Source organism: Mytilus trossulus, chromosome 14 (genome assembly GCF_036588685.1).
Source record: "Mytilus trossulus isolate FHL-02 chromosome 14, PNRI_Mtr1.1.1.hap1, whole genome shotgun sequence".
In the NCBI taxonomy this organism is placed as follows: Eukaryota; Metazoa; Mollusca; class Bivalvia; order Mytilida; family Mytilidae; genus Mytilus; species Mytilus trossulus.
In genome coordinates, this window is record NC_086386.1 from 21,280,456 (window position 1) to 21,411,035 (window position 130,580).

The 130,580-nt window shown below is 32.8% G+C and overlaps 7 protein-coding genes across 8 annotated transcripts in view; 6 read left to right on the forward strand and 1 right to left on the reverse strand.

The window, feature by feature from the left end:
• LOC134697568 (uncharacterized) overlaps window positions 1-344 on the forward strand; it is a 6,315-nt gene extending 5,971 nt beyond the window's left edge. The window contains exon 1 of the mRNA XM_063559851.1: window positions 1-344. This exon is cut by the window's left edge and continues 5,971 nt beyond it. Within this exon, the coding sequence (XP_063415921.1) occupies window positions 1-344 (344 nt within the window).
• An 8,952-nt stretch (window positions 345-9,296) lies between these two features.
• LOC134697569 (uncharacterized) lies at window positions 9,297-63,106 on the forward strand. Its single transcript, XM_063559852.1, has 20 exons — window positions 9,297-9,379; window positions 10,351-10,458; window positions 17,009-17,221; window positions 23,043-23,108; window positions 24,071-24,154; window positions 27,336-27,404; window positions 32,445-32,528; window positions 41,632-41,827; window positions 42,411-42,497; window positions 43,986-44,081; window positions 44,245-44,541; window positions 50,122-50,132; window positions 50,260-50,982; window positions 51,737-51,787; window positions 53,791-53,970; window positions 58,227-58,307; window positions 59,011-59,221; window positions 59,893-59,979; window positions 62,092-62,169; window positions 62,777-63,106. The coding sequence occupies exons 1-20, from the start codon at window positions 9,297-9,299 to the stop codon at window positions 63,080-63,082; spliced, it is 3,111 nt and encodes a 1,036-aa protein (XP_063415922.1). The 3' UTR covers window positions 63,083-63,106.
• Window positions 63,107-69,319: 6,213 nt separating this feature from the next.
• Window positions 69,320-75,661, forward strand: LOC134697045 (uncharacterized). The gene is made up of 5 exons (XM_063559061.1): window positions 69,320-69,368; window positions 70,110-70,307; window positions 71,955-72,637; window positions 73,192-73,547; window positions 75,302-75,661. Exons 1-5 carry the CDS (start codon window positions 69,357-69,359, stop codon window positions 75,628-75,630), a joined length of 1,578 nt encoding a protein of 525 aa, XP_063415131.1. The 5' UTR covers window positions 69,320-69,356; the 3' UTR covers window positions 75,631-75,661.
• Window positions 75,662-79,448: 3,787 nt separating this feature from the next.
• LOC134697570 (uncharacterized) lies at window positions 79,449-80,270 on the forward strand. The gene has a single exon (XM_063559853.1). The coding sequence runs from the start codon at window positions 79,449-79,451 to the stop codon at window positions 80,268-80,270; it is 822 nt and encodes a 273-aa protein (XP_063415923.1).
• Window positions 80,271-92,359: 12,089 nt separating this feature from the next.
• LOC134696074 (uncharacterized) lies at window positions 92,360-102,313 on the reverse strand. The gene is made up of 5 exons (XM_063557661.1): window positions 102,155-102,313; window positions 97,383-97,580; window positions 95,683-96,362; window positions 94,280-94,635; window positions 92,360-92,721 (listed from the first exon to the last, which is right to left on the reverse strand). The coding sequence occupies exons 1-5, from the start codon at window positions 102,164-102,166 to the stop codon at window positions 92,393-92,395; spliced, it is 1,575 nt and encodes a 524-aa protein (XP_063413731.1). The 5' UTR covers window positions 102,167-102,313; the 3' UTR covers window positions 92,360-92,392.
• A 7,753-nt stretch (window positions 102,314-110,066) lies between these two features.
• LOC134695678 (uncharacterized) lies at window positions 110,067-115,129 on the forward strand. The gene is made up of 4 exons (XM_063557024.1): window positions 110,067-110,401; window positions 110,763-110,831; window positions 111,960-112,166; window positions 112,657-115,129. The coding sequence occupies exons 1-4, from the start codon at window positions 110,395-110,397 to the stop codon at window positions 114,756-114,758; spliced, it is 2,385 nt and encodes a 794-aa protein (XP_063413094.1). The 5' UTR covers window positions 110,067-110,394; the 3' UTR covers window positions 114,759-115,129.
• Window positions 115,130-120,659: 5,530 nt separating this feature from the next.
• LOC134696603 (uncharacterized) lies at window positions 120,660-126,119 on the forward strand. 2 transcript variants are annotated; one of them, XM_063558468.1, is made up of 3 exons: window positions 120,660-120,743; window positions 123,189-123,656; window positions 124,210-126,119. In XM_063558468.1, the coding sequence occupies exons 2-3, from the start codon at window positions 123,193-123,195 to the stop codon at window positions 124,889-124,891; spliced, it is 1,146 nt and encodes a 381-aa protein (XP_063414538.1). In that variant the 5' UTR covers window positions 120,660-120,743; window positions 123,189-123,192; the 3' UTR covers window positions 124,892-126,119. The 2 variants fall into 2 exon arrangements, with proteins under 2 accessions (XP_063414538.1, XP_063414537.1); XM_063558467.1 differs by lacking the exon at window positions 120,660-120,743 and adding an exon at window positions 121,658-121,779.
• The last annotated feature ends 4,461 nt before the right edge of the window (window positions 126,120-130,580 follow it).

Genomic DNA, 130,580 nt, shown 5'->3' on the forward strand with positions numbered 1-130,580 from the left:
TTGAAAATATCAAAACCAATATAGTTGTCATTTATAGACCAGAATCATATACGACATCTATATTCTTGGAACAGTTACAACAGCTTCTTGTATCCATACCACAAGACGACGGATCAACAATAGTTTTGGGAGATTTTAATGAAGACATACTAAAATCTAATTCAACAATACAGATGTTCATGAAAAAATTTGGATTCATGCAAATATTGCACAACCCAACAACTGATGGAGATACCCTCATCGACCATGTATATGTTCGCGGAAAATTGCAAATTTCGTTGGACACTATACAAACATATTATAGTTATCACAACATGGTGCTATTGCAAATTCCTGTTGATTAAATATCCAGAAAATCAATCCATTTTTTTTTTAATAAATATCAACTTCTTCCATGCTGCATCGCATACTAAGCTTATTGAAAGTGCCAAAGCCCCAGTTGCAGATTGGTTTTGAGTACACTTTATCGTGTTTGAAATGTAAATAGTCTTTTTGAAACCATTGTCCATAATTGTTTAATGATTTGGATCACTAAATAGTCTTTTTTTTTAACCATTGTCCATTGTTTTAACTAATGCTTAAAAGGTGGTTTATTTGAGTTCATTTTATCGTGTTTAACCATTGTGTATTGTTTAAACTACTGCTTGAAAAGGTGAATGATTTTAATTCACTTTATCGTGTTAGAAATGTAGATAATCTTTTTCAAACCATTGTTCATTCTTATAACGGATGTGTATAAGGTGAATGATTTGAGTACATTAAATCGTGTTTGAAATGTAAATACTCTTATTGAAACCATGGTCCATTGTTCAAACGGCTGATTGAAAAAGTGAATCATTTGAGTTCACTAAATTGTGTTTGAAATGTAAATAGTATTTTTGAAACCATTGTCCATTGTTTTTTACGGTTGCTTGGAAAGGTTAATGATTTGAGTTCACTGTATCGTGTTTGAAATGTAAATAGTCTTTTAGAAACCATTGTCCATTTTTTTTATCGGCTGCTTGAAAAAGTGAATGTTTTGAGTTCACTTTATCATGTTTGAAATGTAATAACTTTTTGAAACCACTGTCCATTGTTTAAACGGATGCTTGAAACAAAAGTGAATGTTTTGAGTTCACTTTATCGTGTTTTAAAAGTAAATAGTCTTTTAGAAACCATTGTCCATTGTTTTTATCGGCTGCTTGAAAAAGTGAATGTTTTGAGTTCACTTTATCATGTTTGAAATGTAATAACTTTTTGAAACCACTGTCCATTGTTTTTAACGGCTGCTTGAAAAGATGAACGATTTTAGTTCACGAAATTGTGTTTAAAATGTAAATAGTCTTTTTGAAACCATTGACAAGTGTTCTAATGGCTGATTGAAATATGTCTTATTTTCCTAATTTTGTTTAAAAAAAAGAGAAGTCCTTTTTGAACCATTGTCCATTGTTGTTAACGACTGCTTAAAAAGGTGAATGAATTCAGTTCACGATATGAGTGTTTAAAATGTAAATAGTCTTTTTGAAACCATTGCCAAGTGTTTTAATGGCTGATTGAAATATGTCTGATTTTATTTTCTAATTTTGTTTAAAATGTAGATAGTCTTTTCTGAACCATTGTCCATTGCTTTAACGGCTGCTTGAAATGGTGACTGATTTTTTTATGTGTTAATAGTCTTCTTGAAACCACTAATTTTTTTTGTCATTACGCCTGCTTACAGGTGAATAATTTGAGGTCCCTTTATCATGTTTGAAATGTAAATAGTCTTTTTGAAACCATTGTTAGTTTGTTTTAAACACGTGCTGGAAAAGGTGAATAATATGAGATCACTTTATCATGTTTTAAATGTAAATAGTCTTTTTGAAACGATTGGTTTTTGTTGTTATGGCTGCTTGAAAAGGTGAATGATTAAAAGTGTTTTTTAAACCATTGTCAAGTGTGTCAACGGCTGATTTAAATGTGTCTGATTTTTTTCCCTAATGGTGTTTGAAATGTAGATAGTCTTTATGAAATTATTGTCTATTGGTTTAACGGCTGCTTGAAAATGTAATTGATATTAGTTCACTAAATCGTGTTTGAAATACAGTCTCCTTGAAACCCTTGTCCTGATTTGAGATCACTTCATCATGTTTAAAATGTAAATAGTCTTTTTGAAACCATTGTCCATTGTTTTAACGGCTTTTTGAAAAGGTGAATGATTTGAGTTAACTTTATCATGTTTAAATGTAGATAGTCTTTTTGAAACCATTGGCCATTGTTTTTAACGGCTATTTGAAAAGTTAATGATTTGAGTTCACTTTATCGTGTTTGAAATGTAAATAGTCTTTTTGAAACCATTGTCCATTGTTTTTAACGGCTGCTTGAAAAACTTAATGATTTGAGTTCACTTATTCGTGTTTGAAAAGTAAATAGTCTTTTAGAAACCATTGTCCATTGTTTTTAACGGCTGCTTGAAAAGGTTAATGATTTGAGTTCACTGTATCGTGTTTAAATGTAAATAGTCTTTTTGAAACCATTGTCCATTGTTTTTAACGGCTGCTTGAAAAAGTTAATGATTTGAGTTCACTTTATCGTGTTTGAAATGTAATAGTCTTTTTGAAACCATTGTCCATTGTTTTTAACGGCTGCTTGAAAAGGTGAATGATTTTAGTTCACTATATCATGTTTGAAATGTAAACAGTCTTTTTCAAACCATTGTACATTTTTTTAACGGCTGCTTGAAAAGGTGAATGATTTTAGTTCACGAAATTGTGTTCAAAATGTAAATAGTCTTTTTGATAATATTGTCCTTTGCTTTAACGGCTGCTTGAAATGGTAAATGATTTTGAATGATTGAGTTTCCTTTATCATTTTTTATGTGTAAATAGTCTTCTTGAAACCACTACTTTCTTGTTATTACGCCTGCTTACAGATGAATAATTTGAGGTCCCTTTATCATGTTTGAAATGTAAATAGTCCTTTTGAAACCATTGTTAGTTTCTTTTAAACGCGTGATGGAAAAGGTGAGATCACTTTATCATGTTAAAATGTAAATAGTCTTTTTTGAAACGATTGGTGTTTGTTGTTATGGCTACCTGAAAAGGTGAATGATTAATAGACTTTTTGAAACCATTGTCAAGTGTTTCAACGGCTGATTGAAATGTGTCTGATTTTTTTCCCTAATGGTGTTTGAAATGTAGATAATCTTTATGAAACTATTGTCTATTGTTTAAACGGCTACTTGAAAATGTAATTGATATTAGTTCACTAAATCGTGTTTGAAAAATACAGTCTTGTCCTTATTTGAGTTCACTTTATCGTGTTTGAAATGTAAATAGTCTTTTTGAAACCATTGTCCATTGTTTTTATCGGCTGCTTGAAAATATGTTCAAAATGCTTGAAACTTAATGAAACTTAATATTATTGTATACTGGCATGTACAGATGAGACTTTTGACTTTGAAATTTTCAAAATGGCTGCCGTTGCCATGGAAACACCATAAATGTAAAATTTTCTAAAATGCTCTGAATGTACTGAAAATTTACAGAAAGATGTATTGCTATGCTATGTGTGCATGGACTGTTAAACAATTTTGAAATAGCTGCCGCTTAGTGGCATCGGGGGGAAGGGTGACATCCGCTATTGCTTGCAATAGCAATTCTAGTTCTTCTTCTTCTTCCTCATCTTCTTCTTCCCCCACTTTAAAAAATGAACTTGTCCGCATCGTTTCTCCAAAACCGCTTGTCAGATTGACTTAGGATTTCATAAAATGGTAGAATAATATGTCTAGGTGAGCCATCAATCTTTGGTTTGTGCATTGGGGTCTATTAAGGGGTATTTTGGGGGGTAGAAAGCAGGGAGGGTTTAACTATAGAACCCTATGGGATTTTATTTTCAATTTTTTTTAAATGAATATAACTTGAAAACTATAAGGGATAGATACATACAGTCTTCAGAAATGATTATAGGACAATAAAATTAATCACATGAAATATAGGGGGATGCCCTGGGGGGTCATCCCCACCCCCATCAATTTGAGAATGTGCTATTATCTTGTAAACGGTCCAGATCCCCACCCCTAAACCATATATATTCTTGTAGGGGACAATAAAACAAATTAAATGAAATAAAAGGGAAGTCCCTGGGGGGTCACCCCACCCCCTCTTGTTGGAAAACTTTTAAACGGTCCAGATCCCCTCTCCTAAACCATATATATTCTTGTAGGGGACACTAAAACAAATCAAATGAAATAAAAGGGAAGTCCCTAGGGGGTCACCCCACCCCCTCTTGTTTGAAAACTTGTAAACGGTCCAGATCCCCACCCCTAAACCATATATATTCTTGTAGGAGACAATAAAACAAATCAAATGAAATAAAAGGGAAGTCCCTAGGGGGTCACCCCACCCCCTCTAGGTTGACAACTTGTAAACGGTCCAGATCCCCACCCCTAAACCATATATATTCTTGTAGGGGACAATAAAACAAATCAAATGAAATAAAAGGGAAGTCCCTAGGGGGTCATCCCAACCCCTCTTGTTTGAAAACTTGAAAACAGTCCAGATCCCCACCCCTAAACCATATATATTCTTGTATGGGACAATAAAACAAATCACATAAAATTAGATGGAAGTTCCTGGGGGTCACCCCCACCCCGTTCAATTTGAGAATGTACTTATATCTTGTAAACGGTACAGATCCCCACCCCTAAACCATATATTATCTTGTAGGGGACAATAAAACAAATCAAATGAAATGTAGGTAAAGTCCCTGGGGGTCAGCACCACCCCCTCCTGTTTGAAAACTTGTAAATGGTGGAGATCCCTACTCGTAAGCCATATATATTCTTGTATGGGACAAAAAATCAAATCAAATGAACATGGGACCATATGAATGGGGAGTTATCGGAGCTTTGTTTGGGAGACTTCGTAACAGCATCATGTTACAATTACTTCTTGTTATAAATGATTTTTACTTATATATAAGTTGCAATCGTACAAATATAAAATATGTCTAGGCTCTTCTAGCAGCGATAACATTTTGGTCAATTGCTAATTGTGTGTCGTTTTTATAAATTATTTCTTTTGTTGTTATGTGGATAGCTTGTCTGTGCTGGTGGATTTATTATGTTTTTCATATTATGGCATTAATGAGACAAGGAGATAAGAATTGTACGCGCCTATTGTCATCCAATTAGAACAATTGATACACAATAGTTGCATTAGAATAATATGAAGGTGAGGGACATGTTGTGAGAACTCAAAACTGTTTAAGGAGGCTCGGGTGTCTTCCTCCATCTTGGATTTTGAATGTGCAAATTTTGAGAGTTGTATGTAAATTATGAAAAAGACTTTTGATATGAATATAGAAAATTGTGTGTTTTGTTATACTAACAGTTGTAATTTTGCAAAAACACCTTGTTTGTGTTTGATTAGATTTTTTCAAACTTTGACAAATATGGGGAGATATAACTCCGATAAAGTCATTTTTACAATGGAAAGTGTTAGGCCGTGTTCACACCAAACGCCGTGTAGAGTAAACATGTTTACAATTAGTTTAGTGTAGTGTACACATTACATTTGTTCACATCTATACGCTACCTGTACATAAGATTTGTTCCCACTTGTAAACTATATGTCATTTAAATGTTCATTACCGTAGAACTGAATTCAAAATTTTTGGAAAATTTTTCTAGCGGTAAGGGAACAACCGTTCGACTTCAAAAGGGGGGTGGGGGGTGGGAATAGAAATATTCCGATCCCCAATTTGATAAAAAAAAAAAATGATCATACAGATGAAAAAAACAATTTATTCAGAATCAAGAGTTTCCTCGTACATTATAGTGTTAGATATTGATCACCAGCATCGAAAAAAAGGGAATAAAAACGTACGCGCGAAAAAAAAATCTGACTCAGATAAAAAAAAATAACCCTCCCCCTTTTTTAAGTTAAGTGGTTGCTACTTTATGAAAGCCATTTTTATAATTTGCAGAAGTTTGAATATACTAGAGATGTCTTGATAACGCATTAGAAAACGTTAGCTGCAACAGCGTGCTTACAGCCGAAAAAAAAGGATTGAGATATTAGGGATCACTACATTTTATCTTTTCTGTTCGTTTCAAATGGTATTTCTTCTCCAAGGAGTATTTGGTAAAGGAATAGGGTAACGTTTTTTTTTTATTTATTTTACGTGTTATTTAACACATCTGAGATACTAGACAAACATAATATTATCATTTACCTCACACTTTTTTTGGAATGCATTTATGCGTGAATCGTTTTTTTAGTAAAGACCAGTGGCGAATATTTCTGTGTACGTCAAGCTGATTCAGGAAGACCTTTTCAAATGAATTAGGCAGCAACTATTTACTTCATTTTTTGTGGAGTAGGAGGGGGGCGTGAGCTATTGATTTTTTTCAGGACAAATTTTGGTGACAAGTCGAAATCAATTTTAGCATTATAAATAGTGGCAGCTGAGGGTGAAACCAACAATTTTTTTTCAGGGCCAAAAACTGGAAACATTTTTTGTTTCCAAAACAAAATCCATAGGTCACCACCCCCACCCCCTTGTCTATATGTTTTATACTCAACTATAATAGGCCCCCCCCCGAAAATCAATTGGTTGCTGCCTTATGGGTTCGGCAATATTGCTGCTTTGAGTCTTGATTAGGGGTTAATAAAGTACGGTAAATTTTTTTAACAAAAACAAATCTGTAAAATTTAAACAACTAATAATTATCAAAAATATCAATTTTACTCAAAAGTAGTTTCCTCCTTAAATATATACACGATAAAACTAATCAGTCTAATGTCCTAAATGCCTAGTTTTGTGTACACTTAACCTACACAAGGCCTACATTGACTATCGACTGTGTGTAGGTAAAACATGCTTTAAACTACATGTAAACATTGAGTTTTATCAATGGGAACGCAATTGTGTTTAGTTTACGTGTGAGTTACACTAACACAACACCGAATTTAGGTCAATGTGAACACGGCCTTATTTTATCTATTTCGATATGTAGCAAGAAAACTAGTTCGGTGACCCCATTTTTCCTTTTGCTTATCTGAAAGCATGTTATAAGTTTTATGACACAAAATTTGATTTTCCATGAATAATCTATACAAAATCTGACAATTTTGCGCAACCTGTAGCATGAAAAAAAGTCCGGTGACCCATACTTTTAATACAGTTTTAATTAAGACGCCCCAGCTGCCTTAATGTATTTATTAAAATTAAAAGCGGGGATCACGTTGTTTGGTATATTGAAATCGATTACTAATGTCTTAAATTAATGAACAGGACTAGATATTTTCAAATTATCGAATAGTTCTCCGATTGCTTTATTATATAGTTAACACTGATAACATATTGGTTATATTATGTATCAATAAAAGCATTTTGAGTTCGTTTAAATCTTATGCATTTTTGGGGTTCATAGACATATCTGGCTGTTAGCGTAGTGGCTGCTAGCGAGTGACTGCTAGCTTGAGCCTGGTTAAATGTAAACTGGACCCCTGTTGTGTTCACTTATCGCTACACTGACGGCGCGAAGCTATAAGATAGAACGGCGAACCAGTTAAGTTTAATGTATCCCACTTCATCGGGTGCATGTTATTAAAAAACAAAAAACTATCTGGACTGTACATGTGTGATGTTCGATATTGTTTTTTTTATTATTTTTTTTTGTCGGTTATTTGTTGCTGATTTTGTCCGTTGTATAGTACTGTCATTTTTGTTTATAATTCCAGATAACCTTTTTATCTTAGTTTAGATAATTGTAAAATGTAATAATTGTAAATGAAACCATTTAACAATTTAGAAAGAAGGTAACAGAACCTACAAGGGCGACGATACCAAAAGTAAAAACACGTGTACAACAACAAGAAGAAAGCATGACGACACTATCACATGTAAAAAGAAATGAACGTCAGTGAGTTACTTACTTTCTTACATTGTGTAACATTAAAAGTAGTAAACGGTTGATTTACAAAAATTAAAATGAATGTGTGTGCATACTCTAGGATATGTTAGACTTGAACTCACTGTCTAAAAAATATCTTACTTATCTGAATAAAATTACCGTCAGAAATATTTCTTATCTCCAATAATTTGTTACAGGAACTTTTAGTGAAAATATCAGCAGCACATTAAAAAAAGTGTTTTCAAAACGATGTATCCACCATAAAATCGGCTTTAAATTATCCAAATAGAAATAACAAAAAGGGGGTTACAGGTTTGCTGAATCAGATATTCGCGAGAATGTAATAGGTACATTACAGTCACTTTTGAATCTTTTCATTAAATAATAAAATTTACATGTCATCAGGGGAGTTTCTTTTTTTGCTTTTATATATACATGTATATAGCTAAAACAAGAGTGTACGTTAATTGCACCAAACACATAGTCAGTATGACCATACATTTTGAAGATTTCTTCCCGCTATGAATGGGAACTTTATGTAAATTTAATGCTGCAATGTATAAATCTTTTGAAAGAAATTTAATATTAAAAAATATTGTACTTTCGTCTGAGCCAGAAATTGGGTATTATAATTTTGTTTATAGAATAAAAAACTATACCTAGTCCCCGTGAATTAAATAAACTAAAACTATACCTAGTCCCTGTGAATTAAATGGTGTTGAACTTCCCTCAGCAGTCGATGTTTGAATGCGAGGTACATTCAGATCTCTATCCATAATTTTGGCTTCACACCCTGTACGGTTTTTTTTTTGTATAAAAATCCTTCAACGTGAACTTATTCATGGTGAAAATGTACTCAAAAAGATAGCTTTTATAGTAAAATGAATTATATACATATTACAAGGCCATTGAGACCACTATATGAACATAGTTTTTTCAGACATCTAATCAAAAGATTAGCATGTATGACCCATCGACAGATAAATGCCTACCCATTGTTATAACTTACATGTACCTTTGTGAAATTGCACCCTATTGGTATTTTTGACGTTCCCCAAAAGTGACCCGTACCAGCTGCAAGGCTGTGTCTACCATTTTTATAGAGAGATCATGACCCTCTACCGACCGTGCGAGGGCTGTAAAGCCAGTCAAGGTAGTTAAACACTTCCATATATATACAATAAAAAAAGTTTAAAAAAAAATGAGACTCATCACTATCATCGTTATTACGTAACAGATATGCAGTGGGTGTTTTGTGCTTCTAAAAACATGGAGTGTGTTTTCGTGGTCAATATTTTCAATGTTGTTCAATTTCATATTGCTTTTAATACATGTAGTTACTGTTCTTTGTAAAAATATCGTTTCGATTAAACATTTTAGAAAAAGAGACGAGTTTGGTACTGGTTTTACATCCAGGATGGGTAGAACAGATAACATACCAGTACAAGGAGGAGGAGAACAACTTAATACAGAGTTTAGGTTACAATCAAACGAATCACGGTAAGTTGTACTCAATCTATAAGTAAAACGATATAAAATGCTAATTGAAAACTAACAAGTAGATGTTAGAAATTATATTCAACTGTACGGCCTTCAACAATGAGAAAACCCTTATCGTATAATCGGCAATTAAAGGCGCCAACATAAAATACATGAGATAATTCAATTGAGAAAACTATCGGCATAGATTACAACAAGACAATTTACACAAAAATAAAAATGACAGTCATGAACCAGAACCAACGACAACAACTTAACTACAGGCTTAACAATAATGTGTCGGCGTTTAACATGTTTTTGATATCTCAACGCTTCCCCCTCTACCTGGAACAGTCACAGCTCTATGTGTTTTTGTATAACATATTAAGAAGAAATTATAAAAGTCAGTTGAAAAGGACTTTGAAAATAATCACCTGCTAGAATGTATTAATACTCCAACGTACATAAGTATTAAACAGAAAATGTGGTATGATTGCCAATGAGACAACTCTCCACAAGAGACCAAATGACACAAAAATTAAAAATTAAGGTCAACGTACGGCCCTCAACAATGAGCAAAGCCCACACCGTGTGGTATATATCTCAGATATATCTGCGAGTACTTTAATACATTGGTGCTGTGCATTCTGTAACGGGTCATCGAAACATGATTTTTGGTAAGGCACAAGAAAACACTGTGATACAAAAAGTCATGCCTATTACTCTAAAATGTTTTAAAGAGCTTATACTGGACAGTTATATTTCAATGCTCATTTCGCCTTAAACAAGTACAACATGCAAGTGCATTGCAGAACAAATGTTATACACATTATTATTCTTAATAGCTGAGGTATATATTTCTCAAGGAAATACAATTTTCATTTTGTATTTTAGAAAATAAGTATGCAAATATATTAATGAGGTGTGAATTCTAGAAGTCTCGACTTGTTGTTATTTTTTTTTTAACTAAGTTTGATTATGAAACATTGTAGAAAGAAACAAGAACTAGCTACAGGGCTTACTGACAGAGCTGTACAAAAACAAAGACAAGAACTGTCACAGTTGGAATCCGAACTCAATTCAAAAACAGTCGAAGCACGGTAAGTACATACATAATGCCTTCTATTAATGAATAAGTTTACATTGGACATTGGCGGATCCAGAGGGGATGGGGGGTTGGAAACCCCATTTTTTTGCTGATCAATGCATTTGAATGGGGACATATAGTCGGACCCCCCCCCCCCCCCCCCCCACCTCTTTCCCCTTTTTGTCCTGGGTTGGGACTTCCCCCTTTTTAAAATTGATGGATCCGCCCCTATTGGACTATTATATTAACCTGTATAAACATATTAAGTATTTTTTTCTTCTTCAAAAGATGTTTCAAAGATGTTCTAGGAATAAAACGCTATAATACAGCAACACAAGTCACTAGTTTGAATGTTTGAGGTTATTGCATCATTAATGATTGAACATAGTCCACAGCATATCGCAATTATAGATCTTTATTAATGACTTAGCTGTTGAGATTAAAAATTAAACATGGGTATCCCGGTAGAAAATGAAAAGTCAGTGCTTTAGTGACTGAAAACGAACGCGATATGCAAGTTGTTCTTGACATACTTAATAAATGGTGTAAGAAAATGAGATTAAACGTGAATAGTCTGTGTATAATCTAGTGTTAGGCACTTCCGGAAAGGTTGAATTACACAGATCAGTTCAACATTCAAAATTGAAAATAAACAACTACAAATCGTTGAGCAATACAAAAACCTGGACATTATTTTTATCAAGCACCTTAACTTTACTGCTGCAGCAGATGCGTTTGTGGGAGAGCACCTAGTGATGCTATTTCAAAAATTCATTCATACAAAGAAATTGCATGTATTAAAAACCTTTGAAACTTTGTTTAACTTCTGTATCAGTCCTGTTTTAGATTAATGCTCTGGTGTTTGGGGTTACAATACTTATCATGGTATTGATATGTACAAAACAGAGCAGTTTACGATATTAACTTGGCTGGTTATCACAAACACAGAGAAATTGGTTAAATATCGTACGTCTATGGAACCGTTTCATTCTTATGGAAAACCAGAGACTCACGAAAACAGTTTCCAAATGGGAATATAGGTTTAATGGATTATGGTGCACACAAGTTTTGGATATCTTTAACAAACTTGATTTAAGTAACCTCAATGAAACACAACAAACAGTGAACATACAAGAATCTTTTATGTTATACTAAGAGTGAATGGGAATACAAATCTGCTAAATCACCGAAACTACGAACATTTGTGACCTTCAAAGAAAATTACGTACTAGAACAGTATATTACATCAAATTTGTCTAAACAAGTACGATCGGCTTTTTCCTAATTAAGATGTGTGATTCCTTCTTTACGCATTCAGACTTGAAAGTTCCGTAACGAAGCGTTACCAGACCAAATATGTGTACTGTGTGAAAAACAAGAGATCGAAGATGAAAAACGTTTTATGTTAAACTGTACAAGCTATGACAAATTTAGACAAACATTTCTACCTATGGCCAAATTAGACAATTTTAGTGACAATATCGAAAAAAATATTCATTTTAATACTGAAAAAATTTAATACTGAAACAAACACTTAGTATCAAATTCCAACTGCAAAATTTGTAAATTCAGCATTCATTCATTGAAAAACAACACTTTAGTCTGATTCCGTGTTTTTATTTTGTAAAGTTTTACGTTTTATGAATTATATGATATTATATTGCTAAAGTGGCGTTAGTACATTTGTAGATCCAATGGGACGGGTGTAAATATCAAATTGCTATTTATATAATTGTATATTAAAATGTATGTTATGATACACAAGTCATGTCTAATTACTTACTAAGTCTTACTAACTTACTTACTTACTTACTTACTTTCTTACTTACTTACTTACTTACTTACTTACTTAAAGAAAATGCACTGACATCAACTTATAATACCTGTGAAAATGTTAAAAAGCTTTTGCAAGTTTTAATCTATCACTTATTGCTTTTGAAGGCGAAAAATGAAACGGGATAAAAAAAAAATACATTTGGTTGTGCATTAGCTGAACAGAAGCTAATTTCATAAACACTAAATTCTATGTTTAAGCCATTATGTACTTCATTGGCTCTCAAATGTTTTGGTCTGAGCGTTTCCATGTTCTGTTGTAGTTTAATCCCAAAAAGTATTGTATGGCCCCGCAACGACGTTGTCGGTGCCATATAGTTTAACCCTTGTCCGAAATCCGTAATTCCGAAATTCTGTAATTCCAATTCCGTAATTCCGTAATTCCGTCATCCTGTCATTCCACAACAAACCATTATACGGAGTTTAAACGCCTTCAGATATTGGGCTGATATTTGGTATGCGAGTTAACCATGATGAGTTACAGATCAAGTTTAAGTTTCGATCCGCTCCACTAATTTTTGCCGAAATTACGGGCTATGGACTTTGAGAATTTGTTGAAAATTGTTGAAAATCACAGTTATACGGACTTTTTTTCTAAACGCCTTCATATATTGGGCTGATTTTTTGGTATGTTAGTTAACCATGATGAGTTACAGATCAAGTTGAAGTTTTGTTCCGCTCCACTAATTTATGCTGAAATTACAGGCTTTGGACTTTGAGAAATTGTTGAAAATCACAGTAATACACTTTTTTTTTCTAAATGCCTTCAGATATTGGGCTGATTTTTATGCCCACCTACGATAGTAGAGGGGCATTATGTTTTCTGGTCTGTGCGTCCGTTCGTCCGACTGTCTGTTCCTTCGTCCGTCTGTCTGTCCGTCCGTTCGTTCGTCCGTCTGTCCCGCTTCAGGTTAAAGTTTTTTGGTCAAGGTAGTTTTTGATGAAGTTGAAGTCCAATCAACTTGAAACTTAGTACACATGTTACTTATGATATGATCTTTCTAATTTAAAAGCCAAATTAAACTTTTGACCCCAATTTCACGGTTCATCGAACATGGAAAATGATAGTACTTTGGACACTTTCTTGTTGGTATGTGAGTTAACCATGTGAGTAACAGGTCAAGTTTAAGTTTAGTTCTGCTCCGCTAATTTTTGCTGAAATTATGGGCTTTGAACTTTGATAAATTATTGAAAATTACATGCAGTTATACAGATATTTTTTTTCTATACGCCTCCAGATTTTGAACTAGTGTTTGATAGATGAAACTACCATCATCTTCGTGTCCACATGTGTTTTATATTGAAATTGCAGATTTTTCAACTTTTTGGGACGGGGCCATTCGTGTCGCTTTGACACATCTAGTTTAGGGTATGAAATATTAATAGCTTATGACATCATATAGGATAAATTAAGCATATTAACCTAAAAGCGTAAAGTACATTTTGTGCATACGATTATTCGAAACTGATGAAATATTGCGTCGCCTTCTGTATAATTTGTTTATACTTGAGATGTTTAGACTACCTTGCCTCAAGCAAGTGAGCTTTTCTCATCACATGACATCCGTCATCGTTAATTTTTACAAAAATATTCTCCTTTAAAACTACTTGGCCAAATAATACTACTTAACTTCATCATTATGAAATTTCAATTACAATGTAGTACATGTATGTGTCCAATTTGCCTAAATAGGGGTACATGTAACATAAAGGAGTAATGTCACATAGGCAGTTCACATTGATGAGATCTGCCCTTTTCAGTTTACATCAAAACTATCAGACTACTTGTATACATTGAACTAGATTTAACATTTTTAAGCAAATTTAAGAAACAGCCTATTTTTAGAGGGATTGATAAGATATCGATTCCTGAATGGTCAAAAATAACCAAAATGGCATGTCCCTAGACCGCCTGTTCAACATTCATACTCTAAAATATTGTAAAAAGGGTTATTTTTACTTATTTTTTTAAAATATAAGTTCTTTAATAGTTCAAAAGTATATTTAGAGCCAACATATTTTAATAAACAGCTTTTGACAAAGGATTTTTAATGTCCGACAAAATGTCCACTACGACACGAAGTCATAAAATTTTGCTTATACACAGTTTTATAGAATCAATGTAATTTTGTTTGCAAGAGATATAAACATAATGGTCTTCCAAAAAAAATTAATGCTTTTTTAACCATCACTCAAATGGACCAGAGTGATACCGTATTTTTGTTAATATCCACTACGAAACGGGTCAAATCTCCTTCAGTATTTGGTTTTAAAATTACGAAAACATATCAGTGTACAGCTTTTAAATACGTACTTTGATGAATGCAATCAGTCGTGTTACTATTGCAATATAGGTATTGTGGGGAAAAATAAAACATGTGAATATGGCCACTACGAAACGGTCACCAACGAAACAAGAGAAAAACATTTCGTAGTGGACACTACCACTACCATGCAGCCTTTTTAGCTCACCTGGCCCGAAGGGCCAAGTGAGCTTTTCCCATCTACACTTTGCGTCCATCGTCCGTCGTCTGTCGTCGTCCGTTGTCCGTCGTCGTTAACTTTTAGAAAAATATTCTCTGAAACTACTGGGCCAAATTAAACCAAACTTGGCCACAATTATCATTGACGTATCTAGTTTAAAAAATGTGTCCGATGACCCGGCCAACCAACCAAGATTGCCGCCATGGCTAAAAATAGAACATAGGGGTAAAATGCAGTTTTTGGCGTATAACTCAAAAACCAAAGCATTTAGAGCAAATCTGACACGGTTTAAAATTGTTAATCAGGTCAAGATTTATGTGCCCTGAAATTTTCAGATAAATCGGACAACCTGTTGTTGGGTTGCTGCCCCTGAATTGGTAATTTTAAGGAAATTTTGCTGATTTTGGTTATTATCTTGAATTTTATTATAGATAGAGATAAACTGTAAACAGCAATAATTTTCAGCAAAGTAAGATCTACAAATATTGCAACATAACTGAAATGGTCAGTTGACCCCTTTATGAGTTATTGCCCTTTATAGTCAATTTTTAACCATTTTTCGTAAATCTTAGTAATCTTTTACAAAAATTTTCTCCTCTGAAACTACCAGACCAAAATAATCCAAACTTGGCCATAATCGTCATTGGGGTATCTAGTTTACAAAATGTGTGGCGTGACCCGGCCAATTAACCAAGATGGCCGCCACGGCTAAAAATAGAACATAGAGATAAAATGCAGTGTTTGGCTTATAACTCAAAAACCAAAGAATTTAAAGCAAATCTGACAGGAAGTATAATTGTTTATCAGGTCAAGATCTATCTGCCCTGAAATTTTCTGATGAATCGGACAATCCGTTCTTGGGTTGCTGCCCTGCATTGGTAATTTTAAGGAAATTTTGCTGTTTTTGGTTATGATCTTGAATATTATTACGGATAGAGATAAACTGTAAAAAGCTATAAATGTCGGCAAAGTAAGATCTACAAATAAGTCAACATGTGTTGCCTTCTTTGGGAGTTGTTGCCCTTTATAGTCCATTTTTAACCATTTTTCGTAAATCTTAGTAATCTTTTACAAAAATCTTCTCCCGTGAAACTACTGGGTCAAGTTCATTATAGATAAGGAAAAATGTAAGCAGCAAAAAATGTTCAGTAAAGTAAAATGTATAAACACATCACCATCACCAAAACACAATTTTGTCATGAATCCATCTGCGTCGTTTGTTTAATACAAATGTATGCACATAGACCAAGGTGAGCGACACAGGCTCTTTAGAGCCTCTAGTTTTACTCTTTTGTCAATTATATTCGTGCAAAACAAATAACAAGGGTAAGTTTCATGTTATTTTCAGTATGTTTTTATTAACATAGAATAGGGTTGATGTCAACTACGAAACTTAACATAACATGATAACTGATCAGCAAAAGAAGATCAACAAAGAAATCTAATTTTTCGAAATCGTTATTAGACTATTTGTAGAAGTTAATATTCCTTTAATTAATAACAATTTGTTTACCCTTATTCGTGTTTTGGGCCAACACTTTTAGAGAAGATACAGAGAAGTAGTAAACGAAAAAAATATATGTGCAATACAAATCAACAGTTAAAAGAAAATTTTGTCATATTTTTTGTTTGTTTTAAAACACGATATTATCTGTAAATTAGAAATTATTGCGTGCATTTATTATTGAATTTTTGTCATTTTAGACTTAAATACGATTTTATTTATTACGATTTTGAGTAAAAACCAGTTACTGTTGTTTAAATCATATTAAATACTTCAAAATGCGAGTTTAAATTATTGTGTTTTCAACTCTGTCGCAAATTATTGCAATAATAAAAACCTCGCAATAATTTATGAATTTACAGTACCCATGATAAACAAAAACATAATACTCTTTATCATTTTTAGATTGCTCGCGTAAATGGTGTTATTTTACATGTACATGTATTATCATGATAACTGTAATTAGTTTGCAACCTTTTCTTGGTTGAGCACAAGTCAAATGCATATTGCACATTCATATTGATTTTTCTTACTTTCTCGATACATTTACATATGTACATGTAAAATGTGTTTGAACGTTTGATTTTGCCATTTGATTTGGGACTTTCCTTTTTGAATTTTCCTCGGAGTTCAGTATTTTTGTGTTTAATTTTACTTTTTTTTAGACACAATTAAGTGCTATAGTAATACATACTTAATACTATCTCAAAAAATAATCATATTAATATAAAATTTATTTCAGATTGTTGAGAGAAACATTAGAACTCACATCTAGAAACATACAAAACTTAAAAGACAAGTGCGAGGGGAAACCTATGGAACATGTAGCTCTTGTATGTCAAAGACCAGCATCGTTAAATAATTTCAAGGAAGTTGAACACATGGTTTCTAATAACGAACAGTGTTTGATCGCTTTGTTAAAAACGTTCAATGAGAAAGGCCGCGCTAGCGGGTCGTAAGTACAGCATGATTTTGTTTTACCAAATAAAATAATGTACAATATAAAAGTCAATTAGAATTTACAGACCCAAACAGTGAAAAATTGACATATAAATTGAGCCCTCTAACCCTTTTAACGAAGCTTTGATTACCGAATTTATATTTGATAATGTAAACGTAATAATTATAATTCTTTAATTATTGTCATACAAGTAAAATTATACTTGTGACATAAGCAAACGTAACAACAACAATAAAATAAATGAGTTAAACACACACATTTACCTAATTTAGTATATATATTATATACAAGTAAAAATATTTTTTTTTAAAGTCCCCTGTCCTCAGCTTTAAAGACAGTTTTATAAAGGAACTTGGGGCCTGTTTATCGAAGCTCTCTTATAATGATGAGGGCGTGTCCTAAGATTATAATAACTTAGGACACATCTTAAGTGGGATTATCAAACATGTCACAACTTAGGAAAATCATAGAAATTGTCCTAACTTTAGGATACCAATTAAGGTGTCTTAATATGGTCTTAGGATGTTCCTAACTTTAGGATATATTTAGGATGGTTATTTTATAAACTAATATGGCATGCACAGGATCCATTTCATTTTTATGGCGGGATGGGGGTGAGTATGAAAAATATTGCCATGCTTTCTTTTGGTTGTAAGCTCTGTCCTTCCTTACTATTTTTCACCCTATTCGGTTCTGCATTTTTTTATTAGTTTATACAGAATTTTTGACATAAATTGTTATCCGCCTTATTAAAATTGCACAACCTCAGCTGTTTTGTTTTATTACATTCTCTTGTCTTGCCTTTTTTACATTTCATCCTAGCCTACACCCCGTCCATTTAAAAAATCAAATGTTAGCTTTTTACAAGATGCACATTCGATCTCAATTACTCTTTTCATTACCATTGGTTGCGACATTTAGCATTTTACCAAAAAAAGCCAAGTTTTACTTTTTTTCAACGTCGTCCAGGAGAGTCTGAAGCTGTGCATCGGTAAAATTCGAATTTCTTCTCTTGCTCATATAAACACGGTCGTAATAAAATAGTTGAAGTAGTGAGTATTTATATGAAAGATGCACGTGAATTTCTATTTTTTTTTACGCCAATACATAGGACAACGGTTAGGACATCCTAGCTAAGTTCATCCTAAGATAGCTTCGATGTGTAAGGACGCTTAACTATGGTAACAGAATATGCATGCTCGAAAATGCTTTCTGTGATTGGACAAAATGCTGTCATGGGGGGTGATTTGGTTGTGTTTGAAAAAACGTCTCGTTAATTATATTTTGTTGGAAAGCAGGTGAAAAACTATAAATATTTGAACTAGATCTTACAAAGATAGTAAATAGTAATTTATTCAATAGCTCTTTGCATCCATGACAGCTGTTTATTCGGGACAATTATATAATTTTTGATGTAAACTTTGTTGTACGAACGTACGTGACTTTGAGAACGTACCTACGCATGTGAGATTTCCGCGGGGTTTTGGTGAATGTAAACAGAAAGATACGAGGACCTTAAGTCACTGTGCTTCTGAAGGCTATCGAAATGATAGTTTTAAACATATACTCAAATTTAAATACGCCGGATATCTTTTTTAAAGATAGTTCTTGTTTCAATTGTTTTATATTTGAAGGATTTAGTAGGACTACTAGCTTTTCAGTATCAGATACTAGTAGATTTTGAAACATATGATTAATTATAGCCATCTCATTAAAAAGCTTTATACGTAAACCATTATTAATTTGACAGTAGAGGAGAAAGTGATTTTTCATTTTCTAAGGTAATTCAAGTTGGACATGTTCTGTTGTCTCGAGGACACGATTTAGATATCTACCCTTCTCTATGAGTAAATTATGGTCGCTAATTCTAAGTTTTGTAAATAAATATAACCGGAAGAAAAGTGACAATGGGAACTTTTACTATAATTTGCAAAGTGCTTTTCAGGAACTCTCGTTTTAGATTGAATATTTATATGAACTCTCGTTTAAGATTGAATATTTCTATGAACTCTCGTTTTAGTTTTAAATTGGATATTTCTCATTTAAGTTTTAGCAGAATATTTCTTGTTTTATTCTTAAATATAATGTTTCTTATTTCAAGTATCCAAAAGGATTATAGATTTACTATTTTACAACTTAATCCGATGGATGTCAAAAATACGAGATAATACATGTATCTAGCACTTGAACTACAAAAGCAATTATCGCTATTTTACTAAGTTCAGCCGGAGGACAATAATCCTATTATCATTACATAACATTGGACAATTATATTTATATTTTATGAGAACCTTTTATAATGTTTTAATACCCTTATCTTTGACTTAATTTATGTTTTGTAAACTGTTGCTTGGGCAGTCTTCCCCTAGCTTTCGAACTGTAAACTTGTGTTAATAAATTTGTATATATTTTATACGGACTTGCGTTTAAAGCAGCCATAGTGTCGATTATAGACCTACAGACTTTAATGTAACCCGTGCCGAACTTCACGGACTCATGCCGCAAGTTCACGGGGTTATATAAACGTCTAGTTTCGAAATTTGAAATATCTTAGATAAAATTCTTGGTCTTGTTTGACTTTAATATATTGTAAAGAAAAAGTTTGTTATCTTTGTTTAAACTGTTTATTTTATTTTCCAGTAATACTGAACAAAAGTTGTTTCTAATATTCTTAATCCAAGTCATTAGTTTGTTATTTGTTCCATATTTTGACAGGAAACTATTTTTTGTATATCAATATTAATTTTTGTCGAGCCTGCAACTTTTGTTGCTGAAAGCTCAACATAGGGATAGTGATCAGGTGTCGGCGGCGTTAGCTAACTTCTTAAAAGCTTTATATTTAAAAAAGTGGAAGACCTGGATGCTTCATACTTTGTATATATACACATGGAAAAAAATATTGCAACACCTTGATTTTTTAAAACTTGAAAAATCAGCCTCTTTTTGGATGAAATATAATAAAATATTTGTATAATTTTATTGAAACATAGTTTATGACAACTTTGGCATTTAAACGAACAAAAAATGTTTGAAAAAAAATGATTTATATAACCTCAATTTTAATAACAAAAAATGTATTTTACAACTTTTACTGTAGTCAAACTTTACAATGTCAGACATTTCAAAATTTATCTCCATATGACTGTTCACATCATGGTTGATCGTTATACGCCAAAGAATTAGTACTTTGTGTGCAGCCTCCATTCAAACGGCATAAATCGACTAATTTGTTGCTAAGGTAGCAGCGACCATTTCTGACGAGGGGTATTGTTTATTTCATGATGTGTTTGAACTGGGGTGTCCTTTCGCGCACTTTCTGCCCAATAGTGTCCCATATACATGTACATTCTCGATATTGTTAAAATCCGGGCTACGGTCGGGCCAACAAAGATAAATCGAATTCCATTGGAACAATGGATCTTCCTCCACGATGCTAATTTAAAACTTTGGCGATCTCTGCACTACATTGGATACGGAAAACTGTGTGTCTGTTCGTAAGCAAAGGTCCCCGAAATGGTCTTATCGCACGATAAACAGTAGAGATTAGTCGATCTCGAACAGTTCTTGTTAAAAGGCTAATGTATGCCCACCACTCTCTTTTTATGATTGTATTGTATGCAATGGGTTTCCTTCTGACCAACCTTCATTATGCTTGATTTTCTCTAGCAAATGGTATAGGGTCTTCTTTATCTCGGAAGGTCTTTAACATCGTTTATTGCCTGACTTTTATTCTCAAAACGACTTGTAATGGAATGGTGATGACCAACAAAACGTGCGGTTGTTACAGCGACATCCCTGTTTCTCTCATGCTGATAATCTGCCATCTTGCTGCAGTCAAGAGTTGTCGATCGCGAGAACCCATTACAAGGTGTCAATCACATAACTTTAAAAACTTGGTCTTTTAAAGTGTTGACAAAAATGAGGATACAAATATCTGCTTTGCTGTATACGGGTACAGTAGCTGCATGTGCAGAAAGGAATTTATCGAGTCGATATTTATTGATTAAACTCAGGTGAATCGGATACTTAAATAATGTTTAACAAGTTCTATTTTACCAAATTATATCACAAAAAAATTAAAAGTGTTTTTTTAATTTCAATTTTAATTTGGTGTTGCAATACTTTTCCCCATTTGTATAGATGCCTAATCTAATGAACTTTCCGTTAGTCACATGTCCAATGTCCTTGACCTCATTTTCATGGTTCACTGACTACTTGAAAAAAAAAGGATAGCTATATTTGGTATGTGCGTACCTTGCAAGATCCTCATCCCCGTCAGACAGTTGGCCTGTTTTTCTTTATTTATTTACAATATGTCAACTATATTTGTTGTATGGAAGAATTGTTAGATGTACATGTCTGCCTGGCATAGTTGATCACACCTTGACCTTATTTTCATTGTTCATTGATCAATGTTTAGTTTTCTTGTTTAAATAAGTTGAGTTTTTGTGACAGTTAAATAAAGCTTTATTCTTAGAACTATCAACACAATATCAATGATTTGTAAAGAAGGGACATTTCAGCGTGTGCACTCTTGTTTTTTGTAGAATCTTTGATAAAAGTGGACCAATTATACATTCCTTGTGAATCAATGTTTTTACTTAATGTATATCTTTATTTTAGTAATGGGTTAATGTTTTAGATATTTAATCTAGCTCAATTAAGAATTGTTTGTTTTTTATAAATTTTCTAATGGTTGTCTACCAAGTGATTACTAATTTTAATTATAATACATTTAATTTCAGAGCAAGTAATAGAACTGTCTGTCTCCAAGTTAAAAGAAGTATTAACCTCAATATTTTTTAGCTTTTGCTCAATTTTGGTTTGAAAATATTATTTATTTTTGAAATTTTCCTTGATTGTTGTCCTTTTACATTTCTTTTAAATCTTCATCTCCATCTATATTTTTGTTTTCTAGTGATTTTAGTATTTTCCACTATTTTTGTGGATTTTTATTCATCGAATCTGAAAATTGACCAAAGATCTTCTCTATATATTATATTTTGTTTGTTTCTTTATCTTTCTAAAAGATTTTAGTTAACAAAAATATTTATGTTTCAGTGAACAGTTAAAGGGATTTTGTCTTGATTCTTTTCCGACTGCATTTATTGACTTTTTATATTCATACACATTATTTGACCATTTATATTCATAACCATTATCTGATTTTTTTTCTTTTTTGTTTGTTTGTTTCTTTTAAAGTTTGGTATTCCTCTTACATGTTTTAGTGTACGATAATTTTCTGTTAAGTTGCATTAATTAAATCAAGTCCACTAGCTGTCTAATCTTTCCCATTTTGATTTTACTATATTTCTTTGATTCAAAGTTTATAATTTCATTTATAAAAATGTCAGATGATAGGGTTTGGATTAATATATTTTTGGAGTTATCGTTCCACATAATTTCGAGGTAATATATTTTGAGAATGTACATTAAATAATAGTCAGATCATGCTTAATTGCAATCAATTAATGCTCAACACAAATTTGTAACCTTTAGGAGTATTTTGCTTCACCCCAATTAAAGTTCTATTATTTTGGTCAAAAGGTTTTAATTTTGTTTTGTGAGCTGCATACGATTTTGACTAATGTGTGTGTCTCCCAAGGGTGTTTACCATTTCTTTTTTCTTGCTGTTAGTGACCATTTTAAATCGTTCTAGTTTATATATATACATTTTACACGTACAACAACGGAAGATACAATATACACATACATGTATTAAGATACATTTGAAACACTGTCGTAGTTATTTTTTCTTTTTCTTAACCGTATGAAAGAGAGAAAAAAATCATGTTTTATAATTATACAATTTTAGTGAGATTCATAATAAAGATCGAGAACTCAAGATAGCCAATGACAAACTAACACATCTCAACGAACGGTAAGTATCAGATAGAAATATGTTCTGTCTGGTTAATATATCTGAATTGGCACTACATTTTGCATTTTTAATAAACAAGACGGTAGCCATGCTGTCATGATAGGTTTTGATATCTGTTAATTGTATGTGCATTGCATCGTTGGAACCCATACTTGGCAGTATTAATGGAATTGACGCGTTTCCATCAAATATGTAAACCTATATGTGTGGACGACACGCGCGTTTGGCGAATTAAATTTGAAACCTGGTACCTTTTGTTAGATATTATTCGTGTATTTCTCTGTCATATATGTTCTCCCATTTATTTGTATTGTAGTCCTGTCATGTAATGTTGTCATTTTAATGTGATATTTAACATTTCCATAAAAGCGGGCGGTTTGGCATGCCACACAACCAGGTTTAATCCACCATTTCTTATCTTAAAACGTCCTGTGGTACTAAGTAAGGAAAATGGCCATTGTTATATTATAGTTCGTTTCTGTGTGTTAAATTTTAATGTTGTGTTTCTGTTGTTTCGTAGTTCTCCTGTTATATTTGATATGTTTCACTCAGTTAAAGTTTGTAACCCAGATTTGTTTTTTTTTATCTCAATTTGTTTATGAATTTCGAACGGCGGTATACTAATGTTGCCTTTATTTAATATGTTTGCATGCCTTTACATACATTTAACGAATAATGTTGAATGAACTATGATTTGGTTTTGTTTGGTCACATCAATACCTGATTGTATAAAATAATAAAGTCAAATATGATGCAAGAGAGTTTTTCGTCGCGAGCAATTTTTAAAATGGGATTGAAAAATTATACTCTCTAATCAACTACAAACTATTTGACCTGTTTAGATTTATAATTTCAATATATATTTCCATTCCGGAAATTGATTGAGGTTAAACTTGCATTTTGTTTAACCCAGCATGAAAAATGAGTGATGTCATAAAGCTTACAATACCTATATTTTGCAGTCTTGGTCAATTAGAAAAAGAAAGTGCTTCACTCAAAATAGCACTTCATGCTACTAAGCAAGAAAAAGACGAAATGCATTTAAGGTATGAGATGTATAATCACAAAGAATCAAATTCACAGTATTAGGTGCATATTGCCAGCTTAAGTTATACCATGTATTGCTCAAAATAAAAATTAAAATTAAACATGCTAAACTCCATTAAGTAAAATGCAGTATTATTTAAATTTTGGTTACCATGCAGATAATATTTACCATATGTGCAATAAATATATATATAAATATAACTCTTTGTTGGTATTTTTAAGCAAATTGAGATTACACATGTTTAAAGACACTTCATTTTAGCTCTGCTGGCCTAAAAGGCCAAGTGAGCTTTTCCCAACCAACCAAGATGGCCGCCATGGCTAAAAATAGAACATGGAGGTTAAATGCAGTTTTTGGTTATTACTCAAAAACCAAAGCATTTAGAGCAAATCTGACAAGAGGTAACATTGTTAATCTCGTCAAGATCTATCTGCCCTGAACTTTTAAGATTAATGGGACAACCTGTTGTTTGGTTGCTGCCCCTGAATTGGTAATTTTAAGGAAATTTTGCTGTTTTTGGATATTATCTTGAATATTATTATGGATAGAGATAAACTGTAAACAGCGAAAATGTTCAGCAAAGTATGATCTACAAATAAGTCAACAAGACCAAAATGGTCAGTTGACCCTTTTTGGAGTTATTGCCCTATATAGTCAATTTTTAACCATTTTTCGTAAATCTTAGTTAACTTTTACAAAAATCTTCTCCTCTGAAACTACTGGGCCAAATTTTACAAAACATAGCCAAAATAATTATTTGGCTATTTATTTTGAAAATTGTGTTTTGTGACCGGGCAAACCAACCAAGATGGCGGCTACGGCTAAAAAAAGAACATAGGGGTAAAATGCAGTTTTTGGCTTATAACTCAAAAACCAAAGCATTTAGAGCAAATCTGACAAGAAGTAAGTTTGTCTATCTGGTCAAGATCTATCTGCCCTGAAATTTTTCAATAAACCGTTGTCAAAACCTATCCCAGCACCCCAACTCCATAGATCATAAGGTGTTTCGAACATCTATTTAGACCAATTAGAATTAACTTATTGACCATAGCCATGTCCATCGTCAGGAGCCCAAGCCATTGCATAGTGACACTTATTATAAAAATACTGTAATTTTTATTAGGGGCTCGACACCTCATGATCTGTAATTTTTAGATGTATCTGACAACTCGTTGTTAGGTTGCTGCCCCTAAATTGGTAATTTTAAGGAAATTTAGCTGTTTTGGGTTATTATCTTGAATATTATTATAGATAGAGATAAACTGTAAACAGCAATAATGTACAGCAGTTTAAGACTAAAAAATAAGTCAAAATGAGCAAAATGGTCAATTGAGCCCCTAAGAAGTTATTGTCCTTTATAATCAATTTTTAACAATTTTCATAAAATTTGTAATTTTTTACTAACATTTTCCACTGAAACTACACGGACAAGTTCATTATAGATAGAGATAATTGTAAGCAGCAAGAATGTTCAGTAAAGTAAGATGTACAAACACATCACAATCACCTAAACACAATTATGTCATGAACTGTCTTCTTTTTTTTTAGCTCATCTGGCCTAAAAGGCCATGTGAGCTTTTCTCATCACTTGGCGTCCGTCGTCGTCGTCGTCGTCGTCGTCTGTCGTCGTTAACAATTTTTCAAACATCTTCTCCTCTGAAACTACTGAATGGATTTGAATGAAACTTAGCATGATTGTTCCTTAGATTATCCTGCACAAAGTGTGTGCTTCGATTATTGATCCGTCAACAAATATGGCCGCCGTTACTTAAAATAGAACATAGTGGTCAAATGCAGTTTTTGGCTTATATCTCAAAAATTAAAGCATTTAGAGCAAATCTGACAAGGGGTAAAAATGTTCATTAGGTCAAGATCTATCAGCCCTGAAATTCTCATATGAATCAAACAACCCATTGTTGGGTTGCTGCCACTTAATTGGTAATTTTAAGGAAATTTTGCAGTTTTGGTCATTATCTTGAATATTATTATAGATAAAGATAAACTGTAAACAGCAAAAATGATCAGCAAAGTAAGATCTACAAATAACTTTATATGACCAAAATTGTCAATTGATCCCTTAAGGGATTATTGTCTCTAATGACAATTTTTCACAATTTGTTCATCATATTTGCTAACTTTAAAAAATCTTCTCCTCTAAAACTACTCAACCAAATTCAACCAAACTTCAACTGAATGATCAGTAGGGTGTATAAAATAAAGTTTGTGCTTTATTTTTTATTTCGTCAAAAAACATGGCTGTCATGGCTAAAAATAGAACACAGGGTAAAATGCAGTTTTTGGCTTACATCTCAAAAACTCAAACATTTAGAGCAAATAAGACAAGAAGTTAAAATATTTATAAGGTCAAGGTTTACCTGTCCTGAAATTTTCAGCCGAATTGGGTAACTGGTTTTTCAGGTATAATGCCCCTGAATTGATGATTTTAAAGAATTTTTGCCGTTTTTGGTTATTATCTTGAATATTATGATAGATACAGATAAACTGTTAATAGCAATAATGTTGAGCAAAGTAAGATCTACAAATAAGTCATTTGACCAAAATTGTCAATTTACCCCTTAAGGAGTTATTGCCCTTTAAAGATTTTTTTCACAATTTGTTCATCATGTTGACTTATTTTAAAAAAATCTTCTCCTTTGAAACTGCTGTATCAATTTCAGCCAAACTTAGGCTTAATGAGTTTCAGAGTATCTAGTATAAATTTTATATTTCATTTCCTTTTATGTCAAGAAACATAGCTCCTACGGCTAAAATAGAACATAGGAGAAAAGAACATTTAAATAAATTGAAAAGCCAAAATAATCATTGATGAGAGATTTAACCAAAAAAATTAAGGTGAGCGATTCAGGCTCTTGAGAGCCTCTTGTTTTAATTCACATATAACAAGGTGAGCGACACAGGCTCTTTAGAGCCTCTAGTTAATGATTATTGCATAACATGTAATACTTTTGTAATGTGAAGCACAATTTGATTAAAAATATGTGTTTTATGTTGATAATTACAAATAATTGTTTCACATTAAGGCACTGCGTATCCTACTCTTGAAATAAAAGTTAACCTGTTGCGTTTTATTGCATTGTAGCATTCATTTACGTATTGATGTATAGTATTTGCAAGAAGAGACAACTTCATTCCATTTTTTTATGATTTTAAAATTTCAGACCATTAGTACAAGAGAAAGATCGAGAACTCGAGGGTATCAAGAATAAACTCGCACATTTTCAGATTAGGTAAACACTAATAAAGTAGAAATTGAAAATAGTAGCACCTCCAAACAATGTTACTAAATGTTTTTCTTCACATTACATGCGTACTTATTGTAATACATGTAACATGTTTATAGGTATATATACCTTTACAAGCATAAGCACGATAATTCACTCGAAACACATACGGGATATACTGGCTCGATCATGTGGGCCACAAACATAAGATTCGTAAATCAATGATAATATTGCTTGAATGTATATCTATAAACTATTATATTCCTTTTCATTTCGAAATATTCAATAGTCGTGGTTGTCTTTCTTGTTTGTAATTATAAAATGTAGATGACTGACGATTATAAGTCGCACTGGATTTATCCAAGGTGCTACAAATGATGACAAGGTTTCTTGTAAACAACGTCTCCCCCTAGTGTTAATACAAATCTTATTTTTTCATGCACTGAGTAGTCTGAAAATTATTTACAAACTTAAAACTAGAAAGTTTATAAGGGGCCTCGCCTTGTTGCCGGTCGCCTATAGTGATAAGTCTGTCCGTCCTTAACAAATGTGTCCGTTCTTGATATATTGAACCGTAAGGATTTCAAAGTTCGTACTTGACATGTATATTAAAGGGAAACTTCGCAAAAAAATCAAAAATTCATATTATGTCCATTCTGTATAAAAATGCTCATATTTATAAATATTAAAGTTTTATTCCGCTAGATAAGAGATCACCATCGATTTTAAATTTTGAGTATCAGTTCTTTCCGTTCCGCCATTTTGTTATCTTGTCCAAATAAAAATCACGATATGTCTATAAACCATAAAGAAACAAAACTACAGTAACCGATGTTGTCGTAATTACGTGTCGATATCTTGTCAATCGTACGGTTGTTTTATCTGACTGACTAACTTGATTCGGAAAATGTTCTTATATTTTTAATAACCATATAGTCTGTTATTTTTAAACTGTTAATATTGGAATTAGTTAAAAAGTCAAAGTTCAAATCATAAATAAGAGTTCCGTGAAAATTGTTTTCGAAAATCTAATTCGTTCATAATTCTTTAAAGTAATATACTTTATTCAAATAAATTAGGATCTTCGCTCCACTGATCACCCGCATGGCTTAAGGTATTACTCCCAAAGGTATTGTGAGGGGTGTAAGGTGACACGACCAGGTATTCAAGCGATGTCCTGTCGGGCCTGCAAGTTCATGCATCGTTTCACTTCTGTAGGTATTGATCAGTGTACACGGCCGATAACTTATAACTTTCCATTTTGAACTATCAGGTGCATGTATAATATACATCTCTGTCTTGCGTGTCCGAAAGTGATATAATATACTAGTCATTACTTAACTCATACGCTTGTTTGTAAATAAAATTTCTGGTGTAAAGAATATTATTTATAAAAAAAAAAAAAAATGATACCAAAAAAAAAATTGAAGATATACAAATATACGTATTTTTTCCAAGGGTTAATTTGGGGAAAATCAGAGACATATAATTGTATTATATGTCTCTGGGACAATGTAATATTTACTCGTTGTCAATAGTAAAGGACATAGTTGGATCATTCCAGAAATGTTGATTAAAAAAACGTGCGCACTTGTCGACGATTCGTTTATACGCCCGGATAGAAAGTTACGGAACTACAGCGCAATTTATAAATATATACATGTATACATTGAACATAAGAAAGAAACATACATTTTGTGCAAATTGGGGTAAAAGTTTTGTAAATAGACTAGTCCACGTATACCAACAGTATGTAATCATCCAATTCGATAGACTATTGTATACCAAAAAAAGAAGAAGAAGAAGAAGAGGACCAATTTGATTTAAATACAGGTCGATCTATAACTTGCTTTGGTTCATCGAAGTTATGAACATAGTAAAATCACAGATTTATATATCAATTATAAAGAAAGAAATTCGTCATCACCACAACTGTTCCGACATATGCAACTGGACGTACACTAATAATCCCCGAGGGATGTGAATATTTTCTAGGAAAGCTATTGAGTATTAAAGTTTCAAATAATTTTCGGGATTTATTTTCTTTCTTGATATTCAATGACAGCAAATTTAAAGAATAAACTGCTTGTCATATATTTGTCCGCTTTAGGGGTATTCTTGCCAGTTGAACAGACTTATAATTACATTCAAAAATAGGGAAAGATGACATTAAATTCGTTGTCTTTTGTTTTTAAACATCTTTGGTCAAATAGGTATTAAGTATTATACGTTGTGAGACGAAGACTACTTTAATAAGGACGTCCCCGATTATGATTAAATTTGGTTGACGTTTTTCACACTTGATAAAGAATATCTATTCGTAATTTTTCGATTCCATTCCAAGAAGACCTTAAATTTGCTGTCAATGTTTTAAGACTTCTCAAGTACAAAAGTATTTTTTCTTTATTCGTTCATATTATATTCCGCTTCGGTAGAGTTATCTTCAGTGAGTTCCAGTTATTAATTTGTACGTGGCTTTTAAAAAGTCTAAATCTAAGTGTTCTCATTCATTTATTTGCCTAATAAAGACAAATAAAAATACTTTGGTAAAGCTATTTATAATTTCTAAGTTCTCCTTTTTATTAGACATCAATCAAGGACAAAAGGTGTAAATCATTTCAATCGGACATATGAATTAAGTTTCCCGTCTTTAACCAAAAATTGTGTATTTCTTAGTAAATTAACTTATTTGAATTCAAATAAATAATAGCACCAAACATAATTAAATAATTCCACGGCGATCAATTTTTATTTGTCACCAACTTGAATATATATTTTAAATATGTGTATTTGATGCTCCCCTTGTCTTACAATTCACTGATCCGAATAGACAGTCACACCTGGCAAGGTGTGCCCGAAAGGCGTGGTTAAATACCGAAGTGCAAATAACAATTTACCTTTCAACAAGCCATCTACGAGTATTGCTACAGAACCGTGAATACACACATCGTATCAACCAAGTCATAGCAGAGATAGTAAAAGGTCAATAAGAGTACACCAACATATTGTCTTTACAGATTATTGTACTTTACTTTGTTCACCTTATCAGTCCGAAAATACATTAATTAAAAATCAATTTATAACTGTTTGTGTTGTCTACCAAAATAATTCGAATATATACGTTTAACATAGAAAATTTATCTCATGAATAAGTACAATTGAACGTATGTGCGTTTTATCTTCTTATTATCGGATGGTTATTAGATAAAGCATAAGTCATCGGCGCGCTTACGATTACGTTAAAATATGATTAAAAACCAAGACTTTTAATGATTGTTTTTTAAATCCCGGCATGCAAAAACCAGGAGAAAACGTCACGACCTACAGGAAGTAGTTAATATTTTTTCATTAAATATTGAATTTCTCCTTTATTACTGCACATATAGCGATAAAACTTTGTGAATATATATATTATGTCATAATGAACATATTTAAACCATAAGTAAAAAATCGTGAATTTTCCCTTTAACCAAAGTCAGATGATGTGTCATGGTGTATATACAACTTCCTAGGTCAAAGACTTTGGTTTCATTTGACAATCGCATGTCTTATGGTAAGGATAGTGTCCGCTCTATATCTTGAAAACCGTTATAATTTCAAATATATACTTGACATAAATATAAACCAACAGCAATGTCATAATGTATGCGCAACATCCTAGGTCAAAGCGTTCTTGAATAATAGTAATCGAGTATGACTTTGACCAAAAGTCATAAATATAAAACAATTGAGGGCATCGAAACCAAAAGGTTTATCATCATATCAAGTCTCTGGTCTTCTATACCGGAATAAAATTAAACATTTGTTTACAAATGTGTATATTGTGTGATAAAATGGAAATCGTCGAATCAATATATTCATATAAATTTTGCCAATAACGATATTATTGAACAGAGGTATACTACTGTTGCCTTTATTATTTATGGGTTGATACTACAGTAACAGTTTTTTTTTCCTGAAGAAACAAGACGTAACATTTTTTTTATGATTCGACAATCATTTGGGGATCATTGGTTATATATCTAAGAAAATTCAGATATTAACATGATTATTTACAATAAAGTAATGTTACATGTTCTAGTTGTCGTCAATCAGAAAACGAAAATGCTTCACTAAAGACAGCATTTCAGGGAAATATGCAAGAAAAGAATGAGTTGATTCTTAAGTAAGGCATACACGGTTAGGATTCATAGCAGACCTTATCACATTATTGAGCAAAAGATTAGTCATATTTTACTGAGGAATTATATTCAAAAGTCATGATACGCAGCTCCCCTCCCATTATATTGATTAAGATGAAGTTTTGTGTGCATTTAAGCTGGTTGAACCAATATACATAGAAGATTAATATAACTTTGTATCCAACATATATACCTTTTGAGATATCATACTTTATAAATTGAAAAGAGCCGAGCCCTTCATGCATGTTTTGATAGTTTATATCTGGTGTAATGTTAGGTAAGACGAGGAAGAAAGTTTAGAAATCAAAAACATGTGCCATGTAATCCGTCTCTATCGAAAGTTTTCACATTTTGTGTGACCTCTTTTATAGCTAACTCAAAATATTACGATCTTTCGAATACAAATCTGTTTTAAAAATACTAGTAAACAATTGAATAGCCCTTAATCAGTACATGTATTAAAAACATAATTACTAATATCAGAGAGACCATTTATTCCTTGCATTTCGATGGTTTGTATTTGTATTGTACCAAATATGAACTTCATACTATGTTCTATGAGACTTCTATTTTATATTAATAAAGGGTTGAAATGTTGCTGTATCAAATTTTTGTTTACAAGAAGTTGAAATTAATAGGGTACTTCGAATTTGTTTACAACTTTTTTACGCAGAAACTCATACAAATTGTTTAATTGTTGTTTCTGTTCAAACCCAAGGTTTTAAAATAACATTAAATTTTAAGGCCATATTTAGTTTTTTTCAATTCATTATTCATAGAGGTTGTGCTGTGTCTATATTGTTATTTTATCTTATCGACATCGTACAATGACATAACTTTTGGATTACTTTTATTTACTTTACAGAGTTCAACATGTTGAAGAGGAAAACGCGAGCATATCGAACAATTTAGAAAAGAAGTCTAGAGAAAACGAAGATTTGAAAACAAGGTTAATACTAGTAAACATGTTGAAAGTATAATTTAGATACGTTGAAATGTTAAATGCGTAGTAATCACTGTGTATCATCGCCACCGGAAATTGGGTACTAACGAAGCGGAAAGAAATGAAAAAAAAAGTAAACAAGTTAAGAATTCATTCAATTTAAAGCATTTCCATTCATTTGATGAGGGTGCCGCTTAAGAAATGATTTTCTGATATATAAGTCTTTAAATTATTAGGCCGATCAGTACAAAATTAATACAAGATTTTGTGTAATACTCCAAAACTTGCCACTTAGTACCTGAAAATTTCGAGGTCTATCGTCCTCTGTCGCTCCATTCTCAAGATATTGAACTGTTTTTCATTATTTTTCCAGACACATTTTTAGATTATTATAGTGTGGCATCATATTTACTGAAATTTGTTGTCAAAAAGATGTATTTTAAAGAATATAGACCATAAAAAATAAAGTCTAGGATACCGGCAACTTGCTCGTGTTGACAAATTTACTGTATGGCAACTTGTTTTCAACTGTATGGCAACTTGCTTATTTTAGAATAGTTATTTACCGTACTTTCAAAGAAAATAAAGTGTAAAGTTCAAATATCTAAGGTGGGGGGGGGGGATTACCTTTTTATGTTAAACTGTTTTTGTCCTTTTTATGGAAAGAGAATCGTCCATAGATTTGATTTCCAATAATAATAATGGTGAAATATAATCTCTTTTTTTTGTGAAACCATAAAAAAAGAAGATGTGTTATGATTGCCAATGAGACAACTACCCACAAAAGACCAAAATGACACAAACATTAACAACTATAGGTCACCGTACGGCCTTTAAGAACGAGCAAAGCCCATACCACATAGTCAGCTATAAAAGGCCCCGATAAGACAATGTTTATGCCCGCGTCACACTGTCCCGATTTTGATATAAGATGGACACCCGAATGCGAAAAATGTAAGTTCGTACGAAGTTGGTCCCGATTTCGTTAAAATACCAAAAAGTGACCGAAGCAAGTACGATGAATAACGAAGTCTATACGATGGTGCCGAAATTAAATACGATAGTAAAAGATGGACATACGAAGGTTATCCGAAGACGGGTATTTAAGCTTTATATCCCAGCCGAAGCCTACACGATAGATCACGAAGGCTACACGATGAATTACGAAGGCTACACGATAGATTACGATGATGGCGCGATGGCCATACGATGTCTGAAGTACGTTTTACCTGTTTTGAACTTTTTTATGATACGAACAGAATTTCGACAACATATCGTTTCTGTACAATCTGCCATGAATGACGGGAAACCGATTGTTTTGTCTAATTCTTATACAAACTAGTTTATTATCCCCATCGCCTAGTACATGTAAGTTGCGTGTAGATAAAATTGTTCTGGACACTCTAAAACAAAAATGCTCAAAACTTGGAATGGTGTTACTCGTTAAGAATATCTTGAGCGCTATTGACTTTAAAATTCAAAGGTCAAGGTCACAGTGGCAGTTGTAATACAAGACAATATCACCCTATGGACACTCTAAAACAATATGCTTCAAAAGATTTTAACCACATTTGGTATATTGTACCTCCTTGTAATGATCTGACATTTTTTACGTTCAAGGCCAAAGGCCAAGGTGATGCAGATGGACTTGTTTTTTCTCCTTGAAATAGCATAATACACAGGAAATTGGTTGCTCAATTTTTTACCTGCTGGTTCAAAAGACAATATTAAAGGTATTTCCAGTTACTGAATGATTAAGTTGATTTCTAAAAAAATTGTTTATGATTCAAATATGCATATTTAATTTACCATTTTCTGCATGTGTCATATACAAATATTCTGTCCATATTTGTCCCCAATATGTTACATACGAGATGATGCCACGCTCGGCATTGACTGGTTTGAACTGTAAAATGTTTGGACTAGTCTGAATAATCACCCATAATTATGCCCATGTTTACTGATCTTTCTGCAAGGTAAGATAATGGGTTCGTTGATCCCTTTTATTCAAAAAGAGCTCTTTCGAGGAGAAAATCATAATAATATAGACAAAAGGAAGGATGTGGAGAAAGCATACAAAAGCGGCAAAATATGACATATAGAAAACAAAATGGTTATGGTGTAAACATTTGTGTGACAACAACTCAGACGATATATAAAAATATCAGAACAATGAAGAAAAAGTTGGTTTCCCTATATATGTGTTCCTGCAGTGTTGGCAACGGACAAAAAGCAAAAGTGTCGGACAAAAAGCAAAGTTATCGGACAAAAAGCAAAAACGGACAAAGAGCATATTGCGGACAAAAAGCATCGTATCATTGGTATACGAGGCGCGTTTAGGATTTTCATTATGTTACTTGATATGAAAAATTGATAAAAAATAATATTTGACTTGATAAAGTAAATCCTGAGCCTGTAGTAGCTGCTCTTCTTGTTCCATTTGAATTAATAGAAACAACGCTATCGCCTTTTTAGATCTCATAGTATCATATGATATGAGCTCCATGTTTTGTTAATGTCTTTATTAACTGTCGTATTAGACTGACCAGTGCATATCGCGCATAGCACTTTAAATGTATTTAAGCGCGAAAATTAACTTGCATTTAGCTGGATTTATTGCCGTCGTAGTTCCATCTTGTCGCCTTCGTACTTTTATTCGATGGCAACACGACGGGATCACGAGGTCTTCACGTAGTCGTGCTGCCATCGTAAGACCTTCGTGATTCATTCGCGTAGACATCGTAATGTCAAAACTGCCCGATGGAAACGATGGAAACACGAATGCAATACGATGTTCAAAGATGCATTCCCGGTGATATTACGATGGTGAGGATGGTGATACGAACTCAATACGAACCCTCAACATCAGACGCACCTTCGGGGATTATTTAACATGTTAAAAAATTTAGAACCCTTCCCGAAGTCGTCCCCGAAGGCTAGAAAAATTCGCCGATTGTTACTTAAAGATGGCACTACGAATAGCCCGTTTATGGATACGATCAGATCCGATTTTGAAAATTTCCATAACCGTGTTGCCATCGGCGTAAAAATCGGGATAGTGTGACACGGGCATTAACAATTCAAAAGAGAAAAATAACGGCAACAAATGGCAACAATCAGCATTTATTTGATACCAAATAATGCAAAATAGGAGGTTGAACATGTCACAAAGATCTCAAAAACTTGGTCCAAAGGAAAATTTCAATCAATAAGAGTGATACCTTTCCTGAAACCATAGACATATATCTATCAAGAGGTAAACAAATCATATGCATTTCTGCTGTTTTCAGTTTTCCATAAAATTGAATTGAAAAGATCGAGCATCAAACCTTTGTTGAAAAACAATACAAAATGACTTATAAAACATGTTAAAAACAATCTAAATGTTCATATAAAACCACTATGAAGGCTTTTATTTTATTATTCAAATATCAACTATCTAAAAATCAATTCAATTGTACAAAAACTTTCATATTTAGAAAATTTACCATGGCTATAATGCGAAACTAAACTTGTAACTGTGTATTGGTATACCTGAAGCTGTCTCATAAGTGAGCAATCATTTAACTACAAAAAAGAGGATAGAAGTTCAATGTTTGTTTCTTGAAACATATACTAAATGAACCAAAATTTAAAAAATGAACTAAATACAAAGACTATATAGCAAAGGTTACGGATTCAAGTTGGGTCACGCAGGTGTAACAAATGCGGCAGTGTTAAACACGTAGGAATATCTCATGCCTCTCTTTATATGTCTAACCAATGTAGTTATTTCTGACTTCTATTTGCAATGTATCCAAAACGTTAAAAGGAAAAGCCACTTCTTATCCAGCTAAAACCATGGTCAGTCCTATGATGTAATATAAATAATTTAGATGTATATGGAATGTTTGATAAGTTATATTGACCCAGAGTACCTGGACGGAATTGTGAAAAATAAAGTACCTTTTCAATTTGCAATTCGTAAAATAACTGAACAGTTTGGCCTGGTAGAAGAGGCTGAAAATGAGGACTTGATTCTCAAGTTGATGTCAAATTTTCTAGTCTAAGGCTTCAGAAATGTAAAGATGGGCCTAAGCTTTTTATATATCAACTCAGAGTTGTTAAAAAGGACTTGGAGATGAAAGAGTGCTTCAACTTGTGACACCTTACATATTACTTTCTGATTTATACACTGGTTTTGATGAGTTAAAATAAAAATCAGTAAACCTTCGCAATTTCTTTTAATAAAATTATTTAAGCAATGAGTCGTATGAATACCCTGACTGAGATGTAACCTTGATCTATAAGAGCCCCCGCCATAAAAAAATAATGTTTGTGCCCTATATATAGTATTCACTCATTCTATCTGTTTGTTACACTTTCCTACGTCTTGACGATAACCAAAGTTTGCTACGACTGATTGACATAAAACATTTACTCAACAATATACATAACCAGAAGAAGAATCCCTTTTGCTGTTTGGAGCATGTTCGATTATTTATAAAATACATGTAGTGTCCTTTTTCTTGGAGTCAATCACTCCGTCTGCTTTTCCGTCCGTTCAGTTGTCTGTTCATGTGTCAATAAAAAAAAAACATGGTACTTGCGTGTGTATTCTGAAAATTAGTCAGCTTTATAAAAGATTCCTTATGGAGCTTGGCATTTCTGCGAATTTGTACAGTGGTTTTCAAACTTTTGAATAGAATGAAGAGATGCACTTTCCCTTTTCATTGCTTTTGTGTTCGTTTGGAAAAAGGGTAAATTAGTTGTTGTTAACTCTTATCAGTATTTAAAATTTGTTGTTAACTGTTTTTGTCAAAATCAAGGTGATGTTAACATATTCACGGACCCTCTACCCCCCCCCCCCCCAAAAAAAAAAAAAAACCAGCACCACCACCATCTAATTATGCATTAAATCGAACTAGCATTTGATTGACAGCATTTAAGATGTATACAAATTATATATTTTCAAAAAAAAACTGACAAGAAAATTAATTGTAAATGCAATTCACGATTTTTTTCTCCTTACTTTCGATGAAAACAAAGTATTTTCCTAATTTTTCTTTTTACAAATGAATCATTTCAGAAATTAGATAATAAATTTTTTTTATGTGTCTGTTCGAATTCTCGATCCTGTGGTTCGGTGGTTGTCGTTGCTTCATCTATGATCTTATTTGTTGTTTTCATAAATTGTTTTGTTATAAGTTAGGCCCTTAGTTTTCTTGTTGAGTCCTTCCACATTTTTCGGTCGGTGCTTTTTATAGCCAACTATAACATGTATAAGGTACGAGTTTTCGTTGTTGAAAATCGAAAAGCGGTACGCAACGAGGACTTCTGAACTAAATTAACGGCATATATTTATTAATATTTGATAAGTACGACATTTTGTATATTTGTAAGCCTGTAGATCTTTAATATCAACAAAATATCGTCACTTGATATTATTTAAACAGTGATTAATTTCCTCTTAACATTATTATAAATTGCAAGACGCCGTATAGACAGAAGTTGTTATTTTGCAATTCGCCGTACAACGTCCTGCAATTCGCCGTACAACAAACAAACAATTTTTTTGTCCATATTCTTTTAAAAACATGTTTTTGACAACAAATTTCAGTAAATATGATGCCACACTATTATTATCTAAAAACGTGTCTGAAAAAATAATGAAAAACAGTTCAATATCTTGAGAATGGGGCGACAGAGGACGATCGACCTCAAAATTGTCAGGTACTAAGTGGCAAGTTTTGGAGTATTACACAAATTCTTGTATTAATTTTGTACTTATCGGCCTAATACTTTGAAGAATTATATATCAGAAAATCATTTCTTAAGCGGCATCCTCATCAAATGAATGGAAATGCTTTAAATTGAATGAATTCTTAACTTGTTTACTTTTTTTTCTATTTCTCTCCGCTTCGTTAGTACCCAATTACCGGTGGCGATGATACACAGTGGTAATTATCGAGCGCAACCGTGTGAAATGTATCGTAAAATATTGACCAACACAAACAGTATGGACATACATGTATTAACGGTGTGGCAATGCTAATTAACTTCTGACAAATATCGCCCCCCCCCCCCCCCCCCCCCCCCCTCATGTTGATAAACTTCTCTATCAATATCAGGCACTTATATCATTAACAATAGAATAAACTCATCAAAGATACCAGGAAATCGAAAAGTGTTTTTAGATAATATGTAGATATGATTTACTGTCAGGTACATTTTTGCTACCGAAAGACCCATACTAAGGAAGAAACTGTTTTTCTATGAAGTTGTATAAATGTTTAACTATCTGTGCTCTTTCGTCAAATGTTGTTCCATTACATTTTTAAATTGAAATGATCGACAAACGGATTTAAGAATGATTTTCCAATGTCGAAAACTACAGAGTTAAATACTTTGAATCTTTTTCTCCGATTTTATATTGAAATATTCCAACGTATTGCCGATCTTGTGGTAAGGATAATCCAATAAAATTGAGAATGGAAATGGGGAATGTGTCAAAGAGACAACAACCCTACCAAATAAAAAGACAACAGCAGAAGGTCACCAACAGGTCTTCAATGTAGCGAGAAATTCCCGCACCCGGAGGCGTCCTTCAGCTGGCCCCTAAACAAATATATACTAGTTCAGTGATAATGAACGCCATACTAATTTCCAAATTGTACACAAGAAACTAAAATTAAAATAATACAAGACTAACAAAGGCCAGAGGCTCCTGAATTGGGACAGGCGCAAAAATGCGGTGGGGTTAAACATGTTTGTGAGATCTCAACCCTCCCCTATACCTCTAATCAATGTAGAAAAGTAAACGCATAACAATACGCACATTAAAATTCAGTTTAAGAGAAGTCCGAGTCTGATGTCAGAAGATGTAACCAAAGAAAATAAACAAAATGACAATAATACATAAATAACAACAGACTACTAGCAGTTAACTGACATGCCAGCTCCAGACTTCAATTAAACTGACTGAAAGATTATGATTTCATCATATGAACATCAGCCACAATCCTTCCCGTTAGGGGTTAAGTATCATACCATAACATATATGAGAAGAACATAACCCGTGTCATGCCAACAACTGGTTTTAGAATAGATGTGTTTAGTTCCGACGCAAAGACCCTTATCAGTGACTCAATATTAACGCCAAAATATGCAATCTTTAATGACTTGACAACAGTATCGTAATTATATCCCTTCTTAATAAGTCTATTCAAAGGTTTTGTAAGTTTCTGAGGTGAATACTGACACCTTTGTGCTTTATAAAGAATATTTCCATAAACAAATGGATGTGAAATACCTAAACGTATAAGAAGTCGGCATGTTGAGCTATATTTACGAATGATGTCTTTATACCGATGATAAAATTTAGTAAATGTTTTGACTAGTTTGTGATATCGAAAACCCTGGTGTAATAATTTTTCAGTAATACATAAATTTCTCTCGTAAAAATCTTAAACATTGTTACATACACGAACGAATCGTACAAGTTGAGATATATAAACACCGTAAGATGCTGACAAGGGAACGTCACCATCTAAAAACGGATTATTAACGATAGGAAATGAAAAATCATCCCTTTTATCATAAATTTTAGTATTCAGCTTTCCGTTAGTGATATAGATATCAAGATCGAGGAAAGGGCAGTGATCATTGTTAGTATAAGCTTTATTTAAAGTAAGTTCATCAGGATAAATTTCATTAATATACATACTGAAGTCGTCATTATTGAGAGCCAAAATATCATCCAAATATCTAAAAGTATTATAAAATTTGTTTATCAGATGTTGTTTTGATGGGTCTTTGCTTATTTTTGACTTAAATTGTAACTCATAACAATACAAAAAGAGGTCCGCAATAAGTGGTGCACAGTTAGTCCCCATTGGAATTCCGATAATCTGACGATATACGGAATCCCCAAAGCGAACAAAAATGTTAGCTAGTAAAAATTCAAGGGCATATATAGTATCAAAGCATGTCCAATTAACATAGTTTTTGTATAGCACAATCCCATTTTTGTTTGATTTTTTTACACAGGACAAGTTGGTGCCCTTTATGGGTTGCCTTTTGATGTGAGCATAGGCTCCGTGTTGAAAGCCGTAATTAGACCTATCATTGTCATTTGTTTTGTATATATACATTGTGACTTGGATGGAGAGTTCTGAAATTGGCACTCATATTACATATTCTTATTTACGTTTATGATTGCAGCCTAGCTAAAAATTAAAAAAAAAATCCATCAATTTAAATGATTTCATAAAGAGTTGTAATGTGTTTTAATAAGCTTTTCATTTATTGAGCTCTAACAGTTCTTACAGTTCGTCCCCCATAATACAAGAATGATGTTGTTCAATTATATTGACACGTGTTAATTCAATACCAGATGAAATTTAACTTTGTTTTGATGAACATTATTTTTTTCGAATGTGCGCTATTTCATATCTAATTTTGACTTATATGTTAGCTTATTTATAAAAAAGAAGATGTGGTATTATTGGCATTGAGACAACTATCCTCAAAAGACCAAAATGACACAAACATTAACAACTATAGGTCACCGTACGGCGTTCAATAATGAGCAAAGCCCATACCGCATAGTCAGCTATAAAAGTCCCCGATAAGACAATGTAAAACAATCCAAACGAGAAAACTAACGACCTCATTTATGTATAAAAATATATGAAAAACAAATATGTTACACATAAACAAACGATAACTACTGAAGTACAGGCTCCTGAAGTTCATCGAAGATATTTTTAATTAAAATCGATAATAAAAGCAACAAATGAAAAACAAGTGTTCACATATCATCGAAAAAGAGTATAAAACAGTATCATGATTATCAATATCAATATAAATTTCATTAACATTTTTTGATGCATAATGATATTTTGACACTTTTGACGACTTATCCATTTAAATGTTCGTCTTCTTTCTGATTAGTTAATATTTGAAAATTGTATTGTAATTATTAGAGAACTACATAAAACAATGCAGTCGTGATAGTTTTTATTAGAAAGGGAGGCGGGAGATTTAAGATATAATTGTAATTCGTTAGTTACATAATTGGTGGTCTTTGAATTTGTTTGAACTACTTTGATGTGTATTTTGCATTCAGATTGAGTCAAGTAGCTGGAGCAAAACTTATGGCAGGTAATACCAGCATCGCAGACTTGGGCGATAAATTCAGACCGACAAGAATAGCAGAATTATATTCTGAGCTTTATGACAATGAATGGACAGAAGCAGTTGACGACCTCAGCACAAAATGGTCTGAGGACATAATAGTTCGCCATTTATTCATTATACTGCAGGTAGTGTTTAAAAAACAACAACAACATTATATTGTATAAGTTGAAGGCAAAGATATTGCTTTTGAAATTTAAAAAAAAATGAGAATGGAAATGGGGAATGTGTCAAAGAGACAACAACCCGACCATAGAAAAAACAACAGCAGAAGGTCACAAACAAGTCTTCAATGTAGCGAGAAATTACCGCACCCGGAGGCGTCCTTCAGCTGGCCCCTAAACAAATATATACTAGTTCAGTGATAATGAATGTGACTGTGATACATGCATCCAGATTTCGTCCAACAATAAAAATCAACCGCCACGAAATAGCACAACAGTGCTGAAAGTGGCATTAAAACCAATCAATCAATCGCCAATCAACCAATCGATCACTGATACAATTGCCATTGGAAAATAAACTTATGTTTAATCCCTTGAATTGCTTACAAATCAATGTTGTTTCAGTTCATTGCATACTATTTTTTGATAACCTATATTCGGTCCTAATTTATGTCATATTCAATTTTATCACAATTTTAGATTGTATAATATGTCCATTCAGTAACAATTTCCGATTTAATGATTTTTTTACTTTCAAATTTCCCAGGGTTGTTATAGAGCATGCTGTCAGCTTTCAAGTCAACAAATGCAAGACTTGGTTCGAAAGTTGTTTTTGGATAGATCAACTTCGGATGTAAGTATGTTCAGTAAAATTTATTTTCACACTAACATAGGGTAATCGGAATTAAAGACGGTCCAGGTATCATGTTTAGGACTATGTCAGCTCGATACTAAGATTTACAACGAAACAGTTTTTATTTTATTGAAAATAAAATGTATGTGAATAAGGAACGAATGTAAAATATGAAAAGGCATCTATAGTTTTACCTTAAATTTTAAATTCAACAGTATACAATAATACCACAAATAAAAATAAGTCTGCTTAATATCTTGACTTAAATCTAGAAATTGACAATAAGTTTAGGTTAAAAAGAAAATATTTACTACAAAAGAGATGATTCCAGCTTCCTCATTAAGAAATATCCATTTCCATCTGCATGAAACAACATTCCAACAGCGCATGCGTATGGGGAACTATTATATAAATATATCTCCCACTTAATACAAGTCCAGGGCTGGCGTTTCCTATCATGATTTTTTTTCTCTAATAGAGGGGCTGTTGCTCACAGGGAAGCTATTTAACTGATTATACATGTAGCTCTTCATCTTTTATATATTAAGCTTTGGATTTCAAATATTTTGGCCACGAGCATCACTGAAGAGACATGTATTGTCGAAATGCGCATCTGGTGCAAGAAAATTGGTACCGTTAATTTTATTTCACGAATTTTAAGCTTCCAATGTCTAACTGTCAGGCATACTACTTGTCAGTTGAGATAAAACTTTTAACTATTACCAAAATTCCAAATATGCGTTGATGAGTCGTTTTTATACGCCCGTCTTTTAGACGGGACGTATTATGGTATACCGTTGTCCGTCTGTCTGTCCGTCCGTCTGTCCATCTGTCAGTCCGTCGTCCACATTTCGGACAATAACTCAAAAACACTTTCACCAATATTCATGAAACTTGAGTGAATTGTTTATATCTATTGACGTACGCTCCCTTTCGTTTTTTTTTCATTTCAGATTTTCAGTTTTGGATTTATGGGGATTTATTCATAATAAAGGGGGTCCGTCGTCCACACTTCGGACAATTACTCAAAAACGCTTTCACCAATTTCCATGAAACTTAAGTGTATTGTTTATATCTATTGAAGTAAGCTCCCTTTCGTTTTTTTTTAATTTCAGATTTTAAGTTTTGGATTTATGGGGCTTATTCATAAAAAAGGGGGTCCGTCGTCCACACTTCGGACAATAACTCAAAAACACTTTCACCAATTTCCATGAAACCTAAGTGAATTGTTTATATCTATTGACGTAAGCTCCCTTTCAATTTTTATAAATTTCAGATTTTACATTTCCGTGTTATGAATTTTTATGCTTAAAAAAGGGGGGATTTTCCAAACTTAGTCTATTTCATCTCATCTATAACTTTTATCTAATGTATATGCCTTAATAAATATAAAAGGTACTTGGGGGGGGGGGGGTATTTGACAGGGCGTACCATGCGCTAAAGAGCAGCCCTTTATTACAAAATGTATTCATTTGTTGTATATTTTAGGTTACACAATTCCTTAAACAACATACTACAGAGATAAAACAATTGATGGATGCACGAAAGGCAATAGCTATCAATGTAGCATATGTTATAAGTAAGGTATGTTAACTTGTAAAGCAATAACAATTATAAAACATTAGATAATTAATCTTACATAATTTTTTTCATTCTATCCTGTATTATTATATTTTTTTTATTTTGATATCTGAGTTTTAATCTAAAGTGAGGAAATAAAAATATACAACATCTCTTTTTATTGAAGGACTTCGAGAAAAACCATAAATTTGTTGAATACTTACATTCCCATGGATGGTTAGACGAAGGGATTTTACGCCAAATCACCAAACAGAAGTTTTTTGAAAAGTGTATTACACTATCGTGGTTGATGGCGGTTCAAGATCCTGAAATGTACATGGACGGCGATGTTGAGCACAGAACTAAGTTTGATAAGGATCATTACAGAGAGTACACAAAAAGTGGACCCCTGTTTCTTTGTAGTATTTGGCCTGCCTTGTATCTTCATAAGAATGGGCCATTGATGATAAAAGGTGTAGCACAGGCATGTGACTGACATTGATTAAATCTGATTAGACATTCAATGTTAAGTTGCAGTAGGACTTGTTTGTTAAACTTTTTGATTGAAAGATGTTTGCTCCTCTTGTTTTTGAATTTTTGCCTGATATTCGGAATCCGCTGGTTTTATCCATTTATGATCATTCAAAAACTTGCCTACTATCACCTTATTTTCTCTCATAATTTGGTAACATATGGTTAATTATAGTATAACTAATCGCCGTATTTGAATATAAAAAAATAATACAACGCGTGACCGAACGACGCATGGATTAAACGAGTGCGCAGCACGAGTTTAATCCATAGCGGCGTTCGGTCACAAGTTGTCTTATTTTTGATATTCAAATACGGCGATTAGTTATACTTTTTATTACATTGTCAAATTGCTTTTTTTAATGAAATTAATGTACCAAATTTAAGGAACTACATGTTTTTCCTACGCATGTTTTGTTTCGACGTTATCGACGTCTTGACAACGCCTATTGTTGTATGATGTCAGAGAGTGAAATAACCACGTTTATTTCACATGTGAAATTATCGGTTTTTATCTAACTGGGAAATCAAAGTAATTCATTGCAACCAATGTAATGAACAGTCATATTTGAAAACCTTATATAATCCTAGTTATTTTTTCATCGTTTTGAAAGAACAAAGGTGCCCATATAAAATCACAGAAAAATCTTGATAGAATTATATCCCACCAAATGTTCAATTGCTTATATCTCGAAAACAAGCACACGGACCCAACATGTTTGTTCTGCTTTATTATGTTCTTTATTTATAAACTATCCCATTTGTAATGGTCTTATAAAAAGCTTGTTATTTTGAAACGGAGTAACGAACGTCCTTAGATTAAGCTTATACGCTTTGTTTGGAACAAGAGTAAACTATACTTGCAGCAAAAGTAGCTAGTTTAGAAGTTATACTCGTGTCCGGAAATTACATAATATACCAAGTATGTCTCAGTTGCAAGTTACGTCTTGTGGCTGATGAGATAATTTTCAATCAGTAACATAATATTATAATATAAGTTTGTGTTGTTATTGAAGTTGGAAACGTGTCGGAACCATCGGTGTTTAGAGTCGCTAAAAAAAATAGAATTTAAGAATACAACTTGTAATTATAACTGATACAATATCATCCTAGCTTGAAATTTATAATAATTTTTGTTTTAAATCTATTACTGTATAAATCAAAGACTCGCATCATGTGCGGGTACATACTCTTTTTTTTTTTTGCCTTGTGGAGTATGCATATTTTCGTACACGTTATGACTTAGATTTAACCATTTTTAAGGTTTTCTAAAATTAATCTGTCTCAACCAAATGGTTTGAAACTTAATATGCATAATTCTTATTGACATTAAACACATATCAAGTTTGAATTTAGGTTGCGTTATGTTTTCTGTTCTAGAGCTATGCCCTTTCACAATTAAAAGAAATCCTGAATATTCCGTTTCCATTTTCTCTCTTAAGTTTGCCTAAGCCAAATGTTATGAAACACAATGCTTATTATAACAAAACATAGATCTAGTTTGAATTTAAGTCATGTCCCTCCATTACGTTATGTTTATACTGCTTTTTACATATATCACTTGGGCCGGGGTATCATCAGTGAGCAGTAGCTCGTAGTTTCACTTGGTTTTTTTTTATTATTGGTGCTGGTAAAACTGTTCTGTGATATATGTACATAATCCTAAAGTTGTTTTTAAGTAGTTGAAAATATATTTTTTTGTTATGATATTATATTGTATGCAAGATATAGGATCTATTTTATTAAGCTCATCTAGTTAGTCGGGGCTTTTGCTATCACCTGACACAAACGTCCGTCCTCAGTTTTATATTGCATGTATGCATAAAGATATATAGTATAATAATGAAACGTATGGAGATGTGATTGGTTTCAAAAGGAGGTAAAGTGGTCATTTAAAAAATTGGTCTTAAACGATGTAGGCTTATAAGCATCTAGTTAAGCTATCTTTCCAACGTAAGAAGTCACACAAAGCTGAATAAAAGTTGACTTTCCGGGCTGATACAAGTTAAGAATTATCATAGTTCTGAGATAAGATGAGTTATTCAGAAACTACATATTATAGTTTATCGGACCACAGATAATTTATCACGTTGTGATTGGTGAAACGCCGTTATGTGGTGACCCCCTATGAGACCGTATGGGGTTAGTAAGTTTCATATGGGGTTCGTGACGCGTTAATGGCGACGTCATCTATTAATGTTGTTGTGTTTCATTGTTTATTTTTCAACAAAACGCCGCAGAAAAAGCCCAGCGTCCGATAAATTCGTTATACGGTTAACTACTGACCCCCTACGGATCCATAGAGGGTGAATAAAATTTATAGGGGACTCGGCCTCCGGCCTCACCTCCTATGGATTTTACTAACCCTCTATGGATCCGTATGGGGTCAGTAGCGAACCATATAAGTACCGATTATCAGGTTATCTGCATTTTGATATCGTAAAATATCAGCTGCGAGACATAATATGAAGCTTTTTGTCGAGTGAGCGTAGTGAACGAGATCAAAAAGCCTTCATATAATGTCAAGCAGCTGATATTTTACAATATCAATATGCAGATAATCTGATAATCGATTTATCGGGCTATATTTGCGTGTTTCAGAAGTGTTTTCTTTGTTTCACAGCACACAAAAGATGACTTGATAAGTTCGGGTCAAAGTTATTAACGTCGGTTCAAACATTATGACGTCGCTGATATGTCCGGGTCAAAGTTATTAAGGCCGGGTCAACGTATTTGACGTCACAAAGACATGATACGGAATAATATTAAGAGCTGAACAGAGTGATATAGACAGAGGGACGACCGATAACTTATAATGTTTTCTCTAGTTTATGTGTTGGATTTGAATATCAGAGCATATTCACCTTGAGAAAAATGATAAGCAACGCGCTCAAAGTCATGCGCTTTTAACATGTAAAGTTAGTGTAAAAAGTTTGATATATAATTTGTTTTATAAAAATTTGACATCAACTATATTGTTTTCTTCTTGAAAATGAAAAATAAACAATAAGTGTCTTTCGATTAGGTAAATATGTGGTTTAATTCACTTTTGAAAAACTGAAAAACTCTTTGGCCGCAGATAATATTATTTTTTTCATTTAATGAATGGCTGTTATTTATTTTGAATTTATTAAACCATAAAATTAATTTTTGACTCTTCACATTGAATAATCCGCGAAGCGGATTATGTTAGATGTGAAGAGTAAAAAATTAATTTTATGGTTCAATAAATTCACAATAAATTATTACCATTCATAATAAATAAATTTTTATCAAAAATAAGGCTCAAAGATATATATTATTACGAATATCAACGTACACAGATGTCTGCGTATGAATACACAACGTTAGAGTGGGTGTGTCGCCATAAAAATTGATAACATTGAAAATAAAGCTAATTGTTTTAACCAATCAGAAGACAGTAAATACACCAAATTTATTTATAAGACTAGTCTATAAAACTGCATGATTTCCTAGTTAATCAAAAGACATAATTGTTTATTGGTATATCTTTAATGTGTCATATTAACACATTTCAAATAACAACAGTACACTTTCTAAATTTGTATTTTTCTAATAAAATTACTTTCATTTTGAAATTTTCAAGTTGCACAGTTACGTATTTTGATTATTGACAATTTCAATAAAAATGCCCAAAAATTAAAATATTTGTGAATCAGGTGAGACACGTGCAAATCTTTGTGAAACTGTTGCTGTATCCTATATTGCATTCTGTAATAACTCCACTAGTTTGTTTTGTTACTTTTGTTTGCCTTTTTATATATTTATTACGCTTGATTTAAATAAAAACATAATAATTTATTCTCAATGTGTTGCATCTTTTATTAGATAATTTATTGATATATAGATTGACTCCGATATATGTTTTCTTACTACATGTATATTTCAGAAAAACTACATCAAACTCTTGTTGCGGATGCCTGTACGTATGCCAGGGTTATAAACTTTTGTCAGATGTTCGGACTTCTTAGCTGTTTTTCTTATGACACAAGGTTAAATATTTTGCCCCATATCACCAACATTTCTCTCCATAGAAGACTTCAATAACTCATTAAAAGGTCATATTTATAATTTAAGCAGATTTTAAATGTTTCCCCAAAAAATGAAATGGTTGCATATAAATATAAGATAAAACCCTGGGTCAGCTTCTCCCGCCATTATTTAAAAAATCAATTATAATAGTAAAAAAGAGTTGCATAAGCTATCAATATTTTTTAGCTATCAGATGGTCTTTTGACTTATTGAAGTTTTTAATTCTACATGGTTTTTTTTTTATTTCACTTAACTACATCTTTGAATTCTGATGGTTTGTAAATACTCTATAATAAATTTTGTTTTACCTTAAGCAACATGACAGGAGACAATTGTGGTGCAGGATGTGCTTTCCTATCCGAAGCACCCTAATGATCTCGAAGTTTGTGTTTCTCAATCTGATATTTTCTGTGTATCGTTTTGTGAATTGTTATTTGTCATTTCGTCATTTTCAAACTAGGTTTTTCTGTTGTTTTTCTCTCTCTCGAATTAGGGCTGTCAATTGTACTTTTTAAATTGTCTTCGTATAATTAAAAGAAGCAAAATAAGCATTATATACAATGACCTCGGTTTTGGTGGATGCAAGCAATTTTATTTCATTTCACAAACTAGATTATTGGATAGTGCTTAATCTTCTCATCCACTGGATTAAAAAAATAGACGACAGAAGATGACTTTTACATTGCGATGGTAAAATGTCTACCATTATGTTTTTTAATGAATAAGTAGGATTTCAGATAGCATAGAACTGTTGGCGTGTTTTTTAGCTCTATTTAATGTATTTCTAGTCCTCTGAGTGGTTATTTCCTAGTACATTGTATATCAAAAAGAACATGATACATCATTCTTAAAATAGTGTACCATTCCAAGCAGTAATAATAATGTTTTGTCCTACACGACTGTTGTTGGGAAAAAGGGTTGGGTGTATTCATTTTAAATATATAATAATAAAAAAAACGTTCTCTGTACAAAGTGATATTTTAGTTTTACAGTTTACTCCCCTTCATTGTAAAGAAAGAATACAGTCATGTACATTTCTGATTCTGTGTAAGGGAAGCCTTAATGATAATTGTATGTTAATTCGTATAAAAATTATAATGTGTTCTTTGTACACCACTACATGTAGGCTATGAACAACAGTTACTGGACTTTCATTAATTTATCAAATATTTGTAAATTGTCCTATTAGTCATAATTTGTTCCCGTCTTGTCTTGATTCTCCTTTATAGAATATGTTGTGGAATCCTATCATGAATTAAATAATGTTGCATCGTACTTAATATGGTAGGTATACAAACAGCAGGGTGGACACACTGGGCGTGATATGTATTGTAAAATATCTAGCAACAATATGTATATTTATGATGATTATGAGACACCTATTTATAAAAGAACAAAACAAAAAAGAAAATTGAGCGGGAAAAGGCATATTTTCATTTAAACAAAATTAAATTAATGAAATGTGACGCATTCATTTCAGCGATTCGCATGGTACGTTTTTTCTGTGTTCAAGTCTATAATAACATTTAAATAACGAGCCTATCTAAAATAAAATGGATTCCATTCACCCAGAGCAGTGTGATTTGTGTTTTACTTGGAGATATGATACATATTGTAGTAAATGTTCACGACATCTCTGTAATGCTTGTAATCATGGGCATGCGTGTAAAGACGAAGCTGGGTTAATTGCAGAATCTGGAAAGCAAAGAGACTCGTACAAAGTAAGCAGCAGAACAGATCCCTGTATCATCAAATATGTATGCGACGAGCATAAGACCGAATATAATAGATTCTGTGGAACATGTGGAGATGTCATCTGTCAAGACTGCTGTTCTAATAAACATGCTGAACATGACATAGAATCGGTCCCTACAGCTTGGACTAAATGTGCAGCCATTGTTAGAAGTTTATTGACTAACCTTAACCATGACATTGAAACAGCCGTAAAGCTTGTTACCGACTTAAATGATATTATATCTGATACAGAAAATAAGAAACAAATACAAGATGTAAAAGATTTGATAAAGAAATTTGAAACAACACTTATTGATGTTGTCCAGGAAAAACAGAGAGAAGAAAAGAAAACTGTCACGGAATATATCTCAGAGTTGGAAAACTGCATCAAGGCATGGGACAAAAACCGAGACAAGTTAGGTCCAGTCGCTAATGAGATGAATTCGGTTCCATTTTTACTGGGGTTCAGCGATTATGTTCATGATCATGAAAACATGAATTTTCCTGAAGCTATTGAGACAAACTTTCTTCCTCATGATAGGATATTACATTATGAGGAATATGTGGAAAAGGATGTAGCGTCCATGCTAGAATTCTTAAGCTCCGTGTAAGTATCTTCTGGGTTGAAAATATGTGAACGAAAATTAACGTTGAATCATAATATGATAGGAATATTTAAGTAAACCAGGTTAAATAACAACTTTAAAAGGCCGAACTTTAAATAAAGTAATTTATTACTGAAGTATGAAAAGCCTAATGTTCCGTGTGATACATATGACATATAACAATGTAAAGAAAAATCACTTCTGTTGGAATTACGATGTCATGAGTCAATGGCAACTATACATGGACAAACAAATGTAGTTTATTTAAAAAACAGAAAAGAAAGGATCAATTATTTAAATGCATTGTTTTTAGAATTAAAACAAATGCGCACAATATTATCAATTTCATCGATTTAAAATTATTTATTTGTCATATGATCTCGTATGAAATGACAGCCTTTAAAATGACTAGCAGAATAAGTAAAATATGTTCTACACTTTAAGATCTAAAATAAGTATTTATTATTGCATCATTCAAATATTCGGAGTTTTATATGCCTATCGTCTACACCGTAAATAATTTTGAAAAAGTATTGAAAAACAATGTGCTGTACTACAAATCTGGAATTGAACAATACGTCTTCTGCTTTTTATAGTTTCCATCAAACTTAAAGTTAATAGACATAAAACAAGAACAACTCCGTATTGAATTATAAAAAAAACTATCTTAGTACGTAGCCTCTCTTTATCTTTATAAGACTAACAATATGGTTTTTTTAATAAAAAAAAAGTGAAGTTGCAGTGTTTTTCTTGCAGTACTGGAGTATATGTCGTGTCAGGTGTGGCTAGTCGTGAACCATCACCGGGGTAAGGAATCAAATAAACAACAAGTTTCAGTTCGTTTATAAGTCTTTATTCCCACTTTCAAAAACCAACAACATACGTGAGTCCTTTTTTCTTCTACAACTGAGTGAAACATTAAACACGTATGATTTTACTTAGTTTACATGTATAACAGAAATGGCTTACATTCACACTTTCGAAATAAAAGAATTATTATCAAGAAGAACATGTGGTATAATTGCCAATGAGACAACTCTCCACAAGACACCAAATGACACATACGGTATCAACTATAGGTCACCCTATGATTTTCAACAATGAGCAAAGATCATAGTGAGCTATAAAATGGCCCAAATGACAAATGTGAAATAATTCAAACGAGAAAACTAACGGCATAATCAATGTACAAGAAACAAAAAACAAATGTGAAACACATCAACAAACATCTACAAAAAATGTACCACTGAATTACAGGCTCTTGACTTGGGACTAGTGCATACTTATAGAATGTTTCGGGGTAAATATGATATAACCCTTTTATAAATAAGATTAAAAAAAATAATACAACAGGGTTTTCCTTACCCATTTGTATGTTAATGTCACTCCATTCAAAAGAGAAATTTAAATTTTATCAAATTTAAATATATTCTGGATATGGACTTTGAATTTTCTTTATAGAACAATGTTTCTTTTTGTGGTTCTGATTTTATTAGTTTTCGTCATAAATATGGATTCTATCGGGATTTGATTCTAACAAATTAGCAGAAAAAGCTCATATATAATTTTGAAACAGTCAATTTACTGTTTGTTTTATAGTTTATTATGTGGTTAATGATCTCTACTGTTATATGTGTTATGATTCTGAATATTTCCCCCCCATTATACACCATAAGAACCATAAGTGCCTCCGTCAATGTATCAACATCCGGAACCACTAGAATCCATAAGCTGTTTACCAAACACCCTCTAAGAGAGGAACCACGTACGAGTAAGAAGTATGTCAGAAGATTACAAGACAAGATTGAAGAAAAGGAACGAGAAATTCAGCAAGTATTATTTATAAATTATACATCTGAATATGTTCTTTTAAAAGAAATGTAGACGTTAAGCAGACAATAATCAATCAGTCAATCTGAACGAGATTTTACCATCAATTATGATGCTTAGTTTAATTGTTGATGATCTGTCAATGTACCATTTAAGTTAATCTTAAATAAATGCACACAAAAAATAGCAATAAATAAATAATCAAACAATACAATGTTTAGTAAACATATATACCACAAAAAATAACGTTGGATACACTAAAAAATCTTATTCCCTTTTGAAAAGTCACTTTGGCGCGAATGACACATTTCATCACATTATTAATACAGTAAAACTACTATTTGCCATCAAAATACAAGACAGATCACAAAAGGATATTCTAATATGACGTCATTATTACGCTTTGTTAACAAAGCCGTGTTCTAATAAGCACAAAAAATATGTTTGTCACATGCGCACGGACTTACTGTTTATATTAACGTTATTTCCATCGTTATCCTTTTGTATATTTACATTTAAGCAGCTAAAATAAACTTTAATCATATATTTTTATAAGACAACATATATTTGCCACGCTCGAAATGTAATATACAGACTCTTCGGGGAGGAAACGGGAACAGCCAAATATTCTTACGGTATTTTCGTACGCTTCGGCCTGTAAATATTACATATTTGTCATATTAGAATCGAAATAATTCCTTCATGTCATTCTCTATGCTCATTTTAACATGGGAAGGCATCATATTTGACCACATTTTACACCTCGCTAACGCTCAGTGTAAAATATCGACACATATAATGCCTACCCATGTTAAAATGAGCATAGAGCATGACACGAAGGAATTATTTCTTAACTATAAATCGGCAGCCATTTTTTAAAAGTCTTACTTAAAGATGTAGTCTAATTTTTTGGATTTTTTGTGGACCGTTCTTGTCGTTTTATTTAATTTGTAATAGTTGGTATATTTGTCATTTAACAGACGACTCCAGTACAATTTGACTGAGATGCTAGAAACAATGGACGTTTTGCATGACTATTCCAAACAAACTATAGCATCTAGCAGTATTGTTGCTGAACAGAAGATATTTGCCAAGAAGGACAAGTTTCATCAAACTATTGGGGATATTGCTAATGTCATCAAATCCCTCAAGCAGGAAAAGTATGTTATAAAATATAACCATTGGGCGCGTTATAATTGCGCACATTTAGGGGTTCAAAAAACAAATACGTCTGCGCGCAGCTTTTAATTTCATTTGCGCGCATTTGTTTTACAGGTAAGCTAGGTAAAGAATAAATTTTAAGATAATTCATATTAATATGACCGAATTGTTATTTTTTAAAATAGATATGACTAAAATTGAGAAAGGAAATGGTGAATATGTCAAAGCGACAACCACCCGACCATAGAGCAGACAACAGCCGAAGGTAACCAATGGGTCTTCAATGTAGCGAGAATTCCCGCACCCGTAGGTGTCCTTCAGCTGGCCCCTAAAAATATGCATAATAGTACAGTGAATAAATGGTTTGATTTAAAAACATGTGCTAATTTACAATATATATTATTCATACTGAATACTAAATAAAAATATAAAGGGATCGTGACAAATCCAGTAACAGGCCCAGATTAAGGCATACGTGCAATTTATTGAACCGCATATGTATTAATGTACAATACAATAATTCTTTGTTAACCAAATGTGTTACAACATCACGGGTGTCATTCGGTTTATCGAGAGAAATGAGCGTGAAAGAATATCTAACGGCGGTCAAGTATTGAGCGACGATCGTGAAAGCTCTGGTAACGGATCGTGAAAGACATTTAATGAAAATTCTAGGTCAGAATCTTTGAAAAAATCGCTAAATTTTTAAAACGCGGAACAAATACGAACAAAAAAATATGTCTGTCAAAATGGTTTAACTTCCTCAACATAATTGTGAAATAAGAAAGATAAAATATGCAGTACTTTATGAAAAAACACAAAAGGCGGAATGCATGTCTATGAAATTAATTACAAATAAAACGCTTTTTGTTACTATAATGGTCATATTTCAGTTCATCGTGATATATTTGAAATTTAATCTTTGGTGTATCTGATAGTACAGTAAAATTGAAGTATGTTCTTCTCTTAAAAGCATTAATTTGTTTATGAAAACCTTGAATTTGTTGAATATCCATCAAACTTGATCGTGAAAGATCAGGTAATGCATTATTTTGATCGTGAAAGATAATACGTGACCAGACTTATTACTAGTAATCAGATATCAATATGTCTTTTACCATTTGATAAACCTGCAACTGGTTGAAGCCTGTAACTATTTTGATAAGGATGAACATCAAGGCTATTTTTTTTTATTCAACACTTTACCTCGAAAGTTAAAAAAACTAACAACTAAAACATCTCTATATAAATTTGAAAGATTCAGCTCCGAAAATCGGTCAAGTGCAACTCAGGCAGACCGAACGTTTAAACCAAAATGATATCCATCAATCAAAAATTACAGCAAAACAGCATCTTTCATGAGTAATTTGAGATTGAATGATAACCAACATTTTGTGCAACAGTACTTTCTTAAGTTCTGCATATATACAACGCAGATGTGGATTGATTTAACTACAGACTATAGAATATCAGAGCGAAAATGCTGTAATGCCTCGTCTGCTCCACTTATGATAGTTAATTTTATGGAACGTCTATAATATCAAGGGTTTAACTAGAAGTGTCAAATGCGCTTAATGCGCTTAATGTATTTTTGTCCATCTGATGAGTTAAGCCTTTTCAATTGATTTTTATAGTTTGTTCTTATGTTGTACTATTATACCACTGTCTCAGGTTAGGGGAGGGTTTGGGATCCCGCTAACATGTCTAACCCCGCCACATTATTTATGTATGTGGCTGTCAAAAGTCAGGAGCCTGTAATTCAGTGGTTGTTGTTTGTTTATGTGTTACATATTTGTTTTTCGTTCATTTTTTTTATACAAAAAAGGCTGTTAGTTTTCCCGTTTGAATTGTTTTACATTGTCATATCGGGGCCTTTTATAGCTAGCTGACTATGCGGTATGGGCTTTGCTCATTGTTGAAGGCCGTACGGTGACCTATAGTTGTAAATGTCCTGTGTCACTTTGGTCTCCAGTGTATAGTTGTCTCTTTGGCAATCATACCACATCTTTTTTTTTTAAATTATGATAGTCAATGGTTCATAAAAAGAGTACAAGGTTAGATGAACCATGACATACAGATCTCTACAAATATCCCGTAGACCAAATAAACGTGTTCTGATCCTTACAGTGCCTTAGAAACTGACAAATGTAAAAGTTATGCTTGGCCAAATAATTCGAAACATAAGGTCAAAAGTACATGAACCCTGACCGTCAGCCAGACATAGACATCTTACTAGCATTCAATATATCAAATACAATTGACGTCATCGTGGTCATATATGAAACATGCAAACAGCAGGTACGCCATACACGAAATACCATAGCGCTATAGCATACAGGTGTATATCCAAAGGCTAGACAACATAAAACGACAATTGCCGAATGATGCATGATAATGAGTTCGATGTTATTTGAAACCTTACAGAAGTCGAAAATATACATCTCACAATCATAACAACAGACAGTTATCCTAAAGCTTAACGAATCCGCGATACGGACTTGACCACAAAAATGAATCTTCATCCATGAAATAAGGCAAATTCGGGGTCAGGGGAATCCTGTCTGACGGACATGTAGTTTATAGGACCCAATATACAAAATTTGGGTATCCTTTAACTCGTGATAAGTGAGTACTTCACATGACAATAAAAAGCTTCATCCTACAATCATCCAACTATTTTACATTTTATTTTCTGAAAATATTAATACTTTGAAAAGCTTAAACCTATTGAGGATGTTGACCTATATAGCTTTTCTCAATACCAATAACAAATATTAACTTTGCTTTAATTGAAAAATAATTTGAACGTCTTCGTAGCATCAAATCATTCACGATCCTTTTCACGATCTTTAATAATGCGGTACGTGATCTTTCACGATCCAATAAAACCATTTTTGTGTAAATAGTTCTTTATTTACCAAGTTACAGATTATGTTTATACAAAATAACTATAAGAACCATTTGATTAATTCAAATAGAATGCCCTTATGCGTATTAAAGTAGGTTTTCTAGTCGAATTTGTAAAAAAATCATGTTTGTTTACATTTTTTATGTCATTGAAATGTCGAGAAGCAATCTGCCTTTTGTTGTTTTGTAATAACTGTGTACTTTTAAAACTGGATATTCTCACATACTGATCATAATGTTGAACCATTTTGACAGACAGTTTTATTTTGTCGTAAATTTGTCTGTGTAATTAATTAAATTAGAATATGTATTGACCTTTCATATGTCTTCTCGATTAAATGTCTTTCACGATCCGTTACCAGAACTTTCACGATCGTCGCTCAATACTTGACCGCCGTTAGATATTCTTTCACGCTCATTTCTCTCGATATACCGAATGACACCCGTGAACATATAGGTACATCAGAGACATATATGTCTCTGGGTACATGTATAATCAATATATTCAAAATATATTTTACAAAACTTAACGATCAAGACAAAACAGACAGAATTTTAAAAATACACAAAAAATAAATACATACAAATATAATTAAATAATGGAAATGCGCGCAAATGTTATGCACCGTTATCAATATTATTTAATTCAAGTATCAAGATTATTGATGACGTCACAGATTTTGCGATTTGGTGTACATTAAATGCATAATCAACTTCAATAAAAAAAAAAAACAAATAATTATAGATTCATCTTTTTCATTTTGTAGAATTTTGTTGAACAAATTTTGCACAATTGTTTTATTGTCTCTTACAGAAAAAAACTATGTTCTCCTAAACTAAAAAAAACAACAGCGTAATAACTATATACATATATGTTACTCCTAGATTCATTTTGGTTTTGACATACACTTTAGAAGTTGGCATAACATGGTACCACCTATTTATGTCTTCCATATCCTGTTTCTTGACCAAATAAAAATCTGCGAAATCAAATTAACACAATCCGTTTTGGAGTAAAAAGTGATAGACATGTAGTTTTACGGGAATGTAAATTATTAAACAGCGCACTCTTATTTAACCTGTCTTGGGATTTTTTCACAAAATATGGCATTCTTGATGTAGCATTTTTCTGACGTCGAATGCCCCGTATCATCGCTATGAACTTTATGGGACTATATTTCAATGAAAGGAATTCTGACTAACTACTTGTCAAGTACATGTATGACCGTGATTTTTAATGACACAAATTACCTGCTTTTAATTTAGTAAACTAAAGGTACTTGCCCAACAACAGTAAAATGTGGTTGTTTTCTTAAGTAAATATAATATATCTTATTTGTAATTCCAGCATTAATGCTATAGTAGAACAGAAAAGTTTGATGTTCCAGTTTGAACAAACGATGGAAGAAAAAGAAAGCATTCGACAAAGGTAACACATAGAATCATATGCAAAACAGTGTGGTCCTGGCCATTGATTGACGACCTAAATTATCCCATTGACTGGGACAGATTAGGTGAACTTTTGTCTGTAATAACCATTGCTCACTTCTTAGTATACTTATTATAGAATTTAAACTGTGGGGTCACCAAAGGTTCTCAGTGCCTTTAATAATAAAACAATTTATATTGATATAAATCAACACATCGTATTATTCCGGATTCGTTTTTCGAATTGCCTTATTTAGGTGTTGAGAACCTTTGGTGATCCCACAGATTCAGTGTCTTTAACAAGTACATGTACATAGTGAGCAGTGATTGTTACCGACAAATGTTCACCTAATCTGCCCCAGTCAATGGTATAATTTAGGTCGTCAATCAATGGTCAGGACCACACTGTTTTGAATATGATTCTATATTAGTAACTGACGTAAAATGACTGAATAATAATTTTATATAATCAGATAATTAGAATGAATCATTTATAAAAGGGATTTGGTTAAACCTTTGCGATAATCTGCTCGGATATCTAAAAGTGTTAGTAGTTTTTTTGTAGGTTAAAGGATCCCTGACCTAACATATTCAATTTATAAAAAAATAATTGTTTATACATTTCTTATATATTTCTAATCTTCAGATGCAATAGAACATGACGCAGTATATAATTCTAAATATTCATTATAAATATTTACTAGATTCATTGAGATGGCTGGGCGAACGTTAAGTTCTATAGGTAGTGCTCGTTCGCGTGATGTGGAATATGATGAACAAGTTATGCCAAAACAGATTATAGAAATGTTTGGTAAACTATACGAAGAAGAATGGAGACAAACATTGGACAAGTTGTCAATAACTGGGAGATGGCAGGCACATATTGTTATCAAGCACTTATTTCTAGTAAACCAGGTACTCTATGATGTTCTAGTTTTAAGTTAACGTGTAATATTTAGATAAAGTTTGAAAAATATACAAATGTAATGTTATATTTGCACGAATACTTACATCCCCGAGGTTCCTCGGGTAAATTGTAATTATAAACTACATGTAAGTACATCATATAAACTACTTTTAAAAAAGACATCTTAAACAATACTGGACAATTGCATATGACAAGCAGATTTACCATTTAGTTCAACTTTAAAAAGATATCTAAGTTTATCAATAAACTTTATAATATATCTCACATACTTTATGAAATATCTTATCTTACCTCCTAAACATATCTAGGAATTATACAATTGTTAAATTCAACAGTGTGGATAATTGTATGTTTCATATGGGACTATTCGGCGGAGTTTATAATAATACACGGTTAAAAGCTACATAATGATCATTTCTTAGTTAATTAGGACTTCTATTTATTGTCATTGTACATTTTGGATAAGAGCCAATTTTACTACTCGTTCGTGTCGATTGCTTGCTTGATTGGTTTATTTATTTGTTTTGTCTCACATTCGTGTCTACATTGCTATAGTTATCTCTTTATCGTGAACATGGTGAATGTTTATGTCCATATGAATACTATGTTTTAAGTAACGGTGCAAATACACATTTATGTGCGTATTTTTAATTTTTAGAATTGCTATAAGACCTGTCAAAGAATATCAGATAATCAAACTAAAGATCTGATGTCTGCTTTGTTTGTTAACGCAGAAGACTCAAAGGTAACAATACTTGTGCTATGACAACAACTCTTACACAAACATTATACTCACAAAGTTAACGCCCTAAAACACTTTTTTCTCACATAAATACTCAGATGTTACGCACGGTATTGGTGCCACTCAGCGTTACACGACGTTCCTGAATAAAACGACGATTTTGACGTTGTTCAACGTAAAGTTTCTAACATGGACCGTATATTCTACTCATGTGAAAATACCGCTTAAAGTACAGAGATTTTCGAAGTTGCTTTTATATGGTTTTTTTTCTTTCAAGCCGGTGCAAATGCAAAATTCCATTGAATTAAAACAAAATTTTAAACACATGAACAATTTTTAATTTTTGCGAAGAATTGTCTACAAAATTAACACAAAGTAACAACTAAATTTGATGTCTTGTAAAATTATTTAAATATATAAAAAGAAGATGTGGTATGATTTCCAATGAGACAATTCTCCACAAGAGACCAACATGACACAGAAATTAACAACTATAGGTCACTGTACGCCCTTCAACAACGAGCAAAGTGAACTTATCATAATTATAGCGTTAAGGAAATCACTGCATATACTCCGAGTTTTCTTTTACTGTACATTTTATGAATGTGACCTACCGAATTAGACTATTTACCGGATTTGTTATCACATAAGCAACACGACGGGTGCCACATGTGGAGCAGGATCTGCTTACCCTTCCAGAGCACCTGAGATCACCCTTAGTTTTTGGTGGGGTTCGTGCTGTTTATTCTTTAGTTTTCTATGTTGTGTTATGTATACTATTTAAGAAATAATTCCTTCATGTCATGCTCTATGCTCATTTTAACATGGGTAGGCATTATATTTGTCGATATTTTACACTGAGCATTAGCGAGGTGTAAAATGTGGTCAAATATAATGCCTACCCATGTTAAAATGAGCATAGAGCATCACATGAAGGAATTATTTCGATTCTAATAGGACAAATAAAGTATTTTTATAGGTCGAAGCGTATGAAATTACCGTTATGGTGTTTGGCTGTAAATCCGTTTCCTCCTAGAGGAATCTGTGCATTGCACTTCATGTTGGATAAGTTTAAAAACTACTAGCAGGATAAATATATGTTGTTTCATAAAAATATATGATAAAAGTTTATGTTAGCTGCCTAAATGTATATATTTTTAAAGGATAACGATGGAAATAACGTTAATATAAACAGTGTCCTTGCGCATGTGTCAAGCATATTTTTTGTGCTCATTAGAACACGGCTTTGTTTACAAAGCGTAATAAGGACATTATATTAGAATGTTTGTCTGTTTGTGTTTTTCCTGTTTAGCCATGGCGTTGTCAGTTTGTTTTAGATGTATGAATTTGACTGTCCCTTTGGCATCTTTCGTCCCTCTTTTATACTTCAGCTTACCCTTTTTGCGCATGTTTTCTGACATAAAATGCATAGAAGCGTGTTAAAACTGTTCTGATTATATATTGAAAGCATTTTAGATTACTATGAATGTAGTGTTTAGCAGTAATCATTACAACATTCAAGATGATATAAATTATCCAATCCTGTCCAGTCCACGTCTTACTGTATGCCTATTTGTCAATAAAAGTTGACAACTTCTGACTCAAATGCACTGGTGTTAAACTGATTATCGTAACTGGAATTACGAAACCCCCATTATGACGACGGCAAAAAATTGTTAAATCTTTGCAGTCATATTTGTCAATTGTAGCCTGTTGTTGTCAAGAGTTTCTCAGCTGCAACGTTTTTCTATATACCATTACCATCATTTTTGAAACGTAACGGTGCACTATAATTTTCTAAGCGCTTTGAAAATTACCGTCGAAAAAATCAGGATTATAATCGTATAATATCGATAATAGTTGTACTCTAATTACTTATATTTGATGCAATATACTATCAAGGAGATACATATGAAATAGCTTATTAGGGAGATACATATAAAAATGTCAGAGACTTCAATTTCTGCAAATTAAGTTCGTTAAAACACAAATTATCCATAACGACTAAAATTATTCCAATTGCAAGTTTTAAATGTTAGTCCACATGAGAATAAGTGTAAGTTCTTCATGTTACATTACATCTAGTGATGTTGTTGATTTTTATTATATTTTCAGCGACATACAGCAGAAATAAAACAAGTCAGGGAATTTAGGAAATCCACGTCAACAATGTGCGCTGTCAATTTGCAAAAGGTATGCCTGTAGTTTAAACAAAACTATTTTCAATAAATATTAGTATATAAGATTTTCCATGTGCCGTCCGTATACCAAACAGTAATAAAACATCGATAATTGTATGATGTCGTTATTATTTTATACTTTTAGCCAAACAAGTGACTGAAATATGTCAACTTGATTCGTTCGCAGTAATGAATAATAATATGATGTACGTACCTTTAGTTGTCACCAGAAGTTACGTAAGTATAGAAACAGAACACAATACAATCAAATGATACGATATGTAGAGTACGACGTTTTCAGTCTAAAGATTGTAAAATATATTAACCGTTTGACTCAATATGAACCTGTTTGGTTCGTTTCCTTAACCCATTGCTAATATAGCATCATGGTATATGTTCTAGCTGTATACATTCTGATGTCTATATAGAAAAACACTTTTATTGTACCCATTCAACTAACTCAACTTAAAAGTAAGATAGGTCCAATGCATCTTCAAATTCATGTAGTTAATACAAAAGATTAAAAGTCACAATTTCTCACCAATATATCTTTCTCAAATATGTGGTATATTATTTTTGATAAGTATAATGTACATGCTTTAATCTTATTTTTACTTTAGATGATAGTTGAGAAGCCAGAATTTCAAGCTAATCTTTTAAAATGGGACCAGAAGGACTATGATCTTCTTTCTGAGATTTTGAACACACCATACTTTAACCGATGTGTTTATTTGTCATGGTTAATGGTAGTCCAGAACCCACCAATGTATATAGACGAAGGACCAGTGAGAAGATCATACATTAACCGGGATGTCTATAAGGAATTCACAAAGAAGGGTTCCATCATCGATTACTGTGTATGGCCTGCCTTATACGTGGAGAAAGGTGGACCACTTGGCACGAAGGGAATTGTTCAAGTTTACTGAACAGAAAACAGATGGAACTAAAATAACAAAATATATGTTGTGTAATCTCTGTAATAAATGGTCACTGTTTGCAAGATGTAAACGTATTCAATAACAATCAATAGTGCATTTGTACACGCATATAGACGAATCATAGATACCAGGATTGAAATTTTATATATACGCCATTCGCGCGTTTCGTCTACAAAAAAATCCTCAGTGACGCTCGAATAAAAAAATGTTAAAAAGGCCAAATAAAAAAAGTTGAAGAGCATTGAGGACCGAAAATTCCGAAAAGTTTTGGCAAATACAGCTAAAGTAATCTATTCCTGAGGTAGAAAAGACTTAGTTTTTCAACAATTCAAAGTTTTGTTAACAGTAAATTTATAATAATGAACATACAAATGTACCAATGATAACTCAAGTCAACACAGAAGTGCTGACTACTGGGCTGGTGATATCCTCGGGGAAATACGATAGGGCTAAACTTTTTGACAAATGATATTTCGTACATTTTTGGGTGTAGTCACTTATTAATTCTCTTTATTTTAGAAATTCAACAAGTATTTACAATAACTTTTTTTCGAAGTGCAATGATATTTTCTTTAAGAATTTCTAAACGAGAAATTTATTGAAAGGTGTTTCCAAACTATAAAAGTAACAATTAAGATTAATACTAGTAGGTTTAGGAAAATGTGAGCAAATATTAGAAGAAGATTTGGTACATTTATAATTTCCAATGAGACAGCTCTCCACAAGAGCACAAATGACACAGAAATTAACTACTATATGACAACACACGACCGTCAACAACGAGCGAAACCCATTCCGCATATTTTAGCTATAAAAAGTCCCGAAATGATAAATGTAAAACAATTCAAACGAGAAAACTAACGACCTTATTTATGTCAAAAAATGAACGAAAAACAGATTTGTAATACATCAACAAACGACAACCTCTGAATCACAAACCCCTGACTTGAAACAGGCACATACATACAGAATGTCAGTGGGATTCCGACCCTCCATCTAACCTAGGACTGTTGTGTAACATTACAATATAAGAACGACCAATAAAAATCTAAAGATTTTAGAATATTTAAAACAGATTAAACTTAAAACTGTTGACATACTCAAATTTGTCTACTCATTTTGATAATTAATTAATGTAGGTGCAGCTTCACAATCATCGCTATAAGTAGATATCTTATTTATGACAAGAAATTTGCGATATCCTTTAACTCTACTTTCCGCTATACACATGATACAGATGATATTCTTTCACTAAAAAGTTCAAAATTTGGTGACTATGTAGAACGCATCTATCCCATCGAACTAGAGATAAAGGATACTACTGATACAGTTAAATCGGCCTCATATCTTGACTTACATCTAAAAATGACAATGAGGGTCGGTTGAAAACCAACTTTACGACAAAAGAGCTGATTTCAGCTTTCCAATTGTGAACTTTCCATTTCTAAGTAGAAACATCCAATCAGCACCTACATTGTTCATACGGGGAATATATCTCCCAATTGATACGATATTCCAGTGCTCGCATTTCCTATCATGATTTTCTTGATAGAGGGTTGCTGCTCATAAGGAGCTATTAAACCAAGAGTTCCAAATGGTGAAGTTGAAGTCATTCCTTCTTAAATTTTATGGACGCCATCACGAGTTGGTTGACCGTTATGGAATAACCGTTTCACAAATGATATCGAATATGTTTCTTACGTCATAACTACAATCCCCTTCCCTTTCATAAATGTGACCTACCGAATTAGACTATTTACCGGATTTGTTATCACATAAGCAACATGACGAGTGCCACTTGTAGAGCAGTTTCTGCTTACCCTTCCGGAGCACCCGAGATCACCCATAGTTTTTGGTGGGGTTCGTGTTCGTTATTCTTTAATTTTCTATGTTGTGTCATGTGTACTATTGTTTGTCTGTTTTTCTTTTTCATTTTTTTGCCATGGCGTTGTCAATTTATTGTCTATTTATGAGTTTGACTGTCCCTTTCGAATCTTTCGTCTCTCTTTTATGAGCCTTTTCTGTGGTTTCATTACTGCAAAGGGGTAGACCTATACCATAGTTTGTTGTTTGGTGTTCGTGCTATTTTTTTAATATGGTAAACAATATGAAAGAAACTGAATTTACGACATAACTTTTCTAAGTGAAATCATGAGTAAACGAATGTGACGCTTAGTACTTATTTATAACATACACTGTCTCTTGTCACTGTAAAAAGTAAACGATCGTACAAAAAGAAAGAAATAAAAGTGTCCGAAACAAATCCACTGATAGAAGGGTTAAAACCAGATATCTTGATCTAAATGCTAATGGAATTGCAGGAAAAATTAATAACAAATTAGTACTTCGGTACAGGCATGAACATACTGATATTTCAAATTAAAAGTTATGGATCTTAGAAATTCTTTTATTAGTCAACACAACATCTGCCTCGACCTGTCTTTACTGGAAGGGTAAGAAGAGCCTGCCACACATGTTACGCCTGTGGTGTTGATCATGTTATTACAAACCCGGTAAATAGTCTAATTCGGTAGGTCACATTCGTGAATAGAGAAGAGAATTGTACATTTGTCATTAACGAAGGGATGATCCTCTACTGAATTCATTAGTATTTGGAAGTTATACTTCATCTATGGTAGGCTATCTATGATGAGTTTATCAAAATGAATTGATTTGGGTTCACGATATTTCCGTATCCAAAGAATATTGAACTCTCCGCTTTGCATAAAGATACATGTTATACAATAGACTTATCTTGCTTGAAATCCCAATTCCACCTCGTAGGTGAGTAGGTGAATGAGATTAACGGAAAGTGTACTTTTACTTAAAAATAAATGAAAATAAGTATTATTACCTGAGCTTATCTGAGTTTTCCTGTCAAATAGACGCGCGCAATTGTAATCAAAAGCTGCGCGGATTCGGAATGATTCTTGCGCGCAAATGTAATGGTAATACGCGCAAACGTAATACAATATTTGTCTGTGTTTGTGTTTTGATTTGTTTGTTTTTAATATTATTTTCAATATTTTTTCTATGATAATTTCGAGAAGGAGGTTATCCATTTTTTAATTTAATAATGTACATATAATTTGTTGTCAAATTTTCGGACTCCTTGGTTGTTTTACTAAGATACACAGTAAAATAGTTTGCCCATAACACACATTTTCATTTTTCATACAAGACGACAATAGCCCATAAATAAAGGCAAAAGTAGTATATCGCTGTCCAAAACTTATAAATCCTTGGACAAAAAACAAAATCGGGTAACAAACTAAAACCGAGGGAAACGCATTAAATTAAAGATAACAACGACACAACACTGAAATGCAACACCAACAGAAACGGACCAAGCATCAGACAAAATCCCACGAGAATAACAAATATAACATCAAAACCAAATACATGAATTTGGAATAGACAAGTACCGTGCCACGTTTAATCACAATGTGAATTTACACTCAAAAATAAGAGAAAACAAACGACGCAACGTTCATAAAATTAACGGTACCAATTTTCTTGCACCAGATGCGCATTTCGACAATACATGTCTCTTCAGTGATGCTCGTGGCCAAAATATTTGAAATCCAAAGCTTATATAAAAGATGAAGAGCTATAATCCAAAAGGTCCAAAAAGTATAGCCAAATCAGTGAAAGGAATCAGAGCTTTGCATGAGGGAGATAAAATGTAACACACACAGAAACGAACAATAATATAACAATGGCCATCTTCCTGACTTGGTACAGGACATTTTTAAAGGAAAAAAAATGGTGGGTTGAACCTGGTTTTGTGGCATGCCAAACCTCGCACTTTAATGGCAATGCTAAATATAACATTGAAATGACAACATACTATAACTGGACTACAACACAAATAAATAGGAGAACATATTAGACAAAGAAACACATGATTAATAGATAACAAAAAACAAAATGAAAAATCATCAGGTTTAAAGTTCAATACGCCAAAAAACGCGCCTCGTCCACTCAAGACTAGACGACAAAAGACGCCCAGATATAAAATATCGAAAGTGAAAAATAGTACAAAGTTTTACAGCACTGAAGATCAAAAGTTGAAAAAAGGTTGTGTCAAATACGGCTATGTTTTTATGCTTGGGATAAGAACATCCTTATTATTTATATTAGAACAATTTTAAAAGCTATTGCAAGCAGTAAATTTTATTAAATGAATATACAACAGATATACATAATGAAACTGAAGTATTAACTAATTACAGAAAACTAAACCCGAATACATAATGCTAGGACAAACACAGAATAGACACACCCGACACAGTCCTGGCCTCAACGCAATATCATAAAAAAGACTTAACATACGAAGACGAAAAGGCACAACAAATACGTCACATTTAAATTTATGAAATTTCTGAAACCGCGCAAAAATGACGTCACAGATGAAAAACTATAATTTAAAGTAAGATGGAATTAGGATCGATTTAAGATTATATTAGAACTAAATACTGATATTACATTTAAACACAATTCATATTGCAATACTTATTAATTGCAATTAACTTTAATATATATATATGTCCAGTTTGTTATGAATCCAACTTCAAACGTAAATTATCGTACAGATTACATTGAAAAAAAATTAATTTAATAAATGAAGCGGTGATTACTTTTTCTTTCCATAACAAATAAATATAACAAAAAAAGACGTCAACACATTTGACAAAATCCGATGAGAATTACAAATATAATATTAAACATTTAAACTAAATACATGAATTTGGGATAGACAAGTACCGTAACACATCTTATAGTAATGCGAATTCACATTCAGCAAAACAGTCACAATCGGGAATAAGTCACGTTTGGTCATTAAAAGATTAGACGACATAATGACAAACCACAATCTACCATGTGGTAAAAATGTCCTTAGCTAGTTTGGTTAAAGACACATCGTATGGATCCACCTATTCGTGATGGAGATTCATCTGAGCCATAAGAGTCATCTGCCACCATTTTAGCGGAAGCTGGACTCAATATAAGGTAAAAGTCTGAGTCAGCCTTTTCCTGCCATTTTTTTTTTAAATACCTATCTTTAAAAGAGCTTCATTAGCTATCAATATTTTTTAGCCAATTTTGTTACTTAAGGTGGTATGGGTGTCGTCCTCCATCTTGGATTGTAAAAAACAGAGAATCAAAGGTCAAGATTTTCTATCAAGTTAGCAAATTGTGATGCAGGAATGCACAGATTCAATGTGAATTTTCATTTAAAAGAACCAATTTATAAGAGTATAACTTATAGATATTAACATTTTTGCAAAAGTTGATTATGTTTGGTTGTTTAAAAAAAAAATGCATTTTAAGGGGAGGTAACTCTATAACAGTGCATTTTCTGAAGGATTCTACATGGAATTTTCCTATTTTGTATTTTAGCTGGAAAAAACGTACGGTGACCCTTTCTTTTCTTTTGATAATCTAAAAGCATTGTCTGAAAGCTATCTTTTCCTTAAGTATTTAACAATTCTATCATTTTGTTTAGTTTCTAATCACAAAATGGTGGTTTTTCCTGTATAATCTATACAAAATGTGTCATTTTGTCACGTTTTGTAGCTTGAGAAAATGCGCGGTGACCTATCACTTTTATTATATTTTTCAACGTATATCAATAGATACTACGTTTTGGCACAGTATGAACAAATTCTATAATTTTTATTTTAGACTCCCATACCACCTTAAGTAATGCTTTTCTAACTTGAAATATAAATTTTAAACTATACATTTGTTTCTTATTTCACCAAATACATCTAAAACAAGTACAATGCTTGCCTGATTGGTATCAAGCAAATGGTCATTAAAGTAGAACTTATCAATTCTGAAAAAAAATCTATGGATTGCTCTAAACAATTTGATGAATTTAAAACATCTTTTTTCATTCATAATACGACAATACTTATATACAAATTTCACCTCAATAAAGACCGTTTTTCAATTAGATTTTAACGAGATACAATAATAAAGATAACATTTTTGTTCGACTTTAAGTTTAAATTTAAAGTTGTAGTCAAAAACAAAACATACTGATGTTGTTTGTCAAAGTTTGATTTATCAAGCTGAAGTGGTTGCACAATTTAGAACATAGATTTACCTACATGTCAGCAAATCTGAAACGATGTTCAACACAAGATATCTCTAATGCAATAATCTGCTATATAAACACAAAACAAACAAAATACCAGTAACACCAACATGATAAAACGAAGTGAAGAGTCTACATAAGTTAACGTGAGATATAATGCTTTCAAAGGTAATTATGACTTTTATAAATATTATTATATCGCCCATTCAATGTGTTACGACTGTACAGAGTTATTGCCTAAATTTTCAATCAAGACTAATGTAATATAGGATTACTCCCTTAAAGAAAGCTCTTTAACATTTGTTTAAATTATATTTTATTTTTCGTGGTTTTCCGGGACTCCACTATGACTCGAATAACCGTGAATGAATTTCTTTTATCTTTTTTCCAGATTTAAAGCTAAAACAATATGGAACATTTCGTAATTTGTAGTTTATTTGTTAAGTCATGGTCCTGGGAAAATTTCTATTAAAGCATAAAATGTGTACACAAAGTTCTTTAATTCATAATTAAAATACCTACACAAACACAACATTAAATAATGTGTGTGTTAACTTCGTCTTTGGTGCAGGTTAGATTGACGAGATATATTTGCACAGTATATATAGCTTTTGAATATAGTGTTGCCTATAAAAGAGGGACGAAAGATACCAAAGGGAAAGTCAAACTCATAAATCTAAAATAAACTGACAACGACGTGACTAATAAATGAAAAAAAGACAAACAGACAAACATTAGAACACATGACACAACTAAAGAATAAAGAACACGAACACAACCAAAAACTAGAGGGGGTCTCAGATGCTTCGGAAGGGTAAACAGATCACCATGCTCAATATTTGGCACCCGTCGTGTTGCTTATGTGATAAAAAAAAATCGGTAAATAGTTTAATAAATTATGATTTTCAGCTTTTACTGATGTGCTGCTTTGTTTCAATTTTGATTTCGGATGTGGACTGTCTTTGCAATGAGACGCAGTCATGTGTTTCCGAAGACGGCAAGCATGGGTATTGTATGGGTGGACAGTGCTTAGCTGAAGTCCAGTCTAGGTCAAGAACAGACCTAGAGTTTCGGATTATAGCTAAATACCCGGAGATAAATATCAAGGTAAAAAAACGTTAATCTTTTTGTCACTGTAATTAGTTTATTTATATTTTCCCAGCTAAACGGAGTTGTGAATCAATAACTGAACCAATCAAATGCCCTTTTCCGTAAAGAAATACACTAATTTAATTCAGTTTCCCCAAAATATAGTAGCTTTGTAGATCAATTTATATTATTCCACTGTTTAAACATATTGAATGTTGAATGATAGGTTGAGACTATCCCACGTGTCAATGGACAAATATGCATATACCTTTCTGGGGATCATATTCCCCTCTGAAATGACGGGATTACATTTTGTGACGTCACGTGCGGTTAATGTACATTACGTTTTAAACGTCTTATGTTTCTTTTGAAAAATAGCGATATATGGCTCAACCACTAACTGTTGACAAGTATTTAGCAAGCAAGGGAAGCACTTCCGTCAAAAGTTATTTCTTTGGTAAAGACGTCGTTTATAGTTAACCGTCTGAAATTAAAATTCTACATTGAATTACAAATTATAATAAAACCTAGAAGTTGCAATTCCCGAAGGTTTAACATCTATTAAATTTACTTATATATGTGTTTTATATTACTGCACTTTTTATCGCATAAAGTTGTCTGTGTTATTGTTAATATGTTGGTTTTGTGGTTGCATGATTGCAACTGGTCTTATTAGTACCAACGTTGATAAATTAAAAAAAAAAAACATAATGAAGTTATTGTGTACAAAGTGCTTTTCTAGGCTAACCTTCCCCAGGAACCCTAAATATTGAAAATCGTGTGTTTGCCGAAAAAGTATTTTACGATTTCAGACAGAGCGGAAGGAGCATTTAGTTTAATTTTTTGTCCGTGTGTACGTCTGTCCTTCATTTTCTCCATTGGTTTGTTCTTCAATTGCTTTCCAATCTCTAACTTGAGTTTGCTTATTATCACTAAACACAGTTTAATTTGGATGGCGTCACCTTTTCTTCTCTGGAGTGCTGCCCTATTACAAATGAAAACATTGCTTAATTTGTCGTTTCCGTTTCCTCACTCAAGTTTGTCACCACCAAAATGTAACAAATAAAATTGAGAATGGAAATGGGAAATATTTCAAATAGACAACAACCCGACCATAGAACAGACAACAGCAAAAGTTCAGCATTATGTCTTCAATGCAGCGAGAAACTCCCGCACCCGGAGGCGTCCTTCAGCTGTCCCCTTAACATTTATATATTCTAGTTCAGTTATAACGGACGTCATACTAAACTCCAAATTATACACAGGAAACTAAATAAAAAATCATGCAAGATTAACAAAGGCCAGCAGCTCCTAACTTGGGACAGGGGCAACATCGCGGCGAAGTTTAACAGGTTGTTGTAGATCTCAACCCTCCCCCTAAACCTCTAGCTAATGTAGAAAAACGCGCAGTAAAACCAAGTTCAAGAGAAGTCTGAGTCCGATGTCAGAATAAAAAACAAACAAAAAATAAATACAAAATGACAATAATACACAAATAACAACCGACTAATAACAGTTATTGACATGCCAGTTCCAGACCTCAATAAAACCGATTGAAAATGAAACAGATAAATTCCTGCAATGCAATTAACACGATTGTCTCTTGAATAAAATCTGATATACTTGTCAAAACTCATATTTGAAATATATATATATGTATTGCAGGAAATTCAAAACAAATTCTTATACATCAGAGGAAGTGGACTTGGTTTAAACTGGACAGCGGGAAAAAAAATGACGAAGACTGCGAGTGATACATGGGAAATACTCTTTACATTTACATCTTCGGATGATGGATTCCGGTGCCAAGACTGTTCAAGTGATATAAAGATTACTAAGAAACTTGAATATAGAATTTTGATTGCAGACAAAACTAATATGATTGGTGGTAATTTTGTTGTAGACTTACCAGTTTCGATGTCGTCTTCCTATTTTCACGAAAAACCGTTGATTAAAGTATATCCGTGGTTTTACTCAAAAGCAGGACATACGTCTAATTTCACAATTAATTCTACAGAAATCGGAAAGGAACGCAAGATATATCTGTATTTTCCACCAAGTTTTCACGAAAACACTTATAAAAAATACCCGAATTTGCTTGTCTTTGATTTATATCCTGGTGGTGACTCTAAGATACTAACACCTATTGTCGATAAACTTCTAGCTGAAACTGGAACCACAAAAGAGTTTATCATCATTGGGTATGGGGATTATCAACCAATACATGAACGTTTTGTTCTACTAACACCTGTTCCAGGTACCTATTTGACATGCGCTAACGGGACCTTTTTTAATCTATGCGACAATTGCCTGCCAAAAAATTACACAGTTGATGAAGAATATCTAAGGTAACTATTGTCTTGTTCAAAGAAAAAATAGACAGGAAGTCAGTAGTATGAGATGATATATGTACAAAATCTATAGAGATTCAACATTTTTTCTGCAACATAAATTCAACACCGTTAATAATAAATGAACGCAAAACGTTAAACAATACATTCGGCAAATCAGAACGACGAAGCGGACAAACACTGGCTAACACTAAACATTGAGTAATGACACACATTTTGGGCACTATTAAACGGAATTAAAGATGATATTAGTTATATTAGCATGTATAATAAACAAATATATTGCAAAGTTGCACCGTTATCTACACAGGGTTGGAAAAGAAAATTTGACTGAATAAACTTTATAACTTATGATTTATTTTTAATATCTGTCAACGTAGGATACTAAGTTATGTTGTGTTGAAAATCTTTCAAACAAATAAAATAATCGTCATGTTGGAGTACCCCGTGAGACATTGCAATATTATAAATTGGAAAAAAAATGCATGCTTGTTTACTCTATTTTTAAAATATTGTTTGTGATGCCCTATTTTGGTATTTGTAATTTGCAGGCTAATGATAGAGAAATGTGGAAAACGCGATAACATCCAAGGACTTGGTGATCGTTTACTTGATTTCGTCTTACATAAAGTTCGCCCTAAAGCACAAGAACTTGCGAATAAACGTATCCTGATAGACCAACCCAATACAGGAATAATGGGATATTCTCTTGGAGGCTTAATGTCATGTTATGCTGCATGGACACGATCAGCAATTTTCGGATTAGCTGCCTGCCAAAGCCCATCATTATGGTGGCCTATAAATAACACAACTTTAAATACTTCAGACTTTGATTTTATTAATAACACTCTCAGAGACAAATCTTTTCAACAACGAAGATTCCCACAGAAGATAGTTTTAGATGCAGGTAACCAAAGCTAATAGAAACATTACTTTGCTATACAATTTAAAAGCTAATGACACGTTTTGGTGCACCCATGTGTACATTTCAATATACTATCATCCAGAACCTCAACATAATCGTTCGAAAACCATGTATATCTAATACACGAGAATAAATACGCATTTCAATTTACTACAAATGTATCACGTAAAGGCTCAACATAGTCGTACAAAGAACCAAAATAAATAAATGGCTATACACCTAAATACATGAACGACATGTGATATAATTGGCAAATAGAAAAGTATCACACAAGTCGAAGCTGCTAGCAACAGACTACAACCGTACAACTAGTAAACTAGAAATGACTACAACATGACACAATGTAAAACAGTTCAAATAAGAAAAATAACCGCGTCTGGTGTACTAAATTATAATCCTAGTACCTTTGATAACTATTCACACCACGGGGTCGATGCCAATGCTGGTGGACGTTTCGTCACCGAGGGTATCACCAGCCCAGTAGTCAACACTTCTATGTTGAAATGAATATCAATAATTTGGTCATTGTTATAAATTTCTTGTTTACAAAAATTAGATTTTTTCGGATTTTTTTGGATTTTAGATCCTCAATGCTCTTCAACTTTTTAATTTTTTGGCATTAACATATTTTGATATGAGCGTCAATGATGAGTCTTATGTAGACGAAATGCGCGTCTGGCGTAATTAGTTATATTCCTGGTACATTTAAAAACTATTTACACCACTGGGTCGATGTCACTGCTGTCGGACGTGTCGTTCCCGAGGGTATCGTCATCCCAGTAGTCAACACTTCAATGTTGACATGAATATCAGTAATGTGGTCATTGTTATAAATTTCCTGTTTACAAAATTTGGAATTTTTCGTAAAAATAAAGGATTTTCTTATCCCAGGCATAGATTACCTTAGCCGTATTTGGACAACTTTTTGGATTTTAGATCCTCAATGCTCTTCAACTTTGTACTCTTTTGGCTTTATAAATATTTTTAAATGAGAGTTACTGATGAGTCTTATGTAGACGAAACCCGCGTAAAGTATAATCCTAGTACCTTTGATAACCATTTATATGGTCTGGTTGTTGTCTCTTTGACACATTCCCCATTTCCATTCTAAATTTTATTTATTATTAAAAGTTAAATGCAATTTATTTAAGAAATGCACAAAGGACACAATTAAAACATCAATAGTATTAAAATTAAAAGATGAATGCAATTTACTGTGCACGTACAAAGTACACAATTAAAACTTCAATAACAAATTTATCAAAATACATTTATTATTGAAGGATGAATGCAATTCATTTGAGAAATGTACAAAGTACACAATTAAAACATCAATGAAAAAATATCAAATTACATTTATTATTAAAAGATGAATGCAATTTATTTACGAAATGTATAAAGTACACATTGAGGACATCAATAAAAAAATACCAAAATACATTTATTATTTAAAGATAAATGCAATTTATTTAAGAAATGTATAAAGTACACAAATAGGACATCAATAACAAATTTATTAGAATACATTTATTATGAAAAGATGAATGCAATTTCTTGTTAACATACAAAGTACACAGTTAAAACATCAATAAAAAAATGATCAAAATACTTTTATTATTAAAAGATAAATGCAATTTATTTAAGAAATGTTATTACAATCAGTACATACATGCGAAAAAAAGATACATTCTATCAATAGATTCAGCCTTTATAAAATAGTTTGTTATCTATTTTAGGGAGTGAAGAAACTGTTAGCCCATACAAACTCACACAGTCAACTGTTGAAACTGCAAAAAGGATATCAAATACCCCTGGTTTTACCATGAATCATAATGTTTGGGTAAACATATACCCAGGAGAAACTCATACTGTTTTGTCATGGTTCAGTCGATTCTGGACAGTATGTCAGACATTGTTACCATCTGAAGGAGCTCCACAAATGCCTCGAATTCACACAGACCCCAGTGGGGTTGTTGCTAATAGTGCTTCGAGTTATTTGTACATTAATTTTACATTATTAATTTGTGTTCAGTGTGCAAGGTTTTTATTTTACAAAGAAGTTTAGTAAAGTTGTCAAGAAAAGGTAGTTTCGTAAATCCCGGTCAGATAAAAGTGTAGTAATTTCAATATAAAAATCTTAACACACATGAATCAATTTTCTTCTAATCTAATAGTTATATTTTGTAAATAAAATTTATCTTCTAGATATCTTCAATTGACAGCTTACAAAATATGATTTAAACATTATAGGACACATGTACATGATGTAATACAACAAATAACATTTGATATAAGTATAGTAATTTTATCTAATAATTGATATTTATTTTCATAAATTGTATTGCAAAATTACACCAATTAGCTTAAAGGTGACAATTAGAAAAATGAAAAAAGTATTATTACAAAAATACTGAACTCCAAGGAAAAAAATTCAAAAAGGAAAGTCACTAATCATTTGGCAAAATCAAAAGCTCGATCACAACAAACGAATAAACAACAACTGTCATTTTGCTGACTCGGTATATGTATTTTTTTATGTAGAAAATGGTGTAGCATTCCTGGTTTGATATCTAGCTTATATTAAATGTTATGTTAGATTCACTATTATACAGTGAAATAGAAAGCATGAACCTGTCTTACATTGATCTGTCTTTCTCAGATCTACAGGCTGTTTAAATAGACGCAAATGTGACGAACAAGTCCAATGTGGAGGCTTTTAATATAATTACAAATTTAATTTGAGGACAAAGATCTTGAGATGATGGCATTTTGTCTCTTAGATTTGAAAAACCATTTAAACGTTTGCTATAGTTATACTACATTAACAAAAAATGATTTAAATTACCTAGGACTTTACTTTTCTTTCATAATCTCTGTACGTTTTGGACATTAATGTATCTAACAACTGTAAAACACAGGGAAAAATTATTTTAGGATTTGATAAATTGTCCTTTGTTCTCATTGGTTTTCAACGTTCCTGTATTCGTTTTTCTTCTCCTTTTTAAAAATGGAGATCATCACAAATACGAGTAATTCTCCCAGTTCCGTGACGGCCAATAAACTGGCTCCTAGAAATAGTCCCGTTTGTCCACCTAGATTTCCTTAAATTTATTAAGTGACATACTAGAAATGCAATTGCTATTAAATATAACCCACATAATGTTCGTGTAATTACAAAGGGATAATCATGCACACTAATTTCTTTACACATTTATAGATTAACAAATAAGGAGATGCGGTGTTATTGCCAATAACCAATGAGAAAACTTTCGAAATAAGACTTGAGAAATAAGGATGTAACCAACTAAAGGTCGTCGTACGACATTCAACAGTAAGCACGACCAATACCTTATAGTAGGCTATAACAGAACCCTACATTACAATATATAAATCAATTAATGATAAAACAAAACACAGATAACCAATTGTAATTGACATCTGCTACCAATGACAACCACTCAATCACAGGCTTCTGGCGAAAGACAGTCATCAATATTGCAGCGAGGTTGCATTTTTTTTGTGTATAGACATCTGTCCATTGTTGAAGATTGCAAACATTATTTCTGTCGTTAATTTTATGTCTTATTGGCGTGTAACCAACATATCTTATTGATAATGTGATTGCACAAACCACCTCTAACACCTGACATTTGTGTAACAGAACAACATAAGATGATTACTGTTTAAGAATCCATCAAAAATGGCCCATTCTATCCTCTTGATACTTAGCACAGAAACGAAAAAACAAAAAGATTACATAAAACAGTGACTCAAGAGTAAAAGCGCAGTTACTTGAATACTTAAATATTTAGTTACACAGACTTAAATATCAATCAATACACCTCCTATCAAAATGGACTACCTTTAAGACTAAATAAACTCATCATAGATACCAGGATTAAAATTCAACAAACAGTTTGACGGTTTGTTGTTTAATGAGAGTTATCGTTAAAATGAGGACGTGAAATTCCGATTGTATTAAAATAGATATAAGAAGATGTATTATTAGTGTCAACGAGAAAATTCTTCATCCGAGTCACAATTTGTAAAAGTAAAACCATTATAGGTCAAAGTACGGCCTTAACGCGTAACTTTAGATCACACCGAAAAGCAAACTATCAAAGGCCCAAAATTTGACAACATGTAGTGTTAACATATTCAAACGTAAACATCAACGTCCTAATCTATATAATTAAAGGCAACAGTAGTATACCGCTGTTCAAAACTCATATATCCATGGACAAAAAACAAAAAAAAAATAAACAAACCAAAACCGAGCGAAACGCATTAAATATAAGAGGAGAACAACGACACAACACCGAAACGCAACACACACAGAAACAGACCAATCATCAGACAAAACACCACGAGAATAACAAATGTAACATGAAAACCAAATACATGAATTTGGGATAGACAAGTACCGTGCCACGTCTTATCTCAATATCTCAAAAATAAGAGAAAACACAAACGACTCAACGTTAAAATGCAACACAAAGAGAAACGAACAATATTATAACAATGACCATCCTCCTGACTTGGTACAGGACACTTTTAAAGGGGAATAAAAGTGGTGGGTTAAAAAACGATACACGAGTAACAAATCAACAAATGACAACTATTTGACATCTGATTTCTGTCTTAGGACAGGTGCAAACAAATGCAGCTGGTTAAACGACTATATAGACACCAATCCTTATCTCCATCTTTATCTGAAACAGAAGTGTAACATCACAACATAGAAATATAACTTATTAATTGAAATATCTTAACCAAATCAATAGACATATTAACAAAAAGTGAATATACACTGAACGAATGAATTTGATTTATGACACAATGAAATAAAAAATTCCCGAGGCACATAAGTATAACGGGAATTGATTGTCTTCTTGCGCATGTGTAATACATGTACGTGTAGGCGTAGGAATTTTTGGCGCCAAAAAATTAGGTTGTAAAGTGACTGTTTTATATAGTTAATTCTAGCCTGTACTTCGTACTGTGAACATCGTATTTTGTGAGTGCCGTTCACCGTCACGCTATGGATGACTTAGAAAATAATGTGAAGCGTATCGTTAGTGAAGAAGTAAATAGATCACAGAATAAATTTTTATCTAAGTTGGACAGTTTATTTACTACTAAATTTCAAGTTTATGACCAGCAACAGAAGGAACGTTCGGACGCACAGTTCAACCGTATTCACAATGACCTTTTATCAACAGACAGTTACAAATTTCAGAGGAAAAGTTGTGAAGATCAATTTAAGTTCAACCAGAAAGTGTCTGTCGCGTTGAAAGAAGCAGAAGCTGTTATCGAGCCAAAAGACCCATCTGCCGCGAGGGCTAAACAGAAGATATCTGAAGGTATTGAACTTTTAAATTATCGGCAAAAATTAGTAAAGATGGCAGACTCTTCAGAATGTGGGTGGAAATTGGTTCAGGAGTATACCGCAAATCCTTTGGCGGACGATTCAGAAGATGACAGAAAGATATTTCGAGCACAAAACAGAGCGGAAAGGAAGATCAAAGCAGACAGAGTAAAGAGGAGATCCCGCGCTGAGCCTTATGTAAAACCAGCGAGTTCCAGTGGAAGCAGAGATAGACAGACAGTATCAAGGAAGCCTGGTGTTTGTTATAATTGTTACAAGCCTGGTCATTGGCAGAATGAGTGTCCTGAAAAGAAACGACCAAAGGAATAAAGCAAGAGCAGTTTGTGCGTGACGCCGTGGTACATAGTGGAATTGATGAAACTCACCCTTTGTACAGTTCGGTTGCCAGCTTATCAAGACGTTTATTGGGATCCAGAAGTGACAGTACTGTGAAAAAATATTACTATGGTTTTTTAAAGTGGGAAAAATTTGTTAGTAAACATTGTTTAATTTCTATGCCTGCCTCGCCTATACATATTGCTTTATATTTGTCTAATTTGTTAGATTCCGGATCAACGTACAGTACGGTATCATCTGCTGTTTATTCAATTAAATGGGCACATGAAATGTGTGGTCAAATTGACCCTACAAATAACTCTTTTGTTGACAATTTAGTTGAATCAGCTAAAAGAACTGCTAAACCTGTTGTTAATAAGAAAGACCCAGTCACTACTGATATCTTAATTCGGTTATGTTCTATGTTTCATTTTTCTACAGATTTACTGGTAGTTAGGGATCTTTTGATGACTTTGCTAGGTTTCAGTGGTTTTTTACGTTTTAATGAGTTAAGTCAGCTTAGATGTAACGATTTTTTCGTAAAAGAAGAGCATTTAGTTATTAAGATTAGGCGAAGTAAGACTGATCAGTACAGATCAGGTGATGAAATTTTAATTTGTAAAGGTCATACTTTGGCTTGTCCTTATGCTATGTTTTTTAGATATGTAAGTTTAGCTGAATTAGTTTTGGATAGTGATATGTTTTTATTTCGACCTTTGTACAGAAGTAAGAAAAAATGTGCATTAATTAGTATTAACAAACCTATTAGTTACACTACTGCTAGGGAGTGTGTTATTAAGAGATTAAGACTAGTTGCACCTGAATTGAATCTTGGGTTGCATTCTCTTAGGTCTGGTGGTGCCACTATGGCGGCAAATTCAGGTGTCAATGAAAGGTGCTGGAAGCGCCATGGTAGGTGGAAAAGTGATTCAAGCAAAGACGGCTACGTAGCCGACTCTGTAGAAAGTAGGTTAGCCGTATCTAAAACTTTAGGCTTGTAGTATATTTATTTTCTTATTTTTCTATCTTTGTTGCTCTATGCAGTACTCGAGCTAGTCAACAACATAAGTTTGTGTTGTGTTTTTCTTTATATAGTTAAGATGTATTAAGTGGAAAGAAGACTAAAAAATTCCCGAGGCACATAAGTATAACGGGAATTGATTGTCTTCTTGCGCATGTGTAATACATGTACGTGTAGGCGTAGGAATTTTTGGCGCCAAAAAATTAGGTTGTAAAGTGACTGTTTTATATAGTTAATTCTAGCCTGTACTTCGTACTGTGAACATCGTATTTTTAAGGAAAAAAGATTTGCATAATTTTGTATTTGATAAATATATTGATTTTTATGTAGGTTGATTGGCTATACAAACGTAATCGTATTTAGACTTTTGTATCAAAACTTTTTATAGCCCTTGAGTCCTAATGACTCGGTTTTTTTTGTTCTATGCAGTACTCGAGCTAGTCAACAACATAAGTTTGTGTTGTGTTTTTCTTTATATAGTTAAGATGTATTAAGTGGAAAGAAGACATACAAATTGAATACAATAAGGTGTGAATGATTAATATATCACTGCGAGATGTAAAACAATTAAAAGCAATTACAATAGCCTTGAACAAAAAGCCCGGATATACAATAATATGCACAGGTAAATGAGAATAATTTTGTTGTAAGGTGAACAGTTGAAATGGAGAATGGTACTATGATTTACTAAATAAATATATGCATGGTACAAAGACGTCAAAAATTTTAGTTATACCAAACACTTATCAAAGCTAGTATATAAACGAGATATCTTCATGATGTCAGATTTCGAAAGTTCACCTCAATTCTATGGAATAATGTACGTAGTAAAGTAATTGATAGTGGGTAATTCCCCGACTCATACATTTGAGTTTATTGTATACATATAGCTTACGTTCATTGATCTAAACAGCGGAAAGCATTATCGATCATTTTTTTAAACGATCAAAACCAAAGTAATACATTTTGTCGAAATTTATATTTCTGGCAAGTGTTGTTTCAATCGCCGACCGTGCAAGGGCTGTATAGCTAGTCAAGGTCGTTAAAACTTCCATCATTAAACATTTCAATGCGCGTTCGATACTGTTTTCAGGTGATTTAAATTGGACGATGACTAAATTATGCTAAACCATCCAACGACATTATGTCTATTGATTTGGATAACATTATGGTAAAAAATATTATAATTAAAACCATACAAATTAAACTTACCAAATATCTGCACTGTAGAAGTATGTACAGGTAGAGGTGAAGAATAATGAAGTTCCTCCTTTCATTGAGATTGTGTTACACATATGAAAATAGATTTAATACATTTGTGGTTTGTAGATTTGGTTTTATAATAACAAAGTTGTTTGCTCTCATCAATATACGAACCTCTTATTAATATTACTAAAATCCTAACATATATTTATGGACTTTTAATGTTTTTGAGGTGCAAATATAAAGGGTCAATACAAGTCCTTAATTGATTGTTAGGATTTTAGTTATATTGATAAGAGTTTAGTATATTGAGAAAACTACTTTATTATTATAAACCCAGATTTACAGACATTTAATTAACTGTAGCTGCCATAAAAGATCACAATGTTCAATTCAGAAAAAAAAACTAGTAGTTTCTAGCGCTCTTAAAGGAGAAACAAATCGATGTTCAAGATAACAGATAGCTCAAAATAAATGTTTTCAATTGGTTATTAATGATTTGTAAGGAAAATAAAGTTATCGATTTGTAATGAAAGAAAGTTATAATTTTGTAATTGATGAAATGTGTGTTCCTATTTGTCCGCAATGAACTCAAAATGGCACACCAATATCCAACAACCACAGCTAGTGTGGTATCCATTTCATATATCAGTATATACCGACATAATGTGCTACCTGTAGTTGTGTGTGGATGCAACAAACAAATAACAAATCTGAATGAATAACTTAATGACTCAAACGGTTTAAAAAATAAAGCAGCAAAGTTTTTGATGATGTATTCTACGTTTATTAGGTATCTATATAACAAATGTAAACAAAAAAAAACATAATGTTTTGTAATGTGCATTTTCGTCCTATTTTGTTTTAATTGGCCTTGGTTGTTTCTTAGTAGTGGGTTCGCCTCAAGTGTTTTAAGTCATTGGTTCGATCTTGGGAGGGTGCAAAATAAAACGGAACAGATTTGCTGCATCCCCGCATAGCTAACAACATCCAGATGTATTAAGAAACATTGGTCGACTAAGAGTCAGAAAACGGGTAGAGTAACATGTCTTTTTGATATCTGTTGGTAGTGTCATGAACATGCGACTCAGAATTCATTTCTTGTACAACTCAGATTCAATTATGGTGTAGTCCCGACATGCATTCGAAATTTTTCATTGGACATTAAACACTAGTTCATCAATTTTTACAATTCTTTAATTAATATATGAAAAATTTATCTACTGAAAGTTCTGGGTCTGATTATTTTTCAATGCATCAGTTTGTGTTGCGAGGATTTATTCAATTGTACGTGCAAGTGCTTTTATGGACGTATTTCCTGTTTAACAAAATAGGAATATAAGAGACTTGTCAAGATCAGCAATCGTTCGAATAATATTGTTTATAATAGTCCATTGTACTTTGTGTGCAGCATATGTGCGGTGAACTATAGATGTTAATTTCTGTGTCATTTGGTCTGTAATGGAGAGTCATCTCTTTGGCAATCATAACATATCTGCTTTTTCATACTTTGTGTACTCAGGAAGAAAAATAAACTATGTTGTAATGCGTGTTCTTTTATATGTCACCGTTTTATTTTAAAATGTTTTAAGCATTCAGCATGGATATTAGTATCACCGATAGTCTTAACTAAAATTTGAAAGTAATTACCTACATAAAAATCCGTTATTTAAACAGCATAAACGGCATTTGAAATGTTATGCAATAGAATGCGTTTTTCAGAAAAATAACGGTTATCTTCAATTGAAAGCAATCGACATCTAAATCGAAATATTAACTAAACATTCATTTACAAGATGACTCACTTTGTGAATCACATGATTCGATAGGGATTAAACTTTGGTATCCTTCGCCTTTTTTACATAATATTTTTAACCCGTTTTCAATCGTACCCCAATCAATGAAAGTGGTATCGGTGGCAGAGTAAACTAATTATACTCTGCAAAAAAAGAAACGCATAATGAATTTTTTGGAATTTTAATACATATATTTTTAATGGAAAATTTTACAATTACTAACAAAAATATTCACTCAAAAAGTGTTTGATTGAGAAAAGGAAGATGAATTCCTTCGAAATTGATGAATAAAAGCAATCACAATTAAAGTTACTGTCAATGCCATTAATAAGTACCATCAATGACAACCACTCGCTGCTTAGACAGCTACGTATCTCCTCTGTATGGATGCTATCAATGTTCTTATGTTGTTGCGTGGAATTGCTCTCCATTCCTGTTACCGTTTCAACATTGATGGAGTTGATCAAGGGTCTTAGGCGGGGTTGACGCTTGTGCATACGTTTATCCAGTTTGACCAATAGATGCTCAATATGATTCAAGTCCGGTGATTTGGAAGGCCAAGGTAGCACATTGATGTTATTATGCTTACGGTTGTCCATTATTAAACGCGCTGTATGAGACCTGGCTTGTCCTGCTGGAATAACGTCATCTGTCGATCAATAAGATGCATAATTTTTACAGAATAGGGTGAAGGTTTGGTACCATTAAAACCTTTAAACCCGCAGCAATTGTTTGCACCTGTCCTAAGTCAGTACATTTGTAGTTGTCGTTTGTTGATGTGTTTCTCGTTATTTTATATAGACAAGAACGTTGCTTTTCCCGTTTAAATGCTTAAACACTAGTAATTTTTGGGGCTCGTTATGGCTGTTAGATTTGAGCCAAGGCTCCGTTTTGATGACCGTACTTGGCCCTATTATGATTTACTTTTATAAATTGTGACTTGGATGGAGAGTTGTTTTATCTGCACTCATACCACATCTTCTTATGTCTATGTAAGGTGAGATTGGAGAATTCCGTCTCTGTACCTTTGAGCTATTAAATTACCCGAAACATGTACCAATTTCGTTTAACGGTAAGTCGAATAAGCTACACCATGACACTTCCTCCATGGAAGCTGTCCACTTCTTGGACAAACGAAGAAGCAAAACGTTTATTCATTCGCCAGTAGACTCGAGTTCTTCCATCATGTTTATGAAGCATAAAACGAACCACTGATCCAGATTCTGTGCTAGTTGCAGAATTTCCGTCCTTCAAATCTGTTGTACCTTTGGACTCCATATCGTCCGTGTAACAGCCACATCATGGGTAAAATACGGCCGTCTAGGTCTAATGCCATGTTGTTGCAGTCGATTGCGGATTGTTTGTTAGCTGATTCTTTTCAATATTTGTGTTTAAACTGCAGTGGGCGTTGCGATAACTGGTCGATTCCGCAGATGAAATACACGAATATAGCAACCTTGTCCAGGAGTCCGTTGGCGAAATCGACCACTCCTTGGGTGGTCCTTAGTACAGCCAGGTTGCTGGTATACATTCCAAAGTCGTGCTCTTGTTTATATTTTTAGTTCTTGCTTCTTCACTTTGGGACACTACGGCATGGAGACGAACGTTGACGATATTTAGAATAGCAGGGCATATTTTTAACGTCGTGGTGAAATAAATCTTAAAACTAGGTCCTTATATACGCAAAAATGTAACAGTTGAGTTGAATTGACCATAAAATTCTCGTGCAAAATTTCGGGGCGAAAAATGTCTTATGGAATTTTAGCTAGTCGCAAATTTCATGTGGTAGAGAGCCAAATCAAAATAACGGGTATTTAATGTTAATATGCGTTACATGTATCAAAATACAACAATTGACATTTACTAAAAGGGTTCATATTCATAAGGAGAACAAATTTAATTTCAAATTTGCCTGACTGTGTTTTTGACAGAGTCATTTTCCAAAAAGTTTCATTTTAATAAAGAGAAATGTTTCGGTTTAACAAAATGATCTTTTGATAAATCTGCCTGTCCAAGTAACTAAATTTTGTGTTTCTATTGCAGGCGCAACATTTCCATTTTGGTTATAAACTCGACAGAAATACAGAAACAGATATGCGTAGAAATTATTAACCTTAAATGTGCCTCATTAAGATGTCTGCGGGTATTGTTTTAAACAGTTTTGATTAGAGTCCATGAGTTGGACACATTTAGATCTTATAGGAAATAATCATTTGGTGAAAAAAAGTTTCATCTCTACATCGATCATGAGTATTATCAAGGTAAATAATTTCTCCGTTACTTTATGGCTGTCAAGTTGAAAAACCGAAAAGGAAATGTACCACCTGCATTTTTTTTTTCATAATAAATTTCTTTTTATTTTCATATGAATATAGTAATAAGTTAAACACCTTATGTGCACAATAATTATAATATATAAACAGAAGATATACAACATATTAGATAGACACAGATGAAATAGTTTGAAACATTGCAGAAAATGATTGCAAGACAAAGGCTGTTTGGATATAAAATACATACGATATATATGTTGTCTATTGTACATCTATGTTTTTATGACAATAAGGGAGTCCAGGGGTTCCGGAAGCTCTCTGTCCTTATGAATATTTCATTTTTTATGAAATTGTTTTTTTCTATTAATATTTTTTATGGAATTGTTTTTTTCTATTAATATTTTTTCTTATAAATTATTGTTTAGTGCTATCATATTTGTTAATGATAGTTTGAAAGCTTCTATAAATGAACATTTTGGTTAACAGAATTGTTAAATTTCCTATATAATTTTTATCGGTTTATTTTAGAATACCAAAAACAGAACCAAATCAAAATTCAAAGTTAGTTTTTTTCTATAGCATCTCAAATATCCAGGAGCTAATTATAAGGTCTTCTAATAATTTTGATATATGTTCATTTGTTTCGACCCCTCCGCACTCTAAACTACACCTTTTGTATCTTTAACTTTTTTAAAGATAAATGTATTCGTGCTTTCAATTCGATGCATTATACTGTATTGAAATCCCTGCAATTTTGAATTCTTGATTATATAAAAGGGCAATGTATGGATATTTGTTTTTCAATTGTAGTTTGTATTGAAAATTAATGGCCATTTTTGCTCACATTTGAGTCCTAACTATTTAAATATTACACATGTCTTTTGAATCTCTCTGGGATTTAAAAAAAAACCCTTCATAAATGAGGTCAAAACTGGGCCGTTTTCTCTCACTAAGTCATTGGGACATAAATTATATTCTTTTAAATATTTTTGTTATTGCATAAATTAGGCCTTGATATGTTAGGAAATAAGTTTTGATATTGTATACATTTTAAAAGTGAAAAAGGAGTAGGTTCGATATGGGCTGATTTTGTCATAATGGTTCAAGATCGTCTAATGAAAGATCGTCTGACACTTTTTAAACACTTAAGTGTCTACTTCAGTTGATTCAATTTGTTCATGTGAAAGATTTGAACTGATTTATTCCGTAAAGATGCTCAAATTCAATCTTAAATATGAAAAAATATCAATTATGCCATAGTATGCCGTGTTCATTCTTAACTTCATATATGTTATGAATTATGATCAAATACAACTTACATATAAATATTAAGAATGAACACGAATGCGGCCAAATGTGTTTTTCAGCTTTTTATAGGGGCCATTGAAAAAATTAAAAGTTTCACAAGTATTGAATAATTTCTAGTAATTCTTCTTGTCCAGTATAATTTTAAACATTTTATGTCTTTTTCAATATTTGTCATTTTTAAAACCTTCTAAACAGTTAGGTTGGGATAAAGTGTCTCTTTTAACTTCATCTGGTTTGTTATCCCAGATAAAGGAAAATATTTTGTCAGTAAAATGTTTAAGCTTTGTGCTATTTAAACTAGGTATGAACAGTAATGAATATTATAAGTGTTTTAGTCACAGTTATTTTTCCCATTGGGGAGAGTATTTGATTTGTCCAAGTTTTTATGAAATTTTCGATTTCTTTCATCCTGGGGTTATAGTTTTCAATTATATTTTCAATTTTGTTAAGATCAACTATAATTTTTCCAAAGAAACTATCATGTATATGTGACTCTTAATATTTATGTTCAGTATGATTACTAAAGCCATTTCAAGCAAATATGACAGAATTCTGCAAACTTGCGGCACGTAATGAAACCAAATAATAGTATGTGTTTAAACAAGGTAAGAAAGAATGATACGTTATATATATGTTCCGGACCATATGAGTATTTGGACCATACGCGTATGGTCATGACCATATGGGTATATACTCATATGGTCCGACCATACGCGTATGATCCGACCGTACGCGTATGGTCGGGGTAATTTACACTCTGTTACAGTTTACTTCAAATACGTCTGAACTCTTCATATGGTATGACTGTTCATTAAAAAGACGCTATCATATAAGTAATTTTATATTACTTTATATAATCGTAACAAAAAGATTAGCTAAAAATATTAAGTTTCAAATAGTTAATGTTATTTACTTGTCAAAACTATGATAGAATCATATTCAAAACAGTGTGGTCCTGGCCATTGATTGACGATCTGAATTATCCCATTGACTGGGACAGATTAGGTGAACGTTTGTCTGTAACGACCATTGCTCACTTCTTACTTATTATAGAATTTAAACTGTGGGGTCACCAAAGGTTCTTAACGTCTTTAATAATAAAATAATTCAAAAAAAAAATTATTCAGGAATAACCTTTATGTTTTGATTTATATTATTGATATAAATCAACACATCGTATTATTCCGGATTCGTTTTTCGAATTGCTTTATTTAGGTGTTGAGAACCTTTGGTGACCCCACAGATTCAGTGTCTTTAACAAGTACATAGTGAGCAGTGGTTGTTACCGACAAACGTTCAACTTATCTGTCCCAGTCAATGGGATAATTTAGGTCGTCAATCAATGGCCAGGACCACACTGTTTTGAATATGATTCTAAACGCATTTTATACCAATGGTCATTGCCGATGTTCATTACCGATGGTTATTACCGATTTGTTATAACGAGTGAATGGCAATATGTCGACTTACAAAAATATTTCAAAAAAGGAGTAGGGCCAGTAAGACCCCTGTTTGGCCCCAAAATATAGCAGTTTTACAAAATTGTTAAAATGTAAACTTTTAGTTATTCATTGGGCAGAAGAATGCTTCTGCTACATAAATATGGGATGTTTTTTACAATACAATGCACATATATAGGGTACTAGCACCATTAAATCATGCTACATTACTGAAATCTTCACAATTCAAGCATTTTAGTTAAATTTTAGACGGTTTCCGTTTAAAACGAAAGTGGCCGCATTCGTGTTCATCCAAAATATTGAAATGGAAGTTGTATTTGATGATCATACATAACATATATAAAGATTGAGGATGAACACGGATGCGGCCACTTTCGTTTTTGACAAAAATCATCTGAAAAGTGACATTTTTTCGCATATTTGGTAGATTTTTCATATTTGAGCTTGAATCGGATCGTTTTTAATGACTAAATAAGTAAAATTCTTTCACATAAATTAATAGAATCATATGAAATAGACACTTAAGTGTTTAAAAAGTGGTCAACATCTTTCGTCAGATGAAACTCAAATTTGAGGCCAAAATCGGTCCTTACCGGACCTATTCTTTTCTTAATGATCTGTTACACAAGAAGTCAATTGAAAGTACATGTAACACATTTTATTTAAATTGTCTTGTGAATATGGAGTATTGCAGTCGTGTTACGATATTTGAGATCTAGAGCTTCCTAAAACATCGTAGATATATCGGAATGGCCCAAGACCTCGGTATCACTGTACGCAGCTGCAAAAAGGCTAACTTTTCTTTCATTCGCAAACAAAAGATGCAAATGAAAAGGATCGTGCACAACCAGGACTAGTAAATGCAAAAAATCTATGATACCGTGTGGAAGTAACTGTCACCTCAAGCCTACATGCAAGAATGTTTTTAGCGATGAAAACTAACTAGGGCATCAATATTTAATTTTTACGAAGCCTTTGAATTGTAGAATTAATACATTTCATGTAACCATCATTGCTTTTTTATATAGTTTTTGTATTGATACGTTTATAATATAATTGGAAAAAATACCTATATGGTCCAAATACTCATATGGTCCGGCCCGTTAATAAACAAACGAGTATTATACTCATATGGTCCGACCATACGCGTACGGTCGTACCATACGCGTATGGTAGTACCATATGAGTATACGCATATGGTCATGACCATACGCGTATGGTCAAAATACTCATATGGTCCGCAACATATATATTCTACGCCTGCAAAATTTATCGATTTCAAATATGATAGTGGGTATGTTTCAGAATTTTTTATAGAACTCATACATTCAAAGAAATAAAGAGATGCGATAGCATTGAGACTTCAAACCACCATCACATGATGTGGATATAAGCAATTCAAGGTCACCGTACGACCTTCAATAATGAGGACAAAAACCATGATGTATATTAAAGTCCATAACACGAAAAAGTGTAAAACAATTCAAACGAGAAAATTTAATGGCCTTATTTATAACAATACAATTTACAAAAAAAATTATGTGATAGACATTGGCAACGATATTCACTAATTCACAAGTAATCGGAATCATAGATTACGACGAATATATTCCTATTGTCGAAATCATAATCCCGTTCTCTATTCGTAGAATTTCATCTATCGAACTTGACTAAAATGGTTTGCACTTAAATGAGCAACAAGACGGAATATAGTAGGATCTGCCTACTCTACAGGATCACATGTGATTACAGAATGGGTTTGTGTTGCTTATTCTGTAGTTATCAGTTTTGAGTTTGTAAAATGTTGTTTGTCTTTTGGATGATTTTCTTTCTTTCTTTTTTTTACATGACATTGTCATTTTGTTTTGATGAGTTTGAATGTTACTTTGGTATCGTTCTCCTTTTTTCTACCGTTATAAATGGTCTTTATTCTTTTCTTTGCATGATACTTACCTATCCTGTCTAAATAAAGATGACATCCTGAATATGCCAGTAATAGTTGACGATGTTTTGATTTTGATTTTTTATTTGCATTCCGATAGAACAAGACATCATAAAGATGACAAAGTCTACCTTTTCAATCAATGTAGCCTGTGATATTAAATAATACTTTCGTTGTTATTATTGTTATTATGCATAAGTTATATAAATGCAAGATGACAGACGAATGACAGTCTAACAGTGATAAATATAGATAGTATATCAGTAAGGCAGTGAAAGAAAAAGAAAACAGAAAGATCAAGAAAGATACAATTTAATAGTCAAGAGTGAACATGGTTCCAAACATTTGACTTCTTTAACCTTTATAAAATATTCATCATTATATACGTAAAGACTAATTAGTCATAATCTGTTTCATGAAAATGCACACATTGTTGTCAATACATTGGAATTTTATCCTACTAATGAGAGGTTTAGCTAGCAATAAAACCAGGATTATTCCACAGTGTTATACATCAGAAAATGCCTGCACCAAGTCAGGAATATGACAGTTGTTGTACACTCGTTTGGTGAGTTTTGATTTTGCTATGTTATTGGTGACTTTCTATTTTGAGCTCTCCTTGGAGTTCTATATTTTTGTTTATATTTTTTACATGTTTTACCAAAGAAGATACAAACATTTGTTTTAAAGAATGGAAAGACAAAACAACTATCCAAACAAGTGGTCTTAACTGCATGGGAGTACATGCAAGTAGCAAAATCTTACCCCTGTTTTACTTCCTCTCAATTTCAAGTCGCATTAAAAAAAAATGCCTTCGTCTGCGTTTTAAAACTCTGCAAGACCAATATTTTGGATTGCTGTCAATTTGTTGTTGTCCTGAGTATGCACGAAATATTCGTCATTTAACGTTAGTCAAACAACATTCATCAATCGAATTTGTATAAAATTCTACTTTCTCCTTTTGCGATGCCGGTTTTGCACCATTATCTTCGAAGCGCTCTAGGATTGTCGTACTTTGTTAATTAGCCTTAACCACTACGCGGGCCCTTTAGTTAGCTGATCTCAATAACGAGGAAATGTATCCGACCTTGACTTAAAACAAAAAAAAAAGCATATGAGTTGATCGATGGTCAGTTTGGGAATTTTTAATTAATACTGGAAAATGAACGTTATTATTGTCATTCTAATCTTTATTTTGCAGGTTATTCGATCTTTTTGGAAAGAGGGACGAAAGATACCAGAGGGACAGTCAAACTCATAGATTGGAAATAAACTGATAACGCCATGGCTAAAAATAAAAAGACAAAAAGACAAATAATAGTACAGAAGACACAACATAGACAACTAGAGACTAAGCAACACGAACCCCATCAAAACCTGGAGTTATCTCAGTTGCTCCGGAAGGGTAAGCAGATCCTGTTCCAAATGTGGCAGCCGTCGTGTTGCTTATGTTTTTACAAATCCGGTTAAATAGTCTGATTCGGTAGGTCACATTCGTGAAAAGGGGAGGGTCATCTAAGAGATAAAGTGTCATACTTTCAAGATTATGATCCTTATATTATATACCTTTTCTCACCGCTGAACCTGTTTGTTAAATTGCGAGTTTGTAGATCTGAGGAACACCGATCAATGTCAGATAGGGTCATGATGCGTAAAACACTGTATTAAATTTACATTTGTTTGTCAATTTACTTGTTGATTTGTTGTATTTTTGTTTGTACTCTTGTATGTATTTTTTTACTGTATTCTTGTATGTATTTATTTTATTTGTTATTGCTTAACCCTTATAGGTGTAGTTTGCAATACAGATTTTAAAAATAATATAACTAAATTTAATACTATATTTATTGGTATTATTACTAAAAGTACATTGTGCACATGTGTACTATAATATAAGAGTTTTAATGAATATATTTCCGATTTTGTAAACTTTCACGATACACCTAGAAGATAAATGTATGCTGATTTGTTTTTGTTTACAAAATATCTTTTCTAATTTTTCAAATGAGAAAGATATGGATTCATTTGTGTTATTGAGTTCTATGATCAATTCATTGTCTAACCAAATAAGACTTGTATCAGTCCAGGATTCATGGAATTACATTAATGTGACAACCTAACTAGATTCTGTTACAAAATAAAATCCTAGCAAACTGAACAAAAATCAGTAAAGCAAAATTACTTGTCACAAACGTCGCAGCCTTATTAGCAACACATCCCCTTGCTTCTGTGTGACTTCGAGGCATTTGTGGAGCACCATCAGATGGTAACAATGTCTGCAATGCAGTCCAGATTCGACTGAACCATTCCAAACCAGTATGAGATGCTCCTGGGTATATGTTAACCCAAACATTATGATTCATGGTAAAACCAGCGGTATTTGATATAATCTTTGCAGCTTCAACAGTTGACTGTGTTAGTCTGTAAGGGCTAGCACTTTCTTCACTCCCTAAAATATATAGATATATACAAAAGAAGATGTGGTATGATTGCAAATGAGACAACTATCCACAAAAGACCAAAATGACACAAACATTAACATCTATAGGTTACCGTAATATAGATAACCTATTAATGTTTATGCTGAATCTTTTTATAACATGTATTTCTGTACTGAATTGTTGATAATTACATTGGCTATATCTTATAATGTGGGATGTTTTTTCTATTTGAAATATATGGCTAGTTATGTTAAAGTGATTAAGCTATTATGTTTCGAGAATGTGTTAATTTGAGAAAAAAAATATAACGTTTCGTAAATTAATTGCATATACATGTAACTTTAATTATAAACAAGTTTCAATTAATTTGTTATAAATCGTTATTTATATTTGAATAGTTTAAAGTAAGTACTAAGGAGGCTTTTCAACTTCAGGAAAATTTAACCTTAGCTGTACTTGGCAAAACTTTTAGGAAATTTGGTCCTCAATGCTCTTCAACTTCGTACTTTATGTGACGTTTTCTTACCTTTTTGGATTCTAGCGTCACTGATGAGTTTTTTGTAGACGAAACGCGCGTCTGGCGTCATTACAAAACTTAATCCTAGTATCTATGATGCGTTTATTTATATTGTGTGTGAACATTAAACATGAAAGCTTATCTTGTCGAAATGTTAATATATGTATAAATTTAATTGTAACTGAACAATAAACAGTGTATGCAAAAAAGGACAAACGATCACCACGCTGTTTAGCGATTGTTTACGTCGATATGACAACAAGAGTATACAACCTGGTGGTAGACAAATATTCTTGAATTTCATAAAAGCGCTGTGAAGTTTATTCTTGACCTTCATATGCATTATATTGTGTAAGTGATAGGCATTCGTCCATTGATTTGAGATGGTCCTTATGAGATAGTATAATAAAAACAAATGCGAAAAGACGGTAGGCAGCCCTCAAACGTGTTGAAGAACGGCACATTCTGTTTGTGTCTGTGCCAATTCAGGTGCCTTTAATTCAGTTGATGTCGTTAGTTGGTGTATATCATATTTGTTTTTCGTTTTATGTTTTGTATATAAATCAGGCTGTCAGTATTTTTTCATTTGGATTATTTTGTCGGGTCGAAAATGAGAATGGAAATGAGGAATGTATCAAAGAGAAAACAACCCGACCATAGAAAAAAACAACAGCAGAAGGTCACCAACAGGTCTTCAGTGTGACGAGACATTCCCGCACCCGGAGGCGGCCTTACATTATAAAGTCAAAGGTTTTCGGTGACCTATAGTATGTTGCAAACATCTATGCATTTGAACTATTGTTGATAGTTATCTTATTGGCAGTTAAATCACATATTGGGTTAATATTATAGATATATCAGCATTGATTTATTTTACTTTCGGCTGATATGACTGGATTCATCAATCTTGTTATGAATCTTATCGTATGTATTTGATTGTCAATACGTTTATTTTGAGCTCCTGAATGTACTTATGTTCATGAATGTATCAAACGTGTCCTGAACTTTTACTTTTATAGCAAATCAATGACTCTATTAGCTTCAGTTACCTGCATCTAATAATATCTTCTGTGGGAATCTACTTTGTTGAAAAGATTGGTCTCTGAGAGTGTTATTTATGAAATCAAAGTCGCAAGTATCTAAAGTTGTATTATTAATAGGCCACCATAATGACGGGCTTTGGCAAGCAACTAATCCGAAAATTGCTGATCGTGTCCATGCAGCATAACATGACATTAAGCCACCAAGAGAATACCCAAATACTCCTGTATTAGGTTGGTCTATCAGGATACGGTTATTCGAAAGTTCTTGTGCTTTAGGGCGCATTGTGTCTATGAAGAAGTTAAGTAAACGATCACCAAATCCTTCGATGTTATCACGTTTACCACATTTGTCTATCATCAGCCTGTACGAAAAATAAAACATTATAGATTATACATGTATGGAGAGTTGTCTCCTTGGCACTCACACCACATCTTCCCAAATCTATATACATGTAGCTTGTACCAAATAATGCTTTTGAAAATAAATCAAACCAACATTTTCTCATCTTTACACTGTTGCACTGGCGCACATGGTACTATATGACAATTGTTTTATATTTGAAATAATTTAAAGTTCTCTCAACTTTAAATAACTGTGTAGCCAAATACAACAAATTTGATATTGTCAAGGTTCATAAATCATTGTTTTTATTTTTGTTTTGTCAACCATTTTAAAATTAGATAAGGTAGAAAGATTGCAATATTTGATTAATCTAATATGCTAACATATCTGAACACATTTTTAAAGTCCGAATTTTGATGTCCAATAATGTTAATTTTTTTCTAATTGTTAATAAGCGTTCGCTTAGTCGTTGTGATTTTCTGAATGAATGTTTTACTTAACCAATGTATATAAGAAGATGTGGTATGAGAATTGATAAGACAACTCTCATTCAAAGTCAAATTGTTAAAAAAAAAATAATTAACAATTATAGGTAAAAAATTGAAAACAACACGTGTTGTTTAATAATTTCTTGCGTCCGAAGTGCTTTTTTTAGATTTAACTTCATCAGGAACGCGCAAGGCAAAACATTTGAAATCAGAAGATGTATAAGTACCGAAACCGTTGAACAGCTATATGTCAAAAATACCTAAAATAAATAGCCAAATTCATCTAAAGCCAACTTTGCCTGAGGAAAGGTGAAACCTAAGTTTCTTAATAATTTCAAAATTTATAAACGGACAATTTAAGTAAAGTTTGACAAATCATTTCAGTACCAAAACACTTACTACTGAGCTGATGATACCCGCGGGAACTGATTGTCGACCAGCAGAGTCAAAGTGCAGCCTTCAACACCATATATGTGTTGAAATTAAGATAACAGAAATATCGTCGAATCTCGTGAGATTTCTGGCATATATACTACTGATTAACACTTGTGGTTGAGCAAGACATGATGAATATTTACCTTTGGTATTCATCAACAGTATAATTAACTGGCAAGCAGTTGTCGCACAAATCATAAAAAGTTCCGTTAACGCATACCAGAAAAGTTCCTGGAACCGGTGTTAGTAAAAAGAACCGTTCACGGTCTGGTTGATAATCACCGTATCCAATGATGATAAACTCTTTTGTGGTTCCAGTTTCAGCTAATTGTTTATCGACAATTGGGGCCAGCAACTCAGAGTAGCCACCTGGATATAAATCAAAGACAAGCAAATTCGGGTATTTCTTATAGGTGTTTTCGTTAAAACTTGGTGGAAAATAGAGATAAATCTGCCGTTCCTTCCCGATTTCTGTAGAATTAATTGAAAAATTTGAGGTCTGTCCTACTTTTGAGTAGAACCACGGATATACTTTAAATAACGGTTTTTCGTGGAAATAAGAAGAAGGCATTGATACGGGTAAATCAACAGCGAAATTTCCACCAATCATATTAGTTTTGTCTGCAATCAATATTCGATATTCAAGTTTCGTAGTTATGGTTATGTCATTTGAACAGTCTTGACATCGGAAGCCATCATCCGATGACGTAAAGTTGAAGTTTATTTCCCATGTATCAGTCGATGTTTTTGTCATTTTCTTTCCTGTCGTCCAGTTTAAACCAAGCCCATTTCCTCTAATGTATAGCATTTTGTTTTTAGTTTCCTGAAATACAAATGTATATGTATATCTTTAAAAATTAATAAGATTTTATGAAAGTTCATTTTTTGTTATATGTAGTTATATGTAAAATATTAAAAAGTAGAACTTGTCTCCTAATATTGGACTTCATTCATATGTTTTGCAATCAATATAAATTGTTCTACAAAATTATTTCTTGTTTTAGCGTTACAACAAGTTAACAGAGGTATGATTGTATTTATAAACAAGAAGATATGGTATGATTTCCAATCGAACAACTTTTCAAAAGAGACCAAATGACACAGAAATTAACAAATTTAGATCACCGTAAGGCCTTCACAATGAGCAAAGCCCATACCGCATATTCAGCTTCATAAGGCCCCGAAATGACAAATGTATACAAAACAGTTTAAACAAAACTAAGGTAGCAACCATTTGATTTTCGGGGGGGCTATGGTTTGTTTTGGAAAAAAAAGTTTGTTTCCAGTTTTTTGGAGAAAAAAATAATTTGTGTTTTTGACCCTGAGAAAAAAAAATTGTAGCTGCTTAAATGCCTAGGGAATGCAAAACAAAAACAAATATGTGACACAGTAACAAACTCTAATTTACAGGCTCTAGAGTCTAGACAGGCACATATATACATAATTTAAGCAGGGTAAACATACCAAACCCCCTTAACCATGGACAGTGGAGTAACAGTACAACGTCCGAAATATGGTTTATACACTTATCTATATTTGTCCGCCATTACCGGACATCATACAGGTTCCTGTAAAATTGTGACGTCATAATAAAAATTATCTGACGCCACAATGGAAAAAGTGATTATTGTATGACGTCAATAGTTCAAGCGGTACAGATTTTCGGGTCAGTCGGGAATAGAGATTAGGTATAATTGTAGTTCATATGACTCCAAAAATCACATCATACAACCAATCTACGGTATGTTATTAATGACTAAATTTGTAAGAATTTATAATTTGATCCATCTGTTTAAATGTAAATAAACTGATCACAGTGGCAAATTGATTAACGTCTGTTTACCTTGATTTTTATATCCGGGTATTTAGCTATTATCCGAAACTCTAGGTCTGATCTTGGCTTGGACTGAACCTCCGTTAAGCACTGTCCTCCCATGCAATACCCATCCTTGCCGTCTTGTGTTACACATGACAGAGTCTCGTTACAAAGGCAGTCAACATTCCAGATCAAAATTGAAACAAAACAGCTGATCTGTAAAACCTGAAAGTCATAATTTATATGAAAAATACACCTCTTTGTTTTAACATGTCAATAACAAATACTGAGTTTTCAATATTTCTATCTTTTGCTTTGTGAGTTATAGGAACTTTTGTGCATTATATTAATGTTATGTTTTAATGGTAACAGTTCTTCAAAAAACATGACGTCATGACATGCATGTGTTAGATTTTCAAGGCTTAAAGTGACTGTTCAATAGTTGTCCGTATTAAGTCAAAGACAATGTTAACGAATGATATATAAAGTTTTACATAAGCCCTGTATAGTCGTGTCTAACTTAGTGAGCAATATAAATAAACTATGTATGCATGAGCTGCGGTTGGTATGTTGCAATATGGATTAACGAAAGCTCACACTTTAAAATGTAGATTTTTAGAGTCAAGCGATCAATCGACTAACACCGTCAATTTCCAAATGTGCAGCCAAATTATGGAGGAAACCTACTGTTATATAGTGTCTCTTTTATTTCATATTACAAAGTGCAAGTTATCATCAAGGTCTCAAAACTTTGAATTTTTCTGGGATTAGGCATAAGCTTTACAGCGGAACATGACTTATATAAAAAAAAAAAAAGGTCATTGCGTATATTAATTTACTGGAGTTTCATAAAGCAATGTGTATATCAATTTACACCCAATTTACTCTACACTTTTTCTCATCTTACTGTCATTTTGATTCTAACACTTTTGTTTCTTTTTCATATTCAACTAATATTTTTCTGAGTTTGTAATGTATAATAGTTTTTTTAAGTATAAGACAAACGTCTCACTGTTATTTGTTCCGTCTCACTGTTATTTGTTACGTCCCACTGTTATTTGTTATGTCTCACTGTTATTTGTTACGTCCCACTGTTATTTGTTACGTCTCACTGTTATTTGTTACGTCTCACTGTTATATGTTACGTCTCACTGTTATTTGTTACGTCTCACTGTTATTTGTTACGTCTCACTGTTATTTGTTACGTCTCGCTGTTATTTGTTACGTCTCGCTGTTATTTGTTACGTCCCACTGTTATTTGTTACGTCTCACTGTTATTTGTTACGTCTCACTGTTATTTGTTACGTCTCACTGTTATTTGTTATGTCTCACTGTTATTTGTCACATCCCACTGTTATTTGTTACGTCCCACTGTTATTTGTTACGTCCCACTGACGTCTCACTGTTATTTGTTACGTCTCACTGTTATTTGTTACGTCTCACTGTTATTTGTCACGTCTCACTGTTATTTGTTACGTCCCACTGTTATTTGTTACGTCCCACTGACGTCTCACTGTTATTTGTTACGTCTCACTGTTATTTGTTACGTCTCACTGTTATTTGTCACGTCTCACTGTTATTTGTTACGTCCCACTGTTATTTGTTACGTCTCACTGTTATTTGCCACGTCTCACTGTTATTTGTTACGTCTAACTGTTATTTGTTACATCCCACTGTTATTTGTCACGTCTCACTGTTATTTGTCACGTCTCACTGTTATTTGTTACGTCTCACTGTTATTTCTTACGTCCCACTGTTATTTGTCACGTCTCACTGTTATTTGTTACGTCTCACTGTTATTTTTTACGTCTCACTGTTATTTGTTACGTCTCACGGTTATTTGTTACGTCTCACGGTTATTTGTTACGTCCCACTGTTATTTTTTACGTCTCACGGTTATTTGTTACGTCCCACTGTTATTTGTCACGTCTCACTGTTATTTGTTACGTCTCACGGTTATTTGTTACGTCTCACGGTTATTTGTTACGTCTCACGGTTATTTGTTACGTCTCACGGTTATTTGTTACGTCCCACTGTTATTTGTCACGTCTCACTGTTATTTGTTACGTCTCACGGTTATTTGTTACGTCTCACGGTTATTTGTTACGTCTCACGGTTATTTGTTACGTCTCACGGTTATTTGTTACGTCTCACTGTTATTTGTCACATCTCACGGTTGATTGTTACGTCTCACGGTTATTTGTTACGTCTCACTGTTATTTGTCACATCTCACGGTTGATTGTTACGTCTCACGGTTATTTGTTACGTCTCACTGTTATTTGTTACGTCCCACTGTTATTTGTTACGTCTCACGGTTATTTGTTACGTCTCACTGTTATTTGTTACGTCTCACTGTTATTTGTTACGTCCCACTGTTATTTGTTACGTCTCACTGTTATTTGTCACGTCTCACGGTTATGTGTTACGTCTCACTGTTATGTGTTACGTCTCACTGTTATTTGTCACGTCTCACGGTTGATTGTTACGTCTCACGGTTATTTGTTACGTCTCACGGTTATTTGTTACGTCTCACGGTTATTTGTTACGTCTCATGGTTATTTGTTACGTCTCACTGTTATTTGTTACGTCTCACTGTTATTTGTTACGTCTCACGGTTATTTGTTACGTGTCACTGTTATTTGTTACGTCTCACTGTTATTTGTTACGTCCCACTGTTATTTGTTACGTCTCACGGTTATTTGTTACGTCTCATTGTTATTTGTTACGTCTCACTGTTATTTGTCACGTCTCACGGTTGATTGTTCTATGGGGTTTATTGACATAGTTTATAAACTACTGATATGATTACTTTGTGAAATGACCCGATAAATACCAGAGGTTCTTTTGAACATCTCATAATAAATAGTATATATTATCTTTATCATCGTTTTGTAGTTCATTCATATCTTTTCAAAACTTCAATTCCTTACACTGTGCATACTGAACAGCAACAATTGAAAATTAAGATCAGTACACGTGACTGTTTGATGTGTTGGAGTTTTTGATTTTATCATTGTTTTAGGGACTTTCCGTTTTGAATTTTCTTCAGAGTTCAGTATTTTTGAAAAGAGGACTCCAATATATTTTTTGTTGAGTGTTATTAATACAGAAATAACGGCTTTATAATGGTTTGAAAATGGTGAGATGAGAGAACAATCTTAAAAGTTTTTTTTTTTTACAAATCATAAACAATCGAAGTTTAACATTTACAACGTTAAAAAAGGCTATATTGGAAAAAAAGAAACAAAACAAAACTTATTAAATACAGGCAAATAAAATCCAACATTCTAGAATATGTTGTGCATGAGAAGATGTTCTTGGAAATGTCAGTATTGTAGTTTGTTCTCTTTTCTTTTGGCCGTATTTAGTCATGTACATGTATCTGTTACCCATTAGTTGAACTAAACGGTTGAAGCGAAGTTATCATTTGTAATGAAATATAATTGCGTTAACTTTGTTTCTTGGTTTTCGTTCATTATTTTATACATAAATAAGGCCATTAGTGTTCTCGTTTGCATAGTTTTTCGTTCTCATTTTTCTGGATCTTTAATAGCAGAATAAGCGGTATTGGTTTCAGTTATTGTCGAAGGTCATACGGTGACCTATAGTTAATTTCTGTGTCATTTGGTCCGTTCATGTTGAAAGTTGTCTCATTCGCAATCATATCACATCTTTCTTTTTCATATTCATTAAACTAGATGTTCTTTTGGTTTATTTTTGTTCGACGTTGATGTGACACTACTGGATTTCATATCGTACATGCTTTTCTCTACTGTGTTATACTCTTTCAATAGCTTTTATTTTTACTTTTCCTTATTTTTAAATCATCATCTTCACCATAATCTAAACTTGAATCTGAACTGTACTGTCTGAAAGATTATCATTGTCGTTCTTTTTATGCAAAATCTTAGCGATGAGGATGCTGTCAACCTTAACAAGTCGTATATAAATAATGTCTTTTCATTTCTGTCGACTTTTTGGCCTTTGCCATGTGGGTTCTGTAAACACACTTACTTTTCTCGCTTGAATTGTTTTACATTGTCTTATCGGGGCCCTTTATTAGCTGACTATATGCGGTATGGGCTTTGCTCATTTTTGAAGGCCGTACGGTGACCTATACTTGTTAATGTTTGTGTTATTCTGGTCTTTTGTGGATAGTTGTCTCATTGGCAATCATACCACATCTTCTTTTTCATATTTTAATCTAATCTTCTAGATTTCAATGGTATATACAGTCACTAAACACGGGATCAGACAGCTTCAAACAATGTCGAATCATTTTCCCCTTTAATGGAATTGATTTTGCAAACAAGGAAGTATAAGTAGATATAAAAGCTATAAATAAACATGATTGTTTTCGCGTGTTATTTCGTTATACATGTTTATCAACTTGTTTTTCATTCAAGAAAGTGTTTTAAATCTCATTCTTTTGTTAAGAGTTATTACTGTATATAAAAAAAAAATATATATAAAACGGCTTGAAAATCGGTTATCTATTTTAGCAAATCACTGGCACCTAGCTCAATACTTTTGTGAGCATAATAACGTCATAAATCGTTTCATGCGCGTCTTCGGACACTCAGTTTCAAGTTTATATTGAACCGAATGTCTCTACTCAAACTACAATGTACAGTATCAAACTTCATAATTTTGAATTTGCTATCACGACATGAATAACAGGTACATGTGTAGTGTAATTATAGTTTACTTTATAAAGTTCAAGTTTTATAGATAAAAAATAAAATAATAATAATTACTATAACGACATTTTTTTTTTCTTCACATAACTCAAAATTACCTTTGATAGCATTATATCTCCCGTTGTTTAAGGTCACTCTTCACTGCGTGTTATCATTTTGGTGTAAAAAGTATTTTGTTATTTCACAACGTAGATTTTTACATTAAAGATAATGAATATACTCTGTCGAACATCAATTCCGGGGTCAATCTATGATGAGATATACACTACTTCAGCTTGGTAAACTTTTAAAAGTCGGCAAGGTTAAATGTTATCGCTAGTACTTATCTGATTATGAAGTATAAAAAACTATCTTTTAAACAAAATGTGAATTTGTATAATATACATCAATGTATGATTCTCCCAAAATCATGTTAAATGGTTGCAAATTGATTTTAAATCATTAAAGATTTTTTTATGAATATATAGGCTGTTGTTTCTTTAATGACCGATTTGTTTGAGCAGGGGAGGATCCAGCCATCTTTAAAATGGGGGGGCGGGTCCCAACCCAGGACAAAACGAGGGGGTCAACTATATGTCCCCTTTCAAATGCATTGATCGTCCAAAAAAGGGGGGTTCCTACCCCGGAACCCTCCACCTGGACCCGCCACTGTTGATATATATCAAATGAGCAGTTAGTGATCCACTGACTTGTTTTTAGTGTAAAATCAGTACATGCAGGGCAGAACTTCGAAAGAATATAATTAACGAAACATCACTTGGATCACTTTTATAACTAAACTATACTAAGGCAGTTTTGATTATCGTTCCTTGTGTGACAAGGATATATGTTTCTTTAACGTTAGATTAGTTATGTTAGGTTTGTATAAACTTTGACAAACTATTCACTCGCTAAAAAAATGCGTCTACAGTTTGTCGTTCGTCGTTTGTTTAAACAAACGCTTCATTTCTTTCTAACATTAACATTGAATCAATTTATCTATTCATATTTTCCCCCCACTTACAAACATTGGTTCTGACGAAAGAAACAGAGGTATACTCCTGAAGTACCTCAAATGTAGGTGTATTATGAACGTGTATATGCCCTCCTTTCTTTCTAACTTTAACATTGAATCAATAAGCTATTCATATTTTTTCCCACTATCAAACATTGATTCTGACGAAAAAAACAGAGGTATACTCATGTAGGTGTATTAGGAAAATGTATATGCCCTCTTTTCCTTCAGTGCTGCTATTTTACTTTCATTATATGAAGACGAAGAACTGACAATAAAATTATATATGCACAGAATTCATGTGTGTCTAAATCAACTTTTACAAAAGCTATTATCCTCGTAATAAGTTTGTTTACAATTTTGACAGTTCGAACAGGGACAGTAAACACTGATTGAACGATGCATTTTTTTCTCCTTTTGTAAGAATAACAAACGGCAAAAAATAATAATTTCAAAACTTAGAAAGATTAGCACTGCCCCTGATGTATATGGTGGAATGTTTACATCGACTTCAGTAAAATGTGATGTTGCAAATGTTTGCAACTGTTTTTGAGCAGTAAAATAATGGTTAAGTAGTCTAATGAACTTCAAAGGCATCAAATCATCAAGAGCCTGAACAGCCAAAGAAAAAGAAAAAAAAAACGGATAAAAAGTAAAAAAAAAAAAAGACGAGCCAATTCCGGGTGCGTTTGATTTGTCCACCATTCTAAATTCACATCAAACATTTCCATTAAGCAATAATATGAATGGTCAACCTTACATGACCAATAACACAAATTTCCACAACATGTTTATGCCTTTGATGTCATCACCTGTTGTAACGTCGCCTGCGCAGTTGCAAATGGGGGTTCCGTTTATGCCCTGCACCACACCAACTCAAGCGAGCCCAACTCAAAGGGGAACCGAACTGTTAATAACTTATCGAAATTCGAAGCTATATATGTCAGTTAAAATAAACAGTATTGATGAAATAAAAAGTGCAGTTAGCAGTGTTGATTTTAAATTGCGTGAAATGAAAGGTGATATAAATAAACTATCCAAACATGTACTTGATCTAAATCATTCGATGAAAACATTAAAAAGCAAAAATAAAAAAAAAAAAGATAGAATCTGATGTTAAAAAACTTGTAAACAGAGTGTGAAGCCTTGCGCAATGATATGTCATTTATTAAGTGTGACTCTAAGAATTTGTCAGATTCAAAAGTCAACCTTCAGAAAATTTTCAAAGCACAGGAAAAGCTCAACGATGATCTTGAATCTATTAAGTGTGAATCCATGCGTGATAATTTGCCTCTTCGTTGAATAAAGGAAAGTGAAGGGGAAGATTGTGCGCTTATTATTAAAAGTATGTTTGAAACCAACCTAGAAATTTAGGATGAATTAAACATAAAATCTGCCTTTCGTCTTGGTCAAAAAAAGAGGTAGCAGAATCAAGTCAAAATGAGGCACAGGAACGAATACGGCCTATTTTGGTGAAATTCAGTGATAGGCAGAAACGTGACAGTGTTCGTAAAAGGAGTTACAAGTTAAAAAGTTCGTCAATTTCAATTACAGATCAAGATCCGAAATCTGTTGTGGAAAAGAGGAAATCATTAATTCCATATCTTAAAAAAGCTCGTGATGAAGATGTGAGAGTAGTGCTTGTTTATGGATAACTTGTTTATGAGAGGTGTTTTATATTCAGGAGGTCCACATGATGTTGCTATTGCAAATGCAAAAAAAATAGTAATCTAGAAAATGTTAAAAGTCAAAATTATGATGGTGCCGATGTCATGAATGAAAATGGTATGCAGGTATCATACATGTAGGAATCGTCGGAAGTTTTAATCAAAACATTAAAGTGTTTATTTTGGAATATAAATGGTGGTTTTGAAGAAAAAATTAAAGATGAGAAATTTAAGAATTTTATTTGTCGGAAATTTGTACTTATGATATTGTGTTTTTATCAGAGTGTTTGATCAATAATACATGTAATATTTAAATTTGTGATTTTGTGTGTAAATCTATCCCTTTATCTAGAAAAAAGTATAAACAAGGGTGTGGTATGTATGTAATGATCAGAAAAATATGGTCACCCTTTGTTAAAATAATTGACATTTCTTATGAGACATTGATTTGGATAAGGATAGCTAAAGGACTGACTGGATGTGAAAATGAATATTTAATTGCAAATCTGTATATACCACCACAGAACTCATCCTTTTATAGTATTCATAGTTGTGATTTATTTTATGAGCTTGAGTCTCAAGTGATACACTACTCAGCTGAATGTCAAAATATTTTTGTTATTGGCGATTTACAAAAAAAAAGTTCAAAAAGATAAATTACATGATAGTATTTTAGACAGGGTTAGTGATCTGTTTACATACATGTATGTTGCTGATGAGGCTTTGTCTTGCGATAACAACCCGGATGCAGGAACCGACGAATATGGAACAAAACTACTGTATTTGTGTAAGAGCAGTAGACTAAGAATTATAAATGGGCGCCAACCTGATGGATTTTCAAATAATTTTACATATAGTTGTACAAGATGTATGAGTGTGATCGACTACTTGTAAGCTGAGTCAAATAACATTGAAAAAGTTCTAAAATTTATAACAAGTAATTTTATAACATACAGTGACTATGCTCCCATTCGTGTTCAATTTAAAACTGCTTTTACTATGCAGTGCAATGATAAAAATTCAAATTTAATGGATGGTGTCAGAAGAATCTCAAATTTTCAAATGGAATAAGAATTTAGACTTATGTTATAATGTTCTTCTAGCTAATGCTGATGATTTAAGTTCAACGATAACTTATATGGACATAGACTCTCGGGATGGTACGGACTTGTGCATAAATAACTTCACGCAGTGCTTAACAAATGTGACAGCTCCATTTTTCAAACAAAGGCCGAAATTAAAATCGAAAATAAAGCGAAATTCCCAAAATCAGAGAGTAAATACTGATAAACCATGGTTTGACCAGAAGTGTAAAGAGCTATATGCCGATTATTGTAAAAAAAAATTGCATACTTTTAATGGTAAAAAACATTTAATAGTCAAACAGATTTGAACAGTGCCAAAAAAGCTTACAATATATGTTGTGTAAACTAAAGAAAGACAATCCCAGAACATTTTTATTCATTATTTAAGAAAAATAGTCAGAGAAAATGTGATAAAACATTACTGACTTTTTTAAATATTTCAAAGAACTTGTATCAAGAATGCCGAATAGCAATGAGAGACCCTGAAGTGAATGATGAGTTAGATGCAGATATTACTGCTGATGAGATTATTAAAGGCAATTAATGAACTTAAAACGGACAAAAGCCATGGTCCAGACTGTTTGCTGAATGATTTTTTTTATTGAATACGAGGGTTTTATTATACCACATTTATGTACTATTTTTAACGCCGTATTGAATAGTGAATATTTTCTGTCATCATGGTCAGATGCTATCCTGGCACCAATTTTCAATTCTGGTGAATATGCTAATGATGCAGACAAGTATCGTTGCATATATATAAGTCTTATCAGCAATCTTTTCACCGCAATACTCAATAAAAAATTGTTAAATTGGGCAACTGTTAATGATATATTATCTGATACACAGTTTGATTTTCGAAACGGTTATAGTACATGTACAGTTGATGATGTTTTATATACTCTGTTATTCAAAATACACTCTGGTTCAAAATTTTAGTTAGTGACAATTGTATATTAAGTTCTTGTTATAAAGAACATGTGTTAAATTGTTCAAAATGTATGAATCGGGCAACATATGTAAAAAGATTAATAATTATATAGTCTTGGTATGAATAATTTGTGGGATAATCAGTGGTTGTTAAATTTAGACAGTTCATATTTACCTTTGATAAGACAGCGTTTGTTTGATCAAGCTTACCAAGAGTTACAATTTTTATTAGACTCTTCTTCAAAGTGAAGATTATATAAGTATGTGGTAACAAAATGTAGATTTGCAATCTTATTTACAGAAATGCATTCCTGTACTTTTTCATAAATTTTACAAAATGCCTAAATTTAGAAAATGCCTGTAACATATATAACAAGGATTCGTTTTACTTCACATAACCTTTGTCTTGAAACTGGACGTTATGTTGGAACTAATAGAAATGAAAGATATTGTATTTTTATTTTTTTCGGAGTTATAGCCCAGCAGGCACTCAACGTTGAATAAACGTTGAAATGAGGTTGAAATGTGATAAACGTATATTCAACGTTTTCAACGTTGAGGAATAAACAAACATTCAACGTTTGATATTTCACAACTTTTGTTGACGCTACTTTTATTTTCTGCATGTGCTGGACGTATAAATAAACAGCTGCCATAATGTTTGAAAACAAAGACATGCATGATGCATGATACATGTATATCAGTGTATATATAAAAAAAATAGTTAGAAGAGAAATAGCTTCCGAAACATTCATTTCCAAAAATGGTCCCCTATTTTTCTGCTTTTGAAGTTGCGACAGACTAATATTTCCTTTGTCAGTGCAGGCCGACACGTCTGTTAATGATAATGAGTGTATCCGCCTCGACACCTCAAGGAATCTGCACAGCAGTTACAATGTATAAAAAAAATCGTTAAAAAATCGTTTTATTAAAATGAAATAAGTGTATTCCATAAAGAGAACATATATCATATGTTCGATATAATTCAAAAGAATACTACAATCAAACATCACAGTAAATATATATCTATCTCCGATAAAAAGCCACACAAAAAGACGATAACCGCATTTTCAATTTAATTTCATATACTAGTCTAAAAATAATACACACAACCATGACAAAGAACTTAAATCATCGTTTCAATTTCTTTCCAACCTGAAAGAGAGAATACGTTTGCAATTTTTCCTAAAGTAATTAGACATTGCAGTTTATTATAATTTCCAGCCAAACCATGTGTTTTTCCTGAACGGACTTTTGGCGGGACATTCATGCTACAAATCATTTATAGCAATGCCTTTCTCGTTAGGCCAAATTAATTTTCGAGCGTTCGAAAGTTTATTTGTCTAACTCGGAATACTCTGCTATAATTATAGATTATTTGCATTTGCCCTCCTTCTCGGAAAATTCATCTCCAATAAAGAAAGTCAACTGCAGCTTGCCCCCCCCCCCAAAAAAAAACAACAAAAAAAAAACATATTGAGTTGACCAGCTCTCTTTGTCTACTTCTGACTAAACTTCTAAAATAATTCCTGCAGTATGGGTTTTGATTCATTCCCCCGTTGTTTCAAATAATACCTTGACACATATAACATGAAATAGGCTAAAATTTGGTATGGTGAAGATGGTATTTGTAGATATTTCGAAGCCATTAGGTTATCTAACGTACACATATACTAAGTACAGGTTATACATGTCTACTAGTAGTACATTCAGTGTACGGTTTGATTCTAATTTGTTATTCTAACTGGTAAAATATTTGTTGAAATTATTTGAAGATTTTGTATATTTCAGAAATCAAATCAAACTAAAACACTGAAAATGAAAATAGGTGTCAGTTTTTTTATTTTTTAGAATTTAATTTGAAATATATTTAGAGGCTTCTTGTTAGAGAAAAAACTTTTTTTTAATGTATATACTTATAGATTTGCGATATTGTTCCAAAAAAGACTGTAAAACATCTTATTTTTAAACGTGATCATGGTGTTTTTATTTGAAATGTGTCCTATATATTATGGAAGAGTTCACGTCAAAAATAGATTAAATGTTACAAAGAAAGTGCACAGTCCGATTTGGATAAGAAATTTACTTTTCAAGATTATTAATAAATTCAGAACCCTAAATTAACATTTTTTAGGATAAGAACAAATCAAAATATTTACAAAAGGTGTAGGTCCTGTTATAGATGCCGCAAAGGATAAAAATTGAGAAAATTAAGAATACATGTACCAGTTGAAAATGAAGGTTTGAAAGAAACAGACATGTTATCTTACAACAGTCCACCTACTGGCCGATTGGAGGATTTCAATTAACGTACAGAGCATGTGGTACTCTTTACACGAAACATCATACGTCTCAATACATTCAACACAACCAACCAGACGACCCATTCTAAGAATTCAACTGACGATAGGCCAAAGACACCGGTGAACATATTTCTATTCCTTAGTCAACTTGGGTGGATGTCTACTATATTTCTCAAGCAACCATTAGACTAGTGTGTAAAAAGTACATTTATATAAATTATATAAAGAGACCATTAAAAAGCAGCCTTCTACTCATTGTTGTGGAACATTGCACTACAAATGATATTCTGTATGGATCAATGAAACCATACGCCTTGGCAATCATACCACATCTTTTTTTAAATTATAAATGAACTGCAATAAGTATGCGGCAACCAATATGTATGCACGTTTTGTGTTCCCAATTAATATTTACAATTTATAACATTTCCTATTGATGTGCGTTTTTGTCAATTGGTCAGATATAAATGTCTACAATGACGGGTTTTATGAGTTTGTCTGTTTTGTTATGTATTACGGGAAAGGGGGTTGAGATACATTGAACTTTGAAAGTCTACTTGTCATTTGCCAAAAAAGCGTTTGAAACCATTTGTTGATCTAAATATGCCTTTGCATTGCTTTCCTGAAAATAGGAGTATGTGCTTTTGTATGAGAAAATGAAATAAACCACCCTTCCCAACAAACTGGGGATTGTTCATTCGATTGGATTATGTATCTCCAGTGGCAAATATTTCATGCAATTGAGGACGAGAACGAGTTGATAGTATCATATGGGTGGAAGGGATCAATAGTTAAGGTTTTAAGTCGTATTGTATCTACATGTATGCATGATTAGTCTTTAGGAACATCTTAATTAGTTCAGTCGTTGGTGTTGTTCCTATATATTTTATCCTGAGGATAGAATTGAACATATTTATTCATTTCTTTAATAAACATGATAACATTAAGTTAATGGTACGAAAACAAGTTATTTTTACATATAACATACATACATGTATTCTGCGCATGACGGACGACTACAAACAATATTACAAAGATGATTACAACCTAGCAATTTATCATTTAATGTGCAGTGTTGTTTATTTGTTTTCGTATTTTCTGCTTCGTTTTCTGTTCATCTCCAATTATTTTGATGCTTAATTTCAAAGATCTTCAAATTTTCTTATAAATGTTAATAAATGAATACAAAATGGATTGTTTTTAATTTGAAGGAATTGACAATGATATACTGTACATGATATACACGAAGGTCAGTGATTTTCACCGACGTAACTGTTAGTACATTATCTAGTGTCTTTATCTTAGTATATAAAATACCATAGTCGCATATATGTAATCAAAAATCTGGATATCGCAGTCATGAAAGGTAAGAACTAGTATCTGTTATGTCGACCCAGTTATAATACATACATATTTACAAATACATATGTCAAAACCAGTACATACAGGTACATTTTTGTAATTTGTCATTTGGAATTGCATATTTTTTTCTTCAAATTTTGTGAGATACATGGAAAATAGAAGTGTATTCTTATTATAACGACCTGATTAAACGTGAAAACAAACACGACAGACAGTAAACAACGACATCCACTGAATGACAGATGTTTGGCTTAGGACAAGAAACAATATTTTGATAAATGCATTTTTTCCGACTTTTCAATGAACTATATATAAAAAACCTTAAAAAATGGTTCTTAACATTTATATTATATGTTTATTTTTAGAAGTCCCAATTTTGTTATTGGCATTGGTAGTGATTGTTGCTGGATGTAATAGAATAGTAAACGTACAGAGTAAGTGTTTACCTATCTATACAGGTAGAGAAGAAAGAAAAAAATGGGTGCACACAAAATACTCTAATGAAAGTGTGCTCAATTCTCCGCACACGAACATGCGCATACATTCCTGCGACTAACATAACAGAGAATATTTTCAACATTCCAATCATTTCAAACAGCACAAGCGAGTATGTATTTTTAGTGACACCATGCATGCTTCAGAGCCTGCATGCTGTGTATCAAATTCAGAGATTGAACCGTTGAAAATTAATCATAATGCTGTTAAATAAATGTAGCACCAACATGTTTATAAGGAGTAAATGCACTGTACCTATAGCTAGACCTCAAACATTTATTTTATAATCTCAAAAAACATATTTTAAATAATTATGACCGCTGGTTTTCCCGATTGAATGGTTATACAATACTTTTTTGGGGGGCCCTTTATACATTGTATCTTGCTGTTCGGTGTGAGCCAAGTCTCCGTGTGGAAGGCCGTAACTTGACCTATAATGGTTTACTTTTATAAAAAAAAATTTGGATGGATAGTTAAGTTGTCTCATTGGCACTCATACAACATCTTCCTATATCTACATGTATATATATGATACATGTACATGTTGTACATGTATATGTAATATATTACAGTACCACGTTTAATCTTCAACTTTGTTTTTGTACATTTTACAATGACATGTGACAATGAATCATATACATGTCTTAAACATTGTACCGATTTATCTATCATTATTTTGTATACATGTACATATACGATGAATTTTATTCTAATGATATAGGACTTTCTCAAACCCATTATTTCTTTTCTCGTCCATGCTCAAACTGAAGACGAAGAAAATTGAAACTAATGTTCATTGTAATTTAGATCCATATTATCCGCATTTTGATAAGTGCAATATAATTTAAGGCGTCAAAAAAACAACCATAGCTAGAGAGTAACTGGTGTTATGTTGAAGATTCTATTTTGAAAGGGCTACAGGTACACTTGTATTCATATCTGAAATCATTTTGACAAAAAATTATTGGAGCACTGAAATGATAATTTATATCCGAGGACTTCCATTCCACCACAATAAGCGTATGAAAATGAAACAACTAACAAAACCCACATACATGTACTTGTAGAAAATGCGAAAGGTGGTAACATGAATGGTCGGTATCTGGTAGCCAGTGGCGGCAACCAGGCTGTGCCTTTTAACGATGACTATATGAGTAAAGGTCATGAGTATTTTGATGTCTACTCACCAGAAATTGCAACACATTATGGTGAAGTGTTTTGGACCGACCAAGGCAACAACCTGATTCCACAAGAAATCATCGACAGATTTGCAGGTATATATAATAAATATCAAGTTCCTACATCAGAGGCGGATTTAGAGGGAGCCCCCCCCCCTCTTTTGGGATAAAATTTGGTTGCTTATACAAGGAATCACGGAAGCGTGACTGGAGCGGGCCCCCTCTTAGCTCAGTCAGTGGGCCCCCACTTATGAAAATTTCTGGATCCGCCACTGTACATTAAAAAAATGCTCGATTTATTTCACTTGACTGGGCGGAGTTTAACCGGTTCGCTCATAATAAACCAGTCTATAGATAGGTGTTTTAGGATAAACTCATAAATGCAGTGTCCAGTCATTCTTTTGTAAATTCCGTTGATGACACTGATATAATAGGTGATTAGAAATCAGTAATAATTATATCGGCAATCATGCTTATCACACGCATCTTCAAATAGACTGTCCTAATGCAAATCAACACGTACACAACAGTGTTCTTCATCTGTTCTGAGGTCTTAATTTTCTATTTTTCTCTTTGTTTTTTTTAGGAAAAGTCCTGGCAATTACAGGTTACGAGCAGGACCAGGTTATGGTGTATCCACTAGATAAGCCAGGTTTAAATCCCGAGAATGATGTATCTGTTCCAATCAACTGGGCATATAACCACCACTACATGGCATGGATGACTGGAAACCATTCTAAATTGGTAAAAATTAAGAATCCAGACCCAAGTGACGTCAGTGCTCACGGATCTCCAATGAAATGGGTAACAGTAGATTTGCCTTCAGCAAAGGATCGAGAGTACAAAAACGTTCCAACGAGTCAGATGTTTAGTGAAGGAAATGGTGGAGAGTCAAGGAAAAGTTTCCACGGTTATCCAGACGGATTTGCCCAATTAATTGACTCGCCCGACAAATGGCATATAACTCCTATGCAAATTGATACACGTAACCGAGACTGTGGCGCCACACCACAAGACGTTCACAACTGTACCGTTTTCACACCAGGAGATGAACCACGACAGGCTAGATATGGTCGTGGCATTCCGAAAGGAGGAGCAATTTATTCTGGAATTCTAGAATGTCCATGCAATGGACGTTTTGGTGGTGACCCTGCGATATACGGTCCTAGCACAAAAACAAAATACACTCAGCACCATTACGCATTTGTTGTAGCGCCATCTTGTAAAACCCCCACGAAAAGTGCGACCATATGTTTTGATGCGGTAGCCAACTTAGGAGTCAAAGCAACTAAGAACGTAACCATGGTTTCCTCTTCAAGCGAAGTTCCTAGTGGCTGTAGTGTTGACTCAGAGTCTGATGGTTTAATAATTGTGTCTTACAACGAGTTTAAAAGTTCAAAACAATGTTCGACATCGAGTAAACGAACAGGAAATTTGAAATTTAGCACCGGTGTATCAATAAAAATTGAACTTTCTGGGGCTAGCACAATAACCTTGAGTGGACCTGCAGACGCATGGTTTGGAGTTGGTTTCAATGCTACACATATGGCCGACAAACCGTATACTTTAATTGTTAACTCTACAGGTGTATACGAACGGCAGATAGGTACTTGTGGAAGCGAGGCAGACCATTGTCCAGGAACTCCTTTGAAATCAAGCATTAAGATTGTATCCAATACAGTCGTCGACGGTGTTAGAACAGCCGTCCTGACACGACCTCTAAAAGGTTTGACGAAAGAACATTACAGCTTTAACGCTTTAAATGCACAAATCAACTTCATTTCTGCTATCGGTTCTTCTCAGGTCTTTGCTTACCATAAGATACATACTACCGGCATTATTGCGTTAATAGCAAGCAACGAACCAAACTGCATCTGTGAAGTAGGAGAAACAGGTATGATGTGTGATAATAATGGGTCTAACTGTGATCATTTCGTCAAAAACTGTGTTCCAGCACCTGCTGGGGAGCTGTTATCTCAGAGAAATCCAACGTGTAACTCAATGACATATGCCGGCGGACTCCAATGTTGTAAACACAAACGTATAATGTTGGATGCTGACCAACCTATACGACCAGAACTCTTACGATATCACATGAAATTTCGCTTTTGGTTCCAGGAATACAAGGTAGTTGGTGCAAAAGTTTCTCATCATGATTTACCCCGTATTTATTACCAAACAGAAGCTTGGGCAGGTGAATATGATATTCCCCCAGCATTTGCCCTGCCAGGAAAACCTATCCCGGGATATAACAACTGGCCATTAAACACACCAACTCCTGGAACTAAATGTACTGGAAATTGTCCTTATGGGGACGATTGTGAATGTGTCCATACAATAGAATTCAAATGGACCGTGAGTAATATAAGACTGATATACGCTGGAGGTCACTGTCATGCCCCAGCGTGCATTGCTATGGAACTTTATAGGAACGACACTGGTCATGAGATGGAGCTGTTATGCAGACAAGTTCCAGTATTTGGCAAAGGGAACATTAAAGAGAACAAATACGACGAAGCTGGATATATAGCACTGCCTCCCTGTCTTTGGGGAAACGATACAGGTTTAGAACCATCCGTACTATTGCCTAAAAATACACCTATGGTGGCCATTAAGCATAACAGGAACACTAAAGTGGGTCACTTTGGCGAAATGGCCTCCTGGCAAATGAGAGGAGTCAATTTCTAAAATAATGTCATATATGTGGATATAACCCTTGTTTAGGTATTTTATCATCTTATATTTTTAGTTTAGACAAAAACATACTAGATCATTTGTGTACATCATTCTCAAATTTTCATATAATTAAAGCTTTATCAAATGTAATTGGCCATTACTTCGGTGACCCTATTGGACTGCACAGATATTAAAAATCTTTTTTTTTTATTAATAATTTTAAAAAGAATAGAAAATCTAAATCTAAGGTAGCATGGATTGGGTAGATATTTTTATTACGTGAAAAAAAACTTAATTATGTATTTCATAACTTATGAAATCTGTAAAAGAAGGACTATCAACGCAGCAGACTGTCTTTTGCTGGATTAAAAACCAGAATATTACACACTTGATTATTTAAAAGACCGTGTCGAGTGGTATTGACGCTCGGTCAATTTGACAGACCGTATTGTATGATGACCTCCTAACAATCTATAGGTTTACATGCTGGGTCGCTTATCATTGTCTTGAACTCGGCATCTGTATTCAACCTTTTACATCAGTTTGTATTTGTTCATCTATTCACATAAGCCCACATATGAAAAGGGGAATTAGGTTGATGAAAAACTGATGATGTAGTACATGTATGGAGTTTCAAGAACCCTACCTGAACTAAAGTGTTTCGGAAGGGAATGCTGTGTCTTGTTTACCAATAGTTTCCGTTACGTTAACTATGAAAATGAAAACCCAGTGAATGGTCACATTTTTTAACGTTCAGGAACGAGCAACAAATAAAAAATAAGGTGGGTTCAGAATTCCGCAAATTGAAATATGCACTCCATAACGCCATCTAACTAGAATCAAATCGAAATTAAATCAGCAAAAAACGGGGAAGCTCAATAGACATAATAAAAAAAAATCGTATGTACCTTAGAAATATATGAAATGCTGGATATGGTTATTGCACGTTAATGCAGTAGCAAATATTACAGTATTTTAATAAATAAATTTGAAAATGGAAATATGGAATGTATCAAAGAAACAACAACCCGACCAAAAAGACAATAGAAATCCACTATTAGGTCTTCAACCCAGCGAGCAAGAAAATAATGCATCAAGAGGTATGCTTTTATCTGGTCAAGTAAGTTTATTGAATGTTGTGTCAAGCAGATATATTGTGGCTTTGAAACAATTAAAACTGGAAATGTTTTTAATATACGGAAAACATATCATTTTGTTATATTTCATGGTAGAGTGTTTGCATTGAGTTCGAGAGGTCTTGTATTCGAAGCACGGCCGGATAAAACCAAAGACTTTAGAAATCAATTTGACATTTCCTGCTTGTATCCAAACCGTGTGAATTTAGGAGTAAACAAATACTGGTTGGTTCGGAATCCAAATTATGTAATGTCTGTCTTTCTGAGGACTGTTACCTTGTCAACTAGAACGTTAAAAAAAATGCAGAGTGTCACCTAGCATCATCATCAAACAAATTATAAACAAATCATTTAACGTGTCTCACTGGCTTTCAAATGAATACATACATGAATTAATGCAAAACAAAACCTTGAAAAAATACTATATTTGAAGTTGGTTGATTGGTATAAAGCTTGCTCTGGCTCTGGATAAAGCTGATGCGGAGTTAAGTGATTTCAAAGCTAACTCTATGAACAGTGCATATGGAGTTGCTAGAGTGCTCGAGTTGTTTAGAGATTGCTTTGGGTATATTTCATTCAGATTTGATTGGTTGGCATAGAGCTAGCAGAGCTCTAGCCTCAGTATAGACGGAGTTGTCGTTGGCATCTTAGTTCATTGATTTCGAATCCTGAAGTGGGAATACTATAGTCAAACAAGTCCAAAATGAAAGTCTGTCATTGTTTGGTAGAACTCAAATCCTGAATCAATAGATTTAAGAAGATGTGGTTAGTTATCTCGACTGGTCCCATGGTATCTTCTGCCTCATATGACTCTTACTAATATTAGACAAAGCTGTACTTTTGGAATGACGTCCTATTAACCTTTTCACATCTTTTACCTGTAGTTCTTATTTATATTTACATGTGCAGTATGTATACATCGGAAAGTTTGTTCGTGCTGTAACACTACATGCATTTTTCTCTTGAGATTGTAAGATAGAGTTATCGTTCTTTCGTCGTGTACATAGTTAACAGGACAATACAAAGAACGTTTGAACTGACCTCCAGTTGTGGGGGTTTTCTCGTTGCGTTAAAGCCTGTTAATGACCTTGGACTGTTTTATGCTCTTTAGTCAGGATTCACAGTCTGAGACACATTCCACGATTACATGATTTCGCTGTTATATTCGAACAAGATTGAGAAAATGAGAAAATAAATACCCTCGTTTGTGTTGCTCTGTAAAATATGTACTTTACACTAGTAATTTTGGGGCCCTTTATAGCTTGTTGTTCGGTGTGAGCCAAGGCTCCGTGTTGAAGGCCGTACTTTTACCTATAATGGTTTAATTTTTAAATTGTTATTTGGATGGAGAGTTGTCATTGGCACTCACACCACATCTTCCTATATCTACTTTGCACACTCCAATTTTACATATAATCCTTACAATTTATAAAAAATTATATCCTACATGTATATGTTTAGGCAGGCATTATACCTTTAAAGTATCGATTCAGCTTTGAAATATATTGTCATTTCTCAAGGTGGTACCCAACACTTTCACTAAAATTGATTTGGCTAGTTTAATTTTCATAAAATTTGACAATGTATTTACTTTGACCTTTTAACAAAAGTATAAAAATTTCAAAAATTTTGAACCAACGGTTCGCAAAAAAAATTACACAGGTTATATAGCAGTTTGACAAACACCAATTTTGATCTTTGAGAAGCTTAATTAATAGTCCCTTTACAACACAACGTAATTAGAAAAAAACGTTTTATTAAGATGAATTTACAGAGTTATCTACCTGTAGTGTTAGGTACCACCTTTAAAGTAATTGCAAGTGATTTGGGTTGAAGAATAAATTTCACATTGTTAAACTTCATTAATTTTTCATACCCAGCAAAACGTTATGTGTTGATTACTTTTACCCCCAAAAAATGCAGATTTGAAATACAATTTTCCTTTTTGATTACTTTTTAAGAAATTTCCACTTCTAAAACTGCTGTTTATAGCGATCATATTAACTTTTTTTTGTAACTTTTTTTTTTTGGGGGGAGGGAGGGTTTGAAAAAAATATTTCAGTTCGACAAACTTGTAGATACAATTATTGATGATTTATCCCCTGGAATATGTGTGTTTATTGCGTCATTGTGTGCTGACTAATGACGTTCAGAAAAAGTTTGTTCATCAATCTGTTTAAATTTTATAAAAATACTCAACCAATATAAAACATCTTTTTTTTTATTTATTTGTAATTACTTGGCATTATTTTTTCGTGTTATTCTCGTTATTTGTGTTGATTTCTTAAGAACAGTCGGAAGGTTGATTTCCTCCTACAAAATGAACCTACATGTAAGAACAATTGTGCTATACTTTAATGTCGCTCTTGGTCCTTTAGCTTTTGATGTATTCGGGTAATTATACAACCCTGCCGGCTTTAACATGTATGGGTTTGTGCGTTCATGAAGAAGGAAATTCAGAAAAGCGTCATTGTAATTCTGTGAGTTAAATAATTATTGAATCAATTGTATGGGTAATAAATACATATGCACTGTCACAAGACTTTCTCTTTTTTACTAAAGCCATGAGATATGAAGAATTGAACTACAAATGCATGTCCCATATTAACAGATTTAGATATTGTTTCACATGAATTAAAAGTTAAAGTTAATCAAATAACATGTCCTCTGTCTTTCACACTCGTTATATTTTGTGGATAGTGTTCTCATTGACATATATACCATATGTCATATGTTATATGTATGAATTCATGTACGACAATATTAGGCAATATATATTGCGTTCAAAGCTGAAATGCATAAAACTACTTAATGTTATACAATAACAAATAACATAAGATAGAAGATGTGGTTTGATTGCAAATAAGACAACTCTTTACAAGATACCAAATGACACAGAAATTAGCAACTCAAGGTCACTGTACGGCCTTCAACAATGAGCAAAGAGTCGACGTAAAAAGCCCCGAATCGACAAATGTAAACAATTCAAACGAGAAAACCAACGGCCTAATTGATGCACAAAATAAATGAATCTAAAAACTAATACAAAGTCATGTATGTAACACAGTAAAAAACGACAAGCACTGAATTACAAGCTCATAACTTTGAACAGACACATACATACAGAATGCGGCGAGATGAAATATGCTAGCGGGATCCCAACCCTTTTTTGATGAAATATGCTAGCGGGATCCCAACCCTTTTTTCCTTACAGCAACTTAAATGTAGATGTGAGACAGTGGTGTAATAGTAACATTAAAGCACACACAGTTAAAAGGGCTTAGCTAAACAGATGGATACAAATATAACTACATTTACCTAGAACAAAGAGTGAAAATGGCCGGGTACTTGTACAATGCTTACAACAAAAAGACACATAGTACTTATCTGATAGTATTCACAGTTACTGACAGCTAGTTCAAAGTCAATACAAATATCATGGCTTTGAGACTTAAGTTCGTATTTGTCCCGAAAAGACAGATTTTTTAACATGTCAGAAGACAAATTAGTACTACGATTGGATATCATAACTTACTTAAGTAGTCTTGAATACTAATATTTTCATTATACAGTAGCACTTTACAATTTTTGTTTTAGTTTTTTTTTTTGTAAATTTGAGTTGCAGCCCTTCGACCAGTAGACCAATACTTCATTTATCCTTAATAGATACTTGCGTCACCGTTTGTTATCAAAGGTAATTTTATTTCTTTTACCTTTAATCTTTGTATTTATTATAACACAGTCTTAATCTATATGCAATCAAATAGAATAGAATATAAAGCTATAACAATAATGAGAAAAACGGTAAAGACCTATGCATTTAAAAGATTAATTGAAATGTTGAAAGAATATTTTCCCATCAAAAGCTCGATAAAAGTTGCTAAGGTTGGTGAATAGGTGTCAAAGTCGACTAAAAGCTTTATTGAAATATATTTGAATCCAGTCTTTTCAATTTCATTTATATTAGAAGTGTATAGCAGAACTTATATTGAAAGGGTTAAATAGTTTACACAAAGTGTTCCAGAATTAAATCAAATATCCTCCATAATTTTAGTTATGCATACAAACAATTTTATGTAAGGATAAATATTTAACGTTCATCCTATAAAGAATAGTTAATGTTAAAAATATTATCACAAAATTACGAAGCAATGAAATAAATCTAAAAGTTATAATAATCTTTTAATAAATGGAATTAAATAGGCATGAACAAATTCTATAGCTTGTGAAACACATTAAACAAATTAAAAGAAATTGTATATACATAGCAACATAAAATGTATGCATAGACTCATGGACCTATAAAATACCCACAGAACTGTAAATCATATAATCCTCATACCTCAAAACAGTATGAGGTTAAAGCCCGATCAACGCATTATCGGATAAACTTATAGCCTGAGGAATACAAATACTGAAAACACCCAGTTAGCATGGGAAATGTATATATTGTCGCAATTCAATGCATTTACTTGTTATGTAGCAAGTTTCAAAAAGCTTGATTTCATTTCAATGTTGTTTTAAACTTTATTTGTACATACTATTTTTGATACATTTTCAAAACAATGCATTAATCCCTTTCGACCACATACACATACTATTATGTCCCTTTAGTGGGTTCGTGGGTTACATCAAATTTTAACAGAAATGAAAAATAAAATGTTTTAATATTATGCTGAAATTTTTGTACCCACGAGCCTCCTTAAGAAATCACAAATTTGTATATACTATTCTCCCACTAATTAAATGGAGCCAATTTTTTCCCTACAGCAACTTAGATGTGAAAATATTACGAAACAAGGAAGCTATCAGTTAAGACTTGTGTGCTTTCAAACAGGGTGTCGATCACATTTATATCGTTGTAAGTATAAGACTTCGTCTTGATGACCGTTCCTTGATCTATAATGGTTTACTTTTACAAATTGTAACATGGATTGCGAGTTGTCTCACTGGCACTGATACTACATCTTCTTATATCTATTGCAAAAATAAGGTGATGTGGTATGATTAACGAGAGAAATTTATGTATTAAAGGCCAAGATATTATTGAGATAACTATACACCAGAGTACAAATGAGCAGAAGATGTAATTAAGCAACCACATGTCACCGTACGTACAATGTATACGGCCTTCAACAATGAGCAAATATATACCACATACTATGCTCCAAAAGTTTCCAGCACAACAAAATGTAAAACAAATCAAGCAAGAAAACAACGTTTGCGTTAAGACAAACAAAATTCAAGAATAGCAACCAGCTAAAATACAAACGGGAGAATAACATATTATGAGCGCTATGCAAATTTGTATATACGTAGTACATGAAAAACGAAAAGAAATTGTTCAAACAATTGAAAGCCCGGGGTTAATTTGGAACGTAAAAATAAAAATGATAACTATATGAAGTAATGTACCCCAAAGACGTTATATAATTATCTCAAAATAAGATAAGATGCATACATGCTTACTCGATCAACAATTCAAGACACGAAAGAACAGTAATGATATGATGTAAAAATGGTTTTTTTAGTATTTATTACTGCTACACAGAAGTGACTATAAGTGTCTTATTGTTTTTATTCTAAAAGTTTCTAACACTAAGGTGTTGTGTGTTGGGAGGGGGTGGTTGCGTGCATTTGCCATTTGCATTTTTAAAACATGTTCAATGTAGGCCCTTGACTGTTAGTGCTGAACATTTCAATAGCTTGCATAGAAATTCGTGTTCTATATCCTGTTTAGTATTTTCAAATATTCACAATTGTAAACGATGTTGTCTTCTGGATGACATTTATTATCTATAACTGATAGTTTGAAGTAGAGCATTGTTGTGTATCCCAGTAATACTGTCCCCTCAGTTGTATAGAGTTAAATCCAAAGATTACATCAGAAATTTAAGGTAATGTTTTTATTATTTGTGTCATAGTTTTTACTAATATATTTTATTCATTTTCATATTTATAATATTCTTATTGTTTGCAAACGCATGACAGTCAGTTGTATCAAAGAATATGTTTAATTTTGATCACGATCGATTTGCTGTATACATGTACATCTGGTTGTCAAACTTACATGCAGTGCAATGTCTACATGTATCCTGTGGACTCGTAATACTCTTGGATTGATCAATTATGGAATGTGTCAAATTAATGCTTCTTCTCGCTTGATTTTTTAGTGTTTCTAATCTGTAACATTTGCTATTGCACTGATCAAGATTAAAAGGGAGATTATTGAATATCTGCACTAAACAAAAGGAAGACTTAAGTTCAATGTATATATAATAAAAAGTGCCTTTCCCAACTCAGGAACCTAGTATTAGTGTTTTTCTGTCCATTCAGGAATTTAGTAGTCTCTGTTTTATTTATTAAACGGAAGAACAACCTGTCTAGACGAAGGGTCAATTCTGATTTAATCTTTTTGATTTACATATACATGTATGAAATTGAAGACCTTGCCTATAGATAACATTTTTGTTTTATGATATTCCGGTTTATCTAAATAATGTGGATCTACATTTTAAACTTAGCAAGGAATAACGAATACAAGTCCTTGAAATATGAGAATCCAGAAATTAAAGAAGGTTTTATTATATAGAAAATGGACAAAAAGTAACTAGTGTAAACATGAAGCTGTCTAATTTACAATTCTACAACATCTTTTGATTTTGATACAAATAAAAAGAAATAAGCCTGTCGAGTCAGTGAAATGTGGATGCCATCTAATTACTAGAAATCGAAGACACAAACAAAAGCTAAATATGTTCATTGCTAAAAGTCCCGGTATTCTGTAAATGTAAACACTACATTATGTACCTCCTTTATACATTCCTATACGATGTACTGTACAACCTCTCGTTCATTTATACTAACTGTTGAACTCTATGTGTACTCATGCATGGTGAACTTTACAATGAACACACGTTCGTGTTGCTCGTTCTTTAGATTTTCGTCGGGTGTTTTATTTTTTTTCGTTTTTCAATAGTTTGTGATATAAATTGAAGAGACGTGGTGTGATTGCCATAGAAACAACTATCCATAAGAGACCAAATGACGCAGATGTTAACGTCTAAAGATCGCCAGACGTCCTTCAATAATTGGCAATGTTGTGGTTTCGTCTGGAACATTTGTTTTTGATATGCCCCTGAATGTCGTCTCCGTTTTTGTATTTTTTTTAAATATTTTTATTTCTAGGATATAAAAGTGCATCAATTTCAAACATATTAACAATAAATTTCATTGCATTACACATTTTAAGATATGTGTGTGGCTATTACATTTATATTTGTTATAAAACGTTATTATACTTCAGCATTATGGAAAAGAAGAGCTTACGAATCGGGTTTGTTGGAGCTGGCGCCATTCACTTTGGACGAGGAGATTTGCCTTGGGCTCATGCTACAAGGTTAGAAAAGATGGGCCAGATAAACGTTCTTGCTATTGTTGATCCAGATACCAAAGTAGCAGATAGTATATTAAAGGAAAAGCTGTCTTCAGACCAAACTAAGCAGTTCTACCAGGACTGTAAACTGTTAACACACCACAAAGATTTGATTGCATTGAAGCCGGATGCAGTGTTTATAGGGATTCCCCCAGTATATCGCGGTTCATTAGATAACGGCCATGATATAGAGCTACAATTTATTAAGGCTGGAATTCATGTTTTTGTAGAGAAGCCTCTTTCAGTTGTTCCACCAGAGAAATTTGATCAGTACAAGGATGAAATACAGAGAGTCAGTAGTGAGAATAATGTGATTGTATCTGTCGGTTACATGTTTAGGTAGGCAGAAGTACAATATATGATATAGTATTTAAAAGTACAGTTGTGGCATCTCAGGAGTTCAATATTTTCCCCAATTAAAAAAAGTATCGCAAAAATAAACATACACTGTATACACTGTACACATACGCCTATAGTTCTAGTGCAGATAAAGTTCTCAAACAGGGACTCTGTATCAAAGAAAATAATTATTATCTTTCTGAGAAGGTCAAAACAATTCTGATGCACATTTTTGTTCTTTAATAAGTTGGTATAATCATAAAACGTGTATCATTTGTATAATTTGTTTGCATTCCAAATGATTTGAATATTATTAGCATCTACGCCTTTTGAATAATTCTACAAAGGATGAAAACTTTTAAGTGTACCATTTCTCCAACAGTAATTGTTTTCTTTTCATGCAAGGTCAAAATGATACATATTGAGAAGCTATATTAAATTTCCATCAGGATTACTGATTGCATCCTTTAATATGACAAAGCCGTATTCTATGATATGCATTAAAAACTGTAAAGTGCAGTTCCACAATATTATTTTTATTAATGTCTTTCAGATACCACGACGCCATTATCAAAATGAAGGAACTTATTAAAGAACACGGAAAGAAGGTCATGGCCTTCAATGCCCGATATTACTACGCTTACTCAGATGGCGTCAATAAATACTGGTACAACCAAAATCTAAGCGGTGGACCAATAGTTGAACAGGCTACACATCTATGTGATTTAGGGAGATATATCGTTGGAGATGTCAATTTAGACACGGTTCATACCATCATGCTCAGAGATAACGACCCATCTGGGGCCGGATGTCTATCACATTTGCCACATGATGGCGAGGAAGATATTCCCCCTGGTCAAAAACTCCCCAGAGTAACGCTTAGCCATTGGCGATTTAAAGACGGTGCCGTTGGGACACTGATGCATTCTATAGCCATACCCGGAAGTAGATACGAAGCAACAGTTGAGGTTCAATTAGACGGAATGCAGTTGTCACTAATTCGACCGTACGAAGACGAGTGTATTTTACGTGTAAGGGATATCAAGTCAGGAGATCCAAACAAAGATGTGGATTACACATTCAGGGGAAACGACTCTTACTATAATGAACTTAGTACCTTCGTGAAGGCAGTTAAATCTGGAGATAAGTCTGGCATTAAAAGCTCGTATGAAGATGCGTCGAAGACGTATTTGTTAACATGGAAAATAAGAAGAATGGGAGAACAGAACAACTAAGTTACACTATCATGAATAACATTATAATACAGGACATGGTGTACCAAACATTTAAGGAAAACAACTAAATATGTAGTAGTATCTACATATGTAAGAAGGCGATTATAATTTAGAGAAAAACTTACAAGAAAGGTGCACATTAAACGACATAAACTTGAAGATTGCTTTCAGTTAAACAATAGGCTCAAAATAGTTAGTTAAGCAAATATAAAAAAAAAAGGTAATATGATTGCCAATTGCAACGAGACAGCACTTTACTACATTAAACAACTTTATAAAAAAAAGAAAATGTGGTATGATTGCCAATTAGACAACTGTCCACAAGAGACCAAAATGACACAGACATTGACAACTATAGGTCACCGTATACGGCCTACAACAATGAGCAAAGCCAATACCGCATAGTCAGCTATAAAAGGCCCCGATAAGACAATGTAAAACAATTCAAACGAGAAAATCAACGGCCTTATTTATATTAAAGTAATATTTAGACGATTTTACTTGATATAGGTAAGATATGATAAGTCAGTCCTGTGTTATTTGACCACTATCGCGCGAGTAGCAAATACTTTAAGTTTGGTATATATTGTATCGAGGAAGATATAGGTGTATTTGTTTCTCAAAGCAATAAAAAAAAAATACTTACTCGGCGAACCCATATGGTTGAGGTATGGAAATGTTGCTTACACCAGGAGATGCTTGAATGAAATCTAATCATCAAAACAAGAAATCACGAATCGCTGACTTCTATATTTCTTTACAATAATGGTAGACCATGTCCACAGGGATTAGTAATTAAATGAGATGTATTTTTACTGAACGGGTTTGCACAGTGTAATTTGTTAAAAATATATCTAGATATATTCAAGAAAATGTAACAAAAAGATATGTATAAAATATGTGTATGCTTTCATATATAAATGTTTAATAAAAGATTATGTTCATTTTGATTGCGTGAACAGAACTGTTGGACTACAAAATGTTGCATTGATATACTGTTATAATTATTATATTGACCAACAGTTCAACTCCAAATGTGACTGTAGTATTTGAAATTACTCGTAAAACACCGACTATTTGGTTCCACCAGTCTACGGGGATATTATAATCTGTATTTTCCAACAGCCATCAGATCTTATGATCATCCGAGCAAACAGGTACGTCATTCCTTTGATTTGTAGTTTTGAATTAATCTTACTGCTACTAATAACAGTAGCAAGCGATATCTAACTGGACTAGTAAGTGCTCAAAATATCAATTATTTTGTAAACATATTAATAAATAATACAGGAATCTGTTATTTAATTTATCGTTATAGAGCTTTGATATATTAGATGACTTTTAGATTACATCGAAGTAAGAATTTACTTAACTAACAATAAAAGCATCAACATTTGATTCATATTAAATTCATATTATGAATTGAAGCCCATCCAAGCAGACATTTTGCAAGACTTTATCATAAACAGTCTAAGATTTGTTGGGTTGAAAGGGAACGAGAAAGCCTTTAATATAATTTATACAACTGTGAAACCTGGCAAGAATGTACAAAACTAGTATTACCAAAGGGATGTTTGTATCACACAAGTGCATATGTGTAAAACTTGTAACCTTCACTTGACAAAGAAAGTTCAATGTTCTATCACAATTTCTAACAAGTTACTTACCTGATGTTCAGTGGTTGTCGTTTGTTGTTTTAGTTTATATATATATATATATATATATTCATAAGTGACATCTTCATGCCTTATATATCATGTACTGTAGTACGCCGCTAGATTAACACTGACGTGGAAAGGTAACATATGGCCAGCGAAGCTCTTTTTTTGAGAGCCCAGATGGTCATGTGGTCTAGCGGGACGGCTGCAGTGCAGGCGATTTGGTGTCACGATATCACAGTAGCATGGGTTCGAATCCCGGCGAGGGAAGAACCAAAAATTTGCGAAAGCAAATTTACAGATCTAACATTGTTGGGTTGATGTTTAGACGAGTTATATATATATATATATATATACAACTCGTCTAAACATCAACCCAACAATGATATATATATATATATACAACTCGTCTAAACATCAACCCAACAATGTTAGATCTGTAAATTTGCTTTCGCAAATTTTTGGTTCTTCCCTCGCCGGGATTCGAACCCATGCTACTGTGATATTTTGACACCAAATCGCCTGCACTGCAGCCGTCCAGCTAGACAACACGATCACCTGGGTTCTCAAAAAAAGAGCTTCGGTGGGCATGTGTTACCTTTCCACGTCAGTTTTAATCTAGCGGCGTACTACAGTACATGATATATAAGGCATGAAGATGTTATTGTTACAGATCAGCTAAATTGTCTATATTAAAGGATCCTACAAATTAATGTAAGATACAGTCACAGAAAATAATTATATCCATAAGTACGTCTGAGTCAGTTATATATATATATATATATAAGGGTTTCTCGATTTCGTTTTTTATTTAGATTAGATGGTTTTGACAGTTTGAGTTGTTTAACACCATGTATAGCTTTCTGTTCGGTGTGAGCCAAGGCTCCGTATTGAATACCGTACTTTGACCAATTATGGTTTACTTTTACATATTTTGACTTGGATGAAGAGTTGTGATACCACATCTTCTTTTATCTATATACACTACATATTAAACATAATAACAAGTGGCACGATTGACAATAAGACAACTCTTAACAAATAGGTCAAATGTCACCGAAATTAACAGCTATATGTCCCGGAACTGCCTTCAGCAATGAGCAAAACACATACAGCATAGCTCATATGATTGCTGAAACACGTTTTTTAACCGAACGTAAGTAAAAAGAGTAAATCATGACTAACAAACAAACAAACAAATATACAAGGGAGAGTAAAGTGACGTGTATTTGATTGACAGCTGTCTTTACTTTTCTCAATCTCTGGGTGCCTGATATATTTGAAAAGCACATTGTATTTATTTATGAATTATAGTTCTAATTTTAAACATTTATAAAACACATTTTAAAAGTATATGAAGATACCATCTGGTGTTTCGCTTGATATACAATGTAAAAGGTACTGCTAGTAATGTGACTTCCGTATTTTTTTTTTTATTTTTTTTTTTAACTTTTCCCGAAGACCTAGTGATTAATGGCAAAGTATGCACATTACAAAACAGATGACAATCATGTTAGATTTGCAGAGCGAAAATTTGAAATCTATGAGTTTTTTAAAAGTCTTTATCGAGATGATTGCATAATAAAAATGGACTGCAATGAAAAAACATATTATTATGCCAAATGTGGATACCATATACCGGTTCGAACGGATCATTAGGCGTGCAGGTGAACCAACATTTTCATACAAAAACAGATTGGATTTATCGTCCCCATTCCTACCGGAAGTGTTTGTGGACTAATCTATCTCATTCAGCCAATTCAAGCATATCGTGCAGAGGAATCAAAAAAAGAAGTGGGTGACATTTCACCTTCACTAGGTACTCTCAGTGACATTTGAGGGGAGAAGTGAAAAAACTCGAACAATGAAATATCTATGATGGCGAGAGTAGATTTATATTTTTATTACATATTTTAGGACAGCTTTTTTGAGGCATTTTACAATGAAATCGACACAAGCACATCTATTTCGAAACGTACAGATAAGGATAGTGCTACATGTATAATAGCTTCATTCCAATTCTATTGGGAAGCACTTCAATACAAATAAAGTAACACTTCTACAAGGTGCGGGGGTAGATGTAGTTCCAAGTAACAATTTTGTTTGCGGTTGATTTCAGTTCACTGTCATTTTTATATGGATATAAAAGGGGGGGAAACAATGCTTTAATGTTAAAATTTTTCCTAAGGTGTTCATCCAGACAAGTGTAGGAGGCAGCTTGCTGGTTTTAAGTGTAATAGTAGTACACTTTTATACATTTGATTTGTAAGCTGATCATATATATTTTACATCTTGAGTGATTTTAAATCAAATTTGCAAAACAACTGTATAATTAATTCATAATATCAGCGTAAACATTCCCAACAAAGACGGCAGATCCCAGTAGAAAATCGTCTGAATAACACATATTGTAAAGTAAGACAGATTAAGAGGTACTTGATTTCAAATGAATAAACAGCCTTTTATTGCAAGGGACCCGAATGGATGCACACGTCAGTATTTACAAAAGCTTTCAAATAAGTGCAGATGTTTATGTGTAATGTATGCTGCATTTTAATATAATTTCAAGAGGTTTGTTCAGTTAAAAGCATCCATTGTATAGTAGGAACTTCAAACATATATTTCATTGGCAATACGATACAGTGGCAGCTTACATATCTTGTTGAAAATACAAGTACATTGTACGGTAGCAGTTCTTAAAAGTACGGTAGTAGTTCTTAAAATGACCGAAACCAAACTGTCATACATTTTGACACCAGACACGATCAAGGGAAAGCAAACTTACAATGTACTTAAGCATAAATATGTTCATAAAATAAAAGATAATACTATAAATAAAATACTTAAAACAGATTTCCTTTTGTCCTTAAACTTTGTGTAGGTATTAGTCAGTAATTTAATGGCCTTATTGATACACGAAATTCTCCCCCAGACGCTTGTTGTTGTAACATATTGTAAATCTTTTCAATATTTGTAGGACGGATCTTTTTTCTGTACGACTGTGGTAATGACCTGTTGAACCCTCATGTCTGGTGCTAGACTTGCTACAATTCCCTTTCTTTTATTTCTTTCTGACTTATTTATATTTCTACTAATAAGTGCCGGTCTACTGATTGCCCTTGGAGAAAGGTTCTCCTGCAGATATATGTATAATGGTATTCTCCTTGTTAAAGTAAAATTGTTAAAGGGGCAAAATTGAAAAAAAAAACATAATAAGGGAGGGGCTTGTAGCAAGTCTAGCCTGGTGCATATCCAAGCTCACATAACTGGTAACATCGCCTACAGTTTCTTGGTACACCTCTGGATATTAGACTGGTATCTACACCACATTTTCATTATTGTAATTATTTCATAGTTTCAACTGGGTTTATTTTCGTGCACGTAATCAACAATGGCCTTATGAACAAAATTCTTAGAACCTGAACCTCATTTTACCTTGCAAACTGAACACTTAATTCATATTATGAAATTCAATGTCATTATTTAGAATATATTTGATTGAAGATCAATAACTAATAATAACAAAGTCGCAAAGAAAGTACATGCTACAGTAAGTCTCCACATGACAAACATTGTACTTTGTGAGAAGTGTAAACGGGGGAGGCAGTCGATAATTAACAATAGTAATGGATTTATGTAGCTTAAACAATTAGGAAAATAAACCAAATATGTCAAGACTTCAACGAAAGAATGTAAATAAAAAAATTCCATTATGACAAAGAATGTTCGCGTTCTTATCGGATTTCCACCTGAAAAGTAAATTTCATTGAGAAACCAATTAAGGGATCAATAGCAATTAGAAGAAATTGTAGTACCCTTCCTGCTAATAAAACACTTGTACAAATTAGCAGAAAATATATATTTATTTTCAAGCTTATTTACCATGGTTTGAATTGATCTTGCATTTATAGTTTTAAATACAAGAGTTTTCTCCCTTCGTCTAGTAAGAAACCAAATTTTCAAGTTGTACTTTTATTTGGTTGATCGGATAACATTCTTTATTAATTTTAACATATATTTTTAATGTATAC

Bases quoted from the DNA above. Each gene is read 5' to 3' on its own strand.
- LOC134697569 (XM_063559852.1), top strand. From the start codon at position 9,297: ATGGGTAGAACAGATAACATACCAGTACAAGGAGGAGGAGAACAACTT. The intron at 10,459-17,008 runs GTAAGTACATAC...AATTTATTTCAG, and splicing joins TCAAAAACAGTCGAAGCACG to ATTGTTGAGAGAAACATTAG. The intron at 59,980-62,091 runs GTAACAATACTT...TTATATTTTCAG, and splicing joins TTAACGCAGAAGACTCAAAG to CGACATACAGCAGAAATAAA.
- LOC134697045 (XM_063559061.1), top strand. The intron at 70,308-71,954 runs GTAAAAAAACGT...TATGTATTGCAG, and splicing joins ACCCGGAGATAAATATCAAG to GAAATTCAAAACAAATTCTT. The intron at 72,638-73,191 runs GTAACTATTGTC...TGTAATTTGCAG, and splicing joins GTTGATGAAGAATATCTAAG to GCTAATGATAGAGAAATGTG.
- LOC134697570 (XM_063559853.1), top strand. From the start codon at position 79,449: ATGCCTGCCTCGCCTATACATATTGCTTTATATTTGTCTAATTTGTTA.
- LOC134696074 (XM_063557661.1), bottom strand. The intron at 94,636-95,682 runs GTAAATATTCAT...TTTTTCGTACAG, and splicing joins ACTGTTGATGAATACCAAAG to GCTGATGATAGACAAATGTG. The intron at 92,722-94,279 runs GTAACTGAAGCT...TATATATTTTAG, and splicing joins GAAGATATTATTAGATGCAG to GGAGTGAAGAAAGTGCTAGC.
- LOC134695678 (XM_063557024.1), top strand. The intron at 110,832-111,959 runs GTAAGTGTTTAC...ATGTACTTGTAG, and splicing joins TAGAATAGTAAACGTACAGA to AAAATGCGAAAGGTGGTAAC. The intron at 112,167-112,656 runs GTATATATAATA...TGTTTTTTTTAG, and splicing joins AATCATCGACAGATTTGCAG to GAAAAGTCCTGGCAATTACA.
- LOC134696603 (XM_063558468.1), top strand. From the start codon at position 123,193: ATGGAAAAGAAGAGCTTACGAATCGGGTTTGTTGGAGCTGGCGCCATT. The intron at 123,657-124,209 runs GTAGGCAGAAGT...AATGTCTTTCAG, and splicing joins TCTGTCGGTTACATGTTTAG to ATACCACGACGCCATTATCA.